This window comes from Stenella coeruleoalba (assembly GCF_951394435.1).
Source record: "Stenella coeruleoalba genome assembly, chromosome: 10".
Classification (NCBI taxonomy): Eukaryota; Metazoa; Chordata; class Mammalia; order Artiodactyla; family Delphinidae; genus Stenella; species Stenella coeruleoalba.
The window spans coordinates 32,410,752-32,521,328 of NC_137156.1; the positions used below are offsets into that span (position 1 = coordinate 32,410,752).

A 110,577-nucleotide genomic window follows, 5' to 3' on the forward strand; every position below is an offset into this window, starting at 1 on the left:
CTGGAAGCCAGAGGTGGGTACATACCCTATGAAAACCCGTGGAGGTATTAAATCCACTGTTGAACAGATGGCTGGAGATGGAAAGAGGGAACACTCGTCTGGAAGACCAGAAAGCTGGGTCGTTCTAACCCTGAGACTACCTAGCTCTATGAGTTCAAGGAAGTCATTTGCGTTTCTCTGATCCTCAGTTCTCCCATCCAGAAGATGGGTATTATCATATTTGTCCTCCTTCTTCCAGGGTGGGGGAGGAGGGTTGTTCATAGCCTCAAACAAGAAGCAAAAGGGGATAGAAATGAGAACAGTGGTTGTCTGGGGGCGGGACGGGGGAGGAGGGGATGGGCTGGGGTGGGACAGAGGGAACTCGAGGGGCTGAGACAAATGTCCTGTATCTTAACGGGTGGGGGAAGCGTTCCTTGAGTACATGCATTTGTTAAAATTGGTCAAAGTGTACATTTAAGATCTGTGCATCCCACTACATGTAAATTATACCCCAATTTTTGAAGATGAGAAGTAAAACTGAATACACGAAAGCTACCATAAAGGAAGCTCTATTGGCCTGCTGTGAATAGGACAATCTCAAGCAAATAAAGTCTCACTTCGCCCTCGGATAGGAGATTATTTTGAAGTTCAGGTTCAATAGTTTCAGAAAACACATGTGTTTGTGTCTAGTTCCAACTGGCTTGGTTGGTATTTGAGAAAAAAACATTAGCTCAATTCAGAGTTCAGTCGAAAAATAATAATATTTGGATTCGGTTTTGGGTTCGGTGAATCAGGGCAGTGTTTTTCCAATTTGGGGGTCACGGTTCGGTTCAGTTCAAGTTCTTGTTAGAACAGCCCAGCATGGGGCTCGGCCCCTGGGACACGGCCAGCCTGGCCCCCTAGCCATTGTCCGCACAATTTCAGCCTTTCCGGATCAGCATCAGTCAAGTGAGCTCTTTCCAGTCTCCTCCCTGCGTCTTCCAAAAAGTGAAACCAGAACCGAAGAGGAAAAGAAAAGAGCTAAATTTCTTGGCTATGTAAAATCAAACTTGGTCCACACTCTGGCGCACATGCACACATGGGCAAGAGGCGGGAGCTGGCCCCTGAGATGCTGCCACCCACCAGGAAAAAGCAAAAGTAATCAGGACATCCGGGCAGTTTATGCCCTGGCCACTAGCTGGGCGGGAGCTGCTGTGCCTTTTTGCAGGTGGCAGAAGAACCCGGGGGAGGGGTGTGTGACTCCCACAGTGCCCTAGGCAGGTCTACACAAGCAGTGGGCAGGCATGAGAAGTCTGTCCAGATCACCCCAACCACAGGGACTGGCTCCTTCCAAGCCCCCATTGCACCCTCTGTCCCCTGTAAGTCCCAGCAGGCACACATGCGGGGTCAGGAGCTTCTTCTTCAGACTTGACATTTCTGCTTGAGAGGAAGGCTCCCAACAACTATTTCCAAGACTCCCAGCAGGAACAGACACGATGGGCAGAAGACAGAGCTCAGGACATTGACAGAGGTCTCTCGGGATGCCCTGTATGTGGTATGGGAATAAATATCAGGGGAGCCTACAAAGGGCTACCTCCCCACCTGGCCTCTCTTGCTGCCCCCTTCTCTCCAGCCTGGCTCATCCCATCCACGTCTCAACCACAGAACAATGTCCAGAAGCCCAGGCCCCTGCCCACCTCGTCCCCCACTGTCTCCACCTTGCTCCCTACTCTCCAGGCAGCCTGGAGATTTCATGCCTCCGTGCGGTATTCCTTTGTCCAGGAGACCCTTCCTCCTCATCTTCCCGAATAACTTCTCCTGAGTGCTTCCCAGGCGGAGTTGACCACTTTGTGCACAGAGGGGAGACAGGTGGAGAGAGCATCGCCCAAGTCTCAGACAACTCCAGCTTCACTCCTATGCCCACTCATGCCCGGCACTCTCCTCCTTTCTGATGAATTCTCTCCCAGAGGGCTTTTCAGTCCCTGACACAAACAGGCTTCTGTCAGCAAGACCGCCATGTACAGTTGTGCAGTTTGTACACTGCACAAAGGCATCCAGCGGCGGGGGCTAGTGGGGACTGAACTCCACTTGCAAACTGTGCTGCTGAGAGCTGTGCCCACCCAGGCGGGACCCTTTTCTCTAATTCTCACCTGCAAAGGCAGTAAGTAGCAGCCACATGCAGATTCCAGGAGCAGAGGGTTGACACCTTGGCCAGCTGCCTTGATAAACCTGTCACTCATCCTGGTTGCGGCGACTTGCTGAGGGGACGGGAGAACTGGGGCTTATCTCTGTAACACTAGTCCTGAGCACCGCACCCAGTCTGGGCAACCGCCGGCTGACAAGAGCTGGTTCTCGGAATGAATCCAGGACCGTGTGAATCACTTCATTTGGGTTTCCATACTCAGGCTGAGTGTTTTTCCAGCTTCTCTGTCAGAACCTGATACCATTTCATGACAGGCTGTGAAGGTGGCCGATGCTGCCCCTGCCTGCCCGCAAGGGAGACCACAGCGAGCTTCCATCAGGATCTGCTCCTTCCTGCCCACTCCAACCCCACCCAGCTCAGCCAGACAAACTCTCTTCCCTGCGCTCCCATACCCGGGGCCTGAGCTCACCGGGCTTGGGGCTTTTATTCTTGTACTAGAAGGTACTCCAGATAAATGTCTGGGCTCTAGGGAAGGTAGATGAAATCACCAGGGCCTTCTTGGTGGTGTGGTCTGGACTCTCTCCACCTGATGGTATCAGGCCTGTCAGCCCAAACGTGCTCCCTTGGCCTGGCCTCCTGTGTGCTTTTCTGCTGCCTGTGCCCTGACTGCCATATCTACCCAAGTCCCATCTCCCGCCAGTTGCCAACGGGCTGCTTCCCCCAGAACTCCAAAGCCTTGAGGAGCTCCTGGGCTGCTGCCCCCACTCAGGCAACCACCACCGCACGCGTTGTAATTATCTGTGCCCACGACCCACAGCTGCCTACCGTCTGGGCCTCACGGATTGGCCTGGGAAAGCCACTGCTCAGCTCCCAACCTCAGAGGCATCAGGAGACAGCGGCAGGGGGGCGGGCAGTGCAGCAGACAAACACACGTCAAGTGGACCTGCGTTCAAACGTCAGCTCCTCCCGCCCCATCTGAGGCTTTGGGCAGCTTGTTGGGCCCCTTGGACACTCAGTTTCTTCTTCTGTACAATGGGGTTGATAATATGACCACCGATGTGGAGTAAAAGAAATAATGTCTAAAAAGTCGCTGGTACCCAATGAGGATGACCAAGTATTTCCTGCTGCCCTGGGGTTTCTGGGGTTTAGCACCAAAGTGTTGCATCCTAGGAACCCCTGAGGTGCTGGGCAAATGGGACAAGTGGCCACCCTATAACCCTATTCAGGTGAGCTGCTTCCTTTTCTCCTAATATTCAGAGGGATTGCTGAGAACCTCAGCAAGACCCTTGGTGCAGCCTCTGGAGTAAAGAAAACCCGGCTGTGGGGGAGACGGACTCAGCTCACTAGGCCTAGGCTGGGCGCCCTCTTTGGTACACTTGCTAAGTCCCCTTCAAGTTATCCCATCTGCCTGCGGGATCATCAAGTCCAGAAGAGTGGTGCCCCCCACGGCCCTTCATCCGTGCACCCCAACGGCTCCCCAGGGCAGAGCAGGCAGTGGGGCCCTGGGAGCCAACTCCTGAGTGATGATGCCACACGTGCCGGCCAGCCTGAGTGAAGTCCTCCTCCACCTGCAGCTCCCCAGCCTTTTGGGGGAAGGAGGAGAGAGCGTTTCACTCTTTTTCTTAGGCAGAAATTGTGGAGAGTGGGGCTGGGAATGGTGGGGACAGGTTTCTAACTCTGTCATTTTAGAAGCAAACCCTGCGAGGCTGGCACAGAGCAGCTTGATCCTGCGCGCCCGGCCCTCCACTGGGGCGGCAGTGACACCTGCTGGCCGGGGCCGCGGTGGCTGCGGGCTCCGTTGGCCTAATGCAGACGCTCGGCAATTCCTGGGGGCCACCGTTCACTGCCCCAGTGAGCCTCCCCTGGACCCTCGCTGGCCACAGAGGGGAGGCCGGGCCTGCCTAACCTCCAGCCCTGTGGCAGAAGCGGGGCCGCAGGCCCTGGGGTGAGGATGCCCCAGCCAGGCAACTGGGCTGGAGATGCTCGCGGAGCCATGGCCTCGCGGCCTTGGGGAGGGAAGGACCACTGGCCGAGAGGTCCAGCTCTAGGGGGTGGGGCCTCCCACAGCCTTGAGGAGAGGCTGAAGCAGCGGACCCACCTGCCAGCCTTGCAGCCACAAACACCCTCCTCCCAGTTCACCCATTTCCTCTTCAAAGTTCCCCCAGTGCCCCTAGAGCACACCATGTCTCCCAGGACACTTCTTCGTTGTGATGAAGAATCTGCACGGTCTCTGAATCTTCATTATCTCTTTGTCTCACTTCTAGCGCTCATAGCTGGTTTTCTCTCCAGGGCTTCCTCCAGAAATTAATATTTTGGCCAATCATGAGCAAGCTGGGAGGGTGTCTCCCCAGGTGCAACCACAAAACTGTGTGGAGGTGGGGACACCCACCATCCGCTGCCTCCCGGGTGGCTAGGTGACCACTGCCCACACTCCAGCCCCTCGACAGCAGCTGTTCAAAGATGAGGCCTCAGCGAAATCACAGGCCATCCCGTGTCTCGGGGTGAATGATTGATACAGTGTGCTGTTCCCATTGGACAGATGGGGAAACTGAAGCTTGGGGCAGTGAAGTGCGTGGCCCAGCATCTCACAGCTCACTTCCACTGCTCTATGCCAGGCTCCAGGCTCCTGCAAGAAGTCATAGACGTGTCTGGGAATGCCATGATATCAAAAAGAAAAACTGAACACAACCCTAAATGTTTACCAGTAGGGGGATTGGTTACATAAATAATGCGTATCCACTCAATGGGATACTGTAGGATACTATGCTCATCTTAAAAAGCAGATCTAGGGCTTCCCTGGTGGCGCAGTGGTTGGGAGTCCGCCTGCCAATGCAGGGGACATGGGTTCGAGCCCTGGTCTGGGAGGATCCCACATGCCATGGAACAACAAAGCCCGTGCGCCACAACGAATGAGCCTGCGCTCTGGAGCCTGCGAGCCACAACTACTGAAGCCCGTGCACCTAGAGCCCATGCTCCGCAACAAGAGAAGCCACTGTAATGGGAAGCCCATGCACCACAACGAAGAGCAGACACTGCTCACTGCAACTAGAGAAAACTGCGCAGCAACGAAGACCCAATGCAGCCAAAAATAAAAATTAAATTAAAAAAAAAAAAAGTAAATCTAGGGAATTCCCTGGCGGACCAGTAGTTAGGACTCGGCACTTTCACTGCTGTGGCCGGGGTTCAATCCCTGGTTGGGGAACTAAGATCCCACAGTAGATTTATATATACATTTATGCTACTTTCTACACACACACATATATACACATATATATGCAGATTACAAAGCAATATATTATCAGTCAAGGTCCTGCAAAAGGAGGGGGGTGATTTGAGGAGAGTTTAATAAAAGGGTTTCTTTATGGGGTTTAAGGGATGAGGAAGCACACAGGGGCCAGCAGCCATCCCTGAGGATGAAGGGTGAGGGAGGAAGCGGTTATGGGAATCCGGGAGGGGAAGCTGCCTGACAGGAGTTCTGCCCCACAGAGCAGCTAACCTGGCAGAGAGGGGGCCGGCCAGGGAATAAATATCCCAGCGGCCATGCCCGTCCCCTGCAGAGGCAGAGCAGGGGGGCAGGGTGGGTGGGCCTGGAGGAGTGCTCAGGAAGAGACCCACGCAGGTTGCATACATGTGAAAATGACCAAAAGGATACCCACCGACGAGATGAAGTGTTAAAGAGTGTTCATCGTGGGGGGAGGAGGCAGAACTGCAGGAAGTAGGGGAAGTGACATTTTGACCTTTTACTTCCTATGTCGCTGTATCTGAATTTATAACAACTGCCATATATGAAATGTATAATCGCCAACGATAATTAAAATATTGCATTTGGGGAACAGCACATAGACCCACCGGAGAAGGAGGGTAGAGGTCCCACCTGTCTTCCCATTCCGACCACCCTCATCCTCCCTGCTCAGAGCTCCAGTAGGGAGGACTGGAGCTCAGGTTGGGCTGTTCTGGACGGTTCCACTTCACCCAGGCACGTGTATCCACGGCCAGAGAGCAGGCACCACAATGTCCCTGCCAACAGCCCAGCGCTGGGCACAAAGGGGTGCCTGGTAAATACGCAGTCATGACAGACGGAACGTGCCAGCTCTCTGTCACCGTAGGAGTGACCTGGGCTGTGTGTCATTAACTTCGGAGCCCTCCCCTCTCGGGTGCAAAGATTGATGGAGGTCTTGCTCACCTCCTGGGGCTGCCGTGAATTGGAAACATTCTGAAAAGGCAAAAGCACGTGTAAACCCAACGTGTCAGGAGTAACACACTTGGATTCATGCACCTTTGCGAATGCTTTTCTTTTCATTATTTTTTTTTAAAGTGTGTTTAAGAAGAGTGATCACCTCTCCTCATTTCCTGCCCTCTCCCCTTCACAGGGGCAGAGACGTTTCATTCAGGGTTGCAGATTCTGTTTCCGTCTGGGGGAGGCAGGCCTCCGGGGAATGACCCCCTTTAGGAATTTATACCGGCTGGGAAATATAATCCAGTGTTTTCCAGCCATCATTTAGCAAATAGTTGTCATCGGAGTGGTTCCCTCCTGCCTTCCCCGCCCTCCCACCTTACCCCCTCCCAGACCCCGAAGGACCGACTTGGTGACTTCGTAGTTATGAACAAGCAAATCTGCGAAAACTTAGGAGGCCTCGGCTGAACCGAAACGTTTTTCAAAGAAACACTTTCCAGCCCAAGAAAGGTAATATCCTGGAGGGCTGCCCGCCTTCCTGCAATTAACTAGAATACCACCCAACGGCGCTTTTGTTGGCTACCATTTCCCATGGAAATACCTCAAATGCTTTTCCTCCTGGTGGTTGAGCAACTAGAGACATGGAAACAGACAGCGGCCCTAAAATGGGACCTTTGTCTCTTTCCTGTTCAAGCCGCAGAAGGGCAGCCGGGACCAGCAAGCCCTTCTTCCACCACCCGCCGCAGCCCAGGCGCCTGGGCAAGGGGCGAGGGGCCTGGCTCCCGGGTGGGCTCTGGAGGCCAGGGGCACCTGGGAGGGGAAGGAGGGGAGTGGAAGGGGCACTGTCTTGAGAAAAGGCCGAGGGTTGAGACTCTACCCAATGTGCATTCAAGTGCAGCCCCACCAGAGAGCTACCAGCCCTGTGACCTTGACCAAGTAACTGCACCTTCTAAGCCCCCAAACCTCCACTTCTCCATCTGTTAGTTAAGTGGGGTTGCTGTGGAGATTAAATGAGGCGACGCTTGGCAAGTTCCTGACACGCTGTAGGTGCTAATTACACCCTAGTTTTTATTGCATTCTCTGGGTTAGAGCATTGCCCTCTCCTGCTGCCCTACTGTCTCCTTTGAAAATACAAATGCTCCAGGAAGGGATAACCTCGGAGAGTTTCCAGCAGCCTATCAGGAAAAGTAAAGGTGATGGTGGTGCCTGTCAGGGGAACCAAAGGCGACGTGTCTGAGAACCAAGCTGCAAAGCAGCCTATCTCCTGCATTAGCGCCAGTGGCGGAGAGGTCCCCCGGGCAAGCTTTGGGGCACCTGAGCCCCCTGGACACCTACAAAATGCCCTCTCTGGTGCAAGGGCTGCAGGAGCCTGCTTGTCCCTTGGCCCAGGTGTCTGCACGTGCCATCGGAGTTCTACCAGTAATGAGGTCCAGAAGGGGAGCTGGTGTGGAGGTCATGTCCCTTCAACTTCACACCTGCCCTGCACCTCCTTCCAGGACCCCAACACCTGCCCACTGCCTCCCTCCCAGACTGTCCCCTCCACTGGTCTGCAACACCCCTGACGCTGTGTTATGGGCTCCAGGCCTCTCACTTCCACCAGGCCGGCCCTTGTCCACCCAGTGCAGCCTGACCAGTCCAGTGAGGAGCCCTGCCCAAGTGATCTAACTGCAATGTCCGTACCTGAAATGACAGCACTAGCTGTTTATTTCCTTAAGCAGGAAATACACAATTTTTTTTGAAGGATAGTTGATTTACAGTATTATATTAGTTTCAGGTATACAGCATAGTAATTCAGTATTTTTACAGATTATACTCCATTAAGAGTTATTACCAGATAATGACTATAATTCCCTGTGCTGTACAATACATCCTTGTTGCTTATTTATTTTGTACATAGTAGTTTGTACCTCTTAATCCCCTATCCTATCTTGCCCCTCCCCACTGCCCTCTCCCCACTGGTAACCACTAGTTTATTTTCTGTATCTGTGAGTCTGTTTCTGTTTTGCTATATACATTCATTTGTATTATTTTTTAGATTCCACATATAAGTGATATCATATAGTATTTGTCTTTCTCTGACTTATTTCACTAAGCATAATGATCTCTAGGTTCATTCATGTTGCTGCAAATGGCAGAATTTCATTCTTCTTTATGGCCGAGTAATATTCCATTGTGTATATATACCGCAACTTCTTTATCCATTTGTCTCTTTCAGGTACACATAATAGTGATTCGATATTTATATACATTACAAAATGATCACCATGATAAGTCTAGTTACCATCTGGCACCATACAAAGTTACTATAATATTATTGACTATATTCCCTATGCTGTATATTACATCCCTGCAACTTATTTATTTTATAACTGGAAGTTTGTACCTCTTAATCCCTTCGCCTATTTCACCCAACCCCCTACCCGTCTCCTCTCTGGCAACCACTAGTTTGTTTTCTGTATCCATGAATCTGTTTCTGTTTTTAAAAGTACAATTTGGTCAGAAAATAACAGATTTACTAACTGAACTGTATTTTTTATTCTGTGTGTGTGTGTGTGTGTGTGCGTGGGTGAAACCAGGCTATAAACTGCTAACCTTTATAAATCCAGCTTCTGGACTTTTGTCAGTTTCTGAAAAGCAAGTTAAAATTGGAATAAAAGAAGAAATGTTTGCTATTACAAAGCAAAACTTTGGATATTCATGTCCTTCGGACATCTTCAAGGAAGGAACAATTCTGAGCCCCAAAGAGAAAATAAAACAGCTGGGGGCTGAATGAAAAAGGAAGAACATCGCACACCCGTCAATCACCTGTCTTGTTGTACAGAAAGTCAAGCATAGTCAAGTTCAGACAATGGGGAGCAGAAGCGGCCACAGAGATAGTGGTAACAAGGGAGTTGGGGGACACAGGAAACAGAAACTGGAGTGAGGAATTTTGAAGATAAAATTACCTAATTTGCAATTTTAGCAAATTGGTTAAGAATGCTGCTGGTGCCAAATGACACCTTAGTAGATTTGTTTATGGTGATTTTTGTTTAAAGGTGTTGCACAATTGAGGCTTTCAAGAATGGTTTGGATGATCCAAGCTTTCTCTTTCTGGGAATTTTTTAACTCAATACAAACAAGTACGTATAAAGAATAATAACAATCACTCAAATTCACACCACCCTGAATTAAGAGTTGTCCATTTTCACAGGGAGAATAAATATGAGGTATGATCATGCCTACTCTGCTTTCATTATGGATCCATGACAAGGGAGCTATATTTAATAGTGCCCAGCTATACAGGTTGGAAAAAAGCTGAAGTTCTTACATACTGGTTGGTGAATAGCCTTCGCCCTGGGCCCTTCCCTAAAACTCCTGCACCTGTCTACAACCCAGCACCTAAAGAGCTAGCACCTGGCACAGGCGGGGGCCCCAGGACCTAGGTTACTGTCCCATTGGCCCTTTGAAGCTCCTGAGTGTAAGATTCCGTCCCTACGTACCTCCTTGGCCACAGCAGCCTGGACTCCTTAGCAGTGATGTTGACATCCTGCATGGAAAAGACCATCCTTCCACCCCAACTCCCAAAGGCTGCAGAGGCCCCTGCCCACCGCTGCTCCCCTGGAGTCGCCCTCCCGTGGCCACATGTAGGCACTGCAGCCTCTGCAGGACTGACACTCAAAAGTCAGGAAAACAGGTGGGCAGCCAGCAACAGGGACCATTGGTCAAATGCTGCCATTTCCGAGATGGGTCACCTATGTGACAGGAGGAAGGGATACAGGATGGCCCGGACCTGTAGAGGCAGTTCAGGGCCAGAAGCCACTCGGAGTATAGGTCCCTCTTTCTTTTTTTTTTTGCGGTACGCGGGCCTCTCACTGTTGTGGCCTCTCCCGTTGCGGAGCACAGGCTCCGGACGCACAGGCTCAGCGGCCATGGCTTACGGGTCCAGCCGCTCCGCGGCATGTGGGATCTTCCCGGGCCGGGGCACGAACCCGTGTCCCCTGCATCGGCAGGCGGACTCTCAACCACTGCACCACCAGGGAAGCCCCAGGTCCCTCTTTCTGTAATCCCTGTTGAATTTCACCTCTTTTTGATGGGACACCTGTTCATCCACTGGCATTAACAATCTTAATTTAATTAATAAAAATGAGAGCTGACACTTACATATTACTGTTTCACTGACAGGCACCATATTAAATGTATTGTACTTTATTGAGAACAAGCCACATCATCGTTATCATCATCCCATTTTTACAGATGAGGAATCTGATGACAGAGGTGAGTGGCAGAGCCCAGGAATCAAAACCAGGCGATCTAGCAACAGAGCCCATGCACCAGGCGAGCGTGCACCCCCTCTCAGCCACCTGAGAGATTAGCCTTGACCTAACTAGACATGACATTTCAAGGACCGACTTTCAGTGATTTAGTCAACAATAGAGATACGGAATGTGCGGAAAGCTCGGATAGCTTTATAAGGCCTAGAAGATGTTTAATTGCTGTTAGTTTAGCAGAATCTGAGACGAGATCAACGCCATTTATAATATCGTTGATATTCGGAAAGACTTTCCACTTACTGAGGCTACAAGTTACCTAATGACTATAATTTAAGAGGGAAATTGTTGGAAGAGTTTGATGCCATTTCCTGTATCAAATCATGGCCCAGACCCTTGCATCATTTCGGTAGGTCAACCACACCAAACAAAAGCTCACACCAACAATTCCTATACATGAACAAATCATCTAGAAATTATCTGATTTATTTGACGAATCACCATTTGTGCTACCACTTAGAGAATAAAAGAGAATATATTTTTAACTTTTGATGTGTGTGTATACATATGTATGCCTGGTTTACATTATCATTCCAGTTAAATATTTGTGTATCAGCTCCTAGTCCTACCTAATGAACAAATGGGTTAGATTTTCACAAATGCTGTCCTGCTAAATGTATGACTCTGCATCCCATTTTTCTCGGTAACTTCTTTCAATTGCTGCACAGCAATTCCTCTTGAGACATTTCCACATCCCATGTATCCTTTCCCCACTCACGGATGTTCAGGTTGCTTCCAACCCTGTACACTTCTCCCTGTGCACAAGCTGGAGAGCTTCTCTTGGGTATAAATGCTGACATAGAATTGCTGGGCCACAAGATACACACGTTTTCTATTTTACCAGGTTCTGTGGAGTCACTCTCTCCCACCTTCAGTGTCTGGAAATTACCATTTTTCTTTTTATCCTCATCAATACTTGATATTGTTAGACTTTAACTTTTTCAGTCTGATGAGTGAAAATGGTATCCCAATGTTGTTTTTTTGCTTTTTTTGTTTTTTGGGGTTTTTTTTTGCGGTACGCGGGCCTCTCACTGTTGTGGCCTCTCCCGTTGCGGGGCACAGGCTCCGGACGCGCAGGCTCAGCGGCCATGGCTCAGGGGCCCAGCCGCTCCGCGGCATGTGGGATCTTCCCGGACCGGGGCACGAACCCGTGTCCCCTGCATCGGCAGGCGGACTCTCAACCGCTGCACCACCAGGGAAGCCCCCCAATGTTGTTTTAATTTTAATTTCCCTGATTACTGGTTGGGCACCTTTCCTGTGTATTAGCCATTGAGATGTCCTCTTCTATAAATTGCCCATTCATATTTTTTTCCCATTGAGTCATTTGTCTTTTTCTTTAATTTGATTGGAGGAGTTCTTTATGAAGTCTAGTTACCCATCCTTTGCCTTCTATATATTGTAGATTACAAATTTGTTCCTTGTCTTTTCATTTTTATGTGATATCTCTGGCCATTCTGAAAATGACATCAAATTGTTCTTTCCCTTCGTGGTTAGAGAGTGGGGTGGTAATCTTATTTAACAGCACCTTCCCTTCCTAAGTTCTTAAAGATAGTTTTCTATTTTTTTCTAATAGTTTCAAAACTTATTTTTCATGTTAATTTCTTATGGCATCTGGAATTTATTTTTGTGTATGGTATGGGGTAGGGAGATAAGGCAAGGAGACCCAGAAGGGAATTCTGGAGACAAGGTGGCAGCCACAAAAAATAATAGTATGAATTTGATTTCTGCTGATTCCCAGTTCCCTGGAGACTGGAGCACTGGATGTCAACAGCTCTGTGGGCCCAGGACACAGTGAGGATCAGCAGGGCCAGAGTGGGGTTCCCTGCTGAAGCCTCCACCTGCTTTCTACTCTCCCACTGTTTCTTACTTCTCTCCAAGTATTGTCTCGGAGACAACTATTTCTGCCTTCCCACGCCTCAGGGTGATAGAGGTCCTGGAGTACTTCTTTTACTCATCGGCTTCCAATTCTCCCCAAATCATCCTGCTTTGAGCATCTTCGATGGGCCCCAGGATTCAGGATGGAGTAAACTCCCTTGGGTACCACAGGTCTCTGGCCCACGTATGCTACAGAACCAGGGATGGAGCCCAGGACCGGCAGAGCTGGGGCAGTGCGGTCACTCCCACGGGCGTCCCTCATCCTCCAGACCCTGGTCCCCCACCCTGCCTCTAGAATCTCCTGCGCTTTTCTTTCCTCTTCCCCAAATTCCTCTTGTTAAACACCAGCTCCTCTTTGGGGACACATTTTGGACCACCTAACCCCCCTCTCAACCTCTTCTGTCCCCTGTCCTCTTCCTTCTACCCCCACCCTTGCATCTGTCCAAAGCTGTTCTTAATACAAATAAAACTCACAATAGTCCACAAAAAAAAAAATAAATAAAAATAAAAGTAAATAATAGTACAGAAAAAAAAGTAATGACATGAAAAGCTTTACCATATTATACATTTTTTAAGCCAATTACAAAACTGTATGTATATTATTACTGCACTTTTATTAAACTATACGCATTGAAGGATAGATCAGGTCATCCTTGGACTCGTCCTCCCTCCTGGTGGTCCTCATCTCCCCTCAGTGTTTCCTCTCCCGCAACCTTCTCCCAGGATTGGTCCTTTCTAGTCTCTGTGAAAAGAAGAACTGCTCCCCTAAGAATCATCCTTTGACCTTCTGAATAATGGGATAGCCAGTTTGCCTGGGACAGTCAAGTTTCCCCTGATTTCTCAACTATTACAAGCACCCCTCCTCACTCAGCATATTTGATACCCACAGTCATCATAGTTTAACACATCTCACTTTTTACACATTAAAACACTGATTGATCTAAAATTTGCACTTATCAAATTTTGCACTTATCAAAATTTGCACTTATCAAACAGTGCAAATGGTGAGCTGTAAAAATATTACAACTCACCCTCTGCACTGTTTGACTGTTTAATTTTTGAATACGAATAAAAATTCCAAGTGGTCACAGTGTCAGAACTGAGCTGGATTGTAGGACACCCAGTGGGTGTCTGGAGAATTGGAGAACAGGCTGGTGTTGGGGGGCAAACTACACATTTGATGCCAGAAATGTAAGTAAAAACAGTGCAGAAAGAGGGAAGGGCACCCCCTCTCATTTTAAGAACACATCTCTGACATTTCTGCTTCCGCCCCTCTGGCCAGAACTGAGACACACAACTTTTTTATATGGGCTTGGAAAACTGGCTCTTAAAAGTGCCGAGAATGTTCGCTGAGAGAACGGTAGTTATTTTGGAAAAATACAAAACAGGCGTAGAGGCTAGGCCATGTGTAGGAAGTTTGGGGCTTGTAACTTTGGATTCCTTTCCTAAGAGACGTGGAGAATTTATTCGTAAAGCAAGCGCATTAGCCAGGATTAAGTTCAGCTGTAACAGAAAACCCCAAAGTAACAGTGGTTTGGTTCTGTATCCCGTTCCTGACCGTATGAAAGTGATAGTTAAACCTCCCTTGACTGGAGGGCCACTGTGTACCGGGCGAGGTCCCAGATGCTTTACATTTAATCTTCACAAGACCCTATAAAGGAGCACCCCACTTTACAGGTGAGAGACTGAAGCTCAGAGAAGGTAGGTAACTTGCCCAAGGTCACACAGCTCCTTTGTGGTCGAGCCTTCATGAATCCAGAGCTCTTTCCACTCAGGGGACAACAGGTGCCGCCCTCACGTCTCCCCCATTAGCGCTAAGGCGGGAGGGACAACACCCAGCTTCCGTGCAGTTGACAAAAGCGCATTTTCCCAGACTGGCTTTTCGAACATATGTGTTAATGGTTGAAAACTAAAACTGAAATGTCTTTCCACACTCATTACCACACTGCTCTGTTCATTTTTTTAAATCCCACAGAGCAACATATTTTGGTTGTGCCTCTGGTTCACCAAGTACAACTAATCAGCACATCCACTCACTCAGACAGAAACCAATGCCAAGGACATGGCGGGTCAAGACACCAGGGATGGTGAGACTGCAGGCGCTCCCAGCCTCCCCAGCCAGCCGCCTTCTCCTCCACAGACCACGCTGCGGCTCCCAATCTGGTGTGAGGCTCTCTCTAGGTTCTTTCTCTGTGAGCTCCAGTCAAGAGGTCATGAAGAGCCCAGGAGGCAGGGAAGCCTTGCAGGTGTGGGCACTCGGCGTTTCACCGACCACACCAACCTGACTCTCGAAACGGTCCTTCAGGAGAGCAGACACAGCCGCATTTCACACAGAGAAGTTCAGAGACATCAAGTAACTTGCCCTAAGTCACACAGCCTAAAAATAACAGAGGCAGGACTCAAACCCAGGACTTCTGACTCTGAGAACAGAGCTTGATCCTGTTCCCAGGAAGTTCCTCCTCAGTGCTTCCCCTTTTCCCACTCCCTGTTGTGAACTGATAATTTCCAGAGTGAAGGCTCATCCTGCTGGTATGGGTACCAGAGGTGGGGATCTGGTATTTGTAGACCAGAGGCACCTAGAGACAAGAAGAGGAACAGAGAAACACACAGAGACACAGAGAGAGAAGCAGAGACAGACAGATTGAGGGAGCAGTCTTCATTCTGGGCAGAAGACACGGTTTAAGAAGCTTATGATCTAGCTAAAGAGCAAAGACACAACACAGGAAGGAGGACTAAAATACAAGAGACCAAGCACACGTTGGCACCATGGGTGACAGAGGAGGGCTGAGTTGGTGAGGGTGGGCTGGAACTGGCCTGGCTGGGTTTGGACAGAGCCCAGTAGGAGGATGGAGGGAAGACCAGCCCGGAGCAGGGTGAGCGGGGGAGGCCCCTCCGCCCGAGGGTGCAAGGCTGCACAGTACTTCTCAGTATGGGTGTTGCCAGGATGCATGGAATCAACTGATGGACATCTAGGTGTTCCCAGCTTTTCACTTACACAATGTGTAATGGATTTCCCTTATGTTGTAGGATAAATCCCCCAGGAAGACAGGGATGTTCCTGTAGGAAGGCAGCCCCAGGGCTGCTCTTCTGTTTCTTCCCAGCTCAGGGACATGGTAATTTGTGCCCTGATCACGTATTTGAGGAAATGTAGGGAAATTAAGGTTTACAGACATATTCTAACCTTTTCAAATGTACCGGGTCTGTAAACTCCACATTGACTCAAATATAGTAGACAATCACTCTGTCTTTTATGTGCTTTGGGAAAATGTCCAAGTTTTCAGATGGATTGGTATTTGCAGGGCTTGTTTAAAAGGGTGTGAGGACGGCTTCCCTGGTGGTGCAGTGGCTGAGAGTCCGGCTTCCGATGCAGGGGACGTGGGTTCGTGCCCCGGTCCGGGAAGATCCCACATGCCGCGGAGCGGCTGGGCCCGTGAGCCATGGCCGCTGAGCCTGCGCGTCTGGAGCCTGTGCTCCACAACGGGAGAGGCCACAACAGTGAGAGGCCCGAGTACCACCAAAAAAAAAAAAAAAAAAAAGGGTGTGGGGAGGACATTGTCCTCTCGCGGTGACCTCCACAACCCCAGGCTCAAGATGGTAAAGCAGGTGCAAGACTGGGAACTGGGTGGTCACAGATCAGGGCTGGACCATGTCGGCCTCTTAGACTGTGTCACAATCCCAACCTTGTCTTTCACTGTCGATCCTGACTTGGACATCCCTTCTCTCATCCACTTCAGTGTCACTTAGAAGTGTGTACCTGTTTTTCACAGCATCTACAAGATGTGATCTCAGGTGAGTTTGAAACATGTTGAGATATGCTATGAAAGACCAATGTACATTAATTTAAAAAAGGACCAGATGTAAGACCACAAAAACAAACAAAAAATACATTTCAAAAAGCAGGACGAGTACAGATAACTCTCTAATCACAATGCATGAAAGTAGAAAGTAACAGCGGAAACGGGAAACTGAAAAGCAATACAAAGTTCAAAATTAAACAAAAAGAAACAAACAAAAAACTATACCTGGGTGGAATATTATTCAGCCTTGAAAAATGAAGGAAATTCTGACAACATGCTATGACATGCATGAACCTTGAAGACATTATGCAAAGTGAAATTAGCCAGGCACAAAAAGGCAAATACTATAGGATTCCACTTGCACGAGGCATCTAAGTGGTCAGATTAATAGAGACAGAATGTGGAATCACTGTTTCCAAGGGCTGGGAGGAGGAGGGGATGGGGAGTTGTTTAATGGGCTTAGAGTTTCGATTTTGCAAAATGAAAAAGTTCACCCTGCATACTGCACAACGTGAATATACTAAACACTACTGAACTATACACTTGAAATGATTGAAATGATACATTTTGTGTTATGTGTATTACAAAAAAAAAAAAAAGACCAGAACACAGACATAGGATTATTTCTTAGACGCTGTCTTACTTATACACAGGGAGAAAAGAAAAAAAAGCTTCCCCTTAGTGACAGAGAAAAAAATGCAGGACAAGGTGCCCTGAATTTTAGGCAGGAAATGTATAGACACATTTTACATGAACAAACTCTTACCTACCTAAAACGCTGAGCTGTATAAGAATGCAAATACCTTTGTGTTTTAAAATATCATTTTGCTGAACTGCCAAACTAAGATTTTGTGATGCAAAACAGCCAGCATCAGGGTTTGGTTCAGACCCGTTAAAACTGAATCACAAAAGCAACACTAAACTTCTACAATGTCATATTTTAATACAGTTTAAGAAGCTCACTGATGCCATGTTCACCCCTGAGTTTTCTTCTAGAGAGAATAATACGCACATTATGGGAAGTGCAGGGAGGCAGGAGTGTATGTTTTGTTGTTGACGTTGTTTAATTTTGTTGTTGCTGCTTTCTTTAACTAAATGAGGATTCATGAAGGTTTTCATCTTCTCAGCCCATGTGCAATTCAGAATTGCACAGTCACTCTCTCCAGCACACAAGCACACGGCCAGTCAGGGACAGACACAGTCCCTGTATAAGGAGATCACTAGTGTTACCATCTGTCCAGCGTGACACAAGGCAGACAGCAACACTGGTCTTCTGGCTCTGGGCTCCGTATGTGGCCCGTGGCTCCTTGTCATTCCAAGAGGAAATGGGCACAGATGCCCCTTTTACTTCCTGCCTTCAAAGCACCAGAGTCAAAAGGCACACTTACCCACCCAGGTCTAGTGAAAACCAAGCAGACTCTCAGGCCCCTTCTTGTGCAGTTCAATTTTGCATTAGAAATAAATTACTACATCTTAGCAGCCAACATGCCTTACCACCCGACATGACTTTCTAGAATAGCACTGCCCGACAGAACTTCCTTGAGGGTGGAAATGTGGCTACTGAACCCTTGATATGCAGCTAGCGTGAGTGAATGTAAATTTCTTTAGACTTATGTAAATTTGATTAATTAAAATGTTCGTTGTAACAGCTGCATGCAGCTCTTGTCCATATCAGACAGCACAGTTCTAGAAGCAGCAGCACCTTTCTGAACCCTTATTTTTCCTTGGATTTGTCTGCGTCTTTGTCAAAGTACAAACACAGGAACTATGGATACAGCAAGAGCCCTTGTCTTCTCCATCCTCGCCCCCAACTCCCCCTGCCCTTTCTACCATTCCCCCTTCCACCCAAGTTCTCTAGAGGTTTCCAGGACCAAATATTATTTCTAATAACAGAGTTTTCTCACTCCAGTTATAATCACAAATCCCTCTGGGGAGAAAGTCTTATAGCGAAACAAACGGCCTATCCAAAGGTTTCAGAAAATTACTTTTTAAAAACTCTTTGGAGTGGACTATGCAGGGAAATGAAGTAAGTATCAGGTTGGTTTGAGTAAGTTATCACATATGCCCCATGAGCTTCAGGGCATGTTTTGAGAAGGTTTTTCTCCCTGCTCCCAAATAACGGACAAATTGTTGATATAACGAGTGATCGAAGGAAGGGCCAGTTGGCAGCCTTTGGAGCAGGAAGGCCTCTGCAGGGAGGAGAATATTAATCAAGGTTTCCCGAGCACGGGGGCAACCCGGAGAAAAACAAGCTTCTCCTTCATGTACAAGGCAGCTCCTGGGGACAGTTCCAACAGAGCTTCCCAACTTCACTGTGCACGCACGCCACCCGGAGAGTCGTGTTATAACGCAGATTCGCATTCAGCAGGGCCAGGTGGTGCCAAAGATGTGGGTGCAGAGACCACACTTTACATAGTGAGCCTCTAGGCCTCGATGCTCCTGAAGTCCACTCAGGACATCTGGCAGGCGGCTGCCAGGGCCCTGACTCCCAGCCCACCCCTGCCTGCCGAGGGCTAGTTTCTCTTGAAATGATCATCTTGGAGCCTGTCTCCTAGGAATTCAGCCCCACTTTATAAACTCACCTGCTGCAACCAGAGATCAACAGACCTTTTCAAAGTTGACCAAACATATAGGACCAAAGCCCTGAGAGACCAGTGGGAGGCAGCAGTCTTGAGTGAATGCATCTGCTCCACAAATTCAGACTAGCCCACAGAGGGTCTGCTCTGAGGCCTGAGGGTCAGGGGGGTACCTGTTAGCACAAATCTAAGCTCCATCCTCCATTCTAGTTTCATTGATAATAACATTGGTGTTTTCCCTTATTTCTTCTTGTTCCCTACTACTGCTCACTTAATTCAGCCTTAATTCGGGATGAAATTGGTATAATCTGCCCTTTCAAACCTTTTTATCTCCATCTACAACATGAGGAAAATAGGGCACCTATACCTCTCAATTTTGTGAGGATTAAGCTAGTGTACAGAGGGGTTTAGCATTGTCCAAGTATGACAGATGCTTACTAAATGCAAGGTGTTATTATAGGTTATTTTATGATGTTTGTTCCATGAGTAAGTACAGACTGGGGGGCTTCCCTGGTGGCACAGTGGTTAAGAATCCGCCTGCCAATGCAGGGGACATGGGTTCGAGCCCTGGTCCGGGAAGATCCCATATGCCGCGAAGCAACTAAGCCCATGCGCCACAACTACTGAGACTGCGCTCTAGAGCCCGCAAGCCACAACTACTGAGCCCGTGTGCCGCAACTACTGAAGCCCGCGTCCCCTAGGGCCCACGTGCCGCAACTACTGAGCCCACGTGCTGCAACTACTGAAGTTCACACGCATAGAGCCCGTGTTCCGCAGCAAGAGAAGCCGCTACAATGAGAAGCCCACGCAGCACAACAACGAGTAGGCCCAGCCTGCTGCAACTAGAGAAAGCCCGTGCGCAGCAATGAAGACCCAACACAGCCATAAATAAATAAATAATTTTTTTAATTATTAAAAAAAAAAAAAGTACAGATTGGTCTCCAATAACAATCTCTCTCTTCACCTCCAGACCCAATGCCCGCTCGGTATTTCCACCAGAAGCAAACGTTTCATCTTTTCTCCAAAAATCAGTCTCCCTCGCCTTCCTGTCAGAGGTGCCATCAATGTCCCTCTCAGAGGCAACTAACCCACAGCCATCTTCTGCCTCCATATCCAAGTACAACACTTCTCAGTTCTGCCTTCACAAAGCCTCTTGAATCCACCCTCTTCTGTCTCCACTGCTCACACCTTGTCACCTGTTCTTGGACTCCTGCAATCAATACCTTCTCACCAGTCTTCCTGCCTTTGCCTCTCTCCTTTCCAGCCCCATTACAGGAACTGCCTCCAGGTCAATCTTTCCCAAGCACCACTGGAGGTTTCAAAACAATCCCGATACGTAGTTCCAAAGACTTTTTTTTTTTTTTTAAAGCAATGGAAGCATAGTTGCAATAAGTGCCTGACTACTTGGGAAAGGGCCACACACATGTATCCTGATGCTTATGAAATTGCTCCACAATCACTGTGGTACCTTACAGCCACGTCGCAGGCACAGTTAGAGAGACGCAGATCTTCACTGCCGCACCCATACTCAGGGAGTTCCCTATAGTAGCTCAGTCTATTGAGGGAGACTTAAGTCTCAGGTTGGATGAAGCTGTTTCTCAGAGAGCACTGGTTTTGTTTGGGTGTTTCCCTTTACATATCTGCTGTGGTTTTGTCATCAAGCAAAATCACTGCTATTATTTCCTCATTAACTGCTAGGGATTTTAGGACCTAGTATTATTTTGGAATTCATCTAGTTCACAATAAGTATTTCCGAAAGAGCAAGTTCACTTGAAGATAGTGATGACACTTGAGAATGAACATGCTCTATTTTTCAAATTTGAAGGGCCAGTTGTTGGTCCCTCAGTTAAAAGCAACTCCTCCATTCAACCACTAGATGGCATTTGAGCCCTGGTGACAGAGGAGTCAGTGGGAATTTGGAAGAGGTAGGCCACGACTTCCTTAACCAACCATAACAGGCTTGTCACTTCAGAACTAATTCTTATTAAAGGCAAGAACAAAATACTTGATTACCATCAAAGCAAGAGCGGAAAATAAAACCAGACAGGTGACGGGGAAAATAATTCCACACAAGAGTCTGTAAGTCATGAGGCTCCCTAGTCCCACCCTCTAGTTCCATTCCCCCTCCTTCTGAAAATGACAGATTCTGCAGGGTAAATGCCCCCAAATCCCTCTAGTTTAGTGCCTACTCCCATCTGCAGCCTCATCACTGCTAAGATCCCCACCTTCCCTCTGAGCTCAATCCCGTAAGTACTCAAAGGCAGTTCATTCACACGGGCTCCTCCTAACTCACCAAGCAGAGAAGCAGCTTGCTCCTGCCACCCCAGTGGCTGTCATTCCCCTTCCACAAGATCTTATGAACCAAGTCTGAACTCTGGGGGCAGACACTGGACACATCTATGGAGATTAAAAACTTCTAGAAAGAAAAGCACACAAATCCTAAATCTAAACAGGTTTTCTTGACCTCTGCTTCCTCAGGTAAAGAGGTTTTTTTGTTTTGTTTTGTTTTGAATTCGGCTGCGCAGCTTTCGGGATCTTAGTTCCCCAACCAGGAATCAAACCCGGGACCCAGCAGTGAAAGCAACGAGTACTAACCAGTGGACCGCCAGGGAATTCCCTCAGGTAAAGAGTTTTAAACACAAAACTACAGTTGGCAAACCTGACCTTTTTTATTGGTGAGCAGGAAGTTCTCCTTGGAGTAATCAAATAACCATCACCCACATATTTTGAACAGTCTGCTCTCACTCAGATATTCAGTTTCTTTGCAAGGGCTACTCTGGAAGCAGAGAGTAAATTATACATTTAATCTTCCAATTCACCCATCATACACCTCCTAGAGGCAAGCCACATGCATCGTTTTTAAAATCTGGTCCAACTTCCGTTTTTTAGCCACTTCGTTACAGCAGGACAATCTTTGAGCACATTCAGCCAAATGTTCTCAGTGGTGGAGAGGGGCAGGGGCAGAACATCAAGTGATGTTTGGTGGAAAAGGATGACAATTGCTTTTCCATGAATTCAAAGGTTACCAGTACAAGATATACTCCCAAGATGTAGAAAGGACCTCCATAATTATTCATGAATCAAAAAGGTGGATTCATGTGTTCCAATAAAATTTTATTTACAAAAACAGGCAGGGGCCATAGTCTGCTTCAAAACAAGCCTCAAAGGATTGTTTTAAAGTAAATTAAACGTAAATTAAGTACATTAATTTTACTTTATTAATTTTACTTTAAGTAATTTTACTTTATTAATTTTACTTTAAGTAATTAATTTTACTTAAATCTGCAAGTAAATTAACTACCTGCTAGAATAAAGCCCAATACAAAGAACACAAAAGCCAGCAATGTAACATTAACAATGTATACCATCCTTTGTAGGTACTAGACCTACAAAAAACTGGAAAATGACCTTCTGAGAGAAAAATCAGTCAATAGAAATAGACCCAGAAATGACAAATGATGGAATTAGCAGATAAGGACATTTAAAAAGCTATTATAGGGCTTCACTGGTGGCACAGTGGTTGAGAGTTTGCCTGCTGATGCAGGGGACGTGGGTTCCTGCCCCGGTCTGGGAAGATCCCACATGCCACGGAGCGGCTGGGCCCATGAGCCATGGCTGCTGAGCCTGCACGTCGGGAGCCTGTGCTCCGCAACGGGAGAGGCACAACAGTGAGAGGCCCGCGTACCGCAAAAAAAAAAAAAAAAAAAACTATTATAGCAAACTATTACATATAAAAGGGATGGAAACAAGGTCCTACTGTATGGCACAGGGACATTCAACGTCTTCGGATAAACCATAAAGGAAAAGAATTTAAAAAAAAGTGTGTGTGTATATATATATGTACATGTATAACTGAGTCACTTTGTTGTACAGCAGAAATCAACATAACATTGTAAATCAACTATACTCCAATAAAAAAATAAAAAATAATAAACTAATGATGCATTTTCCAATCCAAAAAAAGAGCTATTATAAACTTTAAATGGAGTATAAACTACAATAATATTGAATCACTATGCTGTACACCTGAAACTAATATTGTAAATCAACTATACTTCAATAAGAATTATATATATTAAAAAATTAAAAATAAAAAGCTATTGTAAACATAGCTCTTTATGCTCAAGAATGTAAAGGAAAATACGAATACTGTTAGAGAAATGATGTAAAAAAGAACACAGTGGGGGCTTCCCTGGTGACGCAGTGGCTGGGAGTCCGCCTGCCAATGCAGGGGACATGGGTTCGAGCCCTGGTCCGGGAAGATCCCACATGCTGCAGAGCAACTAAGCCCGTGCACCACAACTACTGAGCCTGCGCTCTAGAGCCCAGGAGCCACAACTACTGAGCCCGTGTGCCACAACTACTGAAGGCTGCGTGCCTAGAGCTCGTGCTCCGCAACAAGAGAAGCCACCGCAATGAGAAGACCACGCACTGCAACGAAGAGTAGCCCCTGCTAGCCGCAACTAGAGAAAGCCCCCATGCATCAATGAAGACCCAATACAACCAAAAATAAATAAATAAAATTTAAAAAAAAAAAGAACACACTGGAACTGCTAAAGACAAATGAAATATCTGAAATGAAAATTTCACTGGAAAGGAATAATAAAAAATAGATACTGCAGAAGAAAAAGATCAGTGAACTTGAAAGACTGCAGTAGGATTTATACAAGATGTGGAACAGAGGAGAAAAGGATAAGTTTTTAAAAGAACAGAGCCTCAGTGACCTGTGGAATATCAAGCAGTCTTAAGAGACATGCCTACCACAACATGATAAAACCCATCGTAATTGTAAGGATAGAGAGGTCAAAAGTAAAAGGACAGAAAAAGATGCCTATTGACATAGTATCAGATAAAGCAGGCTTCAGGACAAAAAATGTTGCCAGATATAAAGGACATTTCACAATGACAAAAGGGACAATTCAACAAGAAGACATAATAATCCTAAATGTGAGTGCAGAAAATAACAAAACTCCTGAACGGAAAAAGCAAAAACCGACAACTTGTAAAGCAGAAACTAACACACCAGTGTAAAGCCATTATACTCCAATAAAGATGTAAAAAAAAAAAAACAAAGCTGACAGAACTAAAAGGAGACATATATGCAAATCCACAACTGTAGTTGGTGATTTTACCGGTATCTCTCTCAGCAACTCACAGAACTAGTGGAGAGAAAAAAGCAACTAAGTATATAGGCAACTTGAGCTCTACCAATCAATGTGACCTAACTGGCATTTACAGAACATTACAGCCTGCAAAATACACATTATTTTCAAGTGAACAAGGAGCATTCACCCAAACAGACCATATGGTAGACCATAAAACAAATTTCAATAGATCTAAAAGGACTGAAATCATCCAGAGTATATTCTCAAACCACAATGGAATTAAATTATAAATCAATAACAAAAAAATTACAACAGTGTTTGGCAGTAGAAATATAATGCAAGCCACACACGTAATTTTAAATTTTCTACTAGCTGCATTTTAAAAAGTAAAAACAGGTGAACTTAATTCTAATAATGTTTTATTTAACCCACTATATCAAAAATATTCTCATTTCAACCTGTAAGCAATATTTAAAAATTGAGATATTTTACGTTTTTTCCATACTAAGTCTTCAAAATCCAGAAAGTTACTTAGGGCACAACTCGATTTAAACCAGGCACATCTCAAGTACTCAACAGTCACATGTGGCTAGTGGCTACTAGACAGTGCAACTCTACATAGTTTAACAAATATGTTAGAGCTGGTAATTTTAACACCCATCTATAATAAGTTATTGCATTTTTCCCCCGCAAGGAAAAAATCTTGCCTTGAGACAGACTTTTGAAATATTTAGACCTATATTAAAAAATGTTAACACATCAATCATCAAGGTTACCAATTTGTCTTCAGACTTTTACTCCCCTTTTTCACTCACCCACTATCCCAGTGGGCAGAACACTTCCCAATTTTATCCATCGTTCTCAAACTTAGCTACCACCCATTCCATGAATACCGGCTGGCTACTTTGGGGTTCTCCTGTTCTTACGTCTGTCAGATGCCCCACTGCCTCCCTTTTATTTTTCCTGCACAGACACGAGAGCACGCAGGTCCTGTGCATGTTGGTGGTTTATCCCCACCCCCTCATATTTTAGAGTCCATGCGGATAGCTTGTCGTCTAGTTCTTAAAAGTGTTGTCCAGGGGTTTTTAGTTGTTACATTTTTATGTAGGGAGTAAGAAAATTCAAAAATCTAAAAGATATTCCAGCCATCACCATCATTCCAGAATTTGATTTTCTAAACATATGCATGTATGACTGATAAAACTAAAAATTTGAAAGAGAGAATACTGTCTGCACTCCCCTCCTTGGTTTTATTTCTGACTCCGAATGTGGAATAAAGGGGACACAAAGAACGATACTGCCGGGTGACACTAGAGTTGTGACCTATGAACATTCCTCCTTTACCAGTGACACATTATTAGGCGCTCTCAGCAGAAGGGCACTGGAGGGGCACTACAAGTGGAAGGGGCTTCACTCCCGGTGCTGGTGCTTCTCCTTCTTGCTCCTAATGCATCCTTGTCAGCATGTGGCTTTCTTGCCAGCGGGAGGTTCTCCGCCAGCAGCACACACTCTCCGGAATTTTGCTGGCACCTCATGAAGCACCTTTCCTCCGAGGGTCACAGGCACCCCAGCAAGTGACTTCCTAGCGAGTTTTCCTGACACGCTGCCTGCCACCTTAAACTCTGGCACCTCAGCAAACTTCTCCATCCAGTGGGCCACACCACAGTCTTCAATGAGACCTGAGTATCAGCCTTGGGGGGAGAGGAGAAAGGGCTCTTTCAAGTTTGTTCCTTCCTTGGGGACTCTCTCAGTCTACAAGCAGTGGCTGCTCCCTACATCTGCTATTCAGGTATTCTTTAGCGATGTCTGCCCCTTAGTGGTTAATCCCCTGCTACCTAGTTAATAATTCTTCATATTGAAACTTCCCTGTTCAAATTACTGGTATTTCTTTCTCCTGAATGGATCCTGAACCTTAAATGATAACACAAATCATTTGTAAAATTTACAAGAGGATGTATTTTTTTTTTTGAGGATGTATATTTTCTAAATCACTAAGAAAATTAAAACCAGGAAATTACAGTCCATTTAGGAAATGAGAGAAATCAGTGAGAAAGCATAAAACATAATCACAGAAGACCAAAGTCAGTAATTAACATAAAAGCAAATGGATTAGCTCCCTATTAAAATGCAAAGACCCTCCAAATGGGTTGAAATATAAAATCCAACACGACACACTGTTTAAGAGACAACTAGAAATTATATGAAAGTTAAAAATAAGAGGATAGATAATTTGTCAAGCAAATACAAACAAAAAAGAGGAGAAATATTCTAATATCAAAAACAGTAAAATTCAAGGCAAAAAGCATAAATAGCAGATAAAGAATAACTTTAGACTAATAAGTCTTCGTTATGAATTGTACCTAACAGACACAAGTATTTATATACTAAGTAACAGCATCAAAATATACAAAGCAAAAGCTAGACGGACAAGATGAAATTGAGAGAAATAACTATAATAGGAGACTCTAAGACAATACTATTACTCTATGGTAGTTTATTAAAAAAAAAGAAAACAAAAATTGAATTAAAGTGGTTGAATAGATACACATTCACCTCTATCCCACACAAATTGAGTAAACTTTCATTTAAAATACCCATAGAACACTCTTAAAAAATGCTAGGCCCCCAAACCGCAATAAATTCTTAAAAACAGAAACCACATAAGCCATATTTTCTTTCAAGGTAAAAATCCTACAAGTAGCAAAAAATGAAAAAAAAAAAGGCCAACCACACAGGAATTCTTAAATACTCTTAGTTACTGAACCAAAAACTTAAGACACAAAAATAAACTACTAGAACAAGACATATTAACATAGCTCGGATGTGAACATATTTGAAATTAGAAATAACCAAAAACCTTCAATGTATTCAACTGTATACAAACAAAAAGTATCAGACTCAAAAAGGTACAGGGAGAAAAATCTAGAGCAAACAAAGGAAATAATAAACATAAAATGAGAAAGTAATACATTTTAGAACAAAATCACAATTGATAAATCCACAGTTTTCTTTTTTTAAGGGAAAAAAAGATACCTTTAGCAAGTCTAATCAAAGGGAAAAAAATGGTAGAACTAAGATAAATTTCTTACGACTTAGAAGTAGCAAGCTTAATAGAAAAGAGACTTTTTTATTCTCTATTAAAATTATCCAATGTTAAATTTCAACAAAATGAGAAGTTTTCTGGAAAAGTATAAATTTAGTAAATAATAAACACAAAAGGAGATATACATTTTAAAACAAAAAATTTTAAAGTTACTTAAACTTAAAAAGACATAACATACTAATAATAGCCACAAAAGAAACTAGTAGTTATCAAAAAGTTATTTCCTAAAAGGAGTCTGAACTCAGAAGTTTTATAAGCATGGTCCTTCAATTCTTCATGGAACAAATCACTCCCATGCTATAATTGCTATATTAACTGTTATATATAACTACAGAAAAAGATATACAGTTATCCTATTCACTTTATAGAGCTAGCAAAATCCCTATGTCAAAACTTGGATGATAGCCCAGAAGACCAAACTCACTCATGTAAAAAAGCAATTTTCCTAAATAAAATATTAGCAAATCAAATTCTATAGTAGCAATAGGGCAGTCACATTTTAGGAGAAATGGATTCCAAAGGACATCCCATATTTCAAAACTAATTTTCCCAGGAAAATAAATGTAAAGATAGAGGATGCATGGTTGGAGAGCATAAGTCTACAGTCACTGTAGTGTATTTTTTTTCTTTGAGGCTACTTTTTCTTATCCCACCGTTATTTCTAATATTGATAATCTCAAAGAGAGCTCTCACTCATAGTGGTGGTTTCTTTTGGCTCTTTATCACATTTAATTTCTGCCCCAAATTTACTGAAACTTGAACGTGCTTTTGAACACTAGTTTGTATACCACCACTGAATGAACGCCTGTAAGAGAATACAATAAAGGTGAATGTTACAACAGCCACCCAAATTGCTCTCAGAGGGTGTTGGTAAAGAACCCCGAGGCATTACAGGACACTGACAAAGGATGGCACATCTGTTTAGCAGTTAAAGCTGCACTGCTAAAAGGCAAAATCATGAGTTTACAATTGCAGAAAGACTGCCAGGTTCAAACGATGAAATTCTTGGTCATTTTTTAGGATATGGGTATGTGCATTACTTCAAATTTCAAAAACAAAGTGACTCTTTATTAATATTATTTGATTGGCTATTTTTAAACCTTATAACTCAAGTCTACATACGAAGCAAGTAAACTGTAAATCTTTAAAAAAAAATTTTTTTAACTAACTGACCTGATTCCAGGAGTTCAAAGATGGTTTGATGTTGGAAAATTTATTAAAGCATCATTAACAAATCAAATGAAGAAAAAAACACACACAAAAAATAAGATCATCTTAACGGATACCCAAAAAGTATATCTGACAAAGTTCCAGAGCCATCTCTAATTCAAATTCTTTAAAATCTAAAAATAGAGGGTATTTCCTCTCTAGATAAAGAAAAGAATACCTGACTCAAAACAGCCAACCTATAGGTAAAACACTACTGACACACCCATTAAAATGAGAAATAAAACAAGAAATGTCCACTATCACCATCGTCATTATTTAACATTTCAGCCAACAAAACATGCAATAAAAATTAAATAAAACTATTAGAAGAAACATTATCATTAACCATAGATCAAAGTATTTCCTAAAAATACATGTGAAATTATTGAAAAAAGTACTAGAATTAAGTGACTAGATACCTGGAAAATGTAAATTTATAAAGACTACAGATGAGACCACAGAATTATTACTGCTCAAATTCTTCCAACCTGTCTCCATCAGGACTGGCTCTATCCTAGTTTGAGTCGCTCTTGTTGTTTGCCTGGATTACTGCATCAGGCTCCTACATTAACTGGCTTCCCTACCTTCAGCCTGGTGAGACATAACAGTAAAGCCACAGGATAAATCTGATAGTGTCATTCCTTTGCTAAAATCTTCTCACAGCTTGCCATCATAGTTAGAATAAGACCCAAATTCCTTAGGACAGCTTCCTATATGGCCCTATCCAACCAGGACTCATACAAATGCCATTGTTGACACTCTAATCACACTGTCTTCCTTTCTGCTCCTCAAATACACCAAAGCGGCTTTGTACTAGTTCTTCACTCTGTCGGCACTGCTCTTCCCTGAAGCTCACAAGGATGGCTCCTTCTAAGATGCCAACTACATCTCCTCAGAGAGCTCTTTGATCATCCAACCTACAGCAGCCACCCAGGCACTATCTCTCATCACCCTATTTTAATTCCCTCCACTAAATCTGAAGTTCACGATCTGATACTTTTCCCTGTATGTTTGGTATTCCTCCCACTAATGTCACCTACATGGGAGCAAGAACTTTGTCTTAATAACTGTTCATCTCCAAAACTTAAATAAACGCCTGGTGCGTAAGAAGAGTTGCTCGTCTTCCCTGAATTTTCATTGTCTATCATTCTCAAGAGACTGTAAACTCCACAAAACAGGAACTCTGCCTATTTTAGTCACTGTTCTATCTCCAGGACTCAGACACTGGCTATATAATCAATAAATATCTGACGAATCAATGAGTCCCTCCATCCCCTCCCCGTAATTCCTAGCAGTCTAAGATTAAGCAAACTTTCTGGTGAGTCCAACATATTACTGGCTTATATTGAACTGCAGCCAACTAACGATTCCATATGAATTGTTATAAAGTTAGATCTTCCCACCTCTATGCATTCCCCAAATTCTACACTTGTGTGACTGACTTGTTTAGATAAACAAGGAGCTTTAATAAAGTTTGATAGTACTGTTGAAATTAATCTTTAAAATGCCTTTGTCAAAAAAGTATTTACAAGAAAATAACAGGTCAAGAAAAATTAAATCTTTTGAGTCCTAATCCATGAATTGTGTAAGTAACTGGGAAGAGAAGAGAACTCCCTAAAGTTACACTGAAAAAAACACTGAGGTATTAAAAAGATAATCTATCTTGTCAAGGTATAGAGAAATGACCATCCTATGCAAAAATGGTCAAAACTAACAAAGCCACAAAAAGACTGCCTCTTAAGGATTTAAATTAAGATAACTGGATTGTCATTTTGATCACCCGAGAGTTACTCATTAAATATGACACAGAGTACATATTTCCTGGTTTGTGGGCACTCTAAGTATCTAATTACTTCAAACAAAAGGCTACATTCTCAATTTTTTATATTTTGTTTTTATTCGAGAGTTTACTCACAGGCAGCAGTTTAAAATCAGGCTTTTAAAATTAAAGGCCAAAACTAAAAAAAATCTGCAAATATGACACTTTTAAAAGAATGATCGTCTTAATAATTTAAACCCTAAAATGTCCTGTGGAGTTAAAGTCTTTATACATAAATGTGTAAGATCGATATCATTTAAAATAAACAACTGAAAAACCACAGATGGTGGGCAAATTTGTCAATGAAGATAAACATCAGTATCAGCCTTCCAGGGTATGAACACCAGCAATTAATTCATCTTGTGAGAGAATATGCTTCAGAATTTGGCCTTTAAAGTCTCTTTCTCCAGCAGCAAATCAGCATATCTATGCTGAAGTTCCTTTTCTCTTTCCTGTTGTCGCTGAACATCTTCTTTCAGACACTTGAAGAAAAAAAACCATTAAATTATTTTTTCATATGTAAGCACACTGAAAATTAAAAATATCTTATGGTACTTTATCATCTTACAAACAGCTGAGTCAAGTCAACACTTTCAAGAGGTAAGTATTCCCCAAAGAGAAACAAAAATAGTAACTACTTCTGCTATAAAACCAGTCCTGGGGCTTCCCCAGTGGTGCAGTGGTTGAGAGTCCGCCTGCCGATGCAGGGGACACGGGTTCGTGGCCCCGGTCTGGGAAGATCCCACATACCGCGGAGCGGCTGGGCCCGAGAGCCATGGCCGCTGAGCCTGCGCGTCCGGAGCCTGTGCTCCGCAACGGGAGAGGCCACAGCAGTGAGAGGCCTGCGTACCGCAAAAAAAAAAAAAAAACTCCTCCCCGATAAAACCAGTCCTGTGGCCATTCTTTGATTTGGTCATACAACTACCATCTTGTTATAAAACCTCTGCTGCTATCTCAAATAAACAAGCTATTATTGTCCTATCAATACCCACAAATGCACTTAAATAAGCCCTGGCTGCCCTTTATCTGGGCAGGGGCTATCATGCACACTTGGCAAATAAAGTTAAACCAAATCTGGCCAAAGGAACTTGATGCTCTGGGATTACTGATATATTCCCAGCATCCTAAATTACAAAACAAAAAGACACTGGTTTAATGTACCTCAGAGAGCTATATGAATGGGATGCAATTAAATTTCGGGGGAAAAGAATCACAAGGGTTACTTATTCCATTTCACAGTGCATCTATATACAAGACAAAAAATTGGTACAGGAAAAGCCTGTGTATCCAAAACTGGCCTGGTCTATCCACCTACACACAGGCAATTCTAGACTAGAAAGTCAAAAACTTTAGGCTCTCATTGAAAAAAAGCCAGTCAATGTCAACTGCAAAAGACAGCCTGCACAGGAAAGGAAAAGAGGAAAGCCCTGATTATTCTTTGGAGCTCTCTTTCTAAGCAATGCTGCAAGCCAATAACGTTACCTCTAGCCTCCGGGGAATAGCAGAATCTTCATGTTTCTTGAGTTCTTCAAAAGTGCGTAACTCCAAGTAAGCCTGCTCAATTTGGTCCCATAAGTCATTCAACTGTTTCATGAGCCCCATTGCACGAGACTGGTAACCCCCAAGCAAAATTTTCATCTTCTTTTCCATCTTTGCAGCTCTCTTGGCTTCTGTCGTCATGTGACCCCTGTTTATCTGGGGGTCGGGGAAGATTCACATCAGCACACAAGAGAAAAGCAGGCTAAATAACAGGACTAAAAAGGCACAACTGGTCATCTACTACCTCAAAACAAAAGTACATTAGATGCAATCTCTATCAAATTACCCATGACATTTTTCACAGAACTAGAACAAATAATCCTAAAATTTATATGGAACCATAAAAGACCCAAAATTGCCAAAGCAACCCTGAGGAAAAAGAACAAAGCAGGAGGCATAACCCTCTCAGACTTTGGACAATACTACAAAGCTACAGTAATCAAAACAGCATGGGGGCTTCCCTGGTGGCACCATGGTTAAGAATCCACCTGCCAATGAAGGGGACATGGGTTCAAGCCCTGATCTGGGAAGATTCCCACATGCCGCAGAGCAACTAAGCCTGTGCACCACAACTACTGAGCCTGCACTCTAGAGCCCACAAGCCACAGCTACTGAAGCCCACGTGCCTAGAGCCTGTGCTCCGCAACAAGAGAAGCCACTGCAAAAAGCCCGTGCACCACAACGAAGAGTAGCCTCCACTCGTAGCAACTAGAGAAAAGCCTGCGTGCAGCAATGAAGACCCAACGCAGCCAAAAATAAATAAATAAATAACAGCATGGTACTGGCACAAAAACACACATATGGATCAGTGGAACAGAAAAGAGCCCAGAAATAAACCCACACACTCACGGTCAATTAATCTTTGACAAAGGAGGCAAGAACATACAACGGGGAAAAGATAGTCTCTTCAGCAAGTGGTGTTGGGAAAGTTGGACAGCCGCATGTAAATGAATGAAGTTAGAACACACACTCACACCATAATAAATTCAAAATGGCTTAAAGACTTAAATATAAGACATGACACCATAAAACTCATGGAAGAGAACATAGGCAAAACATTCTCTGACATAAATTATACCAATGTTTTCTTAGGTCAGTCTCCCACGGCAATAGAAACAAAAGCAAAAATAAACAAATAGGACCAAATCAAACTTATAAGCTTTTGCTCAGCAAAGGAAACCATAAACGAAATGAAAAGACAACCTACTTGCAAATGATGCTACTGACAAGGGCTTAATTTCCAAAAATATACAAACGCTCATATAACTCAATAACAAAAAAACAAACAACCCAATCAAAAAATGGGCAGAAGATCTAAATAGACATTTCTCCAAAGAAGACATAGAGATGGCCAATAGGCACATGAAAAGATGCTCATCATCACTAATTATCAGAGAAATGCAAAGCAAAACTCCACCTCACACGGGTCAAAATGGCCATCATTAAAAAGTCTACAAATAACAAATGCTGAAGAGGGTGTAGAGAAAAGAGAACCCTCCTACTGTTGGTGGGAATATAAACTGGTGCAGGCACTATGGAAAACAGTATGGAGATTCTTCAAAAATCTAAAAATAGTTTCCATATGATCCAGCAATCCCACTCATGGGCATATATCCAGACAAAACTATAATTCAAAAATATGCATGCACCCCTATGTTCACAGCCGCACAATCCACAAAAGCTAAGACATGCAAACGACTTAAATGTCCACGGACAGATGAATGCATAAAGAAGATGTGGTACATATATATAATGGAATACTACTCAGCCATAAAAAGGAGTGAAATAATGCCATCTGCGCAACATGGATGGACCTAGAGATTATCATGTTAGGTGAAGTAAGTCAGAAAGAGAAAGACGGATACCATATGAGATCACGTACATATATATGTAATCTAAAATATGACACAAGTGAACTTACCTACGAAACAGACTCACAGACATAAATAACAGACTTGTGGTTGCCAAGGGTGGGCGGCGGGGGAGGGAGGGATGGACTGCAAGTTTGGGATTAGATAAACAACAATGTCCTACTGTATATCACAAGGAACTATATTCAGTATCCTATGATAAATCATAATGGGAAAGAAAAAAAATACATTAGAGTTTCTTATACTTCAACTACCTTAATGCAAAATTAGGCTTAAGGGCTTCCCTGGTGGTACAGTAGTTAAGAGTCTGCCTGCCAATGCAGGGGACACGGGTTCGAGCGCTGGTCAGGGAAGATCCCACATGTTGCGGAGCAACTAAGCCCGTGTGCCACAACTACTGAAGCCCGCGCACCTAGAGTTCCTCAACGAGAAGCCACCACAATGAGAAGCCCGCACACCGCAAGGAAGAGTAGCCCCCGCGCACCGCAAGGAAGAGCAGCCCCCGCTCACCGCAACTACAGAAAGCCCATGCGCAGCAACAAAGACCCAACACAACCAAAACTAAATAAATAAATTTTAACAAAACAAAACAAAATTAGGCTTAAGAAGGGCTTCTCCTGCACTTGAACAGTTTTTACAGGTTAGTCCCAAATAAATTATTCATAATAACATCACCGATGATTCAACCTCAAAGAAGGCTTGAATTTCACAGTATGGGGAAAACTAACCTTTACCTCCAAAAATAACGTTTGCCATCATTAATCTGCAACAACTCTGGGACTGACAGCAATGTATCTTCACCATCTGTATCTCAAAAATGCACTTCTATATATTACACATCGACCACATTTTTAATAACTGAATAATATCCAATCAATGCACCAAAGCTGTGATCAAAACATAACCCCTTCAGGGGCTTCCCTGGTGGCGCAGTGGTTGAGAGTCCGCCTGCTGATGCAGGGGATACGGGTTCGTGCCCCGGTCCGGGAAGATCCCACATGCCGCGGAGCGGCTGGGCCCGTGAGCCATGGCCGCTGAGCCTGTGCGTCTGGAGCCTGTGCTCCGCAACGGGAGAGGCCACAACAGTGAGAGGCCCGCGTACCGCAAAAACAAACAAAAAATAAAAATAAAAAATAAAATTAGGTGGAAAGAATTTAAAACGTATAAACTCAAAAGAGAACTGGAGAGGGACAATTAGCAGAAGGTTTCAACAAAACTCTAGAGCTGATGCAGAAGGGCAGAGAAAGCCCCAGCTTAGAGGGTCCAAGGAGAGACGGCTGAGAAGGGAGATGTGGGATGCAGAATCCCATTAGCATAACGCCTTCTCTAGGTGTACATTCTACGTCCCACAATGTTATCACTTCATCATGATCTGCAAATGCTTGTTTCCAACATACAACACTTAAAATTGTGAGGTCAAAGCCTTAGGGATAATTATTAAATGTGTTAATTTCTTTGTATTTATCTGTTCCTCCCCCACCCCCCTCCAAACTGATTCCATCAAGTGACTTCTATAAGCAATCAAAACTAAGTAGTTTCAGGATAATAGATACCCAAATGATACTCTGTAATTCATAATAATGTAACTGAGAGCACCCTGTAACAAGGGAGACAGTGTGACAATATTTTTTCTGAAATACTAAATGTGGCGGTGGGGGGGAGATAAGCAGAAATGGTCCCACGGGAAAATACTGTCAAATACAAAATATTGATAAGAAAGCTGTTCATAGGATGTTTTTCTAAATATTTAGGAACAACATAATCACCAAAAGAAATATACAGCTTTCCAAGATAACAACTTTGAAACATGCACTTCAATGCATTACGTCTGATTTAAAAACAAACATGTCAATCTCAATGCCTTTTTTTTTTTTTAGAATATGTAAGAACACCAAGAAACACAGTGTTCCCCAAAATATAAAGTACACTTCTACTAGAAAAGTAGTACTTCATACCTATCCATCTCCAGCTTACTTTATTGAAGTCAAAGTCAAATAAGTCTAGGGCAGAGGCGATGGCAGGGAAGGGACACGTTGCATGTGCGCCTTAAGAACATAAGATGGATCTAAAATTAATTTACATGAAGCTCTTTTAAAACAATTCCTATCTTCAGCATTTTATAAAAGTTAATAAGCTTTTATTCCTCTGCAAAGCACTTGAAGACTAAATCCACGAATAAATAATGTCCTTTACAAAAGAGCCATTTTCCTCTCACAGATAACAAATCAAAGTGAGTTCCACAGCAATGATCTGTCTTCTAAGAGTCAGGAAATACTGGGCCAAGTCAGCAGCACAGTGGAGTGGAGAAGTGAGTCACTCTTTCTACCCAGCACGGCCACCCAGCTGTTTTGAGTTGACGTAGGTTATTTAACCTCTGCATTTCCTTTTCCCCATCAGTAAAATGGCAGTCATTGCTAAAAGTTACTATGAACCCTAAGATAATGTACAGAAAAGCCCTTAGCCGCCCAGTAAGTGACATAAAGTAAGCAGTCAACAAATGTCAGCTCTGATTACAATTATTATAGGTACTACGAGTTTAACCATTTTGCTCTCCTCTCTAACGGACCAAGGGACTATGGATGACACTTTAAAACCCTCCTTTAAATTCCGACTTTAATTTTAAAAATGATGGAGATCCCCTTCCTGGGACTAAAGCAAGGAAAAACAGCTGTTTCTTCTTGTAAGTGAGCCGTTTGCCTCTTGAGGACCACCACACCAAGTAACCGGTACTGGAGCACATCTTTTTAAGCTAATGCTATTCAACCCCAGCTAAACTTTAAAATTAACCATACAGCTTTTAAAGTCTACCGCTGCTATAAACCCAGAGACCCTTATTTCAATGGTCTCAGACTACTGTATTTTTAAAGCCCCCAGATGATTCTAATAGGCAATAAGGATGGAGAATCCTGTTTCAGCCACTGTCATTACAGAAGCTAGGTGTCAGCTGTTTTAACTAGACCTACCAAAAAGTCCTCATTCCCAGTAAAAAGTGAACAACTAAATCCATAAGTTAGTTGCATCAAGTTCCTTACACTATAATTCAACATGTTCCAAGAATACCAACATTAGATATTCTAATCACATGTGGATGCGAATACACATTCCAAAAACCTTAACAGCACAGAATCTCAAATTAATACATACTTTTTTAAATTAGTCATACAAATTATCATTTTTATTGGTTAAGATAATTCAGTTAGCTATACACTGCACTCCATGGAAATCCAATTTCCAATTTGGTATAACAGCATAATACGCTCAGAAATTGTTTAATTAGTCATCAAGGCACATTTATCTGGGAGTTACCTCACCTCACACAGTTGAGTCATTTATTACTCCCAAAACACCAAAGATTTTAAAACTGCAAAGTTGCTAATGTCAACAATTTTATTAATGCCAACAATTTTATTGCATTTAGCTCAAGCTTTATTAACGTCTTCTGGCTCAAATACTGTGCTAAGATTCCAAGCAAATATGGAAATAGATTATACCAAAAAATTAAAGTGCAGAAAAAAATCAAATAGCTATATAAGTTAGTATAAAAATATAAAGAAGAAATGGAATACAGCTTTTAATATTCAATTTTAGCTTACTTATCTTACATCTGCCATCTGATCGTTAAAACGTAAAGGAAGATATCTGCACACAGAACTTTGTAAAATGCTCAGCCTATGACCGCTCGATACATTTTAGGAGGAAAAAAACTAACCTATAACGTCTGGCCTTTTCCTAGCCAAGAAATCTCAAGCACGAAACGCACATGCATGTATGGAACAGAACTACCTTAAATCAGCCCCAACTGCCCCGCCCCACATTCATACACAGAAACATTAAAGTCCAACAGAGTATAAAAACTTATTGTTTAAAATATGCAGAATTGAGAAGAACCAGACTCAGGTTTAACCAGATTAATATTTCTAAGCCCTTTTAAAAACTACAATTAAGCATTAGCAACTGCCCTGCGGGACAACTTATTTTGTACAAAACAGGCTTAAGGAGCTTGCACTGCCTCTTACAGCTGATTTACCAAAAGTTCTTCCAAAAAATGATTTTCAAACCACTGCATTTATAGCTGATTTACCAAAAGTTGTCAAAATCATTTTTTTCAAATCCTTAACTGCACTTAGAGATGATATACTTTAAAGTCTTCTTAAAACATCTAACGAAGTTAATAATGGAATTAGGATTAAATACTCTGTTCACGTGTCACCAGACAAGTCTCCCAAATATGATTATAATGGAAGTTTGTGCTTAAATATGTATCAGCACAAAATTTCCAATAATCTTAAATGAAGTTCACTATAACTACTAGGATTTTAAAGCAGGACAACACTTGGTATAATTAAAGCTGACTACATCCAAAATGAAAGCATAAAGTTCAAGAGGGGATGAATGAGAATAGATCTAATACAAATGTGCAGGGGGACCAAGGTGACGAATTTCATGCATCATAATTCTGTTTTACAATATGATGTCTGGAATTTGTTTCAAATAGTGGGAGAGGGAGAATAACATGAAATAAGAGTGGCTGTCACAGCTGGGTGATAACACGTGAGGACTCATTACACCAGTCGACTTTGGCGTGTATTTGACAATTCCCATAATAAAAGGTTTTTTAAAATTCAAATTCAATATCTACTCTAAAGGATAACTATTTTGTTAAGACCATACACCACAAACCATGAAACATCAGTACAATGAAACATAATGGAGACATTAAAATTTATAAGTATGTCAACTACTTCAACATACCAAAATGTACATATGAAATGTTAAAATGCACAATTATGTAAAATTCATTTATATTAAACAAAATCTGAGCCTTTAAGTATTACTCAAACCTCTCTCCTAAAATTGACCCATGTCTCATATTTCAGACATTCATCAAAATTCAGAGAACAGAAAACTTACCCAGCCTGTTATTCAAGGTGAATAACTTGATAAATATCAATTTAATCTAATTTAGCTAACACTAAGAATGATATGAACCTAAGAAAAATGGGAGAGAACTCCTATTCACTAAAACTTGCCAACTGCCAGGCACACAGTATCTCATTTAATCTTACATTCTCTCAAACTCTCATTTCCATGAGACTAAAAAACTATTACACACCCAAATTTTACAGGTAAGAAAATTTGAGACCCAGAGAGGTTAAGTAACTTGCTCTAGGCCACAGAATCACTAAGAGATGAAGCTATGCAGTTGTGTCCCACTTGAAAGTCCAACACATTAGGCTACACCACAGCTAATAAACCAGATGTCCTCCCTGCCTCAGCCCCTGAAATGCAAACATGCCTGAAGAAAGTCAAGCTGTGGGGCTAAATGGCTTAATGTCACCAGACAGTTCACTGAAAAACAAATTATTCTAGACACACATAAACAAGATCTCAATTAATGAATCTGTCCATCATTCCTTCCCTGATTTAGACATTAACCTGAACGTAGGCCACTTGTAAGAATTTTGTTTGACACTGGAGAAAAGCATTTCCCCCGCTTATATTTTTTAATTCCTAATTCTTTTATCCATAACAAGCTATAAAACTATAGGAAAACAAACATCTCAGAAATTTTTATGGGCAAAAAAGGTTATTTAACAACTCTTTAAGAAGTTGGGCAGAATATAACTAGAATAATTATTTACAGATTTCACCAAAGCTAATCCTTTGCAACAGACTTTAAAAGAGAGCAAGTGATTCTTTTTTTGAATGATACTTACAATATTATACTATTAAATGATCCCAATTTAGTTTTAAAGGCCTTCCATCTTTCACTCACACACAGATATGTGTAGATGTTCATATATTCATCTTTTTCTATCATATTTAATCTTATACGTACACATACCGCAAGATGTTTAAGGTGATTACATTTGAATGGTAGGCTTTTCTCTTTATTTTTTTTATTTAAAATTCTCTACAAAGTACAGTTATTATTTTTAGAAAGAAAAAAAGCCTACAAATGTTATTTTTTAAATGCATAGAAGAGAAACTGTCTAAAAAAGACTGGCCAGAGACCAATGGAAAACTGATGGTCCCCAGGAGATGAATCAGTGGAACCATAAGTGTTTCCTCGGGTCATTACAAAAGGGGGCTGTATGGGACTTATAAAAGTGTAATTGTTACTTTCAAACTCACTAAGTTTGTTAAGGTTACTAAGCTTAAGTAATTCCAAAGTAAACACATTATCCTTGGGTCTCCAATACTGTCTTCAGTTAAAGTCTGTTACACTGAGGTTCAGAAACATTAAGAGCATCCCTTACTGAAATTCTTGCTTGGGGACCCAGAATATAACCTTATACCACTAGAAAAACAGGTTTCAGGATACCTAAAATAAATATAGTTAATGGCAGCTCCACTTCCTAGTCCATCATTCCACAATATGATCCTATAGCAGTAAAGATGTGGTTCAGCCACCGAAATGTTTGCAAACAAGAGACCACGAGCGACTCTCCTTTAATCTCTATACTGTTCACTAGCATTAAGTTTTAGCAGTGAACCATCTCTGTATTGATGAGATGCAGGTCCAATTCAGTGATTATTGTCAGCATCTATCAGTTAGCAACCATCAGACTGCATCCCTGAAAAGCAAGCTAAGCAATAAGGCAAAACCTTACTAAACACATCTCCAAGGACAGTAATGTATCAATAAAGCAATGCCGAGAGCATTTTACATTTGCCTAAGTTAGGAAATGAAACTCAAAAACTGCACGAAACAAATTCAACTCGACGTTGAGGCATAACAAAAGCAACATGGTTGTATCACAGGAGATCTCTGGTCCAGCTCCCAGAGTTCTTGCTAGAAACAACCAAGAAATCTGTTAATGCCTTTAAGGGTCATGGCAGAGGGCAGAACTTAAGGATGAGAGCGTTCCAGAGTACTGGGGACTTGTCTCCTGCCACAGCATCCACCCCCCCACACACATACACTCACCCACAAGGGAACATAAGCGCAAACCTGCTGAGATACAACATATAATCCCTCCACCCCGAACTGCCCACCAACTTAATCCTTACCCTAAGTTTTCACTCTTTAAAGTATTAAGGGAATTTTTTTCCTGTGTAAAAATATCTAACTTTATAATGAAAATCACTGAGAAAATGAGAGCCATTGTGCAGCCAATTTTGCTGAAATATAACCATTCAGTAAAGTCAGGGGTCCCCAAAAGAGTTCTACAAATACACTGAGAAGGATTTTAAATGTGTTATCTGTGTTCTTTAAGTTACTTTATTTCCAAGAAGTCAACGTTACATAGTATTTCTTGACTAAATTGACTGTGCCAGTAAAATACAGGGAGAAGTATTACCTCTGGACCTAGTTTCCACCTCTAAGGAAAGCCTTTCCATTTTTACAGCTAACATGACAAAATCTACTTTTCAGCCAAACTTCCTCAACACAGCCGTTTAGATACTATTTCAAATACTATTAAATTTAATGGCAGGCCTAAATTCAGACTTCTCATTTCACTTTTGCACCTACTGGAAATTATTTCACTCAAAATAATTATGTCTTCAGACAATTTCCTATTTCCACTTTAAGTGGAAACAAATTAGAACACTTCAAATTCTATTTGCACTTCCCAAATACAGTAATGACTCATTTATCTGGCATCGGAAAATGAGGTTCTTCTCCATTTATCTGGAAAACGCTTAACGTGAAGTCCACAAGAGCACAGAGCTCATCTGCCTCGTTCCCTGCTATATCCCCAGGGCCTAGCACAGGGGCTGGCACAGAGTAGATGCTCAGTAACATTCACTAAATGTGTGATTAAATAAAGTACTAAAGCTTTTTACTTTTAACCACTTGATGAAAATTTTTCTACAGTTATAGCCATCCCTCTTTTTCTGTTTTTTAAAATCATAACACTGAACAGAAATTAAGCTTTTCTTATTAACTGCGGTATCACTATAAAGAGCAATCACTCTACCCCCCTACCATATACCCATAACACCCTCAAAGCTATTCAAATAACAGGGCTTTTTGCCGCCATATTTAAATGGCCTCAACATGCTATGTTTTTATAACTTTTCCTTTTCTGATATTAGGTGTCATTTCTGTTTGCAACTGCTGCCTTATTTTACACACAAATGTCTGGTAAGGTCCTGAAATTAATTCTACCTCCTAAGCAGAATAAAATACATGGACTTGGTTACAATTCAGAAGTCTTTCCCACTTACTTCTGACCTGCAACTACACTGATTCTATTTATTTAACAGACTCCTTGTACCACCCACAACATTCTACATAAAATCTGAGATGGTTCTACTAGTTTTAAATGAGTATCTTAAGGATTTTCGGTTAAGTTCTAAGTTTCAAATATTAATCAGGAGTAATGGCTCGAAGACTAGCTACAATATAAACCTCGGGGCGTATTTTTTAAATCCATTTAGGAGACACCAACCACGACAAAGCTGGATTTCATCTTGCTTGATATGCTGCGATAGGGCCATAATTTAGATTCACTGTTCCAGAGTTCATGGCAGCAAAACTCAAACACACTGGCAGCCATGGTGTACTGTGCTTGCACAGCAAGGCATATCTCCCTGAACCTAAGAGTGGAAGGATAATTTAAGTACAGCCTTTAGTTTATATAATACAACTGGAGTTCCTTCCCCACAACAAACTTTGAATAATGTTTATAATTTAGCAATCAACTGAAATGATGAAAGAATTACCACAATTGAAATAAAATATTTATGTATTTCAAACCAGGAGAATTGTGTCTTCAAAAACTAAAATAAGCTAAGACAAACCTAGTTCTGAATTAGGGAATGAATACAAATAAAATGGGGGATTTGTTTATTTGGGTTTTTGAGTCTCTTTTCTTCTTTTTAAAGACTTAATGAACTTTCATTTGAAATAAGCATAGTTTACTAAATTAAAGGATTTGATTACATGTTCTTTAAAAGTAACTAGTTGGGTAAACATTAAAGCAAGTTATCCAGGAGTCAAGAAAAGAAAAATTACTTCAGACTGTTTTATGAATATTCTTCCAAAATCACCAATCCTTCAGCAAAAATAGTTCAACAGAAGATTTCAGTTCCTGGTACTGAACTGAACAAAGAGAACCACATGTTTTTAATGGTTGCTCATAAACGACCCAAATAAATCTCCAAAAGAACAGCAGTGGTTCTCTCTGTATTTTTCCCTTCAAAACTCACAAGACCAATTCAACACAGAAATAAAAATTACTGTACTTTATGGCACCACTCACTTTGTGACACATTTATTTGCTGTCATGAAAGTTAGGGCCTCAACAAAGTAAATGAGATTTAGGGAAAAACTTTTTTTTATATTTTAAACAGCACAAAATGTCCTTACCACTTGAGGAAGAAAGAGTTTACCCACCTCAAATGAGATTTTCAAACTAAGTGAGAGACCTAAGTATTTATGTATAAGTGTTACAGGAAGCTTTCCAAATAGCTTTCCAATCAATTATGATGCTGACCTTAGATCAGAATTACACTGCTAACTACCACTTATAAGAAATGAAGCCTACATAACAGAAAATACAACTTAAATTTAACCACTGATGTTCTTTTTTAGTTTCCCTGTGAATTAAAACACAGAGCAACAGCACACCCTGCTGGAAGTTAATAACACAGCTAGAGTAACCAGCAGCACTGGATTGCTAAAATTTCACCCAAGATGAGAATTACTTCAGAAAGTCTGATTTCCCACTAAATGATAAAAGATGTGCACAGTCATTACCATTAGTGTCTATACATGTGACCTTAAAGGTAAAATCAAAAATGTTAATTTTAACAGGATATCGCTTTTTCCAGTTCATTTCCCTGGCCCCACACAGCCCCAAACACCCCTAAGTGATTTTACTATTTTTTTATTTTAACCCCAAATAAAAATATTTCCAAATCTACTTTCTGCAGAGAAACTGGTAATCACATAAGCGGAATCTGAGGCCACTTTGATTGCCTGAAGCACCCCTTTCTCCTTCCCATCCCAAGATATCCTGGCCTCAGAAACATCCCTGAAGACCACAATTAAGAATTCACAAGGCAGCCTAGCGGTCTGTGAACCACAATTTACATACCATTGGCAAAATGCATACACAGATTCTGGAATTCAAAACATGCAGACTATATTAAGAAACCACATGCCATGAAACTCCCATCTAGTATGTTTCAACATTTTCATAGACATGAAAAAAATCACAGAAGCCATTGTCTGGATAATCCAGCTCAGTGCTCTCTCTGTAACAAACTGACAGGAATCCGAGGATGAGCAGAAAGGTACCAAAGTTCCGTAAGTGTGCCCTTCTGGCTACAGAAAGAAAGCTCCCTGGTACACTGAGAGCCCCCCTAGAGAAAACTGCATTGCTCTTGTAGCACTGCTCTGCACTCTTCTGAGTGACCAGTGTTCACTTCTTGGCTCTTTGCCCCCACATCTAAAAGGTTCTGATTGACCTGTGGTCAACTTGGAGGGCACTCTTCATCACAAAGGCCAGCAGCTCTGAAAACCCAATGAAGAAGGCCAAGGAAGATCAAACACTTCAGTGTAGTTTTTCCTCAAGAAATTCGAAAACAATTACCTTAGATCTATTTTTCTGAAGTTGTCTCCAGTGGTATTATCTGGTTCATTATTTCAATCAAAGTACATTTAAATTAGAATTTTAAAAGGATACCAACCTCAAGCCTCTTTTCCAGTGACTCAATTCTGTCCTTTTTGCTAGCTAGGTTGGCCCGTGTGTAGCGGCTCTGCCCAGGAAGATATAAAACTTGACTGTAGCATTCTTCCCACACCTGGTTATAAGCTTCACTTGAGAGTTCTCCGTGGCTCATACCTTGTTTTACCACTTCCATCTCCTGTACCAGAACATCCTGGGCCTGTTCACAATAATAATAACAATAAGCTTGAGTACTAGAGATACCTGCCATCAACAGAAATAAAAGACTAGTTTTTACTCCTCTGGGCAAAGACAATGAGCTCTGGTTAACTGTTTGTTTTGGAAGGGGGTTATAATACCTAAGCAAAATTAATTAAGAAGCCTAGAAGTCAATGCAGGTTGATCTGAAAAGCCAAGCATCCCTGTATCATCCCTGATAATGTAAACGTCCTTTGCCTTCACTCATTATAATAGCAGCTACCATTTCTCAGATACCTACTATGTGCCAGGAACTGAACTGAAAAGTTTTACCTACTTTATCTCCAAACAGCACACCACCCTTACAAAGCAGTCAACGTTAACCTCACTTCAAAGCTGATGAAACTAAGGCTTAGCGAGGTTAAACCACTTGTTCAGAAATACAACACTAGTAAGCGGACAAGGCAAGGTCACACCCAAGCCAATGCTTGGGCACCAACGCGTGCGGGTGCTCCTCCCTCTCTACCATCCCCCGCTATACTCTGGACTTCCCAGTATGGTGAAGCGGAAGTAGGCGTTTTTTTGACACCTGCCTTTTTTCTCATCTGAAAGAATGCCCCTGCCATTGTCAGAGAATAAGACTGGAGGCACAAATCAAATAATGATGGATCACAGACCAGCTTCTGTTCAGTAGAAAAGATATGGTTTAAGATGACAGAATGGGGATGGAGTTGGACAAGCCTGGGCTCCAATCACAGATTTAGCATTTAAGTCGCTATCTGAACTTGCTGAACTTCTGTGAGCCCATTTCTCATCTGTAGAGTGGAGATAGTACCTAACATGTTTGTTATGAGAATTAAGTGACACAGTATACACAAAGAGCCAGCCCAACACCAGACACACAGACTCCATGAACATACCACATGAACTTTTTCCAGCCCTTTGCTTCATGGCTCATGAAAAACTGACAATTACTTTTTGTGCTTTATAGAAAGCTTTCAATCACTCCAGGAACATCAGAAAATAAACACAGGCCAAAATACATAAAGTCAAGATAAATAACCAGCATATGAAAAAATGTAAACAAAAAAATGGAAAATCAAGTCTCTAGAAGATAAAGAATGGATACTTTTAAACAATACCTCTTAGGGGAAATAATGGAAACAAACCAATTTTAACACACTTAATGAAAATCGGGCACTGTACCATCAGAGAAATGGTATTTCACTCTGAAACTGTACACAGTAAAAATTTACAAATTCACCTCTTATAATAACTAGGAGAGAGTACAGCTAAGTTCTACTTAAACCATCCCTAAAGAATCTGCTAAGTAAATAGCTGCTTCAAATTCTTTGGAACAAAGAGGACTGTAGATAGATAAATAAAATATGGGAGGATATTTAAACTACTGTGTAATCGTTTCAAATAATTCCAAAGCACTACTTACATTATTATCAAAATATTTATTAGAATCTGTCCCTTATAGAATCTCTATTAGCAACAACGTGATCTTTATTTCAGGTTTCCATATGTACAATAAATTTAGGAAAATTTATTTCCTAAATTCCATCTTCCCCTCATATTTTCACTCTAAAAAGAGGAAACTGTTCAAGCATCAAGTTCATTGTCTAATTCTCACCCGGTTCAGTGACTGAACGTGCCTGCCAAAGTGCAGGCGGCTCAACAGAGGACAGCTTCCATGGTACTTACTGAAAGGCAGCAAGTCAAAATTACTCGTGAACCAGGGGCAAACAAACACAAATCTAAACCCTCCTTCCTTTCTCTATCTTCTTTTTAAAAGTCCTATAATAAACATGTATCACGTATGCAATAAGAAAAAGAGAAAGTAAGAAAAAGAGAGGAGAGAGGGAAAGTGCAGGAGAGAAGACAGACAAAGGAACCTTACCGGTTTTCTCCCAAGTTAGCCCATTCTAATGGATGAGTCCATCTCTGCCCCTCAGGGCGAAAGACTAAAGAAAAAAGACTTTTAAGCTAATGACCACTCTGCTTCCAACCAGGAAACTAACTCTATTATCTTATGCCACTGTACAGATTTCTAGTCAAAATCACAGCTGTTTGCTCTGTCAAAGCAGAAAGAATAAAATGCATATGGAGGAAGAGGCAGGACAGACTTTAGACAAGAAAACATTTCTTTATTTCCTTATCCAAAAGGGTAGGGGGAAATCATGTCAGGGGAATGAATTCAGTGAATATTTCCTTTCTGTGAATAGGTGAAAGATTGAATCTGTAAATATTTTTAATATATTCTTGTTTCTTCATAGTATTCTAAATAAGTGAGGTTTAAGTATTAAAGGCATTCCACCCTATTCAGAGACAGCAGAGTTAAACACAGAAAATAGCAACTGTAGCAACTATCAATGAGGCATACACCCATGAGACAAGAACACCGTGCCATCACAGCCAGTGTTCATCTGATAAAGGCCTGCCCCTGAACACAGGAAGGGGTGGGGGGGTGGTATGTCCTTTGCATAACACTTAATATGAATATTTATCTCTTAACCATATATTTCAGTTGCTTATGAACATCAATAAGGGAAAATGTTAATGTCTGTCCATGATACATGGGATCTAACAAATACTTAAGTCTTGAGACAGAAATATTCAATGATACCTTTTTCAGGTCTTCTTTGGAAAACTTTTCGTAAGTGTTATGTTCCAGATAGGCAATGTGCTCTGCATTATTGGTACCAAATCCTATAGTTTTTCCTTTTTTATTTCCAGATGGTTCATAAGGGTGATGCAGGAGGTCATAATGAAGCATTGTGATCATTTCTTTTTTGATTAGTTCTTCACTTTTCTGTAAATCTGTCAGAGGTGGTTCTACATTTAAGGGTCTTAGAATAGTTTCGTTTACCTAAAATTTTAAAACAAGTACAATTATTAAACATGTCGCTGCAACATGCTAATGTTATTAGTTCTACCAGCATGAATTAAACACAGGCACACCTTATCTGACTGGGCTTCACTTTACTGTGATTTGCAGGCAGTGTGTTTACAAACTGTAAGGCTGTGGCAGCGCTGCGTTGAGCAAGTCTATTGGCACCATTTTTCCAACAGCATTTGCTCATTTTGTGTCTGTGTCACATTTTGGTAATTCTTGCAATATTTCAAACTTTTTCATTACTATTCTATTTGTTATGGTGAGCTGTGATCTTTAATGTTACTACTGGAAAAAGATTACGACTCAGACTCAGAAACTTAGATGATAATTAGCATTTTTTAGCTATCAAGTACTTTATAAGTTACGTACTTTTTTTTTAGACACACTACTACTACACACTTAAAAGACTACAGTTTAGTGTAAACATAACTTTTACATGCACAAGGAAACCAAACAATTCGTGTGACTCGCTTTATTGCATGACATTCTCTTTACTACAGCGGCCTGGAACCAAACCTGCAATATCTCCGATGTATGCCTAAAGCAGTTTTACATTTTCAAAAGAAATTATTTTCCTTTTTTCTTCAAAATTCTTATTTGGGGACTTCCCTGGTGGCTCAGTGGTTAAGAATCCGCCTGCCAATGTAGGGAACACGGGTTTGAGCCCTGGTCCAGGGAAATCCCACAGGCCACAGAGCAACTAAGCCCATGCACAACTCCTGAGCCTGTGCTCTAGAGCCTGCAAGCCACAACTACTGAAGCCCGTGCACCTAGAGCCCATGCTCCGCAACAAGAGAAGCCACCACAATGAGAAGCCGGCACACCACAACGAAGAGTAGCCCCCGCTAGCTGCAGCTAGAGAAAGCCCACATGCAGCAGCGAAGACCCAATGCAGGCAATCAATCAATCAATCAATCAATTTATTTTAAAAATTCGTATTTGTACCAGTGAAGCATTTCAAAGATTGGATCTGGGAACTGCTTTACTATATTCCAGAAAGTAGATGAAATGTCGTTTTATAGATTTTATAATATAAAAAACATCAATCACATAAAAAGAAACTTAAAACTTCCTAAGCCAGAAATTCTAATACTTACTTCTGATGGTCTTGGCAGATCTTTCTGGACAGCTTTGTGCATTCGTTTCATTTCCTTTACACGCTCTGCATCTCGTATGGCCTAAAAAATTATTTTAAAAACCATTTTTGCAGCTATACAGTATTTGACACATTTCAGTAAAGCTGAAAACACTTTAGTCTATAAGAATATGTTATGTTCAAGAGCTAAAGCTGTAGGAATCTGTGTTAAGTTTGTAGAAAGGCAATATAAGGCCACTAAAATTAATCAGCCTATTCATTCTCCTATTACAGTAGAAACTAAGAACTTCCAACGTCTACCAGGAGCATTCTCCAGATTTCCATGGCTCCCTCCATCAGATAATCATTCTTTTCTTGTCTAAATCAAATCCTAAATGTAGAGGGGATGCTTCCAATTATCCCTCCTGCAACACAACCTTTCCCTTCCACCTCAAAAGCTACTGATTTTTAATTTAAAAAGCCAGCCAATGAATGTGTTGTTTCCTGATTCTTAAATTATGAATAATGTGGGTTAACACATTAGAACTTCAAACCAGTTCTGAGAGTAAATGTAACTCAAAATAGCTAAGAGAACTAAACACATAAAGTATTATCATCTATTCCCCACCAAAAAGCACATTCACGTGGTTTCCCTCTAAAACGATTTCCATTGATGCCATTCTCACTCCAACCCCGGGAAATTATTCAATTTCTAAAACCATCCTGAAATGGACTGCAGCAAGAATGTCTGAAGTGGGTCACATGATCTCAGTTTTAGTTCAAGTTTCACCAGTTTCCAGCCACAAGACCTGAGAAAGTTAACTTAATTCACCTGAGCCTGTTTCCTCATTTCTAAAACGAAGCTGACACCTATCCTACTTACATCACCTGATTGTTACGCACAAATGAGAAAGTAATTAACTAGAAGATATATTAGTACAAGGTGTTACTAATTTTATTCTGACCCAGGCTACATAGCCAAAGCCACATTTTTCATTAGTTTACACTGATGAAAAACCATTTACTCAACCAATCCAAGATGTACTAGTTTTTAAGACTGATAATAACATCTTTTCTTGGCTAGTGTGAAAGCAATGTCTAAAAGACTACTTATATGTATTTTAAAGAAGCATAATGAATTTGACAGAGGATATTTAAATGGCTATCCATATAATTATACATTTTAAGAATACCTATCAAGATATTCTAAGTATATTATGAACTATGTGAGCAAATATTATTAATGATGTAAGTAATTTTCTGCAGTGTAATTTTTTTTTAATACTGAAAAAACTTTTAAGTAGAGATCTTGAGACATGTAACAGTCATCACCCACCTGCTTCCGTGCATCCACATCAGCAGCATCTTCAATGTAAGTATCATCTATTTCACGGTCCTCCAGTTCCTTCTCGGCATTTTCTGGTAGAACAATTTCAAAGTCATTCTTGGGGGCAGGAAGGCCCAACAACCCTAAACGGAGGTGTTCACGAGATTCTCTTTCCTGTAGAAAAAAATTGGTCCTTCTCAATTCATACACATTAAAATATGCAACTAATATTGTGTAAGAGTTTCTAAAAAGTAATTAGCTTAATTTTAATTCTAGAAAAATGACCCCTAACTTCAGAGTTGAAACAAGATTTCGTTTAATTTCTATCTCCATTTCTTCCCTACCTTAAGACCAACCATAGGGCTTCCCTGGTGCCGCAGTGGTTAAGAATCCGCCTGCCAATGCAGGGGGCACGGGTTCGAGCCCTGGTCTGGGAAGATCCCACATGCCACAGAGCAACTAAGCCCGTGTGCCACAACTACTGAGCCTGCGCTCCAGAGCCCACAAGCCACAGCAACTGAAACCCGTGCGCCTAGAGCCTGGGCTCTGCAACGAGAAGCCACTGCAATGAGAAGCCTGTGCACCACAACGAAGAGTAGCCCCTGCTAACCGCAACTAGAGAAAGGCCCGCGTGCAGTAACGAAGACCCAACGCAACCAAGATAAATTAATTAAATAAATAAATTTATGGGAAAAAAAATGAAACCTTTAAAACAAAAAAAAGGACGGCTCATAAACTTTGATTTGTGGTCAACAAATTTACTCTGGGCTAATCTAACAGAAGGTTTGAGAATTATCTCTGAAGGAGCAAAAAAAAAAAAAAGTCCTTTAGGATTTCCATTTAAGGATTTCTGAAATTTAACAGCAAATGAAAAGAACAAGTTCAAAGGTAAATTTGTCCTTGGACTAATAAAACCTAACCTGAAAAGATGCCTGAATTTGTGTGTGTGTTTCTTTTCCATGCAAATACTAGATAATATGAAAGCCAAAGAAAACAGTTCATACTTCCCAAGAGAAAGTGCCTGGTACCCAAGTTTTCCCCAGTCCATTCTCAGCTCACTTCTCTCATTCCCCACTGCTCCATACACGTATGCTAGGTGGAAGGACCAGATGAGCTGCTATGACGCAAACATGCTCCAGGTTCACTCATGTTAACGGCCTCCATCTGGGACAGCCCCCAACCCTCCTCTGAGCATACCTCCTCAATGAAGGTTTTCCTAGTACCCACCCAACAAATGTGATTATTTCTCTGGCCAGCCAAAGCATGTTGGTTTTCCTCAAAGGGCTTATTTTATTCATATATTACAATTATTTTTGGACTTGGTTTAGTACTGCCAATCTCTCCAGAGCATAAACTTCTTGAAGACAAAGGACATCTTTACTCAACTTTAGATTCCCTGAAGTGTCCAGATCCGTGCTTTGCACACGTTAGATTCTTCATTTGTTTAATTCTTATGTAGCCACTCAGAGTTGGCATTACCTGATATCAATTTGGGCACTAAAAAAAATTCTCAACTAACCAAATCTATACATGAAGGTAGAATTAATTTGTAAACCAGAAGCAGACCATCATTGGAACTCATTTTTTTTAAAAATCTCACAATGATCTTCTGTGGCATAAATAAGAAGGCTTAACAGTGACGTAATGAAAGCAATAACGAGCAGAAACAAAACTATAACTTGTAGAATTAGCTTTCTACATCACCTTGCAAAACATACAAAAGAAAACTTCACTAAGGTTAGCAACAAACATCAAATTAACGTGGCTTTGAGATCTAGACTGTCCTAAAAGTGTAATGAAAACAGAGGAATCAACGTTCAAAATCTAATTTATGAGGCATTCGAAACTCAAAACATTTTACAGAACTAGGAAAAAAAATTAAATGTACCATTCAAGAAGGTAAAGTATTAATTAGTAAATGATGAAAATTAAAAATCACAAAAGATATAAGGAGCATTACTATCAGCATAATCATTTCTGAAAAATATATTAAGAATAAGAAAAAGTAAGCAATAAGACCGTAAGATTTCCCTTCTCAAACCCTACAAATCATGTTGCTGTTCTGGTGTCCGCAGGTGTACAGAATCATAAGGTATATGCGATATGCACTGACAAGGGGAAAAATTTTAATTTGGTACCCATGAGATATTTTTTTTAAAACTTTTTTTAAAGAATACTAAAAGGGAATTGACATGTACCATCTGCTTCACATAAGAGGGATCACTGTAGTCTGCCATTCCATCCTCAGGATTAATGTTTAACTTGTCTCGAAGAGGCGTTCTACCCGGGGTAGAGTTAATAACTGGTTTGGGAGTTGTCCCACTCCGGGGAGTCAGCCCTTCAGATCCATGAGAAGGAGTTCTATAAAGACAGAAATTCCAATTAATGAAAGTGCCAATTTTATTTGGATCATGCTTTCAAATGTTTTTCACATAAATTATTTTACAAGGAAAACAGAAAAGAAATAAAGATTCCAGAAATTCCATCTCCCTACCTGGTTTTTAGTTAGACCTCTAGGTTAAAATAAAGCTTTGGTTCAGCTAACTCAGTATTTACACACAGTATATTTATTTTAATGACTTCAAATAAAGTCATTACATCTGATATTTTCTTACCTTATTAATAACTAGGTCCACCAAACATTTTTCAACCTTTTTTTAAATAAATTTATTTATTTTTATTTATTTATTTTTGGTTGCATTGGGTCTTCGTTGCTGTGTGCGAGCTTCCTCTAGTTGTGGTGGCTTCTCCTGTTGTAGAGCACGGGCTCTAGGCATGCAGGCTTCAGTAGTTCTGGCACGTGGGCTCAGTAGTTGTGGCTCGTGGGCTCTAGAGCGCTGGCTCAGTAGTTGTGGCGCACGGGCTTAGTTGCTCTGCGGCTTGTGGGATCTTCCTGGACCAGGGATCGAATCCATGTCCCCTGCACTGGCAGGCGGATTCTTAACCACTGTGCCACCAGGGAAGTCCCACAACCTTTTCTTGACACATCAGGGTGGCTGAGAACACACAGTGGGCAGAGAGGTTGGCCACCACACTCAAGATCCCTAATGACTCCTTTTGAGTTCAGTATCTTCAACTTATCATTTGTCTCCTCCCTGCCTGTAGCTGTTGGCTATCACATCATCATCATCATCATAGATGTGCATACCTGAAGTACTTCCTCCCTCTACAGTTTGGAAACCAAACACCAGGCTTTTAGAATCACATCTAAATATGAATAGCTCTGAGTTAGGTCTAAGAAACTCTCTTAGGAATAAAAGCCATAGACTTTGCACCTTATAGTTTAAATGTTCAAAGCCTTTTTTATTTTTTTGGTTGATTACTTCCTGTATCTTGGCTGTGTTCCAGACAGGTGGTGCTGCCAGAGAGTTGTTCCCAGAGGTGAGGTGAGGTGTTACCATATAACACATGGTCCCTGCCCTCAATGAGCTTACAATCTAGTTGAGAAATGAGACACCCACGGGGAAAAGAGGGATTAGGTTCTCTTGCAAGCCTTGCAATTAAATATTATATAAGGTTTTAGGGGCCAATGTTTCTTGATCCTGCTGTCATGTGCAACTATAACAGTCTTCATATACTTAACAACCAGTAGGAGGACATATTTGAAAATTAAAAGTAAACCCTAAATATTTCTAACCTTAAAAGCTCAAATTCCATTTTAATACAAATTGCTTCTATAATGTTTGTATCTTAAAAATTCTTCTTTAAAAACAGTAGCTTAAAACAAAAGAAGTATAAACAAATACTGAATTCTGAACTCTAGTTAATGACATACACAACTAGGAAGCGTTTACGGTGAAATGGACTAATACCTGCAACTTGGAAATTATTAAAAATAAGATAGATTGATGGACGGATATGTGATTAAAGCAAACACTGTAAAATATTAACTGGAGAACTGGGTGGTGAGTATATGGATGCTTGCTTTACCATTCTTTCAACCTCTCTGAATGTTAGAAATTTTCATAATAAAATGTTGGGGGAAAAGCAACAGTAATACATACATAAAAAGGCTTAGAATTTTTATAAAATTCACCAAATCATCATTAACAATGGATTGATCTGCTCTTTTAAATCAGATTAAAAGTATTGAGAAACGAGGTGATAGCACCAGAAACCCTGAAAAAAAAAAAGAAGCTCCATTTGGTATTTGACTATTTCCTGGATACTATAATGTTATTTGCTACTATGAGGAGAAATTAAAAAGCAAGTTAAACACTTATTTCCATTCTCTGCCAGCATTTCTAAAGCAAACATGTTGTCCAAGTCCTCAGATACAAGTTTTTCTAAAACAGAAAACAGTTATTTATTTACAATACCTGAATGGGGTAGAAAGAACTGTGTTTGGAGTCTGTACAACCTGCCGCTGTGGAGTCACACCTGAGAAGTCGCTCTCGTGCAAAGGGGTGTTAAGTCCACCTTTTAATGGGGTGTCCACGTTGGTCAGAGCCATGAGGTTTTGGGCTTCCTGATTAACAAGAAGGTAAAGAGGCATGTTTTAACAGTTTAGACAGGAGAGCAAATTCCTCTCTTCTTGTCCTACTACACAAATCTTGAAACAGGCAGAATTCTTATACATTTTTCTCAATGAAAACCAAGAGAGAAAATGAATACTGAGCTGTGGCAGAGTTCAATACTTCCATTCCTTCTGTCGACCTAACATTAGCATGCCAGAAGTTCTGGAATAGGGCTTCCCTGGTAGTGCAGTGGTTAAGAATCTGCCTGCCAATGCAGGGGATACGGGTTCGAGCCCTGGCCCGGGAAGATCCCACATGCCGCAGAGCAACTAAGCCCATGCGCCACAACTACTGAGCCTGTGCCCTAGAGCCCGCGAGCCACAACTACTGAGCCCATGTGCCACAACTACTGAAGCCCGCGCACCTAGAGCCCATGCTCCACAACAAGAGAAGCCACCGCAATGAGAAGCCCGTGCACCACCATGAAGAGTAGCCCCCCACTTGCTGCAACTAGAGAAAGCCCGCGCGCAGCAACGAAGACCAATGCAACAAATAAATAAATAAATAAATAAGAATTCCCTAATAAATAAGTTATAGGGATGTAATGTATAACACAGGGAATAGAGCCAATATTTTACAGAAACTTTATATGGAGTATAATCTATAAAAATATCAAATCACTATGTTGTACACCTGAAACCTATTCAATATTGTAAGTCAGCTATACTTCAATAAATAAATAAATACATTTTAAAAGAAAAATAATTTAAAAAGAAATCTCCCCAATAAAACATCCCAGCCAGTTCAGCCCACAGGAAAGTCTGGAGTCAAGGGGTCCTACCCACACCCAAGGAGTGTCTAGTCAGCTTTTAATTGCCCTACCCTTATTCCCTAGATATAGGCAAAGAACAAGATCGAAAGATATTTGAAGGGCTTCCCTGGTGGTGCAGTGGTTGAGAGTCTGCCTGCCAGTGCAGGGGACACGGGATCGAGCCCTGGTCTGCGAGGATCCCACATGCCGCGGAGCAACTGGGCCCGTGAGCCACAGCTGCTGAGCCTGCACGTCTGGAGCCTGTGCTCCACAAGAGAGGCTGTGATAGTGAGAGGCCCGCATACCGCAAAAAAAAAAAAAAAGACTGTGCAGGAAAAAGAAAACTTGTAAAAACAAAAGAAAACCATCATTAATAGCCTCAGAGGAATAAAAAGATATTAATTAAATGAGACATTTAAAAATTGAACACATTTAAAAAAGCGCTCTTAGAAATTAAAAATATGACAGTAGAAATTTTAAAAAAAGATAAAATTCAGAAAATCTCCTAGCAATCAAATCAAAGTCAATTAAGACAGAAAACCAGAGAGTAATAAGTAGCAAAATAAATTAATGAAAGGGACGAAATTTTTTAATTTTCAAAATAACTTCCCAGAATTGAAGGCCATGAGTCTATAGAATTAAAAGACCCACCAAGTACCTAGCACAGTGGTTAAAAATAGACCCACATCAAGAAACACGCATGTGAAAAAGAGAAGATCATATAAGCTTCCAGAGAAAGAAAAAACCAGGTTTCCTATTAACAACCTGAATGGCACAGGACGTATCAATAGCAACAATGAAAGCCAGAAGACACTGGAGCACTGCCTTCAAAACTGTGAACAAAAACTCTTTCAATCTGGAATTCTATACCCTGTTGTACTATCAATCAGATAAGAGGGTAGGACAGTTATTTACAGATATTCAAGGTCTTAAAAATTCCATCTCCCATGAAACCTTCCTCAGAAAGCCACTGACAGATACACTTCACCAACAAGGGAGTCAACCAAAAAAGCCAGAGACATGGGAGCCAAGAAAGAGGAGACACAAGGGACTTTCTAGGGTGACAGTGAAGGGAAAGCAAGAGAACAAGCTGTAACAAGATCTAAAGAGTAATCAGTCCAGACTAGAAAATTCAGAAGTTCTGGGAACGACTTCAAGTGTTGAAAAAGGTAAGAATACCTAAAATGTGACCAGATTACAGGAGATTTACAGTTAGTATAAAGTCCAGAACTGAATTTGTGCTAAGTAATCAGAAAATTTAGCGACTAAATAAAACAAGTATTAATTCAAAGAAAAACACAATACTGTACAGTAGAGTAATTATAAGGCATTTTGTGGGTCAAGTGCAGTTTGACCCACAGTTTACGTAGTGAATGAATGCAGTTTACGTAGTCATAAGGTAAACCATAAATATGGAGCTGGCCAAAATTATGATTAACTATAATGGAAGATGGGAAAATGGAAAGCATGTGTATGCACAGTAGAGGCAGAAGGTGTGAGAGAGCCAGATGTTCAAATCCTTGGTGGAAAAATGCCTAAAACTGAAGAAAAACCAAAATGTAACAAGTGTCTTAGTAGTAAGGTGGTAAAAACAAAGAGCTATCACTGGTACCTCTAGAGAGCAAGCAATGAGGGGCACTGTTTTTCTTACAAAGTCTTGCAGGACTACTTGACTCCTGAATCAGTAGTCAAATTATATTTGACTATCAGAAAATTGAGATGTAAGAATGCTAAAAGACTCAGTAGTATTCCGTTAGGTTTGTCTATTCTCTGGCATGCAGACACCCTAAAGAACACACAGGGCTTCCCTGGTGGCGCAGTGGTTGAGGTCCGCCTGCTGATGCAGGGGACACGGGTTCGTGCCCTAGTCCGGGAAGATCCCACATGCCGCGGAGCGGCTAGGCCCGTGAGCCATGGCCACTGAGCCTGCACGTCCAGAGCCTGTGCTCCGCAACGGGAGAGGCCACCGTAGTGAGAGGCCCGCGTACCGCAAAAAAAAAAAAAAAAAAAAAAAAAATAGAACACACACAGCTGTACACCCTATGTGCTACGGAGAGAGAGGGAAATAGTACTGAAGGCAGTCTATGCCAAGCTAAGTACAGAATCACAAGGAAGTTTTAAAAATTACTGACTACACGTGTTTGATTTTTTTTCCAGGACTGCTAGGCAATGTGAAATTTTTAAATGCTATGCTTTATTGACAGGATTTAGCTTCCCTACTACAGAAATCTCTAGCAGCTATGCATTCAGGACTGTTTCAAACTGCTTACCCTAAAACACACAAAACCCTAAAACACACAAATCCTTTATAATACTTTTAAGGATAATAAACAAAGTGAAAGGCTCACTCTACCATATGGCAGCCTACCTGCAGAATTCTGTCCTGGGAAGCTGGTGTTCGTGGTGTTCTCAAAGCGATGCTGTTGTTGGTGACATTGTACTCAGACAAGAGAGTACTGGAAGCCGAGTTTGTTATGCCAGATTCCTCAGCAGTTTGACGTGCAATTTCACTTGCTTGGCCTACTTTTACAACTTCCTGGAGTTCTGCATCTGAAATCTAAAGACACAGTTATCACAGTAGCAATATTTTAACCAAGAATAACACAGCTTAAAACTTCCACATTCCAGAAGATGAATTGCTGAAGCTGTGTGATGAGTACACAGGGGCTCGTTGTAGCACTCTCTTTACTTTTTGTGGGTTTGAAAATTTCCATAATAAAGTTTTTAAAAGTCTTCCCTATTTAATGGGGGGGAGGGGGGCAGAATTCCATATGTGACATAGAATCAAGCTGCAAATACGGAAATTCCTTTTCAGTATTTCCATACTGAAATTCTTTCAAACCAAAATATTTATAAATCAAGAACATAAAATAATAGTGTTTATACAAAGCCATTTATCAATTAGGGGGAGGGTGGGCACTAAAAACCAATTAAAATATCACACAGAGTCCACAAAGCCACCAGATCCCTAAGAAAATCAAAAGGTGTTATCCTTGTAATTTTACCAAACTAAATACCCTAAGAACTAAAAATAAATTACAGGCAAAATCTCAGTTTAAGAACTATAACTACTATGAATAACAGCATCTAACAAAATTATTTTATGTTTATGCCCAAGGATTTTGTACTGATGCAGCCAGGGCACTCATCTGCAGAAAGAAGCTGTTCAAGCCTCCTAAATCCATCCCTCTGCTCCATTTAACTGTCCAATTCTACAAAGCTGTACTCGTCAAAACAAAACAAGAGCTTATTCAAAATCCCCATGTTTCTGACCAACTATAATTCAAAGGAACAGAGCCTATGATGAGCTGAATGAATTTTCTCTTCTCCACAACTCCCATGTTGATTTTCACAGCTACTGTCTCAAAAAGAGAAGGAGGTGTGACACAACAAAACATTCCCTAAAAGAAAGTGGCCTGAAGTCCACAAGGCCAAATACCACCTTTATCAGCTACGAAAAAGAGGTCTGGAGCCCTAGCCTACTGAAAAATTGCTAAGAGCTGACAATTACTTACTAAACCATCATATGAGCAGTTCAAGGCCTGATATTTCTTAAAGGTACCAAGCACCCAGCAAAAGCCTGGCACATAGGCCTGCAAACATTAGCTGGATAAATGGTAAGCATATGAGTTCATACAATGAAAAACCTGCTTTTATCAGATTACCTGAGGGGCAGGTAGTACTAGTTTGCTTCTCTTTTTAGTGAATTCAGAAACACCACTAGTTTGAAGAATTGCTGACGGTAAATCAGATTCTTTTTTCCTTTTCAAATGCTGCTTGTCTTTTTTTCTATCTCGTCCTTCTTTTTCACTGTCATGGGTCAAGGTGGAGAACAGATTTTTTAAAGTTACATATAGGCAGCAACATTAAACGCCATATAAATAGTCATATGCTCTGAACGAAATAATCCCATTCCTAATAAAATTATGACAAAAAAGACAAAACAATATACATTAAGTTGTTCCCTACACCATTACCTACCCACTATACTCAAGAGGAATGCAGACTTAGAATATCAATAGAATTACTAAGAAAATAAGATATACTAAGTAATTTAAGCACTAAATATTAAAACTATGTAACTATAGGGCTTCCCTGGTGGCGCAGTGGTTGGGAGTCCGCCTGCCGACGCAGGGGACACGGGTTCGTGCCCCGGTCCAGGGGGATCCCACATGCCACAGAGCGGCCGGGCCCGTGAGCCATGGCCGCTGAGCCTGTGCGTCCGGAGCCTGTGCTCCGCAATGGGAGAGGCCACAACAGTGAGAGGCCCGCGTACCACAAAAAATAAATAAATAAAATAAACACCTATGTAGCTATAAAGACTATGATAAGCAAAATGTTACATATAACATGAAAAGAAAAACATAAAACTACTCCTATATTGTGACTATGTTCATGTAAAAATATGTGTGTGCACATAGGAAAATGATGAAGTATACAAAAACGGAAACAATTAAATGAAGGGAACAGAATTAAAACGTGAGTTTTAAAAGTTTTCCTTTAAAACTATTCTTCAATTGTTTGCTATGATTTTTTTTAATTCATTAATTTTTTTAAAGGATACCTAAGTCCTGACAAATGACACCAAAAAGTTGTTAAGGTCTAAAGCCAGGCTCAAGGCCATCTTTTAAAGGACCAGGAATGCCTTCTCCCCCTCTGCATGTCATCCTCTTCTTCCATCTAGTCTACTCCTTCCAAATGACTATTTTTTCTTCAATCTCTTTATTTGTAGAGGCTACCTAAAGCAAGGTCCTAATTTGAAAAATAAATACAATGGAGTACATCCAAGAAAATCCTGTTTCACAGTGACTGACATCTGTTGTTTACTAACAATTCATGTCAACAGAAATGGAAAGCCATTGGGGGAGTACTAAAAATCTCTGACAATCCTAAAAGGTTCTCCCCACAACATTCAGATATAACAATTTAAAAACTCTAAAAATCCCTAGAAATAAACAAAATCCTCTGTATTCTAAGACATTTTAAAAATATACCTACTAATCGCCATTAAGTGAAAAGACTTAAAAATGCATTGGTAATGTTTTTCCTTTTAATTTCATTTTATGAAAAACAAGAGGGAACTCCCTGGCAGTCCGGTGGTTAGAACTCACCACTTTCACCGCCAGGGCCCAGGTGTGATCTCTAGTCAGGGAACTAAGATTCCACAAAGTCTCATGGCACAGGCAAAAAAAACCCAGAAAAACAAGATAAAATTTTCACTAGAAAAAAAACTAAGAAGCAGCAGATCGGATTTTGACAGACTCCTTCAGGCCATTAGTAAAATAACTAACCTCTTCCCAAAGGTACATTTCGTAAATGTTAAGACTGTGATTCTGAGTAGACAGTTCACTAAGAGCCAAGCGCTGACATTTCGAGAGCTTCGAACAGTGTTCTGTGCTAAAAGCATTACAGCCAGGGTCATTGGTTTTCTCAGAAAGCTGAATCCATTAAATAAGTAAAAGCATTATGTAAACCACATTGTGCTAACTGAGAAATATCTGGCTCTGACCAGGATAATACTTGGCCCTCCATAAAATTACTACTATACTTTTCCATTTATAAAAACAGAAAGGCAACTTACGATCTCAGCTCCCCATCAAGATCCTGTTGTCTTAACTTTCTGAAATCGGCATCAAGAGCCTGGTAGTTTTCCTCAGAAGTATCATAGAAACCAAGAGCAGGCTTTTTTTCAAATGGGATTTCAGCGTTATAATCAACTCCTCTCTTCTTTTTTCTTTTCTTCTGAATTTCTATGCCAGCTGCTCGAAGTTCTCTTCTCTTTTGGAGGGCAGCAAGACGCCTGAAGAAAGAGAACACAAATCACCTTCAAAATCATACACCATTGGGAAAGGATGGATCATCCATCAGAGTTAAGAAAACTACCCGGTCACTTGGGGAAGAAATACTTATTTAAATCCTCACCTCACACCGTTCACCAAAATCAATTCCAGTTTTGATTTAAAGGTACACACATACACTAGAGCAAAGAGAAAAGCCAGAAGGAACTATAAGTAAATATGTATCCAATCTCTGGATGGGAATATACTCACTTAATATAAATTAAATAAAGGGTGAAAAAAACAATCAACAGCTTTGAATTTTAAAATTTATATCCCTGTAGCACCATTTTTTAATCATAAAACAATATTAAAAGGCAAATAATAGGAAAAAATTTTGCACTTAGTATTAGGAATGGTTAGATATAAAGAATCTAATCAAGTTTTTAAAAAATGTACCCAAGGGAAAGGAAGAAAAAAAGGAAATAAACAGTTCACTAAGGGAAAAAAATGCAAATAGCTAAAATGACAGAGTGTACTTTAATAATTAAAGAATCACAAATTAAATCAAGTACCATTTCTACATATCAATCAACAGCCTTCAATTTTTGCTTTGTTTTAATGGCAAGGGTGCAAACAGTGGACAGTCTCTCACAATGGTAATGAGAAAGTACAGTGGTATAGCTTTCCCCAAAGAGAATTTGGAAATACACATTAATACCCCTAACTTTTTTACATTTTTAACCCAGCAATTTCACTCTTCAGTCTTAGCCTAAGGAAATAAATAGGGACATGTACAAGGCCTTAGCTACAAGACTGGTTACCAAGCACTGTTCAGAAAAGCAGATAAACAGACACAACCTAAACATCCAACAATAACAAATCAGTTAAAATAATTTATAACACAGCTATAAGATAAGATATTATATGGCCATCTAAATAACCTTTAAGAAATCTGTAGGGCCTTACCTTGTGGCACAGTGGTTAAGAATCCGCCTGCCAATGCAGGGGACACGGGTTCGAGCCCTGGCCTGGGAAGATCCCACATGCCGCGGAGCAACTAAGCCCATGTACCACAACTACTGAGCCTGTGCTCTAGAGCCCACGAGCCACAACTACTGAGCCCACGTACCACAACTACTGAAGCCCGCACGCCTAGAGTCCGTGCTCTGCAACAAGAAAAGCCACTGCAATGAGAAGCCCGCGCACCGCAACGAAGAGTAGCCCCCGCTCGCCGCAACTAGAGAAAGCCCACGTGCAGCAACAAAGACCCAAAGCAGCCAAAAATAATAAATAAATAAATAGATATAGATAGATAAATAGAAAGAAATCTATAGATAGATAGATAAATAGAAAGAAATCTGTAAATCTACTCTGACATGGATAGATGCTCAAGACACACTGCTGTTTAAAACAATGTTACAAAGTTTACATGTTATGGAGCAACATGTAAAATTATATGCATATCTATCAGTGAATACGTGCATGGGGAGATGTGAAGGATGTTCACCCGAACAGTAACAGTGATAATCATAGGAGGCTGGAATTTCATTTTTTACTTTTTCCTTTGTACTTTCCCAAGATGCTATAACGTTAATGATTCAATGATTAGAAAAGCTATTCAGAATATTAAAGAGGGGAAAAATCAAATTATAAAACAGTATATAGGAGCAATTTCACAAACCCACTCCCCAGCAAAACTGACAAAAATTATTTAAAAAAAAAAGTTAAGTCTCTGGAAGGGATCCTAAATAAAGGAGATACAGCAAATGAAGAAACGTTTATTCAAGAAAATCTACAAAAATTCGATAAGAAAAGTGAGAGCCTGCAGTATTCAAATCAAGACCCACTCCCTCTTCTCTTCCCCCGTCCCAGCTCAGGGAGACAGAAACTCCACTCCACACTTGGTGCAGCCAAGAACACAGGGCTCTCTCTCCCCTCCAGCTCCCTGGCTTTCATTCCAGTAGGGGCAGGACAGCAGCATTTCTCATCCTGCCTCCAGGAAGCCACTGCAGAGGCTAAGTTCAGACAAGAGTGACTGAGGAGGGGCTTCCTTCTTCTGCCCAGGGTCTCTACCTTGGGCACAGTGCTACTGAGAATACTGGAGCCCAACCTGGGCCTGTGGGATGAGGGTCAGGGTTAGGGTCAGGGTTAGGGTCAGGGTTAGGGGACCTGGGGCTGCTGCCTACCCCCACCCCCAACACTGAACACTCAGCTCCTAAAGTGGGTGTGTCACTCAACGAGAAGTACATCAGTGCCCCTGGATAGAACAGAGAATTCCAAACTCTCCCCAAAGAAACTGACTTCATTTGCAAAAGGAAATGGAGACGTTCAGGCCTCAGGGCACTCTCAAAAACAGTGGAAGTCTCGGTGAAAGGCAACTGTGAAGAAACCGACAGATTCTTTGGAGATGCAGCTAAACTGCAGGCCCACTAGTTTGCCAGAGAGAATCTCTTTCAAAAAGTGGGAGAAGCCCTCCTGGGATGAGAACAACTGCCAAACACTGACCTCAGAAATTATCCCTTCAAAGGAGCCAAAGTTTGATTGGAACACTCTGTGGAGCAATTTATGCCTCAAGCCATCGTTGAAAACAATACAGCAATAAACTGGCAATTAGTAGAGTTTAACCGCTGGGTGTAGCCAGGGAAGAAGATGTCAAAGAAAGTCCTGTCAAAACCACCTCATCCCAAGGCGACTGTGGGCACACCCAAGACTGTGTCCCCATGAGGAGCAACATCAGAAGCTTCACATTTCTGGGTGAGGAATGGGGAGAACAGACTTCACTAAAATAATCCAGCTAGTCACTAAAGGAGTAAGTAAGCAAGCAACAGTAACAAGGAGTGGATGGGAGCAACACAGTACCCAGAACTGCTACAATATATCATCCAAAGTGTCCAGTTCTTAACAAAAAAAGGTGAGACATGCAAAGAAACAGGAAAGCATGACCCACACCAGAAAATAAGCAGGCAACAGAAACTGCCTGTGAGAGCAACCAGATGTCAGCTTTGACAGACTTGTCAAAGGAGACATTACAAGTATGTTCAAAGAACAAAAGGTAAGCACGATTAAAGAAGGAAGGTAGGATGAAAATGTTCATCAAATAGAGAAAATTAACAAAAAGAAATAATTAAAAAGAACCAAATGGGGCTTCCCTGGTGGCGCAGTGGTTGCGAGTCCGCCTGCCGATGCAGGGGACACGGGTTCGTGCCCCAGTCCGGGAGGATCCCACATGCCGCGGAGCAGCTGGGCCGGTAAGCCGTGGCCGCTGAGCCTGCGCCTCCGGAGCCTGTGCTCCGCAACGGGAAAGCTGAAACGAAAACTTCACTAGAACAGATTCGAAGTAAAGAATTAGCCAAGATGAAGACAGATGGATAGAGATTATGCAATCCAAAGGAAAGGGGAAAAAAAAAAAAAAAGAATGAAGAAATACGAACAGAGCCTCACAAAAAGGTGGAACACCATTAAGTGCACAACATATGCACAGTAGGAATATCAAAAGGAAAGAGAAAAAGGAGAATAAAACATTAGAAAAAGGAGAACAAAACATTGGCTGAAAATTTCGCAAATTTATTGAAAATCATTAACCTACACATCCAGGAAGCTCAAGGAACTGCAAGTAAGACAAACATTAAGAAATGCACAAACAGAAACATTATATTAAAAATGCTGAAAGCCAAAGACAAGGAGAAAATCTTGTAAACAGAGAGAGAAAAACGATTTATCACTTACAAGGGAACCCCAGTAAGATTAACTTCTCATCGAAACAGTCTATACAGTATGATCTAATTTTACACAAATGTTACTGTATGTGTAGTACACATAAATGTATGTCTATACTGAGAAGAGAAAGGTTTGAAGGGACACATTTCATAAGTAATTTTATTCTTTAAATAAAACAAAGACTTCAAACGACATTAGAAAACCTTTACAATATAATACTAAGTGAATATAACCAAGCTATATAGCATTGTATCAACCATGCCCCAAAAAGAAAATAGTACAATACTAGTATTTTGTAGGAAAAGTGTTATTACTTTTATAATCAATAAAAAGCTTTAAGTTATAAAACAGATCTGTAATTTAACATTTAAAGTAAATAGTCCTGCAGTACATTCTCCATACACACCAATCTAGTTAACTACAAGATATATGCACAAGTTATAAAGATGTTCTAAAAGAAAATCTACAAGAAAGTGTAGGGTAAATTTAAATCTGGAAAAATGTATTTGTTAAAGCAAGCAATACCAACCATACTTGGAGATTTTCATATATATACCTGTCATATCCCTGGGCCAATCCACATGGTTAAAAGGCTCAAACAATTTGGTCCCCAAACAACCATGGACAAAAATGGAAAAATGAATTTTTTTACCTTACTCACATTACTTAACCCTAAATAGTATACGGAACAGAAAGGTGACTAAGACCCAGCAGAAAATTTAGAACCTCCTCTTAGCTTGTTTACTGTCCCAGGCCAGTCATACTCCCATCACAAGCAACTATTCTGGGCTAGTGGTTGTCCAGCTATGCCAAAAAGCATCCTCTGGCATAAAAGAATCCTCCATCCCAGGATCTGGCACTTCACAGCCATTACTGGGGAAACCACCAACACAATGCTAGTTATTAGGTCAGGAAGTATCAATACTTCCCAGCTTAGGGACCAAAAAAGGTAGCTGTGGAGGCTGGGGAGGCTATTCCAATGCCTGAATTCCAAAAGCTAATAAGCTCTTATAAAGTTCAAGTTTTCCCTTTAACCACTTCATCTTGGTTTCTAGGCCATTAGAAATGATGTCAACCATGGATCTAACCAAAAGGGAGGGGAAAGTAGAGAAAACCTTGAGCAGAGGGCAATACTCAATTCCACTCACTTTTTAAATACAAATTTCTATGACAGCCTAAAATGTGGTTCAAGGCTCATTAACTCCCTCCATGTTCAGCTGAGTCTCCTGTTTCACAGCCGTTGCCTGCCCAACGCTAATCAAGGAGAGTAACTAATTGGCAGTCACACCACAGTCCCAGAGCCCCGTGTGTCCTCCAGCCATCTGACGCCAAGATGGCTACAACAAATGAAGCTTCCCCATGCTAACAGAACAAATCCAACACACCAAGACATACATGTATGTCTATACCCGGGCATTACTTCTGCCATGTTGGAATTAGACAACTCTAGTTATCATTCACCCAACAGGGTTGATAAATCACAGTTTTACTGGGCCTAAGGATGCACAGACTAATTTGTTCAACTATAGATGGAAAACAACCATACCTTGCTTCTTCCAACTGTTTCTCCCTCGCTTTCCTCTTGGCTTTCTTTCCCTGAGTATTAGCCAGGCGGGCTCTAGCTTCAGAAAGCATCTCCAATTCATCTGCAAAAATAAAGAGAACAAAAACTAACTTCTCCAACAGAAGCAAGGTGAGAGACATACCCTAGTGCTTAAGATGAGAAAACCCATCAATATAATCATTACATGGTGCAGCATAAAGGAAACAGCTTGGGTTTTTAAGTCAGAGAAACCTAAGTTAAAAATCATGCCCACCACTGGACAGTTATGTGACTCTGGATAATAACGTTTCACCACTTATAAAATGGGAATAACAATTCCTACTTCACAGGGATGTTGAGAAGAACTAAGGAAAAAGAAATAGGTAAAGCATCTAGCAAATACTCATTAAACAGTGGCTATAATTATCATATCCTTCATTATCATCAACTATCTGGCACAGCACAAATTGTGAAATATTGTAAAAACTACTGTTTAATTATAAGGGGACTGACAATCTTCATTACCATTTTTCCTTCATTTTTTTCCTCAGAACTATTTCTCTCCTCCAGTATATTTTCCATAGCTCCCCAGAGTAGAACAAATTTCATTACTGATACCTTAGAGCAATTCCTACACAAGGGTGTCCAATGAAATCACAAGGGAACTTTAAAAAACAAAAAAACCCTCAGATTCCAGGATTACCCTCCATTCCCCCCCCCACCCCCAATTTACTGACGCAGACCTCCTGGGGAAGCCCTGGTACCTTTATTTTTTAAAGTTTGCCATGTGACAGTGATGCAGCCAGCCTAGCCACAGTCTGCCTTTGGGAACAACTACCTTCAAACTTTTAAATTAAAAACTCAACAAATGTTCACTGAATGCTTCACGACAACCCTGTGAAGTAAGATAGATATTATTACTCTCCATCTGACAGGAAAGAGAACCAAAGTTCAGAGAGATTATATGACTCACCTAAAGTCAAATAGCTAATAAGTGGCAGACATGGCACTAAACTAGATTAAAATCTAGTTCCTCTGATTCCTGATTCAATGTCTCAAAAAGGCATCATAAGTCTCCCTCATGGTATTGTAGTGTTGCCCTTTCAAGAAGATCAAAATTCCTGTCTGAAGTCAAAAAAGTAGTTAGTAGGAGCACTGGATCCCCAAATCCTGACTTGTCGCCTCTCCTCGGAATAGAAATGAGAACACAGAATCCTAAAGAGCTTACCTCTAGCCATCAGGAAATGTCCAGTCACATCACACTGCTTAACTTACTAAATGAATTGAAACATCAAAAGGTAAAGGGACATTATACAAAAAGAGCAATTACTCTATGATAGAAGGTTGGACACACTTGGAAAGATACTTAGAGTAACAACTACAGACAGAACCGCAATTTGAAAAAGTCAGAGGAGTTTAGAAAAGAACTAAGAGAGTTAAAAGAAGGCCTGAGAAGTCTATGGTTACCAAAGAAATAAAGTCCTCACAAAAATACACTTACCCTCATCCATATCAATCGGATCAGGCCGTGCTGGTTTTGTTTCTGGATTTGGATCTATTTCTCCAGGTTTAAGTTTTCGTGGATCATCTGTTGTTTCCTCTTCATTGTCTCTCTGGGCAGCTTTATCCCTAGGAATGAGCCCAGAGTAATCAGTCACACTATCACCCGTTTAGTCTTAGAAATACCAGGTTCCCTAGTGCTGGCACCCTTTTCTTTGAAAAAACCAACGGATGGGCATTAACAAAAATAAAGCATTTCTACTATTGCTTCACCTGAAAAGAGATGGTTTTAAATTTCTCTCTAATTTCAGTGTTTCCATTCACCATGAAACAGGATCCAAGCAGCTCCCCAAATCACAAATGCAGCAGAGCCACACAAAAAAGCTTTTAGAGCAGAATCAAGATGTTCCAATGGTTAACTCTCAGCAGTATGACTATGGGTGATTTTTATTTGCTTTTTCACTATTTTTTCCCCAGATTTTCTATGATGAACATGTATGATTTGTATAACTTTTTTATTAGTATTTATTTATTTATTTGACTGCGCTGGGTCTTAGTTGGGGCACGCAGGATCTTCGTTGCAGCATGCGGGATCTTTCAGTTGCAGCATGTGGGCTCTCAATTGCAACATGCGGGATCTAGTTCCCTGACGAGGGATCAAACCCAGGCCCCCTACACTGGGAGCGTGGAGTTTTAACCACTGGACCACCAGGGAAGTCCCTGTATAATACTTTTTAATTATTTCTTTAAAAAGTATATAAAAGGAGACATAATCTTGATCAACCACACGAGACTTGGAATATACAATCCAATAGCTTTAGCTCATCTGGCTTTATTCAGATCTGTAACTAATGTTTAAGGACACAAAATGCTAAAAGTGTATTCAGCCTCATTCAGAAGATATACACACATTTTAATACTGCTTTTGGAGATTCACTTACAGAAGAAATTCATAGTGTTCCAAACACTGGGCAGCTGTTCTTCCAATGATTGGAGCAATGGTCCTCCACTGAGTTGGCATCAACTTGGCCAAGTGCAAGAGTTTTTCCTCTTCTTCTCTGGACCATTCTGTTTTCTTAATGCTGGGATCCAGCCACTCATACCTATTAAAAAGACATCATTTTATACCTTAATCAGTCACCCAGCATGAATAATATCCTCCTTACGTATTAGACATACTGGCTTCTAATATCTGAAAAATGCAAGCTAACTCTCATCCTTCAATCACAAAAGCTGGGGGTTTCTTTACAACAGAATATTCCCTATTTGGTTAAACTTACCCCATTCCAAATACCCTCTCACTAAATTCTACTGTATTTTAATTATGCAAGGTTAGTAATGCTTAAGAAAGGTAACATGACTGAAACATGATCATATGCCTTCCTTCTCAACTACCAATTGTTTCCATTCATCTTACACTTTATTAGAGGTTTTGCATTTATAAATAAGACAAAACCACCTCATATTTTCATAGTGTTTCTAGTTTTCATAGTACTTTCTGGTGCTTTGATTTCATTCTTACAACACCTTGGCTTACTTCTTTAAGCATTTCACTTACACTCACTAAATGCTTTTCAAAACTGTATTTGTTTGGTGAGTTTTTTAATTTAAGTAAAACTACTATGTCATCTCTGTCTTTCCCCATGCTCCACCTGACCCACCTTTTCCATCCAGTCTACTTAGCTGGAGGAGAGGCCTGCAAACCATATATAAACCTTACCAAACAAAGCGGTAGGAGCTTAGCTCCACTAACAGAACCAGAAATCAGAGCCACTTATGCAGGCTGAGGACCATCTTCCTCTTTGTGGGCCAATCTCTACATTCTGATCCTTTCCCCTACCCAGGTGCCCAGGAAATTAGGTCACTCTTATACAATCCAAAATATGATCCTAGTACCACATGGGTCAGGGCTGGGGCCAGATCACTCATGCCAAAAATACATGTGAAGAACTTACTATGTCCACTACCCTGTGACTTAAAAGGGGGCATCACAGATGTAATGTTGGGTTATGTTATATTCTGGGGAAGCAAATATACAATGTTTCAACGATTCATGAGGAAACTCAACTACTGTAAGCTAGCCTAGAAAATTAACCATTATTTATCATTTATTTCTTTGGGAAAGTAAGTTCTAAAACAATCCACTTATAAACTTTTGGAATACAATCCATTTGTAAGCTAGGGTCCATCTGTACCTAAAAGTAGTTATATTTCATGCTTCACAAAGCACTCTCAAACAACATTAACTCATTTGAGCCTCACATCTCCATCAGTTAGGGCCAAGTATTATCCCCAGTTGGGAGAAGGTAGTGGTAGGAAAGAGGGGCTAGAAAATGGCTTGCCTAAGATCACATAGGAAGCAAATGACAGCTAATTCTTAAATCTAAATTCCCATCTCCCACTCCATATTTTGTTATATCACAATGCCTGCTTTCTTTGGTAAGGTTCAAAGAAATGACATTTTCCTCATCATAATTAAGGTCATTTTGTGTTTTCCACTCATTAACTGGTACATACCATCTGGCTTTGCACTGCTTTGCTGATTTTCTATGCAGCAGTGAGGCAATCCTAGACCACTGGTTTTTCCCATATTTCATTACCGCTGCCTTCAAAATTTCATCCTAAAAATTGTTGAAGAAAAACAGTGTATTCAATCACAAAACTCCAAGTGAGAAAAGATAAAATTAAAATTAACTCTAACAGAGTTGTGCTATGGAGAAAGAGAGATATCAACACACACATATATCCTAGATTTAAAAAGACAGTACAAAACTTCATTACAATAATTTAAAAAAAGCAAGCCAGAATCAGTGAAATGCAAGAAATTAAGAACTCCCTTAGAGGGACTTCCCCAGTGGTGCAGTGGTTAGGAATCCACCTGCCAATGCAGGGTACACGGGTTCGAGCCCTGGTCTGGGAAGATCCCACATGCCACGGAGCAACTAAGCCCGTGCACCACAACTACTGAGCCTGCGAGCCACAAATACTGAGCCCATGTGCCGCAACTACTGAAGGCCGTGCGCCTAGAGCCCGTGTTCCGCAACAAGAGAAGCCACCGCAATGAGAAGTCCGCTCAATGCAACGAAGAGAAGCCTGTGCAATGCCATGAAGAGTAGCCCCCGCTCGCCGCAGCTAGAGAAAGCCCACGCGCGGCAACGAAGACCCAACGCAGCCAAACTAAATTAATAAAATTAATTAATTTTTAAAAAAAGAACTCCCTTAGAAGGACATCCTACCCTCCCTTACACACAACCCCTTCCCTATCCCGTCCAGTAACTGGGAATGGGTACAGTGTGTGGCTGTTATTCTCTTCAAAGGAATATGGCTTATTCATTTATTCATTCATTGAAAAAACATTCCCTGAACATCAACCTTGTACCAGGTCTTGTGTACTTAGGGAAAGAGAATCAAATAGGACACATCCAGCCCTCAAGAAGCAAGTCAAGACTCAGGTGAATCCAATCTCTAACCCAGGCTTCCTGCCTCCAGCTTACGAATAGCATTTTCTCTTCAGTCCCATAACCCCAACTCTGACCCAAGAATCCACATCTCAGGTCTAACCTAAGAATTAAGTATTTCCCCCGAAGTCACCAGTCAACTCTGTCTCCAGACTCCCCCAGTCTCTAGACACTATTTCACCAGGGCACCCACTGCAATATGAAATTCACCAATCCCAAGAGAGCCCGGCAAGCTAAATCACAGACACCAGGGATATTAGAGACATAGATGAATGCTCTTGGGGCATCTTACTTTTAGGCTTTTTTCCACATTGAACTAGAGCTACATGCCTCATACATGAGCCACTCCACACCACTCCACACCGTATCATCACAGACTCAAAGACTGCGGGGCTTGGGCCACATCATAGGAATCCTGCTGTTACTTGATTTTTGTACATGTCTCTCCCACAGAAGTCGTCTCTTCTCCAACTTAAACAGCCTGGTTCCCTCTGTGCAAGTTGAGGCAAGGTTCTCACTGACTTTATGTGTAACTTTGTTGCAGTACTGCTATACTTAATCACATCTTCAAGGAAGTATATACAACAATTATCTATCCTACTAGATCCACTCAGAAAAATTTCCCGAGCAAATTTTGTTTGGTACTGTCCTAGTTTCTAAAGATACCAAGATCTGGTCCTGCCCTCTTGCAGTGCTGTCTACTGAGGAAAAGAAATAGCAACTAGCACTTACTGCAAGATTACTATGTGACAGACCCTGTTCTAAATGTTCCAAATGTAGTGACTCACCTAGTCCCCAAGACAGGTAGGTATTATTATCATCCCCATTAGAAAACTGAGGCTCTCAGAGGTTAAGAAACCCTCCCAGCATCACATAGAAGGATGTGATGCTTGCAAAAAGACAAAGCAAACTATAACAAGTGGATGAAAGAGTTGTCATGGGACCACTGGGGGTGCAACTACTTTTTACAGGATGAACAGGCAAAAATTCCAGAAGAGTTTCTGGACTGGTTTTTGAAGGAAGGTCAGAAAAGATGCCAAGCAGTAGGAGGATATTCCAAGAAGGCATAAGATGTAAAAAGACACAGAGCATGAAAAAATATGGTGTTCTCGGGAAACTGACAAATTCAGTGCACTATGAACACCAACTCCACTAAAACCTCGTTTCTGTTTTACTCATTCTCTACTGTTCTCTGGCTCACCAGTGGCACGATCCACTACATTTCTGGAAGCAAAGAGACTACTGAAGGCCTATCTGGCTTCTATCCAAGCTGAAGCGGAGTGACAGGAAGACACAGGCCTTGGGATCTGACGGGAGAGCGGACAAGTTATGCCTTGATCACAGATGACCGCAGGGATGCGGGCATAAACGGGCACTTTGAACCTGGCACTCAAACTGCTTCCCGTCTGCGAGGAAGTCAAGAAAAAAACAAAGTTGTCGCCACAGCACTTCTTCATTTTTGAATATCAGAGAGAGGCACGATGCCTGGGCCGAGGAACGGGGGTGCCCCAAAGACCGACTCTAGCGGTTATCCTAGCTCTCCCACCACAGTGAGTTCCACCAGGGCAGAGGGCGCGTCCTCAATTCAACAAATGTTCACTGAGGGCCTAACGAGTGCCCGGTAGATAATCAAGTGGTTAAATCACAGTCCCCGTCCTTCAGGTGCTCAGATAACGTAGGACCGGGCACAAGATAAAGGCCCCGAGGGTCGGCCCCGCACCGACCCCCACGCAGACCCCGCAAGCAACCTCTCCGCCTCCCCGACCTCCGCGCGCCTGCGCACCAGCAGCCGGAGGGGCGGAGGGCAGCGGACGGCGGGAAAAGGGAACTTACCTCAGTATTCCTCCACACGCCCCCCTTGATCATAATTCGAGGCATCTTAGCGGCGGGGTGTCTCGGCAAGCGGCCGAGTGGAGCTTCTGAGAAGTAGTAACGGCGCTGCGGCCACGGTACCCAAAGCCGTCACTTCCTCCAAGCGCAACCTTCTGCTTTTGAAGAGCTCTGCGCAGGCGCAAGGCGGGGTTTGGGGTTGGGGGAGAAGAGTAGCAAGTCTCGCGAGAACTCGAGTGACTAAAAGCAAATAAGCGCTTTGTTGTTAAAGCTCTACTCTAGGAAGACTGACAGAAAGTCATCAAACCACTCTAAGCCAAAGCGCCCTACGCCGCACGCATGCCCAAAATAGATTGGAAGAAGCCATGGCTCTCGCGAGATATCGGCAGTGGCTCTTGGCAGAGAATGTAGTGCTGGGGTTGGTTGTGACGTCACCTGGTGGCAGAGAATAGGAACGTGGCGCGTGTAGAGTTTAAGCCCAGCTGGTCTAAAAAGGACTTTGTTAATTTATTAATTTAGCACTTTATTAGGCATTTAACTGATAGGAATTTATTCCCAGAATACTCAGGAAAACTCAATAGCTTATTTAAGCCTAAATTTCCTAACCTGGAGGTAATAATAGTACCAACTTCGTAGGGTCGTCTTAAGGATTAAATGAGATCGTAAACCTAGCATAGTATCTGATACATAATAAGTGATCACAAAAGTGGCAACTGTTACTACAAGAAGCGCAACCCCAAGTGATCAGTGGTTGTCCCAGAAATCCACAGAAATGTCATGTCAGAGTTTTTCATTCATTGCTATTCAGTCTGTGTGGATTAATAGTAGAGAGTTACCATCGATAGGTACTGGTATTAGACAGACTCGGTCTGGGTTGAAATCTTGGCTCTCTCATCAGCTTGGGTAATAACCTTGCTGAATCTCAGCATCCTCATCTGAAAAGTGGAGTTAACAATTCATACCTCATACATTTGAGGGACAAATTAGTTGAAAGATACCTAAAACCCAGTGAGGTAGGGATTGCCGAACTGCCATTCCACCTCCCCATTACTCACTTGGTCTCCTTCACCATTCAAAAACATCTCTTTGGAGCCAGCCCTGGAAGGCATGAAAATGTTTAGTGGACCGGGAAACATCCTAAGAATTTAAATAATGCCTTTCTCTTTATAGTTCTTCATTTCTCCATTTGCCTCTTCTGAGAGAGCTACAGAACTTTCCGGTTATATATATATATATATATATATATATATATATATATATATATATATATATATATATATATATATATATATATATATATACTGTTTTTCCTTGAAATGGGAAATTGTAGCAATAAAATCACTAGTTTGTTGAGAGGACAGTGTTAGATTATGAAGAACACACAGATGTGTGTGTTCTGGTGACAAGCCATATTTTCTGTCTCTGGACGCAGGTCCAGAGATAATGCTTCTCTGTAGAATGTGTGACCATTACTTCCTGCCAACCCCACCCCCAACATGCACTCAGCTACAGTGGTTACAAGTGTCTCTCTCTCTGTCTCTCTGTCTCTCTGTCTCTCTCTCTCTCTCTCTCTCTCTCTCACACACACACACACACACACACACACACACATGCCATTTGATTGATCTGATCAAAGTTGAACCAATTAAGTCTCCTCCCCAGGAATTTTGACACTGAAACCTAGAAGAAGCCAGTCTCTCTGCTGGCCAATGAATCTCTAACATGTGAAGCCCAGGAGTTGCCTGCCACCATGTTTTGTACAACGTAGACTAAGAAGGGAAGAAAGAAGGTCCCAGGTGCATTGAGAGGAGCAGAGAGAAGAGTACAGAAAGACAGAGGTAGGTCTTGGCTGCACCACTGTCCCTGGATCCAATATGTTCCTCTGTCCTTGGTGCGAGTTGTTGTTGTTTTTTTAATATTATTTTACAATCTACTGTTTTCTTAATTTTTTAAATTTATTTATTTATTTTTGGCTGCATTGGGTCTTCGTTGCTGCGCACAGGCTTTCTCTAGCTAAGAGTGGGGGCTACTTTTTTTTTTTTTTTGGCTGCGTTGGGTCTTCATTGCTGCGCATGGGCTTTCTCTCATTGCGGGGAGCAGGGGCTACTCTTCATCGCGGTGCGCAGGCTTCTCATTGCGGTGGCTTCTCTCATTGCAGAGCATGGGCTCTAGAGCGCAGGCTCAGTAGTTGTGGCGCACGGGCTTAGTTGCTCTGTGGCATGTGGGATCTTCCTGGACCAGGGCTCAAACCTGTGTCCCCTGCATTGGCAGGAGGATTCTTAACCACTGTACCACCAGGGAAGCCTCCTGTCCTTGAGTTCCAATGATTAGTTCCCCTTTTGGCTTCAGTCAGTTGGAATTGGGTATCTGTTATTTGTAAGCCAGATTCCTAACACATCCAGAGTTGAACCGGTCCTCTCTGAAGAGCCATTTCAGATCTAACATTCCAAGAGCCCATGATGATGGCTTCTCCTTCCCACTCAGCACCACCTTTACACCCCCTCCATGTCACCTTTTCACCAAATAGAAAAAGTGCCCCTTCCTCAAGACACTTTATTGACACCTGCTGGAAAATTGTCACAAAATACTGATGTTTTGAGAACAAGACACTTACTACAAGAAAATTAGATCTCCCATGCCTATGATACAAATTGCACCCCCTTAGGGGCATGCGTTTTACAACCTGCCCATTAGGACAGAGCAGCCCTGTCAAAAGTCCCCCAAGGCACCCTTGAACACGCAGACTGCATGTCTAATCGAAATTCTAGTTTCCATCTTCTCCAGTTTTTTACCATCAAGAAACTGTGCAGGGGACTTCCCTGATGGTCCAGTGGTTAAGAATCCGCCTTCCAATGCAGGGAATGCGGGTTCGATCCCTAGTCGGGGAACTAAGATGCCATATGCCATGGGGCAACTAAGCCCACGCACTGCAACTACTGAACCCGCGCACTCTGAAGCCCGTGTGCCACAACTAGAGAGAAGCCCTTGTGCTGCAACTAAGACCTAACATGGCCAAATAAATAAATAAATAAAAGGAAACTGTGCAAGAAAGGGCTAACATTAGAGTCAAAAGCCTGTGACAACACCAAGGGATGGAGAGGAGCTGGGGCTAGCCACCCTCATCATCTTCATCATCTCCCCAAATAAGGATATGGAATTTAAGTAGAAATATTGCGCTGCTTTGCAAGTACAATTTCAAGACAGGTCCTCCAGCCCTGCCCGCATCCACCAGATTGCCACCCATAAGGCCCTCTCCCATTTAGAAACTCCTCAGCTAGTGTTAGGAAAAACTAATATCCCAGTGTCCAGTTACTACAAAATAGAATTCCATGCACCCTAAATGCTGGTAATTCATACCGTAATGCTAACCATGGTTAATCATCTAAATTGGCTTGAGTCTCACCTACTGATACTCCCTTGTGGTGAGTCCAGTTGTAATTTTTTTCTCAGGTACTCATCTTCATGGTTGTTATTTCTGGGGAGTCCCCTGTGCCCTGGGGTGGGGAAGTGTTCCCAAAGAGACTATGCTTATTGTCAGGCCCCAGAGATTCAAGAGTGTTTGTGAGCTCATTTCTCAGTTTAGGATCAATATTCCAATCAAGTCGTTTACAACTAACCCTGCATCCACAGGGCACAGGCTTGGGATTTACATTGAGCCCTCAGGAATTCCCTGGCTGTCCAGTGGTTAGGACTCCACGCTTTCACTGCCCAGGGCCCGGGGTTCAATCCCTGGTTGGGGAACTAAGATTCCACAAGCCTCGCAGTGCTGCCAAAAAAAAAAAAAAAAAAGAGCTCCCCCTAGAAAACCTATACTTCTCCAGCATTCCTTATTTCAAGGGATAGCACAGGACTGGCGTGTATGGCTGTGCAAAGGGTTCATTGCATAAGGGAAAAGTGGGGGCTGAAATCTAGCTTGCACACTGCTCACCAGGCAATGCGTCCACAGGACTGTGTCCACCAAGAAAGCATCTTTCTCTAGGTGTATGAAGCCACCACATGGGCTAGACACTGTATGTTGCCCTGGCAACAGCACCACCATCCACCTATTGCCACTCTTCCTTCCCCCATAACTTCCTCCCACCCACATCCAAGTCATTCCAGAGTCTTGCCAATTTTATCTCCTAGGTAGCCCTCCAATCCATCTCCTTTGTCCACCTCTGCTGTAAGTTTCCAGATCGAGCAAATTAAAATACCAGTTAAATCCCAGTTAAATTTGAATTTCAAATAAACAGCAAGTGAATTTTAGTATAATTGTGACTCATGCATTCCTTTTGTCCTCCCTTTCCTAGAGAACCCTGGTTTCTCCTCCAGCCCACACTGCGCTCAGCCAATAGAACACATTTCTAGCCAGATGATCACTCCCATGCTCACACCATCACCACTGGAAGGTGCCCTCACACCCTCTCCATACTTGGTAGAAACATACACATTTCCTCGGAAAACAAGCCATTGGGATTTTTGACTTCTTTTGATATGAGGCAGGGTCCCTCCATGTGCACCAAGAAATGATTAATTTGCATGTATTTCTTACAAAGTCCAGGTTTGGGAGCCTCAGTGTTGACTCTTCAAGTCAGTAGTGGCCGCCCCATCCCCCAGGGAGGCTCAGGCCACAACCCCTCCTGGAGTTCCCCAGTGTTGGAAGGACAGAAGGCATCTCAAATGGGCTCCCAGTCCTTCCCCAGAGTCCACTGGGAACTTGGCCAGTAGATGTGCTAAATCAGGGTCAGAGCTCCTTACTGCAAGGGATGGGGCCTGTTCAGTGCGTTTCAGGCCCAGACGGGAAGAAAAGTCACAGGGCATAAAGATGTGAGAGGGGCCAAGGCAGGGGGCAATGTGTGGCCAAACCAGCCAAGGTCAAGGCTGGTCAAGGGAGAGGGAATGAGTCCAAAGACCCCGTGGAGGCAGCAGGCCTGGTCTCATCAGGGGCTGGGCAGGACCAAGTGGTGCCCTGCACTCAGATGGGCACTCCTAAATGTCCCAGATGTCAGCCCCGCACAGCTATCAGGTTCTCAGTGAACCACAAGATTACCCTTGACCTTAGGAGATACCTACTGAAGTATATAGGTATGTAGGAGTAAAGGGTTATGATGTCTGCCACTCACTCTCAAATAATTGAGAAGGGACTTCCCTGGTGGCGCAGTGGTTAAGAATCCGCCTGCCAATGCAGGGGACACGGGTTTGAGCCCTGGTCTGGGAAGATCCCACATGCCGCAGAGCAACTAAGCCCGTGCGCCACAACTACTGAGCCTGCGCTCTAGAGCCCATGAGCCACAACTACTGCAGCCCGCGCGCCTAGAGCCCATGCTCCGCAACAAAAGAAGCCACTGCAATGAGAAGCCCGCGCACCGCAACGAGGAGTAGCCCCTGCTCGCCACAACTAGAGAAAGCCCATGCACAGCAACAAAGACCCGACGCACCCAAAAATAAATAAATATATTTATCAAAATTGATAGTAATATTGAGCAAAATAATAATATGAGAAAAAGAGAATGTGTACAACTCTAGACAAATGTTAATTGTAGACTCTAGGTGAAGACTATGTAGGTGTCTGTTTGTTGTATGATTCTCGCAACTTTTCTATCAGTTTGACAGTTTTCAAAATATAAACTTAAGGGAATTCCCTGGCAGTCCAGTGGTTAGGACTCTGCACTTTCACTGCGGAGGGCCCGGGTTCAATCCCTGGTCGGGGAACTAAGATCCCACAAGCCGTGCAGCGCCGCCAAAACAAAAAAGTTAAAAGAGGCAAAACACAGTGATTCTGCATCCAAGTCAAACATTTGATTTAGAACAGTCGCACCAACAGAAGCAATTAACAGGAAAAGGCTCTCCAGAGGACAGTCAGTGCTTGCTTCCTGGACCTGTTCCTGTTCAAGATTGTCTTGGAAAGTCCAAAGAACCTGTGGATAGAGGCACGGAGTTAAAGGCTGTGCTCCATTACAAGACTAACAGTTCTCAACCACACACGGTGACACATGGCCATGACATCTGCCCAAGGGCCATCTCAGGGAAAAGGTCACCATCCACTCTGGGAGAGGCTCTCTGCCTCTCTCGTCTCCATTGTGAAGCCTCTCAAAAGCCTGCTCTTCTGGGCTTGCCTCCAGTTTTTATGCTACTTTTTTTTTTTTTGGCGGTACATGGGCCTCTCGCTGTTGTGGCCTCTCCCGTTGCGGAGCACAGCCTCCGGACGCACACGCCCAGCGGCCACGGCTCATGGGCCCAGCCGCTCCGTGGCATGTGGGATCCTCCCGGACTGGGGCACAAACCCGTGTCCCCTGCATCGGCAGGCGGACTCTCAACCACTGCGCCACCAGGGAAGCCCCCTATGCTACTTTTTGAAGGTTCTTTGACCCACCAACAGGTAGCAAACTCTGTAGCAAGGGGACCGCTGGCTGCCAACTGTCAAGCTCTTCAACTTCTCTTATCTCATTCTTCAGCTTGTTGGCCTTCTCCTTCACCCAGAAAGGCAAGCTGTGGGAAGAAAACAATACCCTGAGTTGAGTTTGTCTGATGCAAAATTTACAAACACCTTCAGCAGACAAGGCACTACATCCTCCAAAAGTAAGAAGGCCTCCCATGCTGCAAAAAATCAAAATCAAACACCGTGTTAGTCTTCACCATTTGCCCCCGCCCCAAACCCAGATCTCTTTTGTATCCCTCTCTACCCAAGAAGTTGACCCCAGTAGCCTGCATCACCTTGACTCCTCCCTGCCCCCACCTTTGAGCTGGGCTTGGCTAATGGGAGGCACCAACAGGAGATCAGAAGGTGGAAAGACAGAGGTTGGGGTATGTCTTATTGAGCTCCCACCCTATCTCCTGAGGTACCCCAATTCTGGAGCCGCTGTATTCTCCTCTGCCGCAGGTCCTTTCAGACAGCCCTTCTCCATCTCCTGCTGCTCTATGAACCATGGGCCCTCCTCCTGCTGTTCAGATCTAGGAGTAGTAAGAGTTTCCCACTGGTGGGAGCCCCTGGGTGCTCCGCCCTCCCATGTGAGTTTCCTCAACCTGCCCACACACTGGTAAACAGTCCTTTCATTAAACTGTCTTCAGAATCCCACCTGAGTGTGCCTCTGCTTTCTGCCGGGACCTCAGCTAATACAGACACCCAGCGTCCTCCCAGGTCTGTTGAGATTTGAAAGGGCATATGCTGGGCTGCAGCGTGTGGGTTCTGAGAGGTACCAGGAAGTAAGGTTCCTGGGATGAGTCAGAGCAGGAAGACGAAGAATGTTTTCACCTTTTGGCAGCTAAAATTTTCATGTTTTTAGGGAGAAGTGCATCATGATTGAGAAAATACCCTGATAAACCTGCTGGAGTATTACCACACATAGCAATAGGTGGGAGTAATGGTTATCATTTAAAGCTGACAACCCAATAGTAGAAGCCCAAGTAAGAAAAGCAGGACGACAGACTTCCCTGGCGGTCTAGTGATTAAGACTCTGTGCGCAGTGGTTAAGAATCCGCCTGCCAATTCAGGGGACATGGGTTTGAACCCTGGTCCGGGAGGATCCCACATGCCACGGAGCATCCAAGCTCATGCGCCACAACTGCTGAGCCGGCACTCTGGAGCCCGCGAGCCACAACTACTGAAGCCTGAGCGCCTAGAGCCCATGATCCGCAACAAGAGAGGCCACCTCAATGAGAAGCCCGTGCATTGCAACGAGGAGTAGTCCCCGCTCACCGCAACTAGAGAAAAGTCCATGCACAGCAATGAAGACTCAACACAGCCAAAAATAAATAAATAAAATTAAAATTAAAAAAAAAATAATAATAAAGTATAAAAAAAAAAGAGACTCTGTGCTTTTACTGCAGGGGGCACAGGTTCAATCCCTGGTCAGGGAACTAAGGATCCTGCATGCCGTGAGGCAGTGGCCAGAAAGAAAAGCAGGACGAACAGCAATATAGAAAGATATTAGCATAAAGAACCAGCAGGATAAGAACACAAGCATTCCTAAACATCAGAAGAAACAATTTTTTAACTTTTGTTGAAATAATCAAAGAAAACAGTGAAAGACTCAGGGTAAATATAATACACATAATACATATAACATAAACTATTATGATAGAATTGAAATCAAATCTGTCAAATCAATAAATGCAAATGGCCCTAATTCACCTCTTAAAGAAAAGAAATTTTCAAATTGGCTCACAAAGCAAAATCCAATTCTTTGTCTGAGAGAAAGACCTAAAACAAAGTGATTTGAAAGTCTAAGAATGGGCAAAGAAATATTAGTCAAATGCAAACAAAACAAAGTAAGAGTTGTAATCTTAATATCTGGCTAGGTATAACATAGGACAAATGCATTAAATGAGAAAAAGAAAGATATTTTTATAATGCTAATGGCTACAATTAACAATAAAGATAGGGCTTCCTTGGTGGCACAGTGTTTGGGAGTCCGCTTGCCAATGCAAGGGACACAGGTTCGAGCCCTATTCTGGGAAGATCCAACATGCCGCGGAGCAGCTAAGCCGGTGCACCACAACTAGTGAGTCTGCCCTCTCGAGCCCGTGAGCCACAACTACTGAAGCCCGCGCGCCTAGAGCCCGTGCTCCGCAACAAGAAGCCTGCGCACTGCAACAAAGATTAGCCCCCGCTCTCTGCAACTAGAGAAAGCCCGCATGCATCAGCGAAGACCCAGCGCAGCCAAAAATAAATAAATAAATTTATTTTTTTTTTTAAAAAAAGAAATCTATTAAAAAAAACAATAAAGATAGAAACACACTAATATTGGGACATTATAACACAACAACTCTTGATCCAAGTGGACAAAATGAGTGGACAAAAATGAGTAAGAAAATATAGGGACTAAACAGAATAATCAATAAGATAAATCTTCTGGGTATGTATCTAACTTCGAATCCTGATGAAATAGAATGTACTTTCAGATGCATGCGGAGAGAGTCCCAAAATCGAACGTATATTAGATCACAGGGAAAATTTTGATAAGTTCCATAAAGTAAAAATAATAAAAACAATATTTTCTGATCACAAGGTGATAAAAGTAAAAATGAATTACAAAATAAAAACCAAAAAGCTCTCTTACCTGGAAATTCAAAATCTATCTATTAAGGAATTCTTTAACCAAAAGGAAAGTACCAATGCGAACTGCAGAATTCTTCAAAAAATAAGGATAACCTGCATATCAAAATGTATAAGGTTCAGAATGGAGCTGAGCTAACATATAAGATCAGAGGAGTGATACTTCCCTCAAATACAGAAATACTCCAATAGCTTGCTCTCTACCTCTTCAAACTCTAACCGTCCTCCCTGGCTGCACTCATTTAAGCATATGCCTTTCTTTTCTTCTTTTTTTTAAAAATAAATTTATTTATTTATTTATTTATTTTTGGCTGCATTAGGTCTTCATTGCTGTGTGCGGGCTTTCTCTAATTGTGGTGAGAAGGGGCTACTCTTCATCGCAGTGTGCGGGCTTCTCATTGCGGTGGCTTCTCTTGTTGTAGAGCACGGCCTCTAGGTGCGTGGACTTCAGTAGTTGTGGTTCTCGGGCTAGAGCACAGACTCAGTAGTTGTGGCACATGGGCTTAGCTGCTCTGTGGCATGTGGGATCTTCCCGGACCAGAGCTTGAACCCGTGTCCCCTGCATGGGCAGGCGGACTCTCAACCACTGCCCCACCAGGGAAAGCCCTGTCTTTTCTAACAAAGTCTTATGTTTTGGAAAGCAGGGACCCTGACTTTTTGCTCCACATCAAACCCCTCACAGTGCACACCTAGGACTACACATGGCATCTGGTATTTGTCAATCATACCCGTTGAAGATGTGAGCAGCCCAGCTGCCAGACTCCACAGACACTTGACCTTCGAAACCAAAAACCCTCCATTCAAACTGCCTCACCCACCTGCTGGGATTCAAAAGGTCCCTATGTGTTAGGTGTCTATGAGCTCCTCCATAGGAGAAAATAAACAATTGATATTTTCATAAAGATAGGATAATATGAAACATGCTGAGAGAACTCACTTGGGAATTTGTGGAAGAGGCTCAAGTGGAATAAATGTATCAAATTTCTTTTCATAAGGCATTCTGAAAAACAGAAAAGGCAACCATAAGATTGGTGTGGTTTCTACGGCAAAGAGATCAATACATCATTGTGTTCAATAAAATGTCTTATTTTCTGGTTTTAATTGTTACGTATGGGCTTCAAAACTGTTAAGGGCCATAATTCTTATTATTTTTTTACCATTTTTAGTAAACATCATTAAAACAAACATGATTAATTTTTATTGAGGTATAGTTGATTTACAATATGTTTAAGGTGTATACATAGTGATTCACAATTTTTAAGGGTTATACTCCATTTATAGTTCTTATTAAATGTCAGTTATATTCCCTGTACTGTACAATATGTCCTTGTTGCTTATTTATTTATTTTTTGCTTATTTATTTTATACATAGTAGTTTGTACCTCTTAGTCCCCACCTCTGTCTTGCCCCTCTCCCTCCCACTAGTAACTACTAGTTTTTTCTCTATATCTGTGAGTCTGTTTCTGTTTTGTTATATTTACTAGTTTGTTTTACTTTTTAGATTCCACATATAAGTGATATCATACAGTATTTGTCTTTCTCTGTCTGACTTATTTCACTAAGCATAATACCCTCCAAGTTCATCCATGTTGTTGCAAATGGCAAAAATTTCGTTCTTTTTTACCGCCGAGTAATATTCCATTGTGTACATATACCACATCTTCTTTATCCATTCATCTGCTGATGGACACTTAGGTTGCTTCCATATCTTGGCTATTGGAAATAATGCTGCTATGAACATTGGGGTGCACGTATCTTTTCAAATTAGTGGTTTTGTTTTCTTTGGATCATGATTGATTTTTTTTAAATATTTTTAATGTACTATATCAACTGTTTTCTCTTTTAATTTAATGACCCTCCATTTCTCCTCAATGCTTAGTTGCAAGTACAAGTCAATCCAAATGGTAGTCGCTAATCAACAATCTGATTCAGTATGAAAATTGAAGTCTTCATAGTTGTTGATAATAACAGGAACAAAATTAACAACCACCTTTTTGTAGTCAAGATCCTGTGTATGATTTCAATTACACACATGTACATGTGCATACACTAAGGAACTAGGTACAGATTTTTTTAGAAATTCTCACCAAATATGTCTTGTTGAGATTCACCCCTTGTAAAATATAATTTATATGTAGTAGAAAGAAATACAATTCCTTTAAAGTTAACTAAATAACCCTAGTATTAACATACACTTACATTGAAAAATTCCCTGGCGGGAGAGTTGATCCTGCTTTGTGGAAGCCTTTACTCTGTTCTGGATACATATATGGATTATCTCCTGGAGTTACCTTTGGGATTCCATTCCTGGGATCAATAACTGTGAATGGAGTTTGAAAACAAAATCATAAAAAGGGCTGAAGATGATCCACAGATTTGCCATAAGAATTGACATGACAATGGAAACAGGATAATTTAGTGTTTTGTTATGAGGTACATATAGGTATCTTAATGTTCTGTTTGTGATTGTCTCACCTTGAAGAGATGAAAAGTGTGAGCCTAAAATAAAATAAAATTAAAAATAAATTGTAAAAAAACAGATTTAAAAAAACAAATAAAGTACGAGCCTATGTTTGAGACGTTTTTTAAAAGGTGTTGTTGGGCTTCCCTGGTGACGCAGTGGTTGAGAATCTGCCTGCCAATGCAGGGGACACAGGTTCAAGCCCTGGTCTGGGAGGATCCCACATGCCGCGGAGCAACTAGGCCCGTGAGCCACAACTACTGAGCCTGCGCGTCTGGAACCTGTGCTCCACAACAAGAGAGGCCATGAGAGTGAGAGGCCCGTGCACCACGATGAAGAGTGGCCCCCACTTGCCACAACTAGAGAAAGCCCTCGCACAGAAACGAAGACCCAACACAGCAAAAATAAATTAATTAATTAATAAAAGGTGTTGTTATGATTACCTCACCCTGGGAAAGAAGAATAGCTTAGGTTTGGATGGGATGTTTTGGTTTAAAATGAATGGTGAATCAAAAGTATCTGAAATGATTAGCATGAACTCTGACTTGAAATCTTTTCATTCCTGAACATTAGTGCACTTTGAATCCCTGAATCCCTCCGGGATTAGCAGCTCTAATTGGGGCTCTGCCTCTCCGACTGGGTCTCAGGAGGAAATCAACTAATAAGGGCTCTGCTACTCCTTCTGACTCAAAGACTAGGGTAGTGTAGCAGTAGGAGGTGGCCTTCCTGGTGAAGAGGAGTCACGAAAAAGTCTACTGATGCTGAGCAAACGCTGCTTCCTCAGCCCATGCTCTGACACCCAACCCAGCCGCTTCCAACGCCCCAGGAATAAGTAACTAACCACATGGAGTCAGCCTGGTACAGGATGGTCGTTTAAATCTGCACCTCTTACACCAGATGCATCTCCTAAGGGAATAATCCTGGACTGCAAGACTAACCACCTTGGGATCAGAAGCAAGGATGCATGGCTGGAAGCACAACCTCCTTCTTTGCTCACACACCCAATGAACAGGACCCTCTTCTTAATTTTTAAATGCTTGTTTTGATATTGCTCCATTCACCTGTACTCACAAGATACAAGCCAAAGGGAGAGCTGGGGAAGATTTTGAATAAGCTGTTTCCTACCTGCCCAAATTTCTCTAGCTAACTCAGAAAAGCCATTTGCACAATTGGTGGAAGTACTTTGAGTTACTGGAGTACTTGATTTTTTAATTTTCTATGTTTTACTCTTTCAAAACCCTTTTCAATAGCTAAGACTCTTCAGCTAAACTTTTTATTAGCTCTTAAGTGCAGGGAAATAACATCAACTACATCTGTACATTGAGTGCTTCCTGAGGATGAAATGCTGAGGATTCAAAGCAAGGAGAGTGGAGTGACCCTATCTTTTGAAACCCAAACCAGGGTACTGACAAGTAAAGGTCAGGTGACAATAAGAAGTGGTGAGAAGGGCTTGAACTGTGAAATCAGTCACGCCTGAGTCCATGAGTCCAAATTCAGTTCTGCAATTTCTAGTTCTGTGCCCTTGGGCAGTTTAACTTCCCTAAGCCTTAGAATCCTCATTTATAAACTGTTTATTTCAAATGTCTACTTTGCATAGCTATCATGAGTACTGAATGAGAATAATCTGTATACATAATCAGCACTCAAGAAATGGTAGCACCCTGTTTGGGGAAAGTATCCTAGGAACTTGTTTGGAAAACCAGAGCTTTTTGAAGAATGCACTAACCATTCTGTCTCTAGACTGCTCTTCTAATCTACAGATCCTGGACTTGGGCTGCAGCATTTCCAGCATCCAGCCAACCCTTCAGACTGGTCCCCACAATCCGAATTAGCAAGAGCCAATTCCTTAGCATCTACCCAGTGGCTACTGTTTGTCCTGAATTCAGTGGTTTTTGTATATTGACAGACTCCTTGGTTTGTCTCAAGTCTGAAGTCAAGGGGAGATTCTGTCAGCAACCAAGGACCTCTCTGTTCAGTCCTGAACAGGTTTTTCCTTCAACTGCATGGCTTATCCCTATACTTGTGCTACTAAAATGTATAAAGGTATAATCTAAGTTGTTTAATATATATTGTGCAATGTTTAGTATGTTGCACCCTTAAAGCTATCTATCCATTTATCTTTATTTCAAAAATCTGAACATAGGGCCAGCATATACTTCTGTTCCATATTTAATGGTGAAATTTAAACGTCAATAAATAAAAATAGTATACCCACGTAATGCTTAAAAAAAAGAAATGGGGACTTCCCTGGCAGTCCAGTGGTTAGTTAAGACTGCGTTTCCACTGCAGGGGGCTCAGGTTCGATCCCTGGTCAGGTAACTAATATCCCACATGCCACATGGCATGGCCAAAAAAAAAAAAAAAGAAATGGTAGCAGTTGTTATTATTATTTGAAATTAGGACTAGGCTAATACCATCCGCATCCCAATTTTTTTTTTTTTTTTTTTTTAGGTACGCGGGCCTCTCACTGTTGTGGCCTCTCCTATTGCAGAGCACAGGCTCCGTACGCGCAGGCTCAGCAGCCATGGCTCACGAGCCCAGCCACTCCGCGGCATGTGGGATCTTCCCGAACCGGGGCACGAACCCGTGTCCCCTGCATCGGCAGGTGGACTCTCAACCACAGCGCCACCAGGGAAGCCCCCAATTTTTTTTTTTTAATCTGGAAAATTCAAGGTTAGAGAATAGGGAATCTTATCTAGTTGGGAAGACAAGACAATAAAAACAGTAAAGGGAAGGAAGGAAGGAAGGGAGGGAGGGAGGGAGGGAGGGAGGGAGGAAAAGGAATAATAAACACAAAATTCAGGACAATGTTTACTTTCGAGTTAGGAGGGAAGTGATGGGTTAGGGTTAGGATCTGGATCATCATGATAATCTCATTTACTTTTGATAGGTACTTGCAGTTGGCCCAGTTCTGGCCAGTGAGACACGAGTGGAAGGAAGTTTCCCAAGGACCATATGGGAAAACTTTTCCTTCCTTCTAAAAGGGGAAGGCAACAAGAGATTTTCCTCTTTTTCATGTCTTGAATATAAAAATGATTCTTGGAACTGCGACAGTTATCTTGTGACCATAAGGTGACAAGCATCAAGACAAGAAAATCCAACACTACGAAGAATGGTAACACACACACAAAAAGAAACAAAACGAGCCTACATCTTTGATGACATCACTGGGCAACCAGACTATATAGGTCACCTAGCTGTCGAAGCTTCTTGTTAATTACATAATAAACATCTTATGATTTAAGTCTGTGATAATTTGATTTTTCTCTTACTTGTAGCCAAGAGCATGCCTAAGCAACAGAAAGCTAAACTTAATCCCTTCTTGATTTTTCTCAGTTGTTTTCATACATAAACCAGTTAAATAAATCCTTCCTGAGAATTCCCTGGCGGTCCGGTAGTTAGGACTCTGTGCTTTCACTGCTGTGGCCCGGGGTTCAATCCCTAGCTGGGGAACTAAGATCCCACAAGCTGCGCAGTGTGGCCAAAATAAATAAATAAATAAAAATTAAAAAATAAATCCTTCCTGTTCCACCCTATGGCTGCATCTCAATTAGGAGCGGGAAGTCAGCCCTGGTCCGGGAAGATCCCACATGCCACAGAGCAATGAAGCCCGTGTGCCACAACTACTGAGCCTGAACTCTAAAGCCTGTGAGCCACAACTACTGAGCACACGTGCCACAACTACTGAGCCCACGTGCCACAACTACTGAGCCCACGTGCTGCAACTACTGAAGCCTTGGTGCCCGGCGCTCATGCTCCGCAACAAGAGATACCACTGCAATGAGAAGCCCGCATACCACAACGAAGACCCAACGCAGCCGAAATATAAATTAACTAATTAATATTTTTAAAAAAGAATGCACTTTTAAAAAAAAGAGAATCTAAAGTACGATTTAAATGCATATGACAGGCAGCATTTAATTAAAACCTGAATTATTTTCCTCGGACTTCAGTGGAGGTTTCTATTAATAAGTATCTGAGAGAACTTATCTGATGACTTAAATGTCACATTAGCATTTTATGAAATCCAGAGAAAAACAAAAATGTAGATCAGCATATGTTGTGAGTTCTATGCCAAAAAGTGCAATCTGCCAACCATCCCCTTCACTTTCCTATCTTCCTGGCTGCACTTGGGTGACCTGGTGACCCCGCAGGGCTGCCCCCAGCCACGTGATGCTGGGCCTGCAGAATCATGACTCAGGAGTATTTTTGAACATTGCATAGTTAAGGTCCAGGAGGAAAACATTACCATATTTCTTCCTCCCAAAGCACTTGTCCATCGTCCTCTCTGATAGAGACCTCCTGTTGCCGAGGAAGACCCCGTTGAAGAAACACTGCTTTCCAACATGGTAGGTGTGGATGTTGCTGCTAAGCCTTGGGTAAAATGTCCACTCAGGACGCTGCCCATCTTCTGCAAGACATCAGAAATCCTTCCATCAGCACTGCTCCCAGCGTCACAATGTAGTTGGATGACAAAACACTGTGAACCGCCCCCCAGGCACTATCTGGCTATAATGTGTATAGTTCTATCTGGCTATAATGTGTGTAACGTGTATAATTCCATGGTTCTACATCGAGGGCAGTGTCAGACTCTGTGGAACTAGGCACAAAAGGCAGGGAAGTAGGAAGAAAGCTATCTAAGAGGGCTCTCTTTTTTTCCCTTTTTACCCTCCCCTTCAAAAATAGGGCTTCCCTGGTGGCGCAGTGGTTGAGAGTCCACCTGCCGATGCAGGGGACACGGGTTCGTGCCCCGGTCCGGGAGGATCCCACATGCCGCGGAGCGGCTGGGCCCATAAGCCGTGGCCGCTGAGCCAGCACGTCCGGAGCCTGTGCTCTGCAACGAGAGAGGCCACGACAGTGAGAGGCCCACATAACGCAAAAAAAAAAAAAATAAAGCCAGTTTTATGGTTGGAAGTGATGTATGGGTTAGGAAGCTCAGAGACAGTTTTACAACCACCTACAATCCAACCTTTCTCTAATAAGTGTGTAGGAAGAACAGAATGCCCATCAACCAGGGAAGGGCTGGAACACCCATGGCATCTTAACCGGATGATACATGGCGTTGGCAGCAAGAGTGGCACATGCATGCACTACAGTGACACAGGGAAATGTGTACATACGATTATGACCAAGGAGAAAGGCTGCTGTGAGACCTTAGGCTAGTTACTGGACCTCTCAGTGTCTCTGTTTCCTCATTTGACCCTTTTCCTGTAAAACGGCTAAAGTGATTTTAAACAATAAAAGATCTCCTGACAGCTCTAGGGTTGCTTAAGAAACTCTTGTGCTCTTTGGTGGCCGAGAAGGAACACAGGCTTTGGAAGCAAGCAAGTTTGGGTTCTAATCCCATCCCTTCATTTCCTAGGTTCGTGTACTCATATGGGGGACTGAATCTCTCCAAGCCCCAGTTTCCTTCTGTGTAAAATGGGTAGGTCTGTATTAGCCACATAGGTCTATATGTTTTTTGTTTTTTGTGGTTTTTTTTGCAGTACGCGGGCCTCTCACTGTTGTGGCCTCTCCCGTTGCGGAGCACAGCCTCCGGACGCACAGGCCCAGCGGCCATGGCTCATGGGCCTAGCCACTTCGCGGCCTGTGGGATCTTCCTGGACCAGGGCACGAACCCGTGTCCCCTGCATCGGCAGGCGGACTCTCAACCACTGTGCCACCAGGGAAGCCCCGGTCTATAAGTATTGACAAAGAAAGAGGTCCATGATCTATTTACTTTGAGTGAAAATAATTTGTGTATTATTTTCTACTAGTGAAAATATGGTGGTATATTACAAGCAATAAATATATATATATACAAACATACATATATATAAACGTATACATACATATATATATTTCAAAATTCTCAAAGAATATATATCAAACTCTTCACAGCTATTGGGCAGAATGGGAAGATTATTGGAGAATATTGGGGTATGGGTTTTTATACTCTACATACTTATTTATTGTTTTAGTATTTTGCTACAGTACATTTATGGTTTTTACATAAAAGCATTTTATTTTTGCAAAACACATAAAAATAGTTGCCCAGCAGAGTTGTTGTGAGAATTAGAGGTGAAGTGTGTTGAATGCCTGGCACCTAATGGGCCTTCAGTGAATGGCATCCAACAGTATGGCAGCCTTCTGCAAAGACCCTGGGAGTGGAGGAGGACCTATGACTTACTTGTCTGCAACTTAAGCAGGCTGAATTCCTGGTGATATTTATCCTTTTGGGCTTCAGGCAGTGAGGTTTCAGAGGAGCGATCAGAATGTGAGGAGGAGGATTTCAGATCCGAATCTGCAGCAGGGCTGGAAAGGAAGCAGAAGGATTAGATTCTTCAATGTGCTTAAATTGGAAGTTAGAAGCTGATCTTACGCTAGAATTCCCCTCATGTATGAGAACTTAGACTACTCCTCGATAAAAGTCCATGAACATATAATTTATATATTCACAATTTGAGGGGACTGAAATATATTCAAAAGGTGCATGCTTAAACAGTTTAGTGTCCAAAAGTTAAATATAGAATTATCGAGGAACTTCCCTGGTGGTCCAGTGGTTAAAAATCCACCTTCCAATGCAGAGGACGTGGGTTCGATCCCTGATGAGGGAACTAAGATCCCACATGCTGTGGGGCAACTAAGCCCACATGACGCAACTAGAGAAGCGCATGCGCCGCAACAAAGAGCCCATGCGCTGCAACGAAAAAAAAGATCCTGCATGCTGCAACAAAGATCCCACATGCTGCAACTAAGACCCAATGCAGCCAAATAAATAAATATTTTTAAAAAATTATCATATAACCCAGCAATTCCACCCCTGGCATATACCCAAAAGAACTGAAAACAGACCCTCAAACAGATACTTATACAAGAATGTCCATTGCACCATTACTCATAATAGCCAAAAGGTGGAAATAACCCAAATGTCCATTGATAGATGAATGGATAAATAAAATGTAGCATATACATGCAATGGGATATTATTCAGACATAAAAAGGAATGAAGTTCTGATATATTCTACGACATGGAAGAATCTTGAAAACATTATGCTAAGTGAAATAAGCCAAACACAAAAGGACAAATATTGTATTATTCCACTTATATGAAATATCTAGAATAGGTAAATTCATAGAGACAGAAAGTAGATTAGATTAGAGTAGAGTACCAGGAAATGGGGAGAGGGGAGAATGGAGAATCATTGCTTAATGGGCACAGAGTTTTCTGTTTGGGGTGATGAAAATGTTTTGAAAATAGTTAGTAGTGATAGTTGCACAACAGTGTAAGTATAACTTAATGCCACTGAATTGTACACTTAAAGTGGATAAAGTGGCAAACGTCCTGTTACATAATTTTTACCACAATTTTTAAAAAAATGAATGATGCAAATTCCCTGGCAGTCCAGTGGTTTGGATTCTGTGCTCTCACTGCCGAGGGCCTGGGTTCGATCTCTGGTCAGGGAACTAAGATCCCACAAGCCATGCGGTGTGGCCAAATAAATAAATATAAAAATAAAAATTAAAACATAAATAAATAAATTAAATAAAAATTAAAAATGCGTGATATACTGATACATGTTACAACATGACTGAACCTTGAAAACATTAGGCTGAATAAAAGAAGCCAGACACCAAAGACCAGATACCGGTGATTCAATTTATATGAAACACCCGGAACAGGTACATCCATAGAGATAAAATAGAGGTTAGTGGTTTCCAGGGCTGGGGGGATAGGGGACATGGGGGTGACTGCTAAAGGGTACAGGATGCTTTTGGGGGGTGACAAAAATGTTCTAAAATTGACTGCGGTAATGATTGCACAACTCTGTGAATACACTAAAAACCACTGACTTGTACACTTTAAACCGGTAAATTATATGGTATGTGAATTATGCTTCAAATAAAACTGTTACCGAAAAAGATACGTTTTCAATTAAACCATTGACTGGAAAGAAAAAAATCAGTCAGTATAAAGAGAAGAGGCAGAAATAATCAAAAACAAACCTAGACTGAAATGGCTGTAATAACAGAGCATTATGTTTAGTGCCTAACTTCTTGGCAGTTAAAAAGGCCTACAGCAAACTATTGTGTCAACAGAAAAAGCAATCACTTCCGGTCTAAGTGGCCTTGCATTTGATAGACGGCCTTGGACAATGCTTTCAGATGTAGTTAACTGTTATCAAGTCACAGGATCTTTTTTCATAATATTACATCACCCTGATATTTGAATCGTTTCAAACCAACTTCATACTGATAGTCTTGTTTGCTCCCTACAAACATCCTGTGATATAGGTGGGGCCAATAGAATCATTTCCATTTGCAAGGGAAATGGGCCCTCAAGGCAGCTAACGATAAAACACACCCCAGACAGAGGCAGAGCTGGATCTCCAGGTTAAGTCTAGACTATGTTGCCTAAAAGTCATAAAGAACCCGAGTTCCATAACTCACAAGTCTTGTATAGCTCGATCTCTACTTTGTTTTTTTTTAATCTATTTTATTATTCTCATTATTATTTTTAATTTATTTTTGGCTGCGTTGGGTCATCGTTGCTGCACACGGGCTTTCTCTAGTTGCGGCGAGCGGGGGCTACTCTTCGTTGCGGTGCGCGGTCTTCTCATTGCGGTAGCTTCTCTTGTTGCGAAGCACGGGCTCTAGGCACACCGGCTTCAGTAGTTGTGGCGCGTGGGCTCAGTAGTTGCAGCTTGCCGGCTCTAGAGCGCAGGCTCAGTAGTTGTGGCACACGGGCTTAGCTGCTCCGCGGCATGTGGGATCTTCCCGAACCAGGACTCGAACCCGTGTCTCCTGCATTGGCAGGCGGATTCTTTTTTTTTTTTTAACATCTTTATTGGAGTATAATTACTTTACAATGGTGTGTTAGTTTCTGCTGTATAACAAAGTGAATCAGTTATACATATACATATATCCCCATATCTCTTCCCTCTTGCGTCTCCCTCCCACCCTCCCTATCCCACCCCTCTAGGTGGTCACAAAGCCCCGAGCTGATCTCCCTGTGCTATGCGGGGCTGCTTTCCACTAGCTATCTATTTTACATTTGGTAGTATATATAAGTCCATGCAGGCGGGTTCTTAACCACTGCGCCACCAGGGAAGTCCTCGATCTCTAGTTTTTAATAAACATATCTACACTAATAACTTTGAACTTTTGAAGTGTGCAGATAGAGCAAAAATGCAACAACTCAGAGTCCCCCTCCCAGTTCAAAGCGTATGATAATTTTGACACTGGGGTGAAATATGTCTCTTCTAAATACTTTTTATGTATTTGTGTTTGCCAAACAAACTGTGTAGAAAAGATTGCAAGGATAAAGGAAACTTTCCGAAAGAACTTTAGAAATATCCACCTACTTTGTTTTACTCAACAAACATTTAGCTTAGTACATTTTGTGGCAGGCATTGCTCTAGACACTGGGGATCCAAACAGTCCCTGCTCTCGGGAGCTTAGGCTCAAGGGGAAGAGGACATGGACAGATAAACAGATGATTGTGGAAGAGTGAGTAAATGCAGAGTTGGAGAAAGCAGGTTTTGCAAAAAAGTAGTATAATATGATATTAATTGTGAAAAATAAATACATATTTCTATGCATAAGAAAGAAATCAATTTTTTCTCATGCATATAAAAAAATAAAATGTTAACATTGATTCCCTAAGAGATAAGATTATTGTGACTGTTATTTTTAATACTGTTTTTTATATTTTCAAAATTTCTACAACAAACTTAAATTACTTTCTTTATAACAAAAATTGTTAGAAAAAGGTTTTCAAAACATTTGACCATAAAAGAAATATAAACAAAGTACAGAATACTTTTTTTCTAAATAGTTTTACAAATAATTTTAAGGCCAACATCCACGAGAAGAAATAAAGCATGGCCAGCCCTTTCCTCCCACTCCCCAAAAACCATCTGTGTGTTCCTTTCCCAGAGAGGTAACCACTGTCCTGACTCTGACTGTTATGGTAATCATTTCTTTGATTTTCTTTAAGATTTACCACCTGTGTATGTATGTATTCCCAAAAAATATGTAGTTTAATTTCACCTTCATAATAGCCAGTACTTGCACAGCCTGTATTGTATGCCAGGGAGTCTTCTAATCTCTTTACAGTGTATGTATTACCTCATTTAATCTTCACAACTGTGAAGTATTACCCCCATTTTGCAGATAAGAAAGCTTCACCAGGGAGGTGAAGTAATTTGCCCAAATTCACTCAGATGCCAAGTGACAGAGTAAGATTTGAACCCAGTCTGGCTCCAGAATCCATGCTCTTGCCAAATATGTCACACCACCCCTCAGACTGTTGGCCCCCTGGTCAGAATTGACCCCAGCGTTTACAGCTCTTCCCTGGACCCTTACTTACTCTGGGTGAACAGACCCTCTGCCGGGGCTGAAAGGCCCACTGACGCTTAGGCCTGTTTCAATAGAAGATGAGGGGCTGACACTTCTGCCAGAGGACATTATGTTGGCAAAGCATCCCTTAGATTCCAGAAAATAATTGAGTTTAGTACCTGCAACACATAGATATCACCATTTGATTACATTCATGAAAATACCTCCCACTTTATCTTGTTTCCTAGATGATAAATAATTTCTTTTTAAAAAATAACATTTGTGGGAGTTCCCTGACAGTCCAGTGGTTAGGACTCACACTTTTACCACCATGGCCCAGGGTCAATCCCTGGTCAGGGAACTAAGATCCCACAGGCTGCATGGCGTAGCCAAAAAAAAAAAAGTTTGAGCATTTACTGTATACTTGAGATTGTGTTAACATCTTCACACATTATCTCATTTAATTCTCATAACAACGCACAGACAGAAGTATTACTTATCCTTCCATTTTACAGATGAGAAAACTGAGGCTCAGAATGTTGAGCAACCAAGACCACATAGAAAATAAACATGTTGGCCCAGGTTGGATCACAGCTCCTATAACACTAAAGTCTAAAAAGGCTAACTTCTGTGTTAGATTGCTTGTCCCCCGGCCACATAGTTCACCTACTCTAACTAAACTAAGTGGAAGAAAGAAGGTCTGAATTGAGCTATGTATCACTGTACATTGTATTGAGCATCTCAAGAAAATTCCCCAAAGGATTTATTCATAGAAAGACTAGCGAGTATAGCTGGTGATCACAATCCAAAGAACTGTCTTCAGAACTTCTACGGGTTCCCCTCCCACCGCAGTGTCATCATTCTTTTATATCACATCTTCCCCCACCAGACTGTATCTTATTCATCTTAGTAGCACTCAGAGCAGTGCTTGGCACAAATAGATACTCAATAAATGTTTGAGTGAATAAATGGCAAAGCATTATAACTCCCCAACCACCCACGATTACAAGTCCTGAAACCCAAGGACAGTCAGATAGAGAAGCACACCCACCGTCTTCACTCTGCTGTACAATGACTCCTATGCGAAAGTCAATCTGTTCTCTCATCATTTTATATAGGTGTGTGCGTTGTCCAGTCACTTAAAAAAAAATCAGATGACTGGATATTGCACTTCTTTATGCACACCTTCAGAGAGCACAGATGCTCCACAGATAAAATGTAAGCTCTCAGTTATAGGAGAATTTTAAGAAACAAGAGTCGGACTTCTCTGACTCTGGAGTACATTTTTAGACTGACTGCTGTTCCACCTACACAGTATCATGATTCACATGTATGTGGCATATGCCAGGCACCTGGGCAAATTCCCACCATCTGTCAGAGGAATTGACCCTTAGCCAATTCTTTATTCGTTTCCTATCAACGCCCTCTCAAATTCATCTATCAAGCGAATCATATTTTTTCCACCTTTGTCAAGTCCCAACCCTACCACCAAACCCTGTACTCTTAAGAGGACTTTGCCTGTGGCTCTACAAAGTTTCAAGGCCAGCTGAGCTACTTCCTCCCCTCACAATACCCCCATCCTGGGGTGTCTCAGGGTAAGGACTGTTGCATACAGAGTTAACAGAAAAAAAGATGCGGTTGGGGGAAGGAAGATAAACAAAAACAAAATAACAAAAAATATAATAAGTAATTTAAAAATACAGATTCCCAAATCCCATTACAGACCCATCAAACTGGAATCTCGTGTGGTGAAGCCTGGGAACCCACATTTTTAATAAGTCTCCCTCTACCTCTTAGGCTCATGCTTGGCAGTGAACTTCCTCCTCTTCAAGCCCAGTTCCATCACTGCCCTGCATTCTATCCTGTCCCTCTTCCTGACTCCCTATATGTGTCCAGTCATGAAAATCACCTTGAGGCACTTGTTCAGCATGCAGATTCCAGGGCTCTGACCCAGACCTACAGGGGACAACCCGAGAATCAGTATGTTTAAGAAGCACCTCAGGGGACTTCCCTGGTGGCACAGTGGATAAGACTCTGTGCTCCCAATGCAGGGGGTCCAGGTTCAATCCCTGGTCAGGGAACTAGATCCCGCATGCGTCCCGCAACTAAGAGTTCACATGCCACAACTAAGGAGCCTGCGTGGCCCAACCAAGACCCGGTGCAACCAAATAAATAAATAAATATTTAAAAAAATAAAAAGAAGCACCTCAGGTGATTCTCAGAGTCAGCCAAGTGTGGGAAGAGCTGCTCTGGAACATGGCACAGAGCCTAGAGCAGCCCTCGGTACATGAGGGCCAACTGGTTGCTTGAGGGGTGAGTAGCTGGGATGCAGGGGAGCCCAGTGGAGGGCAAAGCTGTGAAGAGAGAGCACAGGTCCGCAGCAGCCCCGGACACGGAACCACAAATGTGGTGTCAACGAATACAACACAGACCACACTCTCTGACCACAATGCAATACTATTAGAAATCCATAATAAAAAGACAGCCAAAAAACATCCATAAGCTTGGAAACTCAAACCACACCTCTAAATATTCCATATGATAGAAGAAAACATAACGGAACTCATGAGGTACTTAATGATCAATGACATATGTACAATATATCAAAACTGTGGGATTCAACTAAAGCAGTAATTAGAACCTAGAACCTTAAATGCATCAACTGTATTTTACTGAATGTAAGACACTGTAATAATATTACTATTCTATGTACCACAAAGAACAGAGGCTGCCAATTAAATTATGACACATGCTTTATCACTTAGGACTTTTACTTAATACGTATTGAAGCACCATTTCAGACTTACTTAGATATAGATTTTAATCACATATCACTCGTGTGCATATTTAAAGAAGGAAAATATAAGCAAAATCAATTGGTTAAGGGGCTTCCCTGGTGGCGCAGTGGTTGAGAGTCCACCTGCCGATGCAGGGGTCACGGGTTCGTGCCCCGGTCCGGGAAGATCCCACATGCCGCAGAGCGGCTGGGCCCGTGAGCCATGGCCGCTGAGCCTGCGCGTCCGGAGCCTGTGCTCCGCGGCGGGAGAGGCCACGGCAGTGAGAGGCCCGCGTACCACAAAATAAATAAATAAATTAAATTGGTGAAGGCATTCTTAAACCTTACATTCAAAAGTCTGATTACTGAATCACTTTTCAACTCAACCCCCTAAAGGTCACATTTTCCACCTAAATTGACCTCACGCCTCCATTATTCAGTGCTCATCCAGCAAAGTTTATGACAGTTACTTCACATGGGCTACTGGGCCCACAGCACTGGTAAGACCAATCCAATTTCAGAGACACAAACTGTGAAAAATATCTATCTTACAAGTAACAGGTTATAGTGTTAAAAAACAAAGATTCCAAAATTAATGACCTAAGCTTTCAATTCAAGGAATAAGGGGGGAAAAGGCAAACACCTCAAAATGATAAGGAAAGAAATCATAAAATAAAAGCAGAAATGAATGAAATAAAGAAGATTATCAGAATTATGGCTTCATGGAAAAACTAATAATGTAGATAAAGTTCAAGAAAAAAATCTTAATACAGGTAAACAGTATAAGAAATGAAAGAGAAGCCATAATTACAAATAAAATAGAAATAACTTTACCCATAAGGAAATTGAGTACGAGAAATATCAAATAACTTGCTCAAGGTTACAGAGCAATGGAGTATAATTTATAAAATGTAGTTTAATGTTACTGACACACACCCTGACAGATAAATCAATAGAATAGCAAATGTAGATAGAATAAAATTTTATGTGATAACAGTGGCATCTTATCTCAGTGAAGAAAGGATAGATCATTCAAAAAAGATTGCTGGAACAACTAATTAATCATTTGGCATGAAAATAAAATGAAATCTCTCTTATCCCAACATAAATTCCAAATGAATTATAAATTTGAATGTAAAAATTAAAAGATATACCTGAAAAATGATAAGCGAATGTTTACATAATGTCAGAGTGGGGAAGTTATTTCTAAGAAAGATATCAAATACAGGCAAAATAAAAGAAAAGTGCATAGATTAAATACATATACATTTAAAACTTCCATAGCAAACTCTAAACTGGGAGGAAATTTATAACATACACGATAAGAAAAAGAGTTAATAATCATGACAAAGTATGAGTTTTTTAACATTTGTAAGATGAAAATAAATACCCAAGAGAAAAAAATGGGCAAAAGACATTATTAGGTAATTCATTAAACACACACACCCAAATAGCCTATGTACGTTTGGAAAAAAAAGTTCATCCTTACATTAGTAAAAGAGCTGAACTTAAAATGAGATACTATTATTCACCATCACTTTGCAAATACCCACAGCTGGCACAGCTTGGAGAAATGGCATTCTTGTACATTGCTGCTGAAAATATCTCCATCTCACTGAAGAGCAAATTGGCCATTTACGTCCTCCAAAGCCTATGAGAAGTGCCCTTTTCATCCAAGGTTCTACTTCTAGAAACACATCTATGAAAAAAGGTGTGAAATGTATGTATAAGGATGCAGAAGGGACCCACACATGTAGAGAAAAAATAAGATCAAGGGCAGAGATGTCTTCTAGGTTGAGACCTGTATGTCAGTTCTGAGTTACTTATCATAGCATCTACTTATGATAGTATTTGCCCAGAGGTTTTAACAGGGGCTGCCTTTTCATAGCCCGGAAATATTTTATATTGTATATTGTATCGGCCACTAGAGGACAGGAGAGCTCATCAAAGCAGGGATTGGCTGCTAGGGATGGTATCAGAGGGAGCCCCTCACAAGATTTTGGGGTTTGTTTTTTTAATTTGAGGGGCAAAATGTAAATGTATTATGCGACCTTGAGTAGCATGCATTGAAATCACATCTACAAGTGTAGCCTATTTCTTTGTTTGCTTAGAAGTTTCATGCTGGCAACACTCTAGAAAGTGGCCTATGGTTGCTGTAAGAGCAGACTTGTCTGACCGGCCAGGGCAGGAAGAGCAGTGGCTCTGCTCAAATGACACATTCTCCAGAGCCAGCTGACTTCCAGGTCTTCCTAGTAGTAATTCAGCCTCAAACATGACCTAGAGACACTTAAGCATGACCTCAGGCTGCCCCTCCACATCTCCTCAGGTAGGAGAAGAGGACTGGAAATGCAAGTCTGAACCCACCCATTCTGAAACTGATGTTCCCACTGTGTAGAGTAACATTGAGTTACTTTCAGCAAGTCAATGACCTGTCGTGCCCAGCTCCCATTGCGTATCCCACCTCTCTATCTAGCACTGTAGGCTGGGGTGAGGCACTGTAACCTAAGGAACGTCCTTCTCGAAAGGGTCACCATTCATCTTGAGAATTGTTACTCAAATGCAATTAAAATCCAGTGAGTCATAAGATAGAAAATCCTAACAAGTCGCTAAAACTCTATGAAATATGAAAAGATGGTCCAACCTTAAGGACCAAGAGAAGGTTCTGATGACTAGAAAGGAATCAGAAAAGAAAAAGAAGTTTAGAAGAAAGTCTGTTTCTGGGACTTCCCTGGTGGTGCAGTGGTTAAGAATCCGCCTGCCAATGCAGGGGACACAGGTTCAAGCTCCGCTCCGGGAAGATCCCACATGCCGTGGAGCAACTAAACCTGTGTGCCATATCTACTGAAGCCCGCGTGCCTAGAGCCCGTGCTCCTCAACAAGGGAAGCCACTGCAATGAGAAGCCCTCACATCGCAACAAAGAGTAGCCCCCGCTCACGGCAACTAGAGAAAGCCCACGCGCAGCAAGGAAGACCAAACACAGCCAAAAATTAATTAATTAATTTTTTAAAAAAAGATAGAAAGTCTGTTTCTTCGGTAACAGCTGTGGAATTCACGATAATTATTTCCATTTCTTTAGGCAGGAATAACACCTTACATAACCAAGGCTCTTTCACACAACTGTCATCTCAGCAGATTTACACCATAGCGCTGTCTGGTGGGGAGAAAATAATACAGCAAGCCAAGTTAGCTTAATGTGGGTACTCTTTAACCAAACACTCAGTTTCCCATCCCTGCTTATCTGCTCAACAAACAAACTAAAGATCTAGGATGGTGGTTTTTAACCCTTTTTTGGATCACAGACTCCCCCAAGAATTAATGAAAGCAGTGGGCCCTCTCTGCTGGAAAAATGCATATATCCCCACAGTTATGCTCAGCTGGTTCATGGAGCTCCTTTCCTTCCTGAAACCCGTGGGCTCCACGTGAAGCTGAGCTCAGATGTGGTCTCCTGAGTAGACACACCTACCCGGCAGAAAAAGAAGCCATGGGTCTTTGGTTAATGTGGTCTGGAGATCTCAGACGCTGGTGCTCTTCCAGTACCCCTAACTCAGAAACCTGAAGCCCCTCCACCCACCCTTAAAACAGCAGGTCCCTCCTTTATCCCCCTGGTCAACCTGAAAACTGCAGAAAGGTCTGGAGCTTAAAGCTAGAATCCCAGAACCTTTTTCTCCTTGCTGAACTAGCCACGTTGGGCAATGAATGGCTCAAACTCCTACCGCTCTACTGGCGCCCGCTTGTAGGTGGGTAGTAAATCATACCTCCATCCTCTCCCAGCACTTACAAATTAAGAGATTACAGACCTGGAACACAGGAGACCAGAGACCAAGCTCAGATCTGATGGGGCAGACACAGAGCATTCTACAATCCCTTTTTGCAGCATGAAGGCCACCCACCTGTATGTACTCACTCAGAGGTTTTCTGAGAGACTGTGGCTGCTCTGCTCCATGGCACTGTTCTCTGAAGGCAAATACGCTCCCTAACATCCTCCTCAGCCTTAAGAACCAATCATGCCATCCATTATTTAATTTAAAACTTTCATTAAAGTGTTCATAATTTCCACCTGAGTTGTCCCAGCCAATACACAATGCCACAAATCTAATATATGAGCAAAGAAAAGAAAGAAGAAGAAGAAGAAGAAAGGGCCTGGGCTTTGTAGACCGTAAGACTCATGTCAAATCCCAGTTTCATCGTTTATTGACTGAAGCACTGGGCAGGTCAAACCTCTGGCCCCCATTACTCTTTGTAATATACCTCTTGGCTGTTAGGAGATCCGGGGAGGTCATTTATGAAAGCTCTGCTTTGATGCCGCTCTCTGCCTTATCAGATCTTGGGTCTGATGCTGCTCTCTGCCTTATCAGATCTTCGGTTAATACAGACAGTATTAATACAAGTAGTTCTTTTTACATGCTCCCAAACTAGCCTCCTTTTAAACTTTAACAATGCCCTCTTGGGCTTCCCTGGTGGCGCAGTGGTTAAGAATCCACCTGCCAATGCAGGGGACATGAGTTCAAGCCCTGGTCCAGGAATGATCCCACATGCCACAGAGCGACTAAGCCTGTGCGCCACAACTACTGAAGCCCGCGGGCCTAGAGCCTGTGCTCCGCAACAAGAGAAGCCACCACAATGAGAAGCCCGCGCACTGCAACGAAGAGGAGGCCCCGCTCACCACAACTAGAGAAAGCCCACGCAGCAACGAAGACCCAACGCAGCCAAAAATCAATAAGTAAAATAAATTAATTAATTTTTAAAAAATGCCTTCTCACTCTAGTGTACTTGGATAGGGCAACCAAATCCCACCCAGCCCTCCTGATTTCTTAAACTCAACTGTATCTCCACTCTCCTGTGGTCATGCCAGAGTCTCCTTTCTCTTGAACCTTCTCCAGCTCACTGCTGCAGATCGCTGTGTAGATGGGGGGGAGTCGACAGCCCCGTGGACAGTTTCCAGTGTCCATGGACGGAGCTATGCATGTGTCGGTTTTAAATATTAAAAGCAACCTGGAGACAACGAAAAGACCTTTGTAAGAAAGGCATCAGTCAAAACAAACAGAAACTCCACGGGCCATTGAAAGTCAGGCGGGCAGGGTTGGCCTCTTAATAAGAGCTTCCCTCCTTCCCCCTGATTGGGCGTTTCCCGGTTTGGATGCCCGCCGAGCTCCCCTGGGTTCTCACCCCGCCCACCGAGATGGGCCTTCCACCCCTTCCCCCAGGGGAGGCCTGGCTCTACGCTCGGAGACCTCCAAGGAGGATGCAGCCGACATCAACGCACCAACCCCAACCGGCAGCCGAACTGTCGAACGCCAGGCCGAGGAACCAAGAGCCAAGGGCAAGAGGGACGCCGCCGCCACCTGCTCCTCCAGCGGCGGCGCGTTCTGGAGTTGCCAGGACACCTGCCCAGCAACGCGAGGCCGCCGCTTCCGGCCAGGCTGGGCTTCCCGGTCCTCCTCCCTCTGTATCCCGGGGCTCTTTGGGCCTCCGCACGTGATGGAGTCATTTGAAGGGGTTAGAACTAGAGTCTCCAGCCTTGGTGGGGCGTCGTGGGCAAGGACCGCTGGAAAAGCGGCTTGGTGTTTCTGGATTTTTTTTCTTTTCTTTTTAAGAGTTGTGGTTCTTCTCCAGGCAATTTTCATTATCGGGACTGTAGCCCCTGGTGGCAGTGAAGGATAAGCCCTCCACAGAGCTTGCAGATGCCCGCTTATAATTGGCTTGGATTAGACAAGATCACCTGCCACTTCAGAGCGCCTTTTCTGGGCCAGGCTCCCTGGTGGATGTTATCTTCCTTAAGCAGCCAGCTGCATTTTTCAAAATAGAAAGCTGAATTTGAGCAAGGGCTTGCTCAAGGTCAGCCAGAAAACTGAGATTCATTTCCAAGTTTTCTTATTCCAAATCTACCACTCTCTCCATCATACCAATTTAAACTTATCTTACTAATACTTACCAGCATGTAATCACGTGCAGGCAAAGCTTTTCTCCAAGTCTGGTTTAAGTCCCTCAATTCAAATTCTGGCCTAATTTCTCCCCTGGTGAAGTGAAAAAAAAAAAAAAAATTAGACTGTGTTTTTATTTTTAATAATCTTTTTAGTGACTATAAGAAAATTTTTTTTTACTGATTATTACACAAAAGTGGTCATTGTAGAAATCTTGAAAAATATTAAAAAATATTGTTAATACTCATAATCCCACAATCTAGATAAAACACTTTTTTCTGGATATCTATTTCTGTATAACAAATTGCCCCGAAATTGCTTTAAACAACAACAATCATTATTATCTCCTGATTCTGGGGGTTGGCTAGGCTAAGCTAGGCTATTTCCATTTGGGGTCATGTGGTTGCAGTCAGAAGGTGGCTGGACCTTTCTCACTCATATGTCTGGTGACTTGTGTTGACCATAAACTGGGACCTCAGCTGGGGCTTTAGCCATATCTCCTACGCATGGCTTTTCCATGTACTTCTTCACAGCATGGCGTCTGGGTTCCAAATAGGAGCATCCCAGGAGAATCAGGCAGAAGCGTCCACAGCCATGGATGTAAGGAGAGGGAACTCTGACTACACCTCTCACTGGGAGAATCCAGGTCACATTGTATGAAGAGCCTAGGGGGTGGGGGACCTTGTTGTAACCATCTTAGAAAATACAACCTGCCACACCACTACTAATATTTAAGAGTTATTTTCTCCCTGTCCTTTTTTCTACGCACATAAGTGTTTCTGTTTTTGGTTTTGTTTTTGTTGGGGTTTTTTGTGTGTTTGTTTGTTTTTGGCTACGACACGCGGCTTGCAGGATCTTAATCCCCCGACCTGGGTTGGAACCCGGGCTGGGGCAGTGAAAGCTCAGAGTCCTACTGGACCGCCAGGGAATTCCCAACATATATGTTAACATAAGTGGAAATTAACTACATATACAACTTTCTAGAATGCTTTTCAAAATTTCACATTATATCCTGATGATTTCCTCTTATTAAAGTGTCTTTTAAAACCACATTTTATCTGTTTAATTATCCCATGGTAGAAGAGGTAACATTTCTAATAGAAGTGTTAGCTGGGCAACAGCGTAGTTATTAAAATGTTGTAATGCCAAGAAGGCAGAGATTTTTGTCTCTTTTGTTCCCTGCTACATACCAAGCACCTAGCACAGTGCCTAGCACATATAGACGCTCAATAACCATTTGTTTAATGAATGTATAAATGGGTGGATGGATTGTTGATTTAAATGGCCTGAGCTGAGCCCCTCTCCTATTTGCATCCTCCTGCAAAGAAAGAGACCAGGCCTCTAACCTGCATCACCTGGTTTCAAAACATCAAGACCTGTTGGTCCGGGGATCGTGGGGCAGCCGGGTAGATCGCAGAGCCGAAACTCTCTCTCATCCTAGGTGTACTGCGGGCTCGTAAACCTTCCGTTACTCTGCAGATTTAAAGCCTCCCGGGCCACTATGCATTCATCCCTTGGGCAAGTTTTGGATGCTTCCTGCGCCTGGTCGAGGTCTGGCAGGGCACGGGAGTCACCTAAGGGGTTCTCCGGGCGGCGGAGCCCCGGAAGCCTCCCACGTACGCAGCTGGACTGCCCGGGTTCGGCAGCAGAGGTGAGGGTTTGGGGTGCTCGATGCGTCCAGAAGCCCGAGACCTCCTGAAGCTCCCGGAAAAGCCTGCTGGTACAGCCTGGAGGGCGAGCGCCATCCGGCAAGACGGGCTTCTCCAGGGTCTCCCACTGGTGTCTCCTCTTTTGGCTGCGCCTCCCAAACCAAGCACGGCGTGGAGATCACCGCGGGGCCCGCGTGGGAACAGAGGGTTGACGCAGGAAGTGGGGCCGATCCCGGGCCCCCGAAATCAACTCGACCTTCTTTCGGGCTGTAGGGCCCTCCTTGCTGCTCTGCAATCTGGGATCCTTCCGTGCCGTGAGCTGGGTCTGAATGAGCCGGGGGAACTTGGGACTCCGCGGCCACCACCAGCACAAGTAGGGTTTACGTGTCTAAGTACGATGTTTTTCTGTTCTTGTTTTTGTTTTGAAATTGCTGTTTTTGAAGGTCACAAGTGGTTGCATATTGGCAGTTTCAGGATCCAACCTAATCGTAAAAGGCAAACGCTTCTAGCAGGTTCCATGGCGAGGTGAGAGCAAGGTGAGCTGGACCTTAGCCCCACCGACCCCTCTGCCCTGCGGAACCCCCCTTCTTGTTTACTAATTGGGGGCTCAGCTCTGAGAAGGGACAGCAGAGTGAGGCAGGTGGTGGAAGCCGGTGGACCCCCGCGGGTGTTGCAGGCACCGAATCGGGAGGGTCCGGACGTTCTCGTTCTTGCTTGGCCTGCTGCGATTCCAGACCCTTTAGAGCACAGGGTGAGGCAGCTGTAAGAACTAGGTGTCCGGGGATTAGAGGAAACCAGGCAGTAGAGGGGGAGTGATATCAAATAAACTCTACTCCTGTTCCTTCCGGGTCTTAGCGGAACAGCGGCGAGAAACTTTGAGCCTAGAAGGATGGCATTGTTTGATAGCCGGCAGTCAGGGACACCGGTAAAAAGCCTCTTGTGTCTGGTAAACCTCAAGAGTTTCAACCTAAATTGTGTGTGTGGGGGGGGGTCTTAAACATCACCTCTCCCCCCCCAGCTGCACTGCAAACAGCTCAAGTATGGGAGCCTCTCTTCCCCAAAGTGAAGAGTCACCACAAACCCTCATTTGACATGCTGTCCCATAAACACACACCAGAGGGCAGTGTAATCCAGGACATGGGAAATAAAATGTGATGGGAGATTCTTTGCTGATGCCTTCAGGCGGAGGCATCACAAGCCTCCTACAAGGCGGGCGCTGGGGAAATGGGTGTTGAGTGGATTACTGATGCACCATCGTCTTTGAAAACCTCCCGTGGTAGGCAGAGGGGGCCTGGCAAAGATGGACGAGAGGGAGCCTCAGAACCTGTTACCACCACCAGCTCCCAAATGCTCAAAGGGCCGCACCACCAGTTCAGGTCAGGAAACAGTTACCAAGCACCTCCTATGTGCCAGGCACTGTGCTAAGGGCAGGGATTCAAAGGTGAGTAAAACCCAGTCCCTTCCCCAGTTGAGCGCCTATGATGTGCTAATCTCTTTACATTCATTATCCCATTTAACTCTTACAATGGTAAAGTGTTGTAAGAAACATCCCCATTTTACAGATGATGAAAAACAGACTCAGAGGGGTAAAGTACTAGTCCCATTAGTAACTGGCAAAGATGGAGTTTAAACCAGCTCTCTCTAGATTCAGAGGCAGGGCCCTCACTACTGTGAGCATTCTTTTTTTTTTTTTTTTTTTTCAGTACGCAGGCCCCTCACTGCTATGGCCTCTCCCGTTGCGGAGCAGCGGAGCACAGGCTCCGGACGCGCAGGCTCAGAGGCCATGGCTCACGGGCCCAGCCGCTCCGCGGCATGTGGGATCTTCCCAGCCCGGGGCATGAACCCACGTCCCCTGCCTCGGCAGGAGGACTCTCAACCACTGCGCCACCAGGGAAGCCCTGTGAGCATTCTTAGTATGTGCTCTTATAAGGTTATTGAAAGGATTAATGAATAAACACACATAAAGCGCTTAGCATGACATGTACACACTAAGAAGCCAGTAAGTATGCACTTTAGTTAAGAGCATTTCCTTCTATAACTGATTTCTCTAACTATGAAGTACCAGCTCAAATCTGATGCAAGAGGAGCTGAACAGCATCCGGCCTGTTCTGTTGGGGAAGGCGTGAGGAGAGAAAACAGTAGATGCAATTTTCACTTCTGCAAGTTGTTTTAGAGCCAGAGGCCTTTGGGAAGGGGTCAGGTCATCCCCCCTACCCTGCTCACCCTGCACTCTGTGAGGAGGGCTGCTAAACCCCCTCATGTCCCACTCCCACTCAGGTGTTGAACCAGGACCAGGGACAAAGAGCCTTCTGAAGCACCAGCTTTAGTTAGCAAATGGGGAAGACTTCCTCCTGGGGTGGATGGGCTCCGCCACACAAACTCAAAGAAAAATGTAAAAATGCCTGGGTTAGGGAAGCCAGGCAAATCTAGGAAATTCTCCCCAGGAAAAGGAGGGTGCAAGACAGAAATGGAGCAAATGTACACAGTAAACTCGGAAAAAAAATTCGAGTTAGTGTTCAGAGGGACTTCCCTGGTGGTCCAGTGGTAAAGAATCCACCTTCCAAGGCAGGGGACACAGGTTCGATCCCTGGTTGGGGAACTACGATCCCACGTGCTGCGGGGCAACTATCCCGTGTACCACAACTACTGAGCTTGCACACCTCAACGAGAGAGCCCGCGTGCCGCAAACTACAGAGCCCATGTGCCACAAGTAGAGAGAGAAAACCTGCACGCCACAACTAGAAGCCCGCGCACGGCAACAAAGAGACCGCGTGCCGCAACTAAAACCCGACACAGCCAAAAACAAAATAAAGATGAAAATAAAGTAAATAAATATTTTTTAAAAGAATTTAGAAGAGAAAAATCTTAAAAAAAAAAAAAGTTAGTGTTCAGAGACCAGTGTGAGGAAAAATACCCCAGCTGATGTTGTGATAAAGGTCATGTGATCCATTTTATAAAACATTAGGTGTGCCAGAGAGGTCACCTAGCTCATGGTGGAAAAGCCAACTAGAAAATGGTACGGCCACAGCCCAAGCTGGTGGTGAGATGGGGTGTCCTGCTCAGCTCTGCCCTCTTCCCCTTCAGGTCCACCTCCATGCTTTTTTTCCCTACAAGCGTAAGAATAAACAGACTTCCCCGAGAAAAAGAGAAGACATGAAAACAAAAGCTGGGAGATGGGCTGACGTGGTATGAGGACCAAGGTAACCAAAGGTGGGAGGGTTGCTTTCTGCCTAGAGGATTGCCAGGGAGAGTCCAGGGCTTGGTCAGGTATCATAGTCCATTTGGTGGGACTTCTACCTTTACTAAACATCTGGGCTCAAGGAAAACAAGGTATGTCCATTTCTTACTCAACACCAGATATCCGTTCTCCTTTCAAAATGCAGCACGGTTACTGGTATTGATTTATGGAGGGCTTACCCTGCGCCAGGCATTGTGTCAGATTTTCACTCTCGCTTACCCACATGACAGTCCTGTGGGATGGGTAATATTCTTCTTTCCATTATCTCCAAATCTCAGCCCAGAGAAGTTAATTAACTTCCTCAAGGTCATAAGACCTTACAGAACCCAGCTCATACCAGGCATCTGCGTTTTGGAGGGCTGGTTCCCTGCGTTAATAACTGGTTAGAGTTAGGGAGCATCCCAGCTAATGGAGCCAAGACACACTCAGCAGAGTTCTGTCCTTAGAGCACTCATTTTTTTCTTATTCTTTTTTTTTTTTTGCTGGTTTTATTTTTATTTTTTATACAATTTTTAAAGGTTACACTCCATTCACAGTTATTACAAAATATTGGCTATATTCCCCGTGTTGTACAATATGTCCTTGTAGCCTATCTTACACCCAATAGTTTGTACCTCTCACTCCCCGTCCCTATATTGCCCCCGCACACTGATAACCACTAGTTTGTTCTCTGTATCTGTGAGTCTGCTTTTTTGTTGTATTCACTATTGTCATCTTTTTTAGATTCTTTTATTGCTCCATTGACACAATGTGACCATAAGCCCAGGGAGACCCCAAAACTGGACATCTAGACCCTGTTAGGAATCAAACTTATACTCCCTGGAAACCTCTCGGACATTGGCAACACTGAACAAAGACAGCAGAAAGGCCCAGTGCTCACCAGAGGCATAGGGGGTGTGTGTGTGTGTGTGTGTGTGTGTGTGTGTGTGTGTGCGCGCACGTGCACGCACTGCTCCTTTCCCACCACCCGTCTGAGGGAGCTGCAGCTGCAGTATTCCTTTCCTCTCGTCCACCTCATTCTTCTTCTTGGAGGCCTTTCCCCACTTGCTCTATCCTCAGATCCCACCACCAACCACTTCCTTCCTTACTCATACGTCAGCCACCTACTTCACTTACCCTTTTTCTCTCTGCTTCTGCATTTTGGTCTTTGTATGAGTCAGCTATTGCCACAATAATGCTCCGTAACAAACTTCCCCCAAACTCAGTGAGCTACAACAAGCATACATTCTTATCACTCATGGGTCTAGAAGTCAGCTAAGATCAATCTACTTCAGGTTCAGGTCAGCCTGGCTCCAGGGTGTCCCTTAGATTCAGCTTCACTCCACAGGATTTGTCTCATTCTCCTGAAATCAGCAGGAGGCATCCTGCTGAACATCCCCAAGGCATGTTCTTCTCATGTCAAATGGCATAAGCACAAGAGGAGTTGAGTGAATTGGCACACCGTCCCTTCCACCCATATTCTGTTGGCCAAAGCAAATTATAATACATGGGAAAACTCAAAACCATTGAAGTGGGGAACATGTACTCCATCCACACCAGCGGGGGATAATACAAAGTCCCATGGTACAGGGTGTGGACGTATAATTCAAGCACAGGGAGGGTCTGATGAATTGAGAATGGTCATTTCATCCAGTGAATTTCACGTCCATCCTCAAGAGTTCCACCAAAACAGCCATGGGGTTAGGAGGCTGCTGGTCCTTGTTACCGTACAAGTGAAGGGAAACACATCTTCCTCTCCAGTCATCTCCAACGCCTATAACAAACTGTGGTCCACTTTTCTGACACCTGTATTGCTCACTGGTTCACTCTATGGGGCTTTGGAAAGAGCAAGGCCTTGGCTGCAGGACTGCCCACTTCCTCCAAACCAACATTCTCGTGATGCTCACGCTCTGAAGTAAGGAATGGACATGTCCTCTCATCACACTTCCATCTTTTCAAATTCCTATCCTGCTTTTTTGTTTTCCAGAAACATTCTAAACCAGATGTGCCTTTCTCCCGGATGAAACAGGCCTTGAAGAGTTCCAGATGTTCCTTCCTCAGCTAAACGGGATTCAGATTTAGGGAAGGGGTCAGGGCGGGAAAGAGGTAGAGCTGCATACTTAACACATTTTTCTTTTAAACAGACACTCTTGGATACAAAGCCCTCAGATTCAGAAAGCAAGTCTTTCAGAGCAGAGGAAGAAACATTCAGAAATCATCATTGTTGGAAGGCAGCATCCTTCAAACATGACTTAGATTTATTCTAAAAGATGACGTTCGTATCACCGATGAGCACGTAACGAAATCCACTTATTACTGAGGCGGGCAAGGGAGATTAACTGTGAAGTTGGCAGCTCCTATTACACGGAGGCCGTGATCTGACACTGAGACATCAGCTGCATAGCAGTTTCTCATGGTGATGACAGAAAATCAGAGAAAAATCCATGAGAACAGTCTTCGAGGCACCATTGCTGGCTGGGGACTGTCATCACACAGGTGGAC

The 110,577-nt window shown here is 42.4% G+C and overlaps 2 protein-coding genes across 2 annotated transcripts; both read right to left on the reverse strand.

Moving 5' to 3' along the window:
- Positions 1-25,528: 25,528 nt before the first annotated feature.
- CDC5L (cell division cycle 5 like) lies at positions 25,529-73,079 on the reverse strand. The gene is made up of 16 exons (XM_079935714.1): positions 72,700-73,079; positions 69,926-70,029; positions 68,350-68,511; positions 67,410-67,537; positions 65,912-66,011; positions 60,450-60,668; positions 58,534-58,678; positions 57,237-57,425; positions 53,920-54,068; positions 51,799-51,961; positions 49,610-49,774; positions 48,296-48,376; positions 46,929-47,171; positions 44,121-44,318; positions 31,549-31,761; positions 25,529-30,548 (listed from the first exon to the last, which is right to left on the reverse strand). The coding sequence occupies exons 1-16, from the start codon at positions 72,742-72,744 to the stop codon at positions 30,444-30,446; spliced, it is 2,409 nt and encodes an 802-aa protein (XP_079791840.1). The 5' UTR covers positions 72,745-73,079; the 3' UTR covers positions 25,529-30,443.
- Positions 73,080-78,789: 5,710 nt separating this feature from the next.
- SPATS1 (spermatogenesis associated serine rich 1) lies at positions 78,790-102,267 on the reverse strand. Its single transcript, XM_079932786.1, has 7 exons — positions 102,111-102,267; positions 94,543-94,690; positions 90,361-90,485; positions 88,441-88,602; positions 83,930-84,050; positions 82,668-82,730; positions 78,790-79,164 (listed from the first exon to the last, which is right to left on the reverse strand). Exons 1-7 carry the CDS (start codon positions 102,235-102,237, stop codon positions 79,017-79,019), a joined length of 894 nt encoding a protein of 297 aa, XP_079788912.1. The 5' UTR covers positions 102,238-102,267; the 3' UTR covers positions 78,790-79,016.
- Positions 102,268-110,577: the final 8,310 nt, after the last annotated feature.

Excerpts from the sequence above, each read along its gene's own strand:
- SPATS1 (XM_079932786.1), bottom strand. The coding sequence starts at position 102,237 with ATGGACACTGGAAACTGTCCACGGGGCTGTCGACTCCCCCCCATCTAC. Across the intron at positions 90,486-94,542 it reads AGAGGGTCTGTTCACCCAGA|CCCTGCTGCAGATTCGGATC; the intron begins GTAAGTAAGGGT and ends CTTCCTTTCCAG. Across the intron at positions 82,731-83,929 it reads CCGCCAGGGAATTTTTCAAT|AATGCCTTATGAAAAGAAAT; the intron begins GTAAGTGTATGT and ends TCTGTTTTTCAG.
- CDC5L (XM_079935714.1), bottom strand. The coding sequence starts at position 72,744 with ATGCCTCGAATTATGATCAAGGGGGGCGTGTGGAGGAATACTGAG. Across the intron at positions 68,512-69,925 it reads AAGCAGTGCAAAGCCAGATG|GTATGAGTGGCTGGATCCCA; the intron begins GTATGTACCAGT and ends TCTTTTTAATAG. Across the intron at positions 57,426-58,533 it reads TAGTACTACCTGCCCCTCAG|ATTTCAGATGCAGAACTCCA; the intron begins GTAATCTGATAA and ends CTGTGTCTTTAG.